The 121,896-nt window shown below is 45.7% G+C and overlaps 5 protein-coding genes and 1 pseudogene across 12 annotated transcripts; 2 read left to right on the forward strand and 4 right to left on the reverse strand.

Moving 5' to 3' along the window:
- Positions 1 to 4,539: 4,539 nt before the first annotated feature.
- LOC121456489 (immunity-related GTPase family M protein 1-like) lies at positions 4,540 to 12,782 on the reverse strand. Its single transcript, XM_041664681.1, has 3 exons — positions 12,601 to 12,782; positions 10,929 to 11,155; positions 4,540 to 6,076 (listed from the first exon to the last, which is right to left on the reverse strand). Exons 2-3 carry the CDS (start codon positions 10,953 to 10,955, stop codon positions 4,859 to 4,861), a joined length of 1,245 nt encoding a protein of 414 aa, XP_041520615.1. The 5' UTR covers positions 10,956 to 11,155; positions 12,601 to 12,782; the 3' UTR covers positions 4,540 to 4,858.
- Positions 11,074 to 11,836, forward strand: LOC121456360 (annotated as a pseudogene).
- Positions 12,783 to 27,427: 14,645 nt separating the features above from the next.
- On the reverse strand, positions 27,428 to 34,726 carry LOC121456859 (T-cell-specific guanine nucleotide triphosphate-binding protein 2-like). Its single transcript, XM_041665351.1, has 2 exons — positions 34,460 to 34,726; positions 27,428 to 29,326 (listed from the first exon to the last, which is right to left on the reverse strand). Exon 2 carries the CDS (start codon positions 29,309 to 29,311, stop codon positions 28,022 to 28,024), a length of 1,290 nt encoding a protein of 429 aa, XP_041521285.1. The 5' UTR covers positions 29,312 to 29,326; positions 34,460 to 34,726; the 3' UTR covers positions 27,428 to 28,021.
- A 4,781-nt stretch (positions 34,727 to 39,507) lies between these two features.
- Positions 39,508 to 49,197, reverse strand: Mrpl22 (mitochondrial ribosomal protein L22). Its single transcript, XM_041665051.1, has 7 exons — positions 49,089 to 49,197; positions 48,960 to 49,008; positions 46,005 to 46,122; positions 44,140 to 44,205; positions 43,261 to 43,338; positions 41,464 to 41,533; positions 39,508 to 39,794 (listed from the first exon to the last, which is right to left on the reverse strand). The coding sequence occupies exons 1-7, from the start codon at positions 49,114 to 49,116 to the stop codon at positions 39,583 to 39,585; spliced, it is 621 nt and encodes a 206-aa protein (XP_041520985.1). The 5' UTR covers positions 49,117 to 49,197; the 3' UTR covers positions 39,508 to 39,582.
- A 1,805-nt stretch (positions 49,198 to 51,002) lies between these two features.
- Gemin5 (gem nuclear organelle associated protein 5) lies at positions 51,003 to 97,755 on the forward strand. 7 transcript variants are annotated; one of them, XM_041665237.1, is made up of 28 exons: positions 51,003 to 51,239; positions 52,040 to 52,200; positions 53,829 to 54,010; positions 56,314 to 56,465; positions 56,835 to 56,951; positions 60,489 to 60,621; positions 63,369 to 63,534; positions 64,409 to 64,621; positions 65,268 to 65,353; positions 67,540 to 67,622; positions 68,512 to 68,648; positions 70,493 to 70,566; positions 70,994 to 71,175; positions 72,608 to 72,747; positions 73,736 to 73,907; positions 75,571 to 75,789; positions 77,324 to 77,437; positions 77,784 to 77,906; positions 79,191 to 79,289; positions 80,238 to 80,375; positions 81,990 to 82,137; positions 86,381 to 86,500; positions 86,852 to 87,062; positions 88,494 to 88,748; positions 90,868 to 91,030; positions 91,987 to 92,482; positions 95,144 to 95,240; positions 96,376 to 97,755. In XM_041665237.1, exons 1-28 carry the CDS (start codon positions 51,074 to 51,076, stop codon positions 96,556 to 96,558), a joined length of 4,530 nt encoding a protein of 1,509 aa, XP_041521171.1. In that variant the 5' UTR covers positions 51,003 to 51,073; the 3' UTR covers positions 96,559 to 97,755. The 7 variants fall into 7 exon arrangements, with proteins under 7 accessions (XP_041521171.1, XP_041521174.1, XP_041521168.1 ...); XM_041665240.1 differs by having other exon boundaries at positions 79,194 to 79,289; XM_041665234.1 differs by having other exon boundaries at positions 51,004 to 51,239; positions 56,832 to 56,951.
- A 1,732-nt stretch (positions 97,756 to 99,487) lies between these two features.
- Cnot8 (CCR4-NOT transcription complex subunit 8) lies at positions 99,488 to 114,785 on the reverse strand. 2 transcript variants are annotated; one of them, XM_041665714.1, is made up of 7 exons: positions 114,566 to 114,785; positions 109,594 to 109,800; positions 107,626 to 107,819; positions 104,957 to 105,118; positions 103,757 to 103,901; positions 102,298 to 102,408; positions 99,488 to 100,617 (listed from the first exon to the last, which is right to left on the reverse strand). In XM_041665714.1, the coding sequence occupies exons 2-7, from the start codon at positions 109,708 to 109,710 to the stop codon at positions 100,468 to 100,470; spliced, it is 879 nt and encodes a 292-aa protein (XP_041521648.1). In that variant the 5' UTR covers positions 109,711 to 109,800; positions 114,566 to 114,785; the 3' UTR covers positions 99,488 to 100,467. The 2 variants fall into 2 exon arrangements, with proteins under 2 accessions (XP_041521648.1, XP_041521649.1); XM_041665715.1 differs by having other exon boundaries at positions 109,594 to 109,805.
- Positions 114,786 to 121,896: the final 7,111 nt, after the last annotated feature.

The following is a 121,896-nucleotide window of genomic DNA, read 5'->3' on the forward strand; positions in this document are numbered from 1 at the left end:
GTTATTCCAACAGCAGGTCATAGACTGGAAATGTCTCCTAACAACCTTTGAAAGTCATTAAGAGTCCTCAACTGGTCTCTCCAAATTTGTGCCTTCTGTGTTCCAATTTTCTGTAAACCTATTTTATAAGCTAGGTAATTGACACAATCCCCTCTGTATTTTTTCAGGAGCAATTTGTAATCCCCATTTTGGCAAAACTTTCTTTACTTCATCAAACATTCTTTCTAAAGTTTGAATCAGAGAGCAAAATGTCATTCAAGTAATGGTTAATTATAGATTTAGGGAATTGTTTACATATTATTTCCAAAGGATGACTTACAAAGTATTGGCATAGGGTGGGGCTATTGAGCATTTCCTGTGGGAGGATAGTCCACTGGTATCTCCTTGTAGACTGAGAGTCATTATAAGTAGGCATTGTGAAGGCAAAATTTTCTCTGTCCTTTTCTTGTAAAGGTATAGTGAAGAAACAATCTTTTAATAACTCAATAACTATAAGAGGCCTACCTTTTGGTAATAGAGAAGGCAGAGAAATTCCAGATTGTAGAGAACCCATAGGTTTAATTACCTTGTTGACAGCTCTTAGATCTGTAACCATTTTCCATTTACCAGATTTCTTTTTAAGAACAAATACAGGAGAATTCCAAGGGCTGGTTGATTCTTCACTATGGTGAGCATGTAGTTGCTCCTAAACTAGGTGTTCTAAAGGCTACAGTTTGTCTTCTGTCAAAGGCCACTGTTTAACCAATATTGGTTTCTCAATTAACCATTTTAAAGGGAGGTGTGTTGGCACCTCTTAAGTTTTGCTGGTTGCTTTGTGTTCTTGTACAGCCTGAATGGCTGATAACCTTTGTGTAGAGTACCTTATAATATCCTTCCCAGAAATATGAGTTTCTGGGACTGCAGGAATGTTAATCTGGGCATTCCATTGTTGCAGCAGGTCATGATCCCATACATTCACTACAACATTAGCTACATATGATCTCAGCCTTCCTCTCTGTCCTTCTAACCCTATGCATTCAACCCATCTCATGCTTTGTCTTATTTGAGATAGGGTCCCAATTCCTAGGAATTGAATATCTGCCTCTTGAAGAGGCCAGTTTGGATGCCAAGATTCTGGAGTAATGATACTCACGCCCTAGAAAACCCAAAATTACATTGCCACTATACGCACGCTTAGCTTCGGTCTTTGATCACTTGTAGAAGTCTGCAAGAATAGACATTTCCTACAGAAATTTTTGATTCATCCTCCGTATTTATTCCTTCATCCACAACAGTACGGATTTTTATAGAAGGCACTGGATTTTTTAAATTTTCCTGGTGATACATGTCCTCCACAGTTACTGAGAATTACTGGACCACTTTTGACATGGGGCCCTGTGAAAGGACCACAATGAGTTTCCCAGTGGTATAAGGTTGCCTTGTCTGTCTTTTGTTGATCTACATTCATTGGACCAATGTCAGCCTTTGCCACAAATTCTATATAATCCAGAAGGTTGATGCCATTTTTTTTTGTTAGTTTGCTTTTTGCCATTCCCAGAGGAGACATTATTTCTAAAAATTCCTTGTCTACAATCCTTTCTCAAATGTCCTATTCTACCACAATTAAAAAATTTAGCAGCCAGGCAGTGGTGCACATGCCTTTTATCCCAGCACTCGGAAGGCAAAGGCAGGTAAATCTCTGTGAGTCTGAGGCCAGCCTGGTCTACAGAGCTAATTCCAGGACAGACTCCAAAAGCTACAGAGAAACCCTGTCTTGAAAAAAACAAAAAAAAAACAAACAAACAAACAAAAAAAACAACAACAAAAAAGAGAGCATCTTCAACAAATTGTGCTGGCAAAACTGGATGTCAATCTGTAGAAGAATGAAAATAGATCCATATCTATCACCATGCACAAAACTCAAGTCCAAATGGATTAAAGACCTCAATATCAGTCCGAACACACTGAACCTGATAGAAGAGAAAGTGGGAAGTACTCTACAGCACATGGGCTGTAGAGTAGGAGACCACTTCCTACGTATAACCCCAGCAGCACAGACACTAAGGGCATCATTGAATAAATGGGACTTCCTGAGGCTGAGAAGCTTCTGTAAAGCAAAGGACACTGTCACTAAGACAAAAAGGAAACCCACTGACTGGGAGAAGATCTTCACCAACCCCGCAACTGACAAAGGTTTGATCTCCAAAATATATAAAGAACTCAAGAAACTAGACCGCAAAAGGCTAATCAACCCAATTATAAAATGGGGCACTGATCTGAACAGAGAATTCTCAACAGAAGAAGTTCAAATGGCCAAAAGACACTTAAGGTCATGCTCAACTTCCTTAGCGATCAGGGAAATGCAAATCAAGACAACTTTAAGATACCACCTTACACCTGTCAGAATGGCTAAAATAAAAAACACCAATGATAGCCTTTGCTGGAGAGGTTGTGGAGAAAGGGGTACACTCACCCATTGCTGGTGGGAATGCAAACTTGTGCAACCACTCTGGAAAGCAGTGTTTCGGTTTCTCAGGAAATTCGGGATCAACCTACCCCTGGATCCAGCAATACCACTCTTGGGAATATACCCAAGAGAGGCCCTATCATACAACAAAAGTATATGCTCAACTATGTTCATGGCAGCATTGTTTGTAATAGCCAGAACCTGGAAACAACCTAGATGCCCTTCAACGGAAGAATGGATGAAGAAAGTATGGAATATATACATATTAGAGTATTACTCAGCAGTAAAAAACAAGGACTTCTTGAATTTTGCATACAAATGGATGGAAATAGAAAACACTATCCTGAGTGAGGTAAGCCAGACCCAAAAAGAGGAACATGGGATGTACTCACTCATATTTGGTTTCTAGCCATAAATAAAGGACATTGAGCTTATAATTCATGTTCCTAGAGAAGCTAAATAAGAAGGTGAATCCAAAGACAAACACATAGGCATCCTCATGAATATTAACCTTCATCAGGCGATGAAAGGAGACAGAGACAGAGACCCACATGGGAGCACTGGACAGAAATCTCAAGGTCCAAATCAGGAGCAGAAGGAGACGGAACACGAGCAAGGAACTCAGGACCACGAGGGGTGCACCCACACACTAAGACAATGGGGATGTTCTATTGGGATCTCACCAAGGCCAGCTGGCCTAGGTCTGAAAAAGCATGGGATAAATCTGGACTAGCTGAACATAGCGGACAATGAGGAATACTGAGAATTCAAGAACAATTGCAGTGGGTTTTTGATCCTACTGCACGTACTGGTTTTGTGGGAGCCTAGGCAGTTTGGATGCTCACCTTACGAGACCTGGATAGAGGTGGGCAGTCCTTGGGCTTCCCACAGGTCAGGGAACCCTGATTGCTCTTCGAGCAGATGAGGGAGGGGGACTTGATCGGGGGAGGGGGAGGGAAATGGGAAGCGGTTGCGGGGACGAGGCAGAAATCCTTAATAAATAAATAAATTTAAATAAAAAAATAAAAAAATAAAAAAATAAAAAAAACAACAACAAGAACAACAAAAAAGAATGTAGAAAACATTTGGCATTTTGATGTTTCTTCATACATTTGGAAATTGCTTCTCCTACCCAAGATTCAATATAATAGTCAAATGTCTCAATGTTCATTGTGTGCAGGATCCATTGATCCATTGGTGTTAATCTAACCTCTAAAAGCCCAAGTATCTTTTGCATTCTAAGTTGGCATTTTCAAAACCAGAGATTCAATAAGTACTTGCCTAGAATCTGGGTCTGTTACTCCTATTTGTACAGCTTTAGTTAATCTTTGTAAAAAAGAAAGAAAGAAAGAAAGAAAGACTAAAGGGTTCTCTCTGGCCCAATTTAACCCTGGTATATGATTCAATTCATTTTCTTAGTTCTTGAATTCTGTCCCAAGCATTTAAGGCTGCTTTGTGGCACAGAGACAAGATTTGTTCATGGTAAAGAGCTTGAGCCTGTGCATCAGCATAAGTGCCTTCACCAAGAATTTGATCTTGGGAAGTCTCAAGTCCTTTTGCTTTTTCCCATTGTTTTAAATTTTTTGCCTCTCCTCACAAATAACATTTCCACAGTAATTATGGCCCATCATCCAGGACTGCCAAAACTAACTGAAGCCAGTTGTATGAAGTGTCCTTATTGCTAGACACCCATGTCTTTACCATCTCCCAGGAGCCTCTCTCAGGATGAGTTTTTAAGCACAAAAACTGTATCCTGGGTTGACATACTTCAGTTAATAAGAAGAGTTAGCCAGGCTGAGCATATGGCACACACCTTTAAATCACAGCATTTGGGAGGCAGAGGCTGATGGATCTCTGAACCTATAGGTCTCCAGAACCTATAAGGTAGAAAGTGAAGACAAACTTCACATGTTGTGGTGTGCATGCAACCACACACATGCATTCCCATGTGCACACACAGCCCCAACACACAGTAGATTTGCAGGGACTGTTTCCACCTCCCTCTCCACCCTCCAAGTCTATAAGAGCATCTTGGGCCAGTTGAGTCACCACTGGGGTATCTAGGGAAAGATACAGATAAGAATGAAACAATATTGACAAAGACAACTTTAATGGTTTAGGAGGAACACCATTTGATGGACACGTGCAGGAAAATGAAACTGGAAGCATCAGTGCTAAGTGCTGAGCTAGGAAAGTGTGGCTGATGATCTTGGCAGACACTTATTCTTCCAAGTAACGGGGTATTAGAGTTGCCTGTGGAAAGATGAGCAATTTTCTTACCTCCTCTAACGATATTAAGACTTATTACAACATGTTGCTATTGTTCTTCATTTCTAGAAAATAGCTAGGGCCGTAATCAAAAAGAAGACCCTGAAGCTTCTGAATTTCACTTGAGGTTTAGTTAGACCCTCCTCAAATGACTTCAGTAAGGTGGGTATTATCCTTTAGGACACTCCTCCAGACAGTCTTGGCATTGTGAGCAACTATTTCAATGATGAGGCTCTGTCTCCAGAGTCTTAAGCGACGGGTGAAAAAGTTCCACAAGCCATACCACCACGAGATTTCAAGACACTTGAGGAACATGCGCAGAGGAAAACTCATCATGAGTCTCAGCCTCCAGTCCTTCGTGTGCAACTCCTGGAACTTCATGGCCATGCAGCCCATCTGCAGTGTCCCTGTTCTCTGAGCCACCTGCTGAAGGGACCCATCATCCACACCAAAGAGCTTCTGGTAGTTTTCAAAACTCTCCTGGAGGTCAGCAGTATCACACATGCGGCTCACGACTGTCTCCTGGGGTCTTATGAGCATGCTATTCTTCAGGGACAATGCCTTCTCGCTGATGCTCCTGTCACAGATTCCAGAAAGAGTCTCTAAGGAATCTGCATACCTGATGTTGGAGAGGTCTATTCTCAGTTTGTCTCTAAGCTTAGTGAAATCGAGAGAATCAGGACTAAAGTTGGATACTAGGAATATGGGGGGCTCCTCCACTCCCTCCTTCTGGAGGTTTTCCTGGATGTTCTTTTGGATGTTCTGCCGTAGCTGGGGTTCTGGGAGGGCACTTGTGCTGAGGTCCCTGTCCAGCTTTGTCCAGACGACATAGAACCTCCTTCTCATGCTCTGCATGGCTTTGGCCAGCTTCACATGATTCGAACTGAACTGCTCAGAAGCAATGATGATGATCAGGTCACATTTGCTGAAGTCCATCTCCTCCAGGTAGTTCTCCATGCTCAGGGATGTGACCCCTGTGCCAGGCAGGTCCCACAGATCCACATTGGGAAACTTGGAGGAGGAGTATAGGGCTGGTTTCTGTGTGGTCCTCACCACCCCAGTGGGAGCTGAATCCTCTTCCTCATGTCCAATCTCCCTAAGAGCATTGATGAAGGATGACATGCCATTGCCGGAGTCCCCAGTTACAGCAATTCTTATTGGGTGTCTAGACATACTCTTCATTATATCATTAACCACAAAGATCAGTTTCAGCAAGTTCCCCTCCTTCACAGCCTCACCAATTTTCTTATTGACTTCTTGAGATCTGAGGATCTGGTTGGTACAGAATGACTCATTCGCAGTGATGGATTTAGACGATGGACTGATGAGGGATTTTGCCATGTTTATGAAAAGTGTGACAGCCTGCAGAAGACAAGAAGACACTGGATGACACAGGAATCCACAGAAGTCACATACCCCAGTTATGGGAGTCATATCTGCCAGCGGAGACAGCATAGCAACTCCCTGGAACAGAGTGTGGTACCTCCTCTGGGATGGGCTCTCCTGCAGCGGCATGGCCCTTCCCCATGCCTACCTTATAGCTGCCCTGCGGACTTTTGAGCCCAAGCTGCAGAATGTCAGCTGGGTCCTTCAGTGGGAAAATGGGTGGGCAGGTCTGAGCACTGCAGAAGCCAGCTTTCCACAGCCAGTCATCCACTCTGCTTCTCTTCACGAGTCAGATATTCACTGGGGGTGGTGGTGGCGCACGCCTTTAATCCCAGCTCTCAGGAGGCAGAAGCAGGTGAATTTCTATGAGTTTCAGGCCAGTCTGACCTACACAGTGTGTTCCAGGTCAACCAGGACTACATAGTAAGACCCTGTCTTCAAAAGAAAGATGGATTTTGTGTTTGTATGTGTTGCATGCGCACACATGTGCATGTGTGTGCGTGTAGGTCAAGGTGTTATTCCTAAGGAGACTAGTCACCTTGTTTTTAATTATTTAGTTTTATGTGTATGGGTGTTTTGCCTGTGTGTGTATGTGCACCACATGTGCCTGACACTTGGGAGGCCAGAAAGCTGCTGGCTTTCCTGGAAGTGGAGCTACAGATGTTTGTGAACTGCCACATGGGTGCTGAGGATCGTACCCTGCCCTTCTGGAAGAGTAGCCGGTGCTCTTGACCACCAAGTCTTCTCTCCAGCCCTTGTCTGTTCAGCTGGCCTCTCACTGAACCTGTGGTTCATTGATGAGGTTAGATTGCGGGGGCAATGAGTCCCAGAGATCTGCCTGTCTCTACTCCCCGGCAGTGGGGTTGCAAACCTATTTTGTCATACCTAGGTTTTGGGGTTGTCTTGTGTTGCTTTTGGTTTTTCTCTGAACAGGGTCTCACTATGTAGCCCTGAATATCCTGGAACTCACTCTGCAGACCAGGCTGACCTTGAACTCACAGACATCCACCTGCCTCTGCTTCCCAAGTACTGGGATTAAGACATGTGTCTATGCCCAGCTTTGTTCATGTGGGTTCTGGGGGCTGAACTCACGGCCCTATGCACTCTACTGACTGGATCGTTTCCCCAGCCCAAAGAATTTAACTATTTCTAATCACACTATGAAAATTTTGATACCATTCATCTGTAACTACCTTCACAGTAAACACCAGTAACCCATCAACTTCAGCAGACAGGACAAACCAAACTTCCCAAATAACCCAATGATTCGGTCTTTTGTTTATTTGATTTTTAGATTTATTTGTATGTATGCTTGCTTTGCTTGCATGTATGTCTGTATACTATGTGTGTGCCTCCTGTCCTCAGAAAGTGGAAGAGGCTTTCAGATCTTCTGAGAGGGGAGTACAGTTTTGAGCCACAATGTGGGTGCCGGGAATAGTTAAGCTGCCAGTGTGCTTAACTGCCTAGCCATCTCTCCAGTCCCAACCTACTGATTCTTAATAAGCAGTAAATTTTTGTGTCCCTGTGTGTTGACATTGGTACAAAAATTCAGACTATTCTGCAAACGGGAGCTGACTGAATCCTTATCATGAGATTGAAGCATTTGTGAACCAGGGTTGTAGTGAGAATTGGCTGGGGTGACCTTGTGGGTTGTAGTCAAGATCACGGCTCCCCACATTGTTTCTGGGGGATGGGCCATCTTCACAACCCCACTACTAGCGGGGATTGTTGAATCATGGAATTTGGAGAAACACATAAATCTGTGTTCCAAGGACATGATCAAAATAGCTGCAGAACAAACTATCCCTTATGTCCTTAAGAAAAGAAAAACTCTATTAAAATGATCAGATGGCTGCGAGGCAGTGGTGATGCATGCCTTTAACCCCAGCACTTGGGAGGCAAAGGCACATGGATCTCTGTGATTTCGAGGCCAGCCTGGTTTACAGAGCTAGTTCCAAGAGGCTGTTACACAGAGAAACCCTGTCTTGAAAAACCATAAACCAAAACAACAACAACAACAACAGAACATGATCAGATGGCATCTTGGGCCAAAATAAAAGCTTCCCCCATTTTGCTATAACCGCCACTCTGATGTACCCAGCAATGTATTTTAAGATTACCTTAATTTCTGGCTTTTTGTTGTTGTTGTTGTGTAAATCTATAAAAACTTCATGAAGTTTTCATATTAGAACATGAATGTGAGGTGACCTAAATCTCTCTTCCTGGGTCATGATAAGTCAAAATGGCTCCAGAATAAACTACCTCTTATTTCCTTTAAAAGAAAATCAAAAAGACAGGTTGCTTGGACATCAAAGCCCTTCTTTGTACATCACCACCAATATTTAAAAAAAAAATTAAACCCAAGAGGCTGGGGTGTTATCAGTTGATGAGAGTACCTGCCTAGCAAGCATGCATCCCTGGGGTGATGTCAGGAGCATTTATCATGAGCTATTGTGGGCCATGACGGAACTACAGCTTATAGCGGTGATAATTCAGGTGTTGACCCACCCGAGAAATCATTCTCAGATGGAGGAAGCCTGCCTGGCAAAACCAGCAGGACCACTGACTCTGAAACTGCTGCTTTCAGCTGTAATTTTGCGTGTATAATAACAGCTATGATAGCTCGCCATTACTATGCATTTTCATGTAATGTGTACATGTAATCTCATGATAACATCTCAATATACGGGCACACACATTTGTGGATGGTCGAAAAGATTACTTCTCTCTATACTATATTCTCCACATTACGGTGAGAAATGTAGAAGCCTGTTCGCTATCATTAGCCTTACTGAAAGAGAAAGTTGGCCAGACCAGACATGTGTCCTTCTGGACAGGTCACACACGGAACTTTCACAGATTTTACTTACAAAATTGCTGGCATCTGCCCTTGTAGGACCTAAGACTTCAGAGGATTTATGATGAATTAGGGCAGTATTGCAGGTGTCTCTCCTTGTTCTTAGTCCTTCAAGAGACCAATAGCACCTAACTGACTAACCATGTCCAGATATTATAAATCACCCTTAAGAAATGTATTACTAAAAAAAAAGAAATGTATTATTTGCCTTTTCCTTAGACCTCTCAATGGTTTAGTTTTCTCCCTTTTAACCTGTAGCGGCCCCTTTAAGAGACGGTGGGAACCTCCTCACAGCTGCAGCTGTAGTCGGCTACAAACTAGCTGATAAGTTTTGCTAAGCATCTTCAAAGAATGCCTGTGTTCCCGAGAACTTTCCTTGTTGCTTTACTATTACTAACAAGTTGCAAATGAATTAGCAACTTGGGAATTTGTTATGGTGGAAGAAATAGATTGAAAAGAAATAAGATGGAGGAGGAGGAGGAGGAGGAGGAATGTAAAGTAATTAGAACAAGAATAAATTGGAATAGAGATTTGTAACAGAGAATTGGAATTAGAATTGAGATAGAGAATTAAAGCAAAGAAATTATTAACGATTAGGACAGAAGAATTAGGGTAGAGGCAGAAGAACCAAGAGAGAAGAATAAAGAACACAAGAATAGAAAGAACATGTGTGAGAAGATTCTTGTCCTAAAGTCTTCAGACTTTAGTGCCTACCCCTATTGTGGCATCTCTTTTTTAACCCTGAGTGAAAACTTTTATGGCAGGCCCTTGAAAGTTTTCAATAGGTGAATCCCTAGTGTCATAGTAAACTGTCACTGGGCGTGGTGTCATACACTTCTATTCCCAGCACTTAGAAGTTGGAGGCAGAAGAATAAGAAAGTAAGGGCATCCTCACCTACACATTAAATTTGAAACTAGCCTGGACTACATGAGATCCTGTCTCAAAGAGACGGGGGGAAAGGAGGGAAGGAAGGAAGGAAGGAAGGAAGGAAGGAAGGAAGGAAGGAAGGGAAAATCTAACCCTTTCTGTGTGTATCTCTGTAGGGATAAGTCCCGCCCCTTAGGGGGCGTGTTCGCCTCGGGCTAATGTCTGCCTATAAATTTGGCGAGCAAGCTCCAAGCGCTTGCTTCTGCTTTCCTGGTCTCCGCGGGAACGGTGGTTCTGTAAGTCTATTTCTACATTAAAGCTATATATATATTTTTACACTCTGTCTGCATTCATTTACGCCGTTACATATCTCCACCATTTAAAAACTTCGGAACTCAGTCAGATGTAGTGGTAAATGCCCTTCATTCCAGGAGAAGCAGGTAGCTCTCCGGGTTCCAGGCCAACCTGGCCTGCAGAGTGAGTTCCAATACACACAGAGGAAGCCCTCTCTCAAAATTAAATAAGCAAGCAAGCAAACAAACAAACAAACAAAAACTTGAAAACTCAAGACCATCTCTTTAATCCACACAGTGTATATCAGCACCATGAATTACTCCCAGCCAGACCCACCCCTTGGGTTCCCATGAAGCAACTGAGCACTTGACCTGTCTCTACACTGAAGTGCCTGGTGTCTGCCCCATAAGACCTATCGTTCCACATCAATTGTAGGACCCCTTCCAGGGTCCAGCTTCTGTTGGTTAGTTCCTTGTGGTGGCCCCATACAGTTCTCTCCTGGTGTGGCCTCCCACCGCCCACCCCACCCCCACTCCCACCATTCTTTCCTTGGATGACCCCTCCTCTCAATCCTTTCCTGGGATGCTTCCTCCCTTTGTTCCCCTCCTGGGATGGGTCCAGTTCTGCTCCCAAAACACTTCCTGCTGCTGCTCCTTACACAGTCCTTGGGTCTGGACCTGCCCTCTGTGTGAACGGGGTTGACTAAGAACCCCCACCTGTGTTTGAAGGCTCACCCTGCTCCTTGAAACCCAGACAGTTTCAGAAGTCTCGGTTTTCTGACCTGGCATGGGGCAAGCCATGCTACCCACCTTCCAGATCTCGTTTAGCCACATCATGACCGAATGTGTGGGATGCTCTCTCTACAGCTCTCTGCTGTCTGGGTGAAGGCTTCTTAGTCTCCACTCAGAATTCTGGGCTGGTGTTCCTCTGGTGCTTCCTTCTCCCTTCGGTTTTATGCAGTATGAAGGTCTATGTGCATGGGCCTGAACTTTGTGGGTCTCTTACAAGCCTTAAGATCATTAATCTTCTTCAGAACCTATTAGAAAAATAATATTACAACACCTGAGTACAGATGGAGAAATATATTGTTAGAAATAAGGAAGGAGAGGGGGCTGGAGAGATGGCTCAGTGGTTAAGAGCACTGTCTGCTCTTCCAGAGGTCCTGAGTTCAATTCCCAGCAACCACATGGTGGTTCCAAACCATCTGTAATGAGATCTGGCGCCCTCCTCTGGCATGTGGGTATACATGGAGGCAGAAAGTTGTATACATAATAAATAAATAAATAAATAAATAAATAAATAAATAAAAGAAATAAGGAAGGAGAGCCTTCTGCCGTCTTTCCACACCAACACCACGGTGCACACGAGTGTCCTGGCAGAGGCTCTCAAGAGCATCAACAGGGCTGAGAAGAGAGGCAAACGCCAGGTCACCATCAGGCCATGCTCTAAGCCATCGTTCAGTTACTAACTATAATGATGGACCACAGTCCCATCGGTAAATTTTAAATCATTGATGATCACAGAGCTGGGAAAATTGTTGGGAGCCTCACAGGGAGGTTGAACAAGTGTGGGGTGATCAACCCTAGATTTGAGGTACAACTCAAAGACCTAGAAATACGGCAGAACTCTCTGTTTGGTGACAACCTTAGTCTTCATTAACCATGAAGAAGCAAGACAAAAACACACAGGAGGGAAATGCCTGGGATTCTTTTTCTAGAGATGTAAATACATAAACAAAAAGCCTCTGTGAACTGTAAGAAAGATTTAAGGCGAGAAAGAAAGAGAAAGGAAGGAAGGAAGAAAAGAAAGAAAGACACTAGCAAGCACACTCACATGTACACGCACACTCACACACATGCATACACACACAAGCAACACACTCTCACACCTGCATGAGAAGGTCACATACACAGTTTATGTGGCTGCACGTTGGTCTGTATCACTGGGTTCTGTCAAACTGTATTTTGCGGTTTTCTCCTCTGAAAGGTTAAAGATGAACGCAGCACCCTGCGAAGAGCCAGTTTCTCCAACACAGATAAAAACGCTCAACTGAGTTAGACAGGAGGTCACTAAAGAAGCTAGCCTTCCAAGCCAGGACTCCTAGTCCCTGGGAGTTCCACATGAAGTCCACATGCACTTCACATAGTTCCAGGACATTCCAATATTGCCTGTGGGGAGTTCTCATCCTGGACTCTGGCCCCAAAGGGAACATCAAGAGTGGCTGACTGAATGTGAGGAAACCCCCACCTGCTTTCTCTGAACTAGGTCCCTTCAGAAGACCCAAAGCCGGGGACAGACCAGTAAGGAAAGGCTGGTGGGTTGGAAGGACTCGACTCAGCCAAAACACCAGGATCTGTGTGCTCCTGAAGACAGTCAGGGCTGGTGCCTGCTGCTCAGGATCCCTAAGAGGATAACCAGATCCCAGACAGCCTGCCCTAAGCAGTCTATAGCCCAAGCTGCGCTTAGCAGTCTCTCACCTACCTGCTCAGAAGCCTTAGAAAACTGGAATCCAGTTCAGGAGGGAGAGAACAGAGGTGAGGGGACTTTCCGGGAAGAGCGAGTACAGGAGCTGTAGCAGCTGGAGGGCAGCCTGAGCTCCTGGGTTTCCTCTCAGACCCTGCTCCACTCTGGACCTTGCTTCAACTCCTCACTTGTAGGCTTGAGCCCAGCCTGCCCCCATCCCCCCCACCCCGGAGGAGGGGCCCCTGCCAGAGCTGCTTTCAGTTTCAGTTCCCAGAAACGGGTTGGTTTACTGGATTCAGCTACACAGCCTCCACATTCTTCTTCAGGAAGGGGCGGGGTTCTGTCAGATGGCCAGGCTTGAGGCTGGGAAGTCTGCCCAGGAACAGTGACATCCAAACTGCAGTCAGAGCCTCCTGGTGTGACCCATGAGCCTCCTTCTCTGGAGCCCCCTCTTGCTCAGATGACAGCATTATGTTGAGTCACAGTGAGCCTGGTCCTCTAGGACTGTGGGCCCTTCAAATGCTGCTGGAGGCTGCTGTCCCTGCTCGCTTGTTTGCTTGTTACCTCCAACCCCACTCAGCCCAGGTCCAGAAGTTGCACCTACAAGGAAACTTCTCTGACCTGCTCCGATCCTGTCATCTAGACAGGATCAAGGCATGTGGCCCCATGTCACCTTTAATTGGTCTCCTTCTGCCCATGAGTTTTTCCCAGTTCAGGATGATTTCAACAACAACAAAAAAAATCACTTTCTTCTATATGTATATGCCCACTTCCTGGGCAACATCTTTGCTCAGGGGCATGCCCTAGACCACTGATGTACCCAGGCGGAGGGGAGTGGGCTGGTTTTCCTGCATTGCTGTTAAGCAGGACAAGACATAGTGGCTGGGCGAGGCCTATGCAATTGTCAGCGCAGTTCATGCTCCCTGGGCTGCTCCACTGCCTTTCACTGGCCCTAACTCTCAGTTTCGCCCACTCACTGTTTCTGGGCTTCCCCTGTCTCCTCCATCCCCATCTTTGGCTTCCGTTTGTGTGCCTAAGTGTATGTATGTGCGCCACATGCATACATGAGCCTCAGAGATCAGCCAAAGATCCTGGAACTGGAGTTACGGGCGGTTGTGAGATGTGGACACTCAGCGAGAACAGTAGCTCCAGCCCCTGCACTCAGGAGGCAGAGGCGGGCAGATCTCTGTGAGTTCAAGGCCAGCCTGGTCTACAGAGTGTGTTTCAGGGCAGCCAGGGCGATACAGAAGAACCTTGTGGAGAAAAAAAGAAAAAGAAAAAGAAGGAAGGAAGGAAGGAAGGAAGGAGAAGGAAAAAAGTAGAGTTGTGTCCTGCTTTCCCATCCCAGTCTTACGTATATATGTGATTTTTCTCTTGTTTTTGCATCCTAACCAAAGCTTTCCCTCCCTCCCCTCTTCCCAGTTCCCCACCTTCCTTCCTACCAGTGCCTTCTCCTCCCCGCCTCCCTGCCCCATCCACTCCTCCTCCACTGTTTCTCTTCAGGTACAGGCGGGCATCCCATGGCTATCAGCCAGCCATGGTATCTCAAGCTGCAGGAAGACGAGGCAAGGCACCCACTCCTCCTCCAAAGTTGGATGAGGCACTCTGGCAGGAGGAATAGGTCCCAAAATCAGGCAGCAGAGTCAGAAACATCCCCCACTCTCACTGCTAGGATATAAGTGATGTTTTTAGGAAGAGCTGGAGGCTCTCCCTCCTCTGCAGGGGAAGCCAGCTCTCCAAGGAAGCCTGAGGAAGCATTGCTGCTGTAAAGTTACATACTCGTCCTGGCACCAACACTTTCCACATCCTGTTCTCAATGTCCTGCCTGCATGAGCCAAGTAGAGTGGGTGCCCAAGAGGTTTGAAAAGAATGTTTTAGATTCTTCCATTTTAATGGTCCTAGAATTCCAACTCAAGAGCTCTGGTCAGTCAAGTATTTATCCCAAGAATGAGTACAGCCAAGGCTCACTGGGAGGGACCCTGGCTGCCAAGGCAGGGTTTATTTATAGACTGGGCACCAGATAAAAGCTCAAGGCAAAGTGACTTAGCAGTCAGATGCAGTGTGCAGCCACAAGATACGCAGAGCACAGGAAGCCTGCTCTGGGAGCCTTTGACCAGAATCTCCTTCCAAGAGGGGCAGTCTGGAGCTCGGGCTGCATCCTGGGACCAAGGCTTAGTACCTCTTCACATGGTGGCCCACCCCGAGGCTGTGTTTGTGAATAATCTGCCCATGGAAGGCATATGGGAGCTAGTCACCTCAAAACCCCTCACTTCCGCCTTGCTCCCTTTCCCTCAGCAAGACGTGAAAAGGCTCAGGTGTGAACGCTTGTCTTGCACACTGAGAAGTCTGGCTTTGTCAGCCTTGCTGTGTGCTCTACTGTACTGTGTGTGAGCATTGCTGTCACCTCTCAGGGATGCGGGTGCTAGGCTCACTCCCAGGTGTTTCGTGTGGATGTTTGCCTATAACTAGAGTGTGTCACACATGAAGACATATAACACATATACACACGCACACATGTGCCTTTATGCAGGCAGACACAGAGCCTTCCCCTTCTGGTGGCCCAAGTTGTTGAAATGTAAACTTGTCATTTACTTTGAAACTAAATAAAGGTGTCCTTCTCAGAGACAGTGGGGGAGGGGGGCCTTAGCTCCAGATCAAACAGATTTTGTTGACATGGTTCCCACATGTGGCCCCAACTCATACCACACTTGTCTCCCTGTGATATGGAGATTCTCTGTGGCTCCGAGGGAACTGACTACCTGGTCTCCTGATGTCCTGGGGCAAAGGTGGCTGTTATCCTCTCTGCCCTCCTCACCTCACAAAGCACCTGAATCCAAGCTCCAGTTATCATACAGTCAGCTGATCTCCAGTTCAATATAACTGAGAAGTTCGTGGTGGGGCCCAAAGATAAGCTTCCTGCCTCTATCCTCAGAATAGAGAACAGCCCTAGAAGTCTACCGTGACACCGGTGGGAGCGTCTCTACCTGACAGCTCCTTGGAGTGGTCAGTCTTGTTGTCAATAATTTGAGGTGTAATTCAGCCAAAAAGAAACACTGTTGTTGTTGTTGTTGTTGTTGTTAAAAATAGATCTCCATTTATCTGAGTGGTGGTCATCACCTGGCTTTAAAGAAGCTCGGAGTGACGTGGATTGGGCTAGAGGACATAGACTCAACTTCCTTCTGAGCCATCCCTTCCCTTCAGACTCAGGAATCCTCTGCTGACCTATGTGTTCTTCATGAGGGTTGGCATGCTCACTGAAAGGGAATTTGTGCTTTCAGAGGTCTGTCCTGATAGCCATATTATAAGAAAGATGAGAGCAAGGCCAAGAACCAGAAAGTCGACCTCACCAAGCTGGGGCGGTCTTATTGACCAGTGAGGGGCCCCAACATTTCTGAGGGACAAACGTCAAGTGCTGGGGGCCATGTATACATGCATAGGTAACTACCAGGAAGTTACAGCTTTGTGTATCTGTCTGTGTGTGTGTCTGTGTGAGTTTGCGTGTTTTTTTTTGGGGGGGGGGGCCTGTGTGAATTTGTATGTGTGTGTGTGTGTGTGTGTGTGTGCGTATGTGTGGTGTATGCCTGTGTCAGTTTGTGTGTTTGTGTTTGCGTGCATGTGCACGTGTGTGTGTGTGAGAGTTTATGTGCATGACCTGCATGCGGGTACCCGAGGAACCCAGAGGCGTCGTCGGATCTCCTGGAACTGGAATTACAAGCCCTTGTGAGCCAGCATGTGGGCGGTGGGACCCAAACCCAAGTCCTCCATAAGAGCAGTAAGCACTGTTAACCACGAAGCCTTCTCCCCGGACATCATGATATTCTATGAGTCCAGTCTCTTGGCTTCTCCTGGCCACAGCTGCATCTTTAAGTTCTCTCTACCTTTCTTGCATGTCTTGAAGATTCACAGCTGGGGGTGTGGACTTTTATGTTAGACAAGCAAAATTTAAATTTCCACACAAAAAGTTCTTAGACATCAACAGACCATGTTCCTTTTGCAGATAAACAGCGCCAGCTTCCAAAATAAATTTTCTCATTTGTGTGTCAGTTATTCATGCTGTTATCCATTCCATTCGATCTTTGTTTTATACACACACAAAAAAAATCAATTAGACACACTTTATTTTTAAACCTTCTAAAATAATTTGGTCATGGAAAGACAGATGACTTGGCTGTTAATAGTCCTCCTGAGGAGGACTGAAGTTTGGTGTGGGAGGTCCTTCTGTACATGTGTTGCTTTTAATGGTTAATGAATAAAGAAGTTGCTTCGGCCTGTGATAAGCCAGAATAAAGTAGGTAGGGAAGACTGAACTGAATGCTGGGAGGAAGAAGACAGAGAGTCAGGGAGAAGCCAGGTAGCCCCACCAGAGAGAGATGCCAAATGGAACCTTATCTGGTAAGTCACAGCCATGTGGCGATAAACAGATTATGGAGATGGGTTGATTTAGGGTGTAAGAGCCAGCTAATAAGAAGCTAGAGCTAAGCCGGGAGATGGTGGCGCATGCCTTTAATCCCAGCATTTGAGAGGCAGAGGCAGGCGGATCTCTGTGAGTTCGAGACCAGCCAGGTCTACAGAGCTAGTTCCAGGACAGGCTGCAAAGCCACAGAGAAACCTGTCTCAAAAAACCAAAATAAATAAATAAATAAATAAATAAATAGAAGCTAGAGCTAATAGGCTAAGCAGTGATTTAATTGATATAGTTTCTGTGTGGTTATTTTGAGTCTGAGCAGCCAGGAACAAGCAAGTAGTCTCCACCAACAGAAGTTCAATTCCCAGCACCCACATCATGTAGCTTACAAGCATATATAACTCCATCTCCAAGAGATCCAATGGTTCTGGCCTCCACAGTCATATGTATTCACAGGTAGAATCCTCACCCCCAAAACACACACATATACACATAATTAAAAATAAAATAAAACCTTTAAAAAACAAAATAATTTGAATGAAAAAGTAGGCAAATGAATTTGCTAATAAAAATATTCAAGATCAAACAATGTCCCCATTAAAAGTCAATAATGTAAACTTCTAAACATGAAAATCAAACGAAAAATAACAAACCAACCACAAACAAGATCTTTCAGGTATGCTCTGCTGTCTGATGCATACATGTTTGCCTGTGCACGCCTATGCTGCCAGTGTGTGTTGAAAACTCATAGTGCCTCAAGCTCTTTGTCTACACAAATAGAACCATGTTTTCCAGATGAGAGGCAACAACTTTCTCTTTCTCACAAGCGGCTTACTGTGTACCGCTGCCAGAGGCCAGCCTGGCAATGGCCGGGTCCCAGAGAGGAGGTAAGGAGTTGGGAGGGAGGATTGAGCCAGGCCCTTGGTTGTTGGAGAATCTCGCAACGTGACTGACTAGCAGTCAGAATGCTTCTTTACTCACACAGAATTCAGTAAGCAGGTACAGGTTCATGTTGTTCCAAAACATAGACCATATTTTGTTTGTGGATGTGTGTTTAACTTTTGCTTGCATACCTTCTAGTCATCACTGATCAGCCATGGGAAAACGAAGTTATCTCTTACAATCATTTCTACTCATCAAACACATAGCCCAGTCTAGTCTCAGGCTGGCAGCTCTTAGGTCTTCAAGGACACTAGACAGAAAGAAAATCTCAAGCCAGTCCAGGCAGATTGCCATGTCCCCAAAAATGTATTATTAACTCTTAGTAGTCAGAGTACCCAAAAAATCCTCAGGCTGAAGCTGCTGCAGTTATTTTTCAAATTCTGGTATAATACAGTGTTTTTCGTTTTATATCTTTATAGAATTTGTTTATATGCTGAATCCTGGCATTCTGTTGTTCCTTGGTCATATGATACCACAGTGACTCTGTACGAAGGCAACTTTTCTAGAAAGGGAGGTCCTGACACCTTATTCTTTTTTTTTAATTTTATTGATTTTTATTGAGCTCTACATTTTTCTCTGCTCCCCTTCCATTCAACACTCTCCTACGGTCCCAATGCTCCCAATTTACTCAGGACATCTTGTCTTTTTCTACTTCCCATGTAGATTAATTCCATGTATGTCTCTCTTTGGGTCCTCATTGTTGTCTAGGTTCTCTGGGATTGTGATTTGTAGGCTAGTTTTCTTTTATGTTTTAAAAACCACTTATGAGTGGTTTTTAACATGTGATAATTGTCTTTCTGGGTCTGGGTTACCTCACTCAAAATGATGTTTTCTAGCTCCATCCATTTTCCTGCAAAATTCAAGATGTCTTTATTTTTTTCTGCTGTGTAGTACTCCGTTGTGTGAATATACTACATTTTCCTTATCCATTCTTTGGTCAAGGGGCATTTAGGTTTCCAGGTTCTGGCTATGACAAACAAAGCTGCTATGAACATAGTTGAGCACATGTCCTTGTGGCACAATTGAGCATCCTTTGGATATATACCCAAAAGTGGTATCACTGGGTCCTGAGTGTAGTAATATGGGCGGCGGGGCTGCGTCCCCAGCACCCTGGCTGCCCACATGGCTAGCTTATGCTCCGAAATAACAACACACAAACTGTATTCATTTAAACACTGCTTGGCCCTTTAGCTTTAGCCCTTACAGGCTAATTCTCACATCCCCATCAACCCATCTCTAATAATCTGTGAGCACCGGTCTTACCGGGAAAGATTCAGCATGTCTAACCTGGCGGCTTGCTTCATCACGTGCATCTGCTCGGGAGAGTGGAGCATGGCATCTCTCTGAGGCATCTGCTCCCGAGAGGAGAGCTGTGGAATCTGAGCTCACTTCCTCTTCCTCCCAGCGTTCTGTTCTGTTTACTCCTCCCATCTATCTTCTAACCAATGAGGGCCAAGCAGTTTCTTTTTATTTAACCAATGACCTTCCTCCATCACCTGAGGAAAGTTGTTTCCTAATTTTCTGAGAAATCGCCACACTGACATCCAAAGGGGCTGTACAATCTTGCACTCCCACCAGCAATGCAGGAGCTGACATCTCATTCTCTTATCATCTTTCCACACCATTCTTTGCCCTTCAGTATAAGTCTCTGTGTAGGGCAGAGATAACTTGACTAATCTGTGTTGCTGTATAGACCGTGTAATAGCCTGAGTGTATGGTAGGAAGAGGCTTGTAATCTGGTCTGTGGCCAACTCTTCTAGCCCACCGAATCTTGTTGGCCTTTTTAAGTTTATTTGTTTTGGTTATCTTGTTCCTGAGTAAGTACAGGGACAGATGTTTTAAGAATGTCTCAGAGCCTCAAAAAGAGACCTCTAGATTCTCACAACCTCCAAGGCATAAGGAAGACCTCCAAGTAGAGCCAGATGAGGATATCCCCCTGAAAGCAGGAGGGGTAGTATGCTCAGGACTTTCCTGAGGAAGCTTAGAAGCAGTACCCCTGAGATAAGGCATAAATGATTCCTAAGAAATTTTCCATCAACCCAGTATCCCCAAATTGTACAAATAGTAAAAGCTCTCCCAAGCATGCAAACAGCTGTGCTGGCTGAATGACCTGTCACTCCCATCAAATACGGCTGCGCCAACTGACCTCAGGCTACCACTGTGTGTATATATAGCTGCACTGTGTGTATGCAGTAGTGACAGTTATCTCTTCTTTCTTCATTTCCCCCTGATCCACAGTAAAGCCCGGACCATCCACACACACTGTGGGTCAGGAAGGGTGAGCACAGAGGTGATGGGCAGTTACCTAGGTACCAACAGGTGCATCCCCTTGGAACACATTCCCTGCATTGCCATGCATGTGCTATTCATCCACAAGCTTCTTATAGTCACTCTCAATATCTTACGTTCCATAGGTCAAGAGGAGCCTTGTAGCCCTGTGGAAAGTAACCAGCAATGGACCTTCAACCTTTGTCGCTCTGGTGTCCTGCTGTCACCGTGGGTGATCCTTATCATCCTATAGGCTTTCTGCAAGTGTTCACAAGGTTATAAATTCTTGGTACACCTTTTACTGCCGGCCTAGGTGCTCAAGACTTCCAAGCTCAGGTTATCTCTGAGTCTCAGGGTCCTGAAATCCCAGAAACAGTTTTCTTTTCCTGGAAATGCTTGTGCTGCCCAGCAAGAAACTTGAGCTGGCCTGGTTGGTTTCATTTTTGATGTTTACAGGCCCTTGCGGGTGTGTCTCAGCAACCAGCCAGCTCCCTCCAGAGAGAGGGACACAAGCCAGAGGCCATTCCAGGTCCTTCTTCCAGCCTCACTCTAGGGACCTCATTTACTGCCCTCTGCCTGCTTTCAATGCTGTCCCAAGAGTGTGTGCCCTCTGGGAAGGACATATCCGTGGGCTGTTTATTGTGGAGCCTTGTTCTGCAGTGGCCACTTCAAGAGGCTCCGTATTTTCCACTGTTGCAGAAAAAATTGTGTCTCTGGGTGGAGCCACAAGTTCTGATTGGTGTTTGTTTGTTTAACTTTTTATTTATTCTTTGTGGCTTACACATCAGGCAACTCAGTCCCACTCATATCCCTGTCCCTTAGTATCTGCCTTCTGCCCTTGTAACCTCTCCCACAAAATAAAATAAGATTTAAGAGAAAAGAAAATAGAGGGGAAAAAAAGAAAAAGAAAAATCTCAACATGGAAGCTGTAGTGTGTGTGCCACAGTGAGTCAGGCAGTAACCCCTTTGGTCTATGCATCTTTACTTGCAAGTGTTCCTGGCAATGAGTCGTTGGTTTGGCTCAGGGCCTCTGGTTTCTGCTACACTATTCATACTGGGCTCTCACTGGGACTCCTCTTGGATATCCTGTTGTTGCCCTGTGTCACGGAGATTCTGTAGCTTTGGATCTGCAGAACCAGCCCCTTCGTAAATGAGGTAGATGTTGGGGTGGGCCAACTCATAGCCTTGGTTCTAGGCCTGGGTGGTTCTAGGCAGGGTTGGTTGGTCGGCCCACCAGTTCTCCCCCATCCTCACCTCTGGGGTGAGCTCTCCAGCACTGCCCTAGCTAGTTCACCCTAAGCAGCATGAGCAAGTGGCTAGGCAGGTTCTCCTTTCACGACTTCCAGGCTGACTCACCCACATCTGCGCCACCAGGGGCAGGTCTGCTGTGCTGCCCAGGTGAGGTGTAGAGGCCATTCTACTCAATGCTGCAGATGTTGAGGGGCAGGGACAGCTCTCCCACTGTCATGACTTCAAGGCTAGCTCTCCCACCTGCCACAGGCAGTGGGGATTGGAGGGGACATCCTTACCCACACCACCTTATAGCAACGGGCGGGGGGAGCAGTCTTCCATGCTCACATTCTCAAGCCCCATGCCCCCATGTTCAGGGTGACTGGTGTTGGAGGAAGGCCGCTACTTAGTTCCCGGTCGCTTAGCCCCAAAATAATCACACAGAAATTGTATTAATTAAATCACTGCTTGGCCTATTAGTTCTAGCTTCTTATTGACTAACTTTTACATATTACTTAACCCATTTTTATTAATCTGTGTATCGCCACGTGATGGCTTACTGGGTAAAGTTCTGTCTGGCTCTGGCGGGGCTCTATGGCTTCTCTCTGACTCCACCTCCTTTTTCCCAACATTCAGCTTAGTTTTCCCCACCTACCTCTATTCCCTGTGCAGGCCCAAGACAGGTTCTTTACTCATTAATGGTAATCACAGCATACAGAGGAAAATTCCACATCACCTTCCCTTTTCTGTTTAAATTAAAAGGAAGGCTTTAACTTTAACATAGTAAAATTACATATAACAAAACAGGTATCAAGCAAGAATCACAGTTACAATATTTATATCTATTTTATCTTTTATCATAACTAAGGAAACTATAACTATAAATTCTTTACTCCATCAAAGATTCTAGAAGGATATAATATTACCTAAGTAAACTGGAAGTGTATTGTAAGCAACTTCCAAAACTCTAGAATTGACAGAGACATCTCACTGCCTGGACAGTCACTCAAAGTTCTTCTGTACCATTGGAGCATCTATCTTTAACCTACAGGCCCGTAGTATCCGGCAGACTTCCATAAAGCAGGACATTTCAAAGACAGTTCTACCCATATTGGCAGTTTGTCAGTCACTTTTTTCTGTGTCCTGAAGAATGTCTGGCAGACTCTTTCATGAAGCAGGAACCCCAAAAGATGTCTCACCTTCTGTAGGCAAGTACAGTTCTCTATGGGTCCTGCATGTCCAGTTCATCAAGCAGTCCTGTTGAAGAGTCCCAGAATAAGAAAATAAAAAATGTAGTTTCCAGAAATAAGAATGTAGAAATAAAGAAATAAAAAGTTAAAAGTCGGGGCTGGAGAGATGGCTCAGAGGTTAAGAGCATTGCCTTTTCTTCCAAAGGTCCTGAGTTCAATTCCCAGCAACCACATGGTGGCTCACAACCATCAGTAATGGGATCTGGTGCCCTCTTCTGGCCTGCAGGCATACAAACAGACAGAATATTGTATACATAATAAATAAATAATTTTAAAAAAAAGTTAAAAGTCTAGGAGAATGAGAACAGACTGTCACCAGCTTTCTCAGCAGATCAAGGATCAGGCATTCACAGTGAGCTATTTTCTCAGATGCTTGGGAAGCCTCCATCAGCTTAGGTCATTTCATTTTATAACTGGCTGCTTTATTTACAAGGCCAGAGCTTCTCCCTACAAATTGAGGGTAGTGTCCTGGCCATCCTTGATAAATGACAGATGTGAACTGAGTTAACCTTTAGGAGACAGAGATACTGACGGCTGGGTTAGGCACTGTCTCTGTTGTGGGAAACTGGCACCATTAAAGGGGAGGTGTGGGGCTTCAGTATACACTGCCTGGAGGAACCAGGAGAAACAGTGGACAAGGTAGAAACACGGATTTGACTAATGAGCTCTGATAATGGAGGTTGTAAAGTATGGCAGCCTGTACCTGAGTTTTACCTTGAGATAGTGTGAAAAACTTTCTCCTATCTTCTAAGTTCTCAACCTAAGAACCAAATAATTCTAATTTATTAACCTCCTAGTATTACTAGCAGTCCCTTTTCTGACTAATTGCTAAAGACATCTGTTTTCTTGCAATTAGAGACTTTCACTGTAATCTGCTCTAAAACGTATTTCATGATAGCTGCCTAGTTACCCATTGACGTTAAAACTCACTCCCCTCCTTAGGGTCTATGTTGACTGACCCGTGGGTCAGGAAAATTTCCTTTGTTCAGAGCTAATGCTTGGTGCCCCTACTATAAAAAGTGGGTTCAGAAACCGGCCGTTTGCCACAGTCTAACAGACACCATCTCTGGCTGTGGTCTCAGATAGGTGATAAGCTTCTGTGCCCCATGGTGTTTTTTTTATTTTTAAGTTTGCTTCTGGTTTTCCTAGGATCTGGTTTCTGGAATAAAGTTTGCTTCTGGTTTATTAGACTTGGTGGTGTTCTCATCTTTGTGCGACCCCCCACCCCCGGACCCAACAATGTAGCTGGGCGGTGGTGGTGCACACCTTTAATCCCAGCACTCAGGAGGCAGAGGCAGGCGGATCTCTGTGAGTTTGAGGCCAGCCGGGGCTACAAGAGCTAGTTCTAGGACAGGCTCCAAAAGCTACAGAGAAACCCTGTCTCGAAAGGCTTAAAAGGACCCGTGTGCAGGGTCGCCATCTTGTCCAAGTGCCTGACCCCGCATATCCTGGCTGTTTCTGCAGAATAAACGCTCTTTGCTTTTAGAGACTATTTGAGTCTGGGGTCTTCTTCAGTGTTTCTGGACCCTACACATACCAAATCAGACCTGACTGCTAGGTTCTCCTAGCATCCCACAGTCCCTACCTGTTACATGATATAGCTGGCATACCCTACCCCCTACCCTAAACTTCTCTAGCCCAGGGGCTGGGCTGTCCTTCCCCCCAGATACTCTTTCAATTTTGGTTACCTAACCCCCTTGTCTACCCTTTAACCTCCTGGCCCCTTGTTCTCCTGGATCCCCCTTCCCCACCTCCATACCGGCCCAGCTCAGGACTTTACTCTGGACTTTCCCAATGTCCCTGCCTCTGGCTACACTCTCCTTTTATCTCCATAAACCTTCCTAGAAGCAGTCATGTTCTCCTTCTTTCTTTTTTCATTCATGGAGCTGTTTAAGTATCTGAATAATCTAAATTATTGATAGAAATTTCATACAAAGAAAAATCTCCCTTTGCCAGGGTAGTGGCCCACACCTTTAAACCCAGCACTCAGGGGGGAGAGGCAGGTCTGTGAGTGTAAGGCCAGTCTGGACTACATAGTGAGTTCCAGGACAGCCAGGACTATATAGTGAGACTCTGTCTCAGAAACAAGCAGCTGGGCCATGGTGGCACGTGCCTTTAATCCTAGTAATTGGGAGGCAGAGGCAGACTGATCTCTGTGAGTTCAAGGCCAGCCTGATCTACAGAGTGGGTTCCAGAACAGGCTCCAAAGCTACCTACACAAAGAAACCACTGGATCTCGGTTTTCCTATGACGTTCTTGGCTTTAGCTAATGTCTCAGGTTCCCTCGCTTTGTCACATGCGTGGGTCCTAAAGCAGCCCCGTGTTTGTATGCTCAACAGAAATAGGCTCGAGCTATGTTATGCTTCCCTTGACACAGCCTTAGCTTTTTTCAGTTCTTTGGGTCCATAACTGTCTTAGTTAGGGTTTCCGTTGCTGTGAAGAGACACCTAGACTATGGCAATGGAAACATTTAATTGTGGTGGTTCACTTATATATAGTTCAGAGGTCTAGTCCATTACCATCATGGATGGGAAGCAAGGCAGCATGCAGGCAGACATGGTGCTAGAGAAGGAGTCGAGCGTTCTTATATCTTGATTCACAGGCAAAAGGAAGTGGTCCGAGACATTGGGTGTGGCTTGAACGTATATGAGATCTCAAAGCCTGCTTCTACAATGGCACACTTACTGCAAAGAGACCATATCTATGTCAACAATGCCCCTGAGATATGTTCAACTAGATGTTTACTTTCATATGAATGTATTTTTCAGTCTTAAAATATAATCTTTGCTCATGCCAACAAGCACAATTAGTTTTGTTTCTTATTCTTCTCCTAGAAATGCCATCTTGAAGTTTTAACTAAGCAGCTATTTAGATGACCATATCTTTTTCTTTGACCTTGGTTTTTTGAGACAGAGTTTCTCTGTGCAGCCCTACCTGTCCTGAAACTCACTCTGTAGACCAGGCTGGCCTCGAACTCAGAGATCCTCCTGGGATTAAAGACCGGTGCTACCAGTACCCAACTAGATGACCATATCTTATATTCAGTAAAATCTAGCATTTATCCTGCTCTTCTATGCAGCATCCTACCTCTACTTAAAAAAAAAATAATTGAATTGTATTCATTAGAATATGTATGAAAATATATTCTTGTCTTGAATTTACATAGATCAACAATGACTCACTGTGCACTTGGGGTCTACATCTAGCGATTTGTATCCAGGAAGGCTAACACAGAGCAGAGACGGTGCTGTTCCTTATCTTCTGTCTGGTTGTCAGGCAACCGTCTGGGTGCCCCACCCCCTCCTAAGGAACATTTCAATTGTTTAAAGGCTTGCCCACTTTTCTTAAGGATTTGTTTACATGTTTCATTGTGTGTCTGTGCGTCAGTGTGGGTGTGTGGTTGTGAAGGCAGGTGCCCTTGGAGGTCCAAAGAGGTGTCAGATCCTCTAGAGCTGAAGTTACAGGGGGTTGTGAGCTGCCCAACATGGGTGCTGGGAACCAAACTCACGTCCTGTACAAGGATAATATACACTCTGAAACCTCTGAGCCATCTCTCCAGACCCTAGACTCAATTCATCTCAAAGTCCCAAAGCTAGTAATGCAAAGCATAATATACGTGTTTGCCAATTTTGCAATGTTTAAAGAGTGTCAAAGAGAAACTGTGTGATTTCCTCAGCGTTTGCATCACTACCCACACCATGGGTCATGATTTTTTTGTGTTGATGCCAACACTTCACCACAGAAATTGTTTATCTACAATCTTCTCACTTGTAAATTCAACTTCAAAATTTTTCCAAACCCAAGAGTTGAGAAGTGGCTTCTAATTTACATTCCTTCCACTGGATGAGAGACTGCGTGTCTTCGTACACACTTAAGGAACTTCTGTGTAGCACAATTAATAAAAACCCAGAGACAAATATTTTTTTAATTAAATATTTATTTATTTATTATGTATACAATATTCTGTCTGTGTGTGTGTCTGCAGGCCAGAAGAGGGCACAAGACCTCATTACAGATGGTTGTGAGCCACCATGTGGTTGCCGGGAATTGAACTCAGAACCTTTGGAAGAGCAGGCAATGCTCTTAACCACTGAGCCATCTCTCCAGCCCCCGCAGAGACAAATATTGGGGTTCAACCTGAAGATCAGAAAAGCAAAACAGCCAACCACTGGCTCTTATCTCTACCTTGGTCTGAAATGGCGATCCTGCCTCCAGGAATCCTCAGAATGAGACTGAGCCTGAAACCTGTCTCCTCCCATCTTATATTCCTCTCTAGTGCTGGGTTTAAAGGTGTGCACCACTACTGCCTGGTTTCTATGGCAAACTAGTGTGGCTACTGGAAATAAAGGTGTGTGTTGCCACTGCCTGGTCTGTAAGGCTGACCAGTGGGGCTGTTTTACTCTCTGATCTTCAGGCAAGCTTTAATTATTAAAGTACAAATGAAATATCCCTACACTTCTACATTTTGGGGGGACTTCCCCTTGTATCACTAGTATCTTTTCCTACCCTCATGCACAAAAAGTTCTCTGTTAACATGTGAGGAGTAGCCGGGCGGTGGTGGCGCACGCCTTTAATCCCAGCACTCGGGAGGCAGAGGCAGGCGGATCTCTGTGAGTTCGAGGCCAGCCTGGTCTACAGAGCTAATTCCAGGACAGGCTCCAAAGCCACAGAGAAACCCTGTCTCGAAAAACCAAAAAAAAAAAAAAAAAAAAAAAAAAAAAAAAAAAAAAAAAAAAAAAAAAAAAACATGTGAGGAGTATCTGAACCTCCTGTGTGCAAATCTAAGACTACATCCCTGTCTTGTGTCCTTGCACCTCTGAGGAAGTACTTTAAAAAACACTTCCACTCAGACACGGGTTCTCTTTTGTCTTCTGTTCCTCTGTTATATGAACTGAACAGATCCCAACCATAAGAGGAACAGAGACGTCCTTCATCTCATGAGTGTGCTCAGTAGAGCACACAAAGGCAAGGCAAGCCATGGGTACATGAATTTTAAAAAAAATCATTTCTTCCAGGTGTGGTAGTACACACCTTTAATCCTACCACTCAAGAGGCAGAGAGAGAGAGACAGGGAGATTTCTGTGTGCGTTCAAGGCCAGAATCGTCTACAGAGAGTTCTAGGATAGTCATGGTTACATAGTGAGACCCTTAAAAAAAAAAAAAAAAACTCATTACTGAAAACTTTGTGCCCAGAAAGTTTGTGCCGGCATATTTTTGCTAAGACTCATGCTAGCCACGACATGACTGCCACACAGCATAACATTCCAGAGTCCTCTGCTTTCCCAACAAGGGTCACCAAGTCTTACAAGTTCTCACAGCCTGGCCAGGGTGCTTCAGGAACACCCTAAGCCGTCTTTCCAGTTTCCCCATCTTTACAGCCTCGCTCAGAGTCCTCACGCCCCTCTAAGAAAACCTTCTTCTTCAGTAGAATCTTAGCGTCATCAGTCACTATGTCAAGAAAATAATTTTGCAGGTAGTAGCTCTTTCTGAAGTAAAGGCCCGTGGCTATGAGTCCGCCGGTGACGGCAAACACTTTCTCCAGGTATTTCACCAGCTTGTCCCCCACAGACTCACCCGTCTCACAGGACAGCAAATGAGGTGACCTAACGGTGGACTCAAGCTCCTCCACAGGCAGGGACAGATCCCTGGCCATGTTTTCCAGTGACTTGTCATCCAGCCCAAAGCAAGACCTGTAGTGGTTCAGGGTCTTCTCCAGCTCCTCAATGTCATCCTTGAAGAAAGCCATCAGAGGGATGGTGGCCGATGCTCCAGACTTCAGAGCCTCCAGCCAGATCTTCTGTTTCAGGACGTCTTTCCTGCGGTCAATAGCTGCCTCGGTTACGTTAGGGAGGCACTGCATGAAGATGTGGCGCTTGTGCGCCGGCAGCTCCTTCAAAAGGGTGGACTCCAAGAGAGGAAAATCAAAACAGGCTACCTCAACGCTAGAGACTAAAAAGACATGCGTGAAGGCCGTGCCGGCCTTCTGGAGATTCTCCACACAGTTTTTCCGGATAGTCTCCAGGGTTTTTTCCCTACTGTAGGTCTTGGGTGTACATCTTTTCTGGTTCCACAAATCACTATCAATTTTTGTCCGAACGAAATAGAAATTCTTTTTCATTTTTTTAATGGCTTTGGCCAACTGGGCATCGTTCTCTTTAAAGCGAGTGGCTGAGATGATGAGAAAAAAGTCATACTCCTGGAACTCCATTTTTTTCAGATATTCTTCTGGTTTAAAGGTAGTTGAGCCGACCCCAGGGAGATCCCAGATGGTCACATTAGGGAACTTCGAGTGGGTATACTTCTCTCTAACCATTGTCGTCTCTACCGCTCCGCTCCTAGCTGAGTCAGTCTCTTCATGTCCTATGCCCCGCAGGGCATTGATGAAAGTAGACTTTCCTGCCCCCGTCTCCCCCGTCACGGCAATGCTCAGAGGGGCCTTCTCGACCTCTGCCAAAGCAGCATTGATTGTAGAAATTGTCTTCTGTATGTCCCCTTGCTCTATAAACCTCTGGACTGAACTGATGGTCTCCTCAGAAATGACTTTGCTTTCCATCTTGAAAGTTTTGAAAAATGCATTAAAGCTGGAGGCCATATTGTGGGCATTTGCATCAGATGTGGAAGAAGTCTGACCCATGGCAGCGGAAAGACACTGGAGGGAAGGCAGAAGTGGGAAAGAAGGTCAAAGGTTAGTATAGCAGGGAAGGGCGCAACTCTGCCTTAGGGCAGAAGCTGCTCTCGGAACTCACACAAGGACTAGGAGCCTTGCCCTGCTCTGTTCATCGATGTTTCCAGGACTTGCCTGCTTTGCTTCCCCAAGAAACTGCTCGTTAATTTCAAGATCTGCTTTCTCAATCCAAACTTTTAAACCTATGTTATTCTCCATCTTGTTTTACTTTGATTATCATTTGAGGGAAAAAAAGTTTGGACACATCTCCCTCTAATAAGCGGAAGGAGAAGTGGCACCGTGTGGCAGCCCACTCATGGGGTGACAGTGCCTGGCTTGGAGGTGTCCTGCAAAGTGAGAGTGTAACAGAGGCACAGTATTTGCCTAGCTCGCACCTGGCCCTGGGTTCAACCCTCTCTACCACATACACACGAAAATCAAGGCTTACCATAGAGTTAGAAGATGATATGAGGCTGCTAAAAGAGCAGAGACAGAACAATATGAAATAGAGCCCAGGTGGAAAGATGACAGCAGTTGAGGGCACTCGCTGTTCTTACATGGGACCAAGTCCAAGTCCCCAGTACCTGGATCAGGTGGCTCAGAACCACCTATAACTACAGCTCTAGGGGATCTGACACCCTCTTCTGGACTCTGAGGGCACTGCATTCGCATGCACATACCCACATGAAGACAAACACATATGCACAAATTAAAATAAATCCTAGCAGTAAACCCCACTACTGCTCTATAAAAGACAAATATTACCAGGAGACTGGCAAGATGATCACAAAGTGGGAGAAAACACTTGCAAAGTCACATTCAATAAAAGACTGTGACCCTGCCAGGCGCTGGTAGCACCCACCTTTAATCTCAGCACTTGAGAGGTAGAGGTAGGCTGACCTCTAAGTTCAAGACCAGCCTGGTCTACATAGCGAGTTCCAAGACATCCAGGGCTACATAAAGATACCCTGTCTCAAAATACCACAAGTAAAATACAAAAAAAAGAAAAAAAAAAGAAAATGGAACACTCACTTCTGAAGACAGCATGGCAGTTCCTTTAGCACTAAACACAGTCGACATATGTACTCCTATACATTTTCATGTTTGTTCCCACAAAAAACATACATGTAGATGTGTCTGGATGGTTTATTCATAATTACAAACCTGGGAAATAGCCAGGACACCCTTTGGTAAGTGAATGAGGTAGGAAGATGTGGAATCCCCAAGATGACCATGTACTATTCAGAAGTCCAAGAGCGGAACTGTTAAGCCATGAAAAGACTAGGGGGAGAAAAGTCACTTACAAAGGCTACGTGACCTCTGCAGCACATCACACATGCTGAGTGACCTTCCAGATACGGCAAAGTTATGGGAAAATCAAGTCCATGGTTGGCCCTCATGGAAGCCTGAGCAAAAAGGCAACACAAAGGATCGTGGGCAGTAAAAATACTCAGTGGGACATCGTAAGTGGGTGTATGCTGAGATGCATCTGGATGAAGACGACCTGGAGGGAACTGTCACATAGTCTCTGGGCCACAACCTGACAGCGACAGTTCACCATTCTGGTGAGGATGCTGGTGATGGACGAGACCATGCAGATGTGAGGACTGCAGTCTATGAGAAGAGCATGCATGTCTGGGGACTGCAGTCTATGGGGAGACCACACATGTGTAGGGGGGACTGCAGTCTATGGGGAGACCACACATGTGTAGGGAGAACTGCAGTCTATGGGGAGAGCATGCATGTGTAGGGACTGCAGTCTATGGGGAGACCATGCATGTGTGGGGACTGCAGTCTATGGGGAGATCATGCATGTGTACGAACTGCAGTCTATGGGGAGAACATGCATGTGTGGGGACTGCAGTCTATGGGGAGACCACACATGTGTAGGGGGGACTGCAGTCTATGGGGAAAGCATGCATGTGTAGGGGGGACTGCAGTCTATGGGGAGAGCATGCATGTGTAGGGGGGACTGCAGTCTATGGGGAGAGCATGCATGTGTGGGGACTGCAGTCTATGGGGAGACCACACATGTGTAGGGGGGACTGCAGTCTATGGGGAGACCATGCATGTGTACGAACTGCAGTCTATGGGGAGACCATGCATGTGTAGGGACTGCAGTCTATGGGGAGAGCATGCATGTGTACGAACTGCAGTCTATGGGGAGACCACACATGTGTAGGGGGGACTGTAGTCTATGAGGAGAGCATGCATGTGTACAAACTGCAGTCTATGGGGAGAACATGCATGTGTGGGGACTGCAGTCTATGGGGAGACCACACATGTGTAGGGGGGACTGCAGTCTATGGGGAGAGCATGCATGTGTTGGGACTGCAGTCTATGAGGAGAGCATGCATGTGTGGGGACTGCAGTCTATGGGGAGACCACACATGTGTAGGGGGTCGGACTGCAGTCTATGGGGAGAGCATGCATGTGTAGGGACTGCAGTCTATGGGGAGAACATGCATGTGTAGGGACTGCAGTCTATGGGGAGACCATGCATGTGTGGGGACTGCAGTCTGTAAGAAGTCACTACCTTTCTCTTGATTTCTCTGTAGAACTAAAACTTCTCTAAAAAGTAAAATATTAATTTTTTTAAAAAAAGAAGAAATCCCTCTGGGATATTTAATGAGATTCCCTTAAATTAGATTTTATTTATTTTGTGTGTATATAGGGGTATATAGGGGTGGAGTGTACAAGCAGAGGTAAAATAGCTTGTGAGAGTTGGCTCTCTCCTTCCACCATGCAGCGCCTAGAGACTGAATTCAAGTCATCAGGCTTGGTGTCCAGTGCCTTGACCTTCTGAGGCATCTTGTGGCTCAATGGGATTTTCACCTGCACTGAGCCCCCTCCTTACCCTGCTCCAGCGTGTGTAGAAAGAGTCCAAACACATCCCAGGAAGCCAGGCACCTGGGGGACTGAATTCTGAAGAATGTCTCACAGGTAGAAGACAGTGTGAGTAGGGGTTGAGGAGGACATTGTCAGTCTCACCAAGATGAACCCTCTGTCCCTTTGGATCTGCCAAGACCTCTCAGGTCACAGAAGATTTATGACACAGGACACAAGAAAAAAATCACAAGTCTAGGACTAAACATAGTGAAATGGGATACAAACCCTCTATGCAGAACCTCATAGAGAAGGGGTGAAATTGCTACCTCGGGAAACCAAGCCAGCACCAGGATAGGTGTTGGGGCACAGGGCAGGCTGAAGAAAATTCTCTGGCTACAGTGTGGGAGGAGGCACTTCTCCTGGGGCCTCGCTGGCAGTTGCTTGTTAGAGGCCTGGGTCTCCTCCTTGTTTCTACCACTTAGGGCAGTGTCAACTCCAGACCTAGGCTGGTAGAAATTGCAGCATCTAGTGAATGTGCTAATCAGATCTGGAGCCATTAGCGTCCCCCTAACTGTTTTCATAGGTTGCCTAGTTACTTGATATCTTATATGTATGCTGGGATAAAAAAAGCGGCACACTGATTTAAAAAACAGTCCGTGTGCCAGGGCAGTGGTGGTGCACGCCTTTAATCCCAGCACTAGGGAGGCAGAGGCAGGTGGATCTCTGTGAGTTCAAGGCCAGCCGCTAGTTCCAGGACAGGCTCCAAAAGCTACAAAGAAACCCTGTCTTGAAAAACCAAAGAGAGAGAGAGAGAAAAACCATTCCGTCCCCCATTCATAATTTTACTGAAAATAAACTTTTAGCTCTTTACTAATCACCTAAAAATCTAGCATAGCACACTAGCCTTCCCCTCTAGGATTCCCTGGAGATTTAATTCCTTTCTTAACTAACTTTCTCCATTAAGGAGTTCACCTGATGAGTACTAGCCACTCCCACCTTTGAGCTGACAGCCAGGGATCTCTCTCTCTCTCTCTTTCTTTCTCTCTCTCTCTCTCTCTCTCTCTCTCTGTGTGTGTGTGTGTGTGTGTGTGTGTGTGTGTGTGTGTGTGTGAAAACTCATATCTGATTTTTATGGGGCAAAAGAACTCCATCCCTGGAACCTGATAGGGCTGGGGAATTGCTGGTTATAAGGGTATATATGACTGGAAATGTTTGTATTGGAGGGAGAAAAAGAAGGAATAAGGAGAAGAATAAAGAGACATGGATAGAAAGAACCTATTGTGAGTAGATTTCTTAACCCTCAGATTCAAGCCCCCTTCGCCTTTTTTGGTGTCTTTAATTGAACCCTGAGAGGGATTCCTTAGAAGCTGGACTTTTAAGGACCAGGTTAAGACAGGGACTTCTCAAGCATCCAACATGTGTATAGAGTAGCAACTATCCCACCCTGCAGCAACTCTGTGAAAATGTACTTAGTGTGAGAATGAGCAAGTCTGAGGATAAGAAGAGTGAACTCCCAGAACCTTCTCTTCTAACTGTTGGGAGTGCATCTATCCACTGAGAAGCAGGAGCAAAATGAGAGGGAAAGTAGTGTCCTATGTTGGGGAGGGGAGCGCGCTTCTGCACACACTCTTTCTCTCTGTCCTAACAACCCTGTAAACACAATGTAATGACTTCTACCTTAAAAGTAAGCACTTTTTTTTTTGTAGGAGTCTAAGAATTGAACTCATGGCCTTGTGCATGCTAGGCAAGCACCCAGCTCCCTCCACCTTAAGATTAAGAATAAAAGAAACTGAGAAATTGGGAGACATGAAGGAGGGGAGTCCTACTGTCTCCTAAAATCAGAGCTGGGGTTCAAGGTTGACGTTCTGAAGACAGAGTTCTTCTCAGAGGTCAAGCCCACATCTTGGTATAGAAATCTAAGTTCAGGAAGACACATGAACTCTTGAGTTTGTGGTTAGAGAATGCTCCTTGTCCTCCAAATCAATGGTGTTTAGATAATTCATAGGGGATTAGGAGACGTCTAGTGCCGGATGTTTCCAGTATACAGTCCCTATCCTTTGACCCCCCGGCTTTTCTATAGCCTGGCTATGAATGCCTTCTGAAAATAGTACAGATATTAAGTTCTCTGAATGGCTTTTAGCTGTCTTCTTCCACCCATCCTGCCCCTCAGCCTAAGTCCTTGGCAACCCCAACCACATTAGGCATGCAGGCTGTTCCACCCTCGGACCTACAGCCTACAATCCTATTTGTAGACCTGTGTTAATTACAAATATCTATCTTCTCACTCACCAGCTCCCTTGAGAAAAAGAGATTTCTGGTAGTAGAGTTGAGCTCCTAACCTTCCCGCTGGAAGAGCCGAGAACAGATCCAGTGAAGAGCTCCCACGGCATCAGGCACAGTAAGAGCACACAGACCTGTACAGATCTGACTTGACTCAGGAATCCAGATGAGCTGCGTTTGTGTGACTTCTGCAGAAGAAGCCAGGCTGTGTTTGAAGAGCTCTGAAGTTTATCCCTAGCTGCTGCCCTACCCTCACAGGAGTCTGGCCAACATCGGGAAGGGAGTCATACCAACAAAGCAGAGTAGGAACTCCCAGAAACATGAAAATGAAAGTAAACGTCTCATTATGTAATGGTTCCTAGGCATAGAAACTGAAAGCCACCGGGGCCATACAGTTGGGTCGCCCTGCTTTTGTTTCAATGATGAGGTACAGGAAATCTGGGCAGGAGGATGCAGTGTCCAAGGAGGGGGTCATTTAATCTAGCCCCCGAGGCTGTATTTATGCCATCCAAGAGCTGAACCAGATCTCAGAGCCCACAAACCCCCTCATGACCTTGCTCCACCACCTACACAACCAGTCTCTGTGGCGATAAGAAACCAATGTGCTTTCTTTACACCCCTGTCCTGGGTGCAGACTTTCCAAAACTCTCTGCGTCTCCTCATTAACTCATTATGGACTCTCAGGGAATCTCCACGTCCCACATAGGAATAAATAAATTAATTAATTAATTAAAAAATAAATAAATAAATACTTGCTCGCTCAGGCTTGGCAATTTGCTAGACTAGCTCTCAGGACCCCAGAGCGTGCTAGATCACAACTTCAGTTTCGTTGAAAAAAGAATGCATAGGGCAGGTCTAGGAGGGAGCACGGAGCATGCCTCCCTCCTCCCTGGAATCAGGATATGCCCTCCTCCAAGCATATTGGTGCATGAATCACCCACGAGGCTCCACTGAGCTTTATAACCTAGAAATTATGCTGTCTGCCTCTAGGTCCCTTCCCCTACACAGGTGGCTCTCACTGCGAGAGGACCTGTCAGGGTGACTAGAAGCATCCCCGGCATCTGAATCCCTCTGAATGGGCGAGGGGAATAGCCCCAATTGAGTTCCATTCATCCAGGAAAAGAAAAGTTGCCAATACTGAAATGAAAACAGTATCACCACAGATATAAGCATTAAACAGCATGGTGATTCCCGATTGATGCTGTAACAAGCTAGGCAGTGCAAATGCATTATGGTGCTGCAGTTAAGAAATTCAACCAGAGTTCCACTAGGCAAAATTCAAGACATCTGCAGGACTGTAGCCCAGTGGGGAGAGTGCTCGCCTGGCACTCATGAAGCCATTGGTTCCATCCTTGGCACTGCATAAGCTGGGCTTGGTGGCATGGACCTCACTTGGGAGGTTGAGGCAGGAAGATCAGAAATTCAAGGTCAAGTAGTTTCAAGTTAGCTCCTGTTAGTTGAGACTATCTCAAGAAAGTCAGGAAGTGGGGAAGGGAGGAAGGAAGAAAAAAGACAGCTAGCTAGACATCAGCAAAGCTGAAGGAGAATGTTTGTCTTGCTAGTTCTAGAAGCTTCTCAGATTCCTTGGCCCTCTTCAAAGCTAGCCAAGCTGCATTTCTCTGACCCCTCTTCAGTGACCACAACTCACTCTGCTTTTCCCTTCTGCCCCCCTCTTCTAGTTTTAAAACTTCTGTGATTGCTAAAAAATAAAAAACCAGACCAACTCTCCAAAAACGCACACACCGTGTGCTGTTCTTAATTCTGCGGGTTAGAAGGTAAAGACGTTATGCGAGGAAGAAGACACAGACACGCGGTGGTCCCACGTGGGTGCACTTTAATGGGGGAGGGGTAACAGGCAGGTAAGGGGTGTGCGGACACGATGGGAAAGGCGGGAGGGGGGGGAGGGAGAGGGAGAGAGAAAGAGAGTGGGGTCGTAGGGTCGTAGGACCCTCGCTTTTTAAGGAGGAATACAAAGGCTTCTGGGAATATGTCCGTATCCAGGAGAACGCTGGGAACTGTAGTTCCGCAAAGGAACAACACCGTGCACTTACCTTCACCGGCAGGTTTCCATCCCCTTTGTAACCTGGCACTTTTGGTATTCTGGGGATGACTATATAGGTGTCTTTGGGGCTAGGGCACATTGCATTATTCTGACTATTGCAAACACAGACGGAAACAGTGCACATAGACGCATCCTGGCAAACTTGGAGACAAAATGGACAAACTCTTCATCAGAAATAATTTTGAAATTATAAAAACCCTTTTTGCCAAGAAAGCTGCAGACTTGGCACAAAGCCAGGTGGTTTTCCTGCGTGCTGCCAAGACTGGGCAGTCAGCCCCCTCAGGCTTTTCCTTAGAGTCCCAGCACAACAGGACTGACTTCCCGGGTCTAGCTTTTGGCAATTCTTTCTTTAAACATCTTAACCTAGGAAGCGGGAGGGGCTTCCTGTCTTTCTACTTTGTGAGGGTCTTCCCATCCTGTTTTGCTTCCTTATTTATTTCATCGCCAGCATAGCAATCCCGTGTGAAATTCCTGAGAACCCCCCTGCTGGTCCAGAGAAGGCATTTAACAACAGTCAAGGGAAATAAAGAGTTTTTGAGCAAAGACTAAGGAGGGACCCACAGCTCTGAGCGCTGTAGCACAGCACCCCACAGTGCTGCTCCCCCCACATCCCCCACCCCCGCTCAGCATCTAGCTGCCTGGTACTGTGCAGCCCCATGGCCCTGCACTTCACCATGAGTACCATTGAGAATTTTTAGAAAGAATTTGACGTTTTTCATTCTGTTGACACATACCAGTTGTACATTTTCCTGTTAATTGCATTAGCATACTTTAATTATGTAAGTGGTTTCAAGACATTGTCTGCATGCGTGTGATATCCTTGGGAGCATGCGTAGCCTTTGTCTTCATTTGCAGAGTTCAATCTCCGCACCTATAGACTGGATGTGTGCTGACCTTCCCGATTCCTGGTGATTACTTTCTGTTCGTCCTCAGTTTCCACACCTGAGAAAGCTCAGTCTCTCATTACCAGACCCAGGGCCTTCGGCTGTCACACATTTTGCTGTAAACAGGATATCTTTGGCTTCCTGCGTGAAAAGCTGTCCCCTCTTGACTGCAGGTATGAACAGTATGTCTCGGTCATGTGCAGACACCCCTTCTGTGTATCCCCAGCAGGGACAGGGCTGGACCCGAGGGCAGTCCTAATGACACTGGTTCTCATCTACATGTGGGCTACTGGTATTTCCTTTTTCACAAAGGAATATTCAGATCATTTGCCTACTTTAAACACTGTATTTTTTTTTTAAGACAGGGTCTCACTGGTGGCCTTGGCTAGCCTAGAATTAAATATGTAGACCACACTGATCTCAAATTCACAGAGATCTGCCTCTGCTTCCTGAGTGCTGGGATTAAAGACATTTGATACCTCAATGGACTAAATTTGGATTCCTTTCTGTTCTCTGTGGATGTGAAGCCTGCCCTCTTCTCGTTGAGAATTCTGCTCACCTGGTGACTCTCTGCCTATTTGGAACCTGTTAGTCTGTCAGAAGCCACGTGTAGACTTTTTTTTCTCGGCACCGCCTTACCAGTGTCCACGTGTGGACTCGTTTCTCAGCACCCCCTTACCAGTGTCCACATGTAGACTCCTATTTCTCGGCACCCCCTTACCAGTGTCCACATGTAGACTCCTGTTTCTCGGCATCACCTTACCAGCATCTTGAACTTTATTTTTCTCTTACTCCAGTTTCTAGCCGCACTTGAGTCGTTTTTTGCCCAGGTTGAGAGATGGACATTTTATTCTTCTGCATGTACACACCCTGCTTCCCTACCACCACACCTTACCTGTCATTTCTGCTTGTTTCTGGCACCTCACCTTTGTTGAGAATATATGGAGAGGTTTAAGCCATAGCACCACAGTCAAGAGCATTAGCTGCTCTTGAGGAGAACCCAGGTCCAATTCCCAGCACCCACCTGGAGGCTCACAACTATCTGTAATTCCATCCAAAGCCCTCATCTGAACTCTGCAGGTACCGCACACACATGGTGTAGATAATACACACTGGAAATGCATCTGTATACATAATCTCAAAAAAAATTCTTTAAAGAGAATATGTTGGCTATAAAAGGTAGTTTAAAACTGAGAAATTCATGAAGTACAGTATTTTCTTAAGGATGCATTTTATTTTTAAATATGTGTTTGTGCATGAGTGTAAGTAACCTCAAAGGCTTGAAGAGGGTGCTGATACCTCTACAGCTGGAGTTGCAAGCAGTTGTGAGCCACCATGTGAATGCTGGAAAGCAAACTCAGGTCCTCTCCAGGAGCAGCAAGCACTCTTAGCAACTGCTCATAATGTATGGTTTGACAGTTCTAACAAGTACCTGAGTGGTAAAGCATTGGCCTACCATGGCTATAAGCCAGTGCTGCAGATAAGTGAGTTTATCCTGGGGTATCTGTCTTGCCTATTTCTCTGTTTATCTGAGGTTTTTATATATTACTATCATGCTGCTTTCGTTACTGTGGCTATCTGTACCATGTTGTCTAGCCTGGCCCAAACTTAGTATGTAAAGGGACTTTGTCATTTACCAAGATCTTTGCTAGTAGTTACACTGAAGAGAAGCTAAAGAAGTTTTAAAAAATAAGTAAATAAAGAAATAAGCTTGGAATTGAGGATTTTGGTTCAACTGTTTCTACTATAAGGAGTAATGTACAGATGAAGCAATCATATCAAAATACTAAGGTCACTCTTCACAGGGGTGGGGGGGACAAAGAAAGAGGGAGGAAGAGGGGGAGGAGGAAAGGGATCTATGAGGGCCAGGCACTACTACTTTGATATTGATTTCTGCTATGAGAGCGCCACCTACTGTCTGGTTTTAGAATGCAATGCTAAGGTTGGTTCAAATCCTCTTTACCTTGAAAAAAATGAAACAAAAACATTATCCTCTGGCCTCTGCACATGCACACCCGGATATACACATCCACACACATGTATGTAAACTCCCACACACTCACAAAAAAAAAAACCTTGCAGTTACATATTGCACTTCAAAAATTCAATGATAAAGCATAAAAACCACTTGTTTTTACTGTTTAAAATAAACATAAGCTATATACACTGTGGAGCCAGAATGACCGTCACAGAGTGTGGATGATAGTCCGGCTTCGAAGTTGCTGAATATACTCTTTGGCATGGTCAACTGTTGTCTTGGGTGCTTCGGGTAGGGGTGGGGGTCCTTCCACCAGCTTCACAAAATAGTGGCAATAGACCTTCTCCATGATACCAAAGCGACCTCGGCCATGGTAACGGAGGCGCTTCAGGCATTGGCCTCTTCCTGAGGTAGACTCAGCTATAGAGAAAAAAAAGAGAGAATTATGGACATGTCTGCTATCCACAGGATGGCATCTACACAGCTAAGCAAGTCCTGACCCATCTCTCACTAGATCCTAAGAAGCAGGAGCTTGCCAGTTGGCTAGAACACGCTCGTCCCAGCCACGAGTCTCCTGAGCACTAAGTAGGAGTGAAGGTGAAGGTAGGAGGTAGAAGGTGAAGCATGAGCCCTGCCGCCACACAGTTTATGTTGGAGGAAGACAGAAAATATGGTAACACCTTCAATTAATGCAAGTTTCGTGAATTAAACAAATCTGACTGACGTGGCATAGACTGATGGGATGGTAGAGATGTCTCTGAAACCAGAGACCTGAGACCAGAATCACCCTATCCCTGTTCCTGTGAGAGAGCAGTAAACACATCCTGATCCTGAACTCAGCTTGTTTAGGAAGACAACAGGGGCACACTGACACTAACCACGTTTAAGAGGCACACAAACAAAGAGGACATGAGAAACAAGCATAGGGAAACAGATTCTATACAGGCCTATAAGCAAAAGAAAATTCCATTCCCTAACACACAGATAAAAAAGGCAAGAATGGGGCTGGTAAAATGGCTCAGCATGTAAAGCTCCTGCCATGAGAGCGGACAACCCAAGTTTGCCCTTGGAATCCACATAAAGGTCAAAGAGATATGATTCCACAAAACTGTCTTCTGACCTCCACAGGCAAGCTATGGTGCATGTGCATATGTACATAGCTTGGATACTCTGAACAGTGCCCCAGTGAACACAGGTGTACAAGTGTCTATAGTAAGCTGACTAAGTCCTTTGGATGTGTGCTGTGGGGTGCTGAGACTGCATCATGTGGTTGGTCTGTTCTAGCTTTTGAGAGCTCTTCATATTGATTTCCTCAGTGGCTATACTAGTTTATATTCCTACCAGGAAAGTTTTAAGGCTCCCACTGCCACTCTGGCTGAGGATATTGAACTTTTGGTCATGTCGTTTATATTTTTTCTTAAGAACTGTGTAATTCATTTGCTTGCTCACTGATTGGATGATTCAGTGGTTTTGGTCCGTCTGTGTTTCTCTCTCTCTTACAGATCAGCAGGTCCTCCATCCTGATGACTAGAAGGCTCAGTCACTCTTATGGCAGAGGCACATTATAAAAAAGACCCTTATAGTTTACATGCAATCCTTTAGTCACCTTCCCCCAACAACTACCCCCACCCTGAGATAGTCTCTCTGTGTAGATCTAGTGGTCCTGGACTCACCATGTAGACCAGGCTGGCCTTGAACTCACAGAGAGTCGCCTGCCTCTACCTCTACCTCCTGGGTACTGGTACTAAAGGTGTGTGCACCCCAACCAATAATTAATCCATCTTTTAGATAATTTGTGGTCATTCTCAGTTTTATTGTGGCTAAAGGGTAGCAGCACGAGCCAGTTCTAAAATCCTTGTGTACTAAGCACTGATGAGAGAACCCATGCCCTCAGTCCCATTATGAACAGGCAGCTAGAAGCTAGTACATCTGTCACTCGTGACAAATTAACGCTGCAGTGCTACGGGCTACAGAAAGTCCTTACCAGAGCAAGCGATTGGCCTAAGTATTCAGACATCAAAGACCATTTTTACCAAACTCGGCATCAAGTCAAAGACATCCCTGATGCTAAAGATAGAAGAATTCTTACCTATATATAAGTTGGATCTGAATTCCACATTATGGTCTCTCACTGCCATGTCTTGTGCTTCTAAGAGTACCTTGAACAACAAGAAAGGCCTGTTCATATAGCTGATTCTGAACTAAAGTGAGATGAAATAGCTCATCTTTTTTTTTAAAGGTTTATTTATTACGTACAGTGATCTGCCTGCATGTGTGCCAGAGGGCACCAGATCTCATTACAGATGCTTGTGAGCCACCATGTGGTTGCTGGGAATGGAACTCAGGGCCTCTGGAAGAACAGCCAGTGCTTTTAACCGCTGAGCCATCACTCCAGTCCCTCATCTTTTATTATGTCTAAAATGTGCCTAACCAAACCTTCACTTCACAGCAAACTTTTTTTTATTTATTGGTGTTTTTTTTTCTTTTTTTGGTTTTTCAATACAGGGTTTCTCCGTAACCTTGGAGCCTATCCTGGAACTAGCTCTTGTAGACCAGGCTAGCCTTGAACTCACAGAGATCCATCTGTCTCTGCCTCCTGAGTGCTGGGATTAAAGGTGTGCATCACTATTGCCAGGCTTTGTCTTGTTTTTTTAGACAAGAGTATACTCTGTAGCTCTGGCTGTCCTGGAACTCACAGAGATTGACATGCCTCTTGCTCCCAAGAGTGCTGAAATTAGAGGCATGCACCACCATTCCCAGTCACAGTGAAGTTTTTAAAGGCATCAAAAGCTGGTTGCACCAAGGAAAAGGGAACAATGAGCATCCCTTCCTCAAAACTAATGTAGGGCCCAGCGCCCTGCTGAGGCTTGGAGGCCACACCGTTGGAAGGAACACTGAATCTGAGTCAGGGACTCAGGCCTTCTAAAAATGGAACACCATGTGCCTAGCACATCAGTACTGTGCTCCGTGAGGCGTTGGAGACCCTAGAGCTATGTACAAATACAAACCAACGACCAGAAAAGAAGCATCAAAGACAACAAGCTTCTGAGTCTGCTGAGTGCCACGCCAGGGCTTCTTCCAACCAACTGCTTATACAAAATCATAAATTCTCATTGTAGAAGTTGGCTCCCCACCCCTCAAAATAGACTCTTGTGAAAAGCAAAAACTATAACAAGTTTCGCCGGGCGGTGGTGGCGCACGCCTTTAATCCCAGCACTTGGGAGGCAGAGGCAGGCGGATCTCTGTGAGTTCGAGACCAACCTGGTCTACAAGAGCTAGTTCCAGGACAGGCTCCAAAACCACAGAGAAACCCTGTCTCGAAAAACCAAAAAAAAAAAAAAAAACTATAACAAGTTTGGGGTTGGAAGTGCGGTTTAGTGGTGGATTATATCCCTAGCATATGGTCAGTCCTAAGTTTAATCTTTAACACCACTATAAATAAGGCCCGAGTCATTTTTCAAAAAGACTTCTAATTATTTTATCAACAACAATAAGTCTGGGGGCTGGAGAGATGGCTCAGCAGTTAAGAGCACTGACTGCTCTTCCAGAGGACCCGGGTTCGATTCCCAGCACCCACATGGCAGCTCACAACTGTCTGAAAATGCAGTTCCATGAGATCTGACACCTTCACACCAACGAACATAATAAAGTTAAATAAATAAAAAGTTTTTAAAAAAAAAAAAAACAATAAGTCTGGTTCATATAAAGGCATCATATAAAGGAAAAATGTATGTAAAGCATCTATTTCTCAGGAATGAGGGACTTAAGAAAACCAGAAGCCATGAATCTGTATCTCATGAAAAATACATTTACACCACAAATCTTAGGAATAAAGGGTTTAGGCTTAAAGATGGCAGCATGCCCATCCCTCCCAACCAAGTCTTACCTCTTTTATTATTTGAGCCCCCTTTTTGTCATTGAACTCCAACTGAGCCAAAGCCTGATCGATGGACATGCCTCGTATCTAAGGGGAAGACAAATGAACAAACTTCTCAAAAGCAATGTTCCTTTTCAACGGCAATAAGAACCTTACACTAAAAGTTAGAATTCTAGAAACTGTGTGTTAAATCCAAGCAAAATAGAACAAAAAGAAAGAAAAAAAATTGAAAGGGATCCTATCTTTTAGTTAAAATCAAACTTACATTTTGTAAGCACAAAATCAAGTTTTATGTACAGCAGTTTCAGAACTATTAAGGCAGACCTGACTGAGAGATCACACTCCTCCTCCTCACGAGCACTAAATGCTTCTGTATTGCTGCAGTTCTCTCCTCAGCAAGAACCAACAGTATCATGAGGTTAGGTCTGTTTGTACAGGTGAACAAGAAGTGTCCTGGGTTCTCTCCTTCTCTCTCCCTCCTTCACCAAAACAACACTTAAGAACTGTGTCACAGCTGGGTGGTGGTGGCACATGCCTTTAATCCCAGCACTTGGGAGGCAGAGGCAGGTGGATCTCTGTGAGTTCAAGGCCAGCCTGGTCTATAGAACGAGTTCCAGGACAGACTCCAAAGCTACAGAGAAACCCTGTCTCATGCACGTGCCCTAGGTCCTCTGGCTGTCATCGCTTCTGCTGCCCTTGTTTCAGTGTCTACTTCCACTGTGATTCGGTGTCTCTCTCAATGACCCACTGGTCACTGAACACACAATGACACTCCCTGCTCTTTGGAAAAATTCAGATACTAATGCTCATGTTCTTCAGAGACAACTTCAGAGGGAACACGCAGCTAATTTTCCTGGGCATTACATGGGAGGAGTCATGTTAGCTTACCAGTTTTGCCAGATACCACATCTTGTCCTTGCTGTATTTTATTTGTCTCCTACAATGGTAAATTTCCTTGCAAGTAGGAAAAAAGAAAGACATGTTGTAACAGGTTTATCAAAGAGATGTAACTTTTAGTTCCCATACTTTATGCCCAATGACAACACTGTTGTCACAGGAAAGAAAACAAAGCACTACAAAGACTCCAGAGATTCTTTTTTTTATATACAAAATTTGCTTTATTTCAAAGTCTCATGTTAAAAAATTAGTAAGGAAGAAACAGAAACTATAATTCTTTCACCAAGTAACTACTGAGCAACTCACAGTTTTTAGTAAGTTGAGTGGGGAGAGGAATCTTATAAACCTTTTCTAAACTGAAACTGACAAACCAAGTGGTTTGCTCAATACCCGAAAGCCTGCAAGAAGAGGGAAAAGCCAGGCATAGGAGAAATCTAAGTCCAACATGGGTGCCTTTTATGACGGTCTGAATGGAAACGGCCCCCACAAACTCACAGGGAGTGTTATTATTTGAAAGGATTAGGATGTGTGGGCTTGTTAGAGTAGGTGCGGTCTTGTTGGAGGAAGTGCATCACTGGGGGTGGTCTTTGAACTTTCAGAAATTCAAGCCAGGCCCAGTGGCTTTCGCTCTTTCTGCTGCCTGCCCATCCGTATGTAGCACTCTCAACTATCTCTGCAGTATCATGCCTTCCTGCATGCCAACATGCTTCCAACATAATGATAGCAGATTAAACATCTGAATCTGTAAGCCAGTCCCAATTAGATATTTTTCTTTATAAGAGATGCCATGGCCATGGTGTCTCTTCACAGCAGTAAAAATACTAAGACACTCCCAAACTTCCTCAAAGACTCGAAAATCCACCTTCTTCCAACTATTAGCCCTATTACCACTCAAAAAAAAAAATCAAAATATATTTTTAACTATTTTTTTAATTAGATAGCTGGAGCTCAGCTGTAAGAATTGTTTACAAAGTCCTGGGCTTGAGCCCTGAAACTGCTTACACCGTATGTGGTAATCCTTAGCAGATGTATATGCATGCCACCACAAACCCACTTAAAGTTGCAGGCTGTTTTACATCTCAGATCAGAATAATCTCTGGCTGTTGACATATGTAAAATAACAATTTTATTACTGAGCAGCTAAAAGTAAGATACATCTTTGTTAAGCATCCAATGATTCAATACAAACCTGAGGTTCAAAGGTTTATATATTAAAAAAACAAAACAGTAATTGTGTCTCTATTCAAATACACAATGGCTTAGGCAACTCATGCCAACTCATCATGCTTCACTACCAGTAAACTATCAGCAGGGTGGTGGTGGTGCACGTTAATCCCAGCACCCAGGATGAAGAGGCAGGCGGTCTCTGTGAGCTTGAGTCTAACCTGAACTATAAAGTGAAAAATAGCCAGTGCTGCATAGATGCTGTCTCAAAAAAAAAAAAAAAGCAACCAAAAAATTAAAAAGTCACCAAAAAGCCTCAGGCAGTAAAAATCAGCATCTCAAGCCCTCAGGTCGGCTCAGAAGAGATGGAGTAAAGACAAGCAAATAAGCAACAGCACTGGTGATCTAAGATACAAGGCAATCTGGTGGGCTTACGTCAATTAATTACAACATGTACATTATTGCGTAATTTCCCTTTAACATGGAACAAAAACTCACTCTGGACACATAAGAACACGAGTACTGGACAGGCAGGGCTAAGTGGTGCACACCTTAAATTCCAGCACTTGGGAAGCAGAGACAGGCAGATCTCTGTGAGTTCAAAGCCAACCTGGGCTAAGTGTTGAATTCAATACCAACCTAACTCAAAAGGAAAAAAAAAATTAAGAGATTATTTCTACCCATAAACTTACTGCTGGTCTCCGAGGTTCACCAGGCAGTTGTGGTGGGTAAACAATATTATTCTTCTTCTCCCATCTTCGAGAAATGTCAAGAGAAGCACTTGTGTGGATACACGATTGGGGTAAAACTCTGAAAAGAAAGAAGTCTGTAAGATGATCAAAACTTGGCACTTTGCTGCAGTTTTGGAAGCCACATCACCAGCATTTGGGCAACTTTAGGCTCACCACTGGGAGTTCAGTAACAGAAGCTAGTTTAATTGGAGGCTAAGATGAGAGCTTGCAGCTTGTGTAAGTCAAATGGTGTAGGTATTAACCTACACTCTTTGCCCTGACCAGTGAATGCCGATAATTTTTTTAAAAGACCTATTTGTTGCCGGGCAGTGATGGCGCACACCTTTAATCCCAGCACTCGGGAGGCAGAGGCAGGAGGATCTCTGTGAGTTCGTGGCCAGCCTGGTCTATAAGAGCTAGTTCCAGGACAGGCTCCAAAGCCACAGAGAAATCCTGTCTCAAAAAAAAAAAATCTATTTATTTATTTTATGCATGTACGCCTGCATGCCACAAGACATTAGATTCAACTGCAGATGGCTGTGACCCACCATTGTTCTAGCTGGGAATTTAACTTGGGTCCTCTGGAAAACCACGGAGCTATCTTTTCAGTCCAAATGCTGACCATTTAGTAATAAAAAAGACTGAAAGAAGACAATGGACTTATTCTTTATCTGGCCTGTGGAGTGACCCAACTCTGTCGAATACGCAAGACAAATAAATGAAACAACTAGAAGACAATATAAACTAAAGCACAGGAAAGACAGCTGAGGACTTCAGAGTAGCTTCAGGCAATTTTTTTGGGAGGGTGGGGGATATTTGATACAGGGTCTCACTATGTAGCTCTGGCTGTCCTGGAATTTACTATGTAGACCAGGCTGGCCTCAAACTCACAGAGATCTGTCTAACTTTGCCTCCCAAGTGCTGGGATTAAAGGCATGCACCACCACACCTGACCTAGTTTATTATTTATATATTATAAACACGTTTATTGTATGTGTATGGGTATTTTGCCTATATATATGCCTGCACCACAGACATGTATTACCCTTGGAGGCCAAAAGAGGGCATCAGATCCCCTATAATTGGAGTTAGACAGTTGTTAGCCACAGGTCCTCTGGAAGAGCAGCCAGTGGTGTAACTGAGCCATCCCTCCATCCCCCGTGATTATATCTTTCTATTCTCTTCCCCAGTGTCACTGACAACCGAGAGTCTTGGTGTGGGAGCCAGCAGATACCTACATAAGAGAAGGATGGAAATTTCCAACAGTAAATGACCCACCTGGAAGCCAGGAGCACCTAGTACCCAGACGATGTTTTTGAAAGATCATTTCCTACTGAAAAGAACCAAACTTCTGGAGGAAATGGCTGGTCACAAGCAGAAAGTATGCAAGACAGGTAAGAAATAGTTTGCCAGATCACAAACCTAGCAAGCTAGCACAGAGCACAGAAGCACATGAAAAGGACCTGCGAGCCCCTTATGGACAGACCCATGGGCCACAATGGGACAACACTAGCATTAGTTAAGGTAATACCTTCAGGGAGTTGAAACTGTCAAATATATTTAAGGCCATACTGAAATAGTGCGAATGAGAAACTGCTTGTAAAATGCTTAACCCGACTCTTGGGACTCAGTAAACTCCAGATATAATTTTATATTGCAGGAGGGTACATGGACTTCATTCTGTTGCTGCTGGACAACTAGCTGATGCATTACCCTTGGCAGTATCTAACACGACATAGCGCTGATGGCCAGGATTATTGAAAATGAGGCTCACCGAACAGTTATCTGTCCTGTCTCCCCTCTGAACATACCTGTGATCTCTAGACCTTAAGGTACCCAGCTTCCAACTTCCTTCTCCAACTTGACTCCTGAGTGGTCACATTTCTGCACCATTAAACCAGTGGGTACACTGTCACCTCTTTGGGTTTGGTTTTCGTGTGTGTAAGAAAGAAGACTGTGACTGTGTCTCGACGGCCTCTAACATTGTTTTGAATCATCACTCATGGACGACAGAACCATGAACTGCTCGGCTCTGCCTTCAATCCTTCCTCTAATATGGTAAACTATTGAACAGAAGTCCTTCAGCGTGAGGTGCAACCTTCTGACGTCCCTTCCTGCAGCAGTGCCTTCCTCTCCTCAAATCCTCGATATGGATTTGGCAAATTAAATATAAAGCTTGGTAAATGAAGGATGCCATGAATTAATAATGGCGAAGTCTTAGGAATACTTACACCGTTCTCAAGACTCAAGTGGTCTTCAGCTGAATCAAGCCAGTACCAAATTACCATAATTAGATTAAAGGAAAATATCTAAACAAAGCAATTAATTTACAAGTGCTATATATGCAATCGAAACTTTCCTAAGTACGCTAGCGCTCCACGCCAGTGCTAACTCAACTGCATTCCTTAACTTCTACAAAAGAATATTTGTCTCCTGGCATGATGTTGCCCGGCCTAGGATCCCAACCTATAAGTGGGAGGTGGAGGCCAGCCTGACCTAAATAAAAAAATAAATAAGAAGCTTGTATCGAAAGGCTCCACAACGCTCTGCGGAGCAAAAGGGTCAAACTCCATTTGCCCGAGGCGCTGAGAGACAACATCGAGAGCGCGTTCGGCACAATGTCAGGCAAACTTCGAGTCTCCAAACAGTCCTTGCCCACGCAAGTAACCAAAGAAGTAACTAGGAATGTTTGTTGGTATACCACACGACGTGGAAGAATCGAATTGTGGCCAGAAAATAGGGAGAGGGTGTTCAGAAAACACTGAGCGAAGCCTCGGCGGCAACAATCTTCACCGTCTCGGGCCGTGCAGCTCTCCCACCCGAGGCTTAACGCACAGCCCCGCACACCAGCGCCCAGTGAGGGACGAGGACGCCGCGCAGCCAGGGCCGCTAGAATCTCCGTGTCGCGAGACTTACCGCAGCGTCTGCGTTGCCCAGATCCTCAGGTTAGGTATCCACAGTGCACCTACAACATGAATACGCGCTGTCAGCTCTGATTCTCACAGTCTCCCGGTTCCCAAGTTCTAGGAAAGCCTTAAGTCTTACCCAACTCTCGCAGCACAGTCGCCGCCATGCTGGCCCTACGGAAGCCACTGAGTTCAAAAGCCGGCTGGCGGCACGCATGCTCAGTAGGAGGCCCACGCCAACCCGGAAATTCTGAATGCGTTGTCGTGGAGACCTAGAATGCGTGGTTCAGGCGAAGTCTGGTCAGACCAGCCTTGCTTTAGAATGAATGACCTCATAAAGACGGAAAATCGGTGGATTTCCGGAAATTCACCTGGATTCAGAAAAATTGTAGTCTCACCCATAAACAGCCTGAAAGAACAGGAAAACCTGTTCATCCCAAAGATTCGAGTCCAAAAATACAAAGAGAAAGACCAGCGACCCAAATCATCGTGGCCAAATTAAATAAGCAAGCAATTAATTAAAGCAAGCTCTTTAAATTCATGTACATGAGCTGCCTCCCCCTAAGACAGGGTTCGAGAGGTAGGCACTGGATCTGAGGAAGACAAGGGTTTTTTTAGTTCAGGGGTAGAGAGCTTCCAAATGGGGGAGTTGGCAAGCAAAATAAGGTGGGGTTATAGGAGCAGAATATAAACATAAGTTAGTCATGACAAACTCCTGAACCAAAGATATGATAGCAAGGTGCCTGTAACAAGGTAGCCATAACAACCTTTTGCAACAAAGAATTGCAAGATGGTTTTGAAACAAAGGCATGGATGGACGGCCTTTCTTGTAACAGACGGAACACAACCATCTGTAGTCAAGGTTACAGGTGGGGCATAGCCCAATCCTTGAGAAACAGAGGTTTAATCATAAACAGGAATGAACCTAGTTTCTCTTTACAATAAGATATCTTTTAAGCCTAAAATGGAAGCGGGCTGGGCTGGTTCCACAAACTGTCTCTGCAGTGGGCCTCATTGTTCTTCTTGGAAATGATTGCAACATCAGCGCATAAGAGACTGGTGTTAAAGAGTCGGGAGCGCAAGGACACGCTGTGATACACGAGCCACACAAGCCAGGCTCTGTCTCAAAAGAAAAGAAGCCTGGCTTGGTGGCGCATGTTTGTAATCTCAGCAAAAGAGAGGCTGAAGCGGGACGATCACAAGTTCAAAGGCACACTGGACTGCAAATTCCAGGCCTTCCAGAACTATGACACCCTATCAAGAAAGAAAGGGGGGTGGGGGGGAACATCACTCTCCTTACACAAAAGTTTGTGAACATTATTGAGAAAACTCAAAAACCAAATTGCCAGGCATGGTGGCACACACCTTTAATCCCAACACTCAGGATGGCAGAGGCAGGAGCATTTCTGTGAGTTCAATCCCAGTCTGGTCTACAAAGCAAGTTCCTGGCTAGTCAGAGCTGCATATTGAGACCCTGTCTCAAAATAAAACAAAAAAGCAAACGTAGGCAGTGAAATGGCTCAGCTGGTTGAGAAATTTTCTGCAGACCCCACATCATGGAAGGAGGGAACCAACTCCCGCAAGCTGTCCACTGACGACCTGATTTAATTTTATTTTAACAGGCTCTCACATGATAACCCGGGCTGCTTGGCCTGGGGCTCACGGCAATCCTCCTGCATCAGGTCCCTGAGTGCTAGGATTTAGCCAGAGCTCATTCGTTTAGTATTTAGTTAAATATATCCTTGCAACTGTCAGAGAAACACTGTCGGGGTGGGGGTGGAGGGACACACCCAAACTGGCAAAGTACGCCACTACGCATCTTTAAAAAAATTTTTTTTAATTAAAAAAAAATTGGGATACTGAACTGCCCTGAAGACTAAATTGCAGAGGCTGGTTGGCGGGTTCCACCGGTCTAATCCCTTAATTAAGGAAAATGCTTAACCTCAGGGCCCTGAATTCAGTCCCAGGTGGCGCACGCGAACTACAGCGCGGCTTGGACCTCGGCGCGCTCCGTAGCGCCCGCTTCAGGGGCGGGGTTCACCTTGGTACCGCCCCTCCCGCTACACGCCGCGGTTGCGAACCACACCACCGGAGCTGCTCGCCTGAGCCTCGGCGGCCGCGGAGATGAAACCAGAGCCGCTGACGCTGCCGCCGTCACCCAACTGGTACTGCGCGCGCTGCAGCGACGCGGCGCCCGGAGGCATCTTTGGCTTCGCTGCGCGGACCTCCGTCTTTCTCGTCCGCGTGGGCCCGAGCGCGGGCGCGAACCCAGGGGCGCCCCCGTTTCGAGGTGAGCCCCCACACGGGCCGGCGCGGTCCTTCCTGCCTTGCTTTGCGGGGTTTGTAGGTCGCCGGCTCGTACCAAGCGCCCACGTGGGACCATTACGCTCGGAGGGGCTGGCCCAGGCTAGACCCGGAGTTTACCGCGCTTCCTCCCTTGCCAAGGCCCCGCCGGCCCCTGGGACGCCCCCTGGGGTAGGGGCTGTTCTCGGTTCCCTGCTCCCGCTGCGTAATAACGGGATGCTGATTTCTGTTTGGATGAATGGGGTGAGGCAGAGTTTGCGCCAGGCGCGATGATGCTTATCTGTGATCCCTGCAATTCGGGAGGCTGAGGTTGGAGGATTTCTGCACGTTCAAAGCCAGCCTAGGCTACATGAGTGAATTCCAAGCCAGCCAGAGCGCCATAGCAAGATCTTGACACAAAAGAAAACGAAGCAAACAAAAACCAGGGTTTGGTTATGCCTTTTCGTTATGAAATACCAGCTTATTCTATTCTTTATGACCTATGGCAAGATTAGGTAAAAATGGCTTTAACGTTCACCTGTGGACTAAGTTAAGCTTGGTCCTCAGCCTGTGAACTTGGCCCAACAGAGGATGTGAAGATTGCTTCATAGATGAGAATACTGAAGTTCAAAGAAAATGAATCGGTGTGAAGTCCCGGGCTTCTGGCACCTGGCATTTCTGTTGTAAATGCCTGAAGGGTTTTGTTCCACTTGTGTTACAGTGACTCCCGGTCACCGCTTGTTCATCCAGCTGCATGCGAGTTGTCTGGATAGTGGTTTAGTTAAACAAGTCTGGTTTCACTTGCAGTTGTAGGAGAGTTGGTGGGACACACTGAAAGAGTATCCGGCTTCACTTTTTCTCATCACCCTGGACAGTACAACCTCTGTGCCACCAGCTCCGATGATGGGACTGTGAAAATCTGGGATGTAGAGACCAAGGCAGTGGTGACAGAGCACTCATTCCATCAGGTAACGTTCATCCCGAGTCCGCAGAGTGTTTTAATATGCCTCCTCCATGCGAAGGAATGTTAATAATCGGTGTTCATTTGTTAGATGTGTTGGAAGGGCTTCCAAAGCCTTGCTTTTAAGATGCATTTTGTTTTTTAAGAAAACAGTTTGAGTAGGGGATCTAACGTCCTGGGTTCGAGCCCTAGAACTGTGTAAACCGGCATGGTGGTGCACATCTACAATTCTAGCACTTGGGAACTGGATTCCAAGGCCAGCCTGGTCTGCGGGAGCTCCTGTCTGAGAGACAGGTGGGGGGTGGTACAGACAGACCACAAGTGAGCTATGCTACCTATTTCTGAAAGTAATACTAAAGTGTGGATCCATGTAGTCACTAAGTCTTTTTTATGTATACTGGTAGTTTTTATGTGTATATATGTCTGCACACCAGAAGAGGGCATTCTGATCCCATTATAGACAGTTGTGAGCTACCACGTGTGTTCTGGAAGTCAAACCCAGTACCTCTGGAAGAGCATCCTTAACCACTGAGCCTCTAGTCACTAATTTTCTTTTTCTTTTTTTGGTTTTTCGAGACAAGGTTTTTCTTTTTCTGTGTAACAGCCCTAGCTGTCCTGGAACTAGCTCTTGTAGACCAGGCTGGCCACGAGCTCACAGAGATCCACCTGCCTCTGCCTCCCAAGTGCTGGGATTAAAGGCGTGTCCACTAACGCCTGGTGTCACTAATTCTTATCTGTGGCTGCTTTCCTGAAACAACAATAGGTGAGGAACAGTGACAGATCTACAAAGTCTAACAGTTGATAGGTTTATATATTTTGGTTGTGAGCCTAGCCTTTAACGGCTGAGCCATCCCTTCAGGCCAATAGGTTTATATAAAATAAACACCTGGGCAGATAAAATGGCTTTTGAGGTCAAAGAGCTTGTCATGAAAGCCTGATGACCTGAGTTTTGATATTTTGTTTAACTTTATGTTGTATGTGTGTAAGTGTTTGCCTGTGTGCCTGGTGTCTGTGTTGATGAGAAGAGGTGAAAACCGAAGTGACTGAAGGTTGTTGACCGCATCTGGATGCTCTTAGCCACTGAGCCATCTCTCCAGCTCTCTGAATAATTTAATCTCTGGGAACCACATAAAAGTCAAAGAGTACTGGCTCCATGAGTAGTCTTCTGATTGCCACGCGCTCAGCTGTGGCACATGCTCCCCACAGCACAAAAAAAATTTGGGGCTCAAGAGAGGGTTCAGCAGCTAAGAGTGCTTCCCGCTCTCCCAAAGCACCCAAGTTGGGTTCCCATCACCCACGTGCTGTATCTCACAACTCAGCGCCCTACTCCAGCCCCCGCATACAAACAAATGGCATGAACTTGCTCAGTCACACATAAATAAAAGTGTGTGTGTCCAGAAAGCCCATGGTGGTGCATGACTCAGGAGGCTGAGGCAGGAGGATTGCTCTGAGTTCCAGGCCATCCTCTGGACTCCAGAGTTGAGACTGTGTCTCAAAAACACAAAAAGTTCTCACTTTAGATTTAACGTATTACTATACAGGTAGCTATAGACATTTCTTAATGTGCCTTACATTAGGCTGGTTTACAGTACAACACTGACAGATGAGACTTACCTGGTTTTGGTTTGTTTGAAGCACACAATATCAGCCCTGCATTGGTCTCCGACGGTTAAGGACTTAATAGTCTCTGGGGATGAAAAAGGAGTTGTGTTCTGTTACTGGCTTAACAGAAATGACAGCCAGCACTTCTTCCCGGAGCCCAGGACCATTTTCTGTCTTACTTGTTCGCCTCATCATGAAGATTTAGTAGCCATTGGGTGAGTACCAAGTACCATGCTATCTGTAGATAACTTGGTTTGATTTATGGTCCTGCTTTTCATTCTCCTTGCCTTGTATGCCTCAGTCCTCGGAGGAAGCCTGCAACCCTGGTGCCATGTGATCTCTCGAGCCATACTTTTCTCCACTCCCCCTCTTGCCGTAATAGTATGTTTTCTTCCCTCTTTCCATCTGATTTTTCCTGCCACCCTCCAAATGTTAGTAGTGTGTCCTTTCTCTTGGCTCACTTATACTGTCCTTGGATGTGGCATCAACTCCAGAGGGTCAGATGACTCTGCTTTGGGTCTGGCACTACAAATTGAACTAGGCATCCACGTGTCCTAACATGTACCTCACAAACAGGACAGACTTGTGAAGCTTTGGGATGTACAAAATAAAATTGTGTCTTACTTGGGAATATTTATAAGAAAGGCTAGGGATGCTAGATCACAAGTCAGAAACATTGGTTCCCTCTCAGAAGGCAAAGCAGAAATTTGGTAGGAGGTGATATAAACTGGTTTGGTGGTGGTTTTTTCCCTTAAGCTGGGTAGTACTTTAAGGCAGTGGTTCTCAACCTTCCTAATGCTGTGACCCTTTAATACAGCTCCTCATGTTGTGGTGACCCCAACAATAAAATTATTTTTGTTGCTATATCATGACTAAATTTTGCTACTGTTATGAATCATAGTGCATATATATATATTTTCTGATAGTTTTACCAATCCTGTGAAAGGTTGTAAAGGGTCATGGTCCACAGGTTGAGAACTGATAGTTTAAGGTTTGGTTGTTGGTTTTTGTTTGTTTGCTTGTTTGTTTTTAACATGTTTGGATATTTTACCTGCATGTTTTTACATCACGTGCTTACAGTGCCCTAAGTAACCAGAAGAGGGCACCAGATCCTCTGGGATGAGTGACAGATGGTTCTGAGCCTTCTTGTGGATGCTGGGACTTTAGATCCTTTGGAAGAGCAGCCAGTGCTCTTCACTAGCTGTCTCTTCAACCCCCAGTAGATACTTTCTATATGTCCAAAATAATTCACTTTTTTTAAACTTTTATTTATTTATTTAACTTTATTATGTTCGTTGGTGTGAAGGTGTCAGATCTCGTGGAATTACATTTTCAGACAGTTATGAGCTGCCATGTGGGTGCTGGGAATCGAACTCGGGTCCTCTGGAAGAGCAGTCAGTGCTCCTAACTGCTGAGCTATCTCTCCAGCCCCAATAATTCACTTTTTAAAAAGCTACTAGAACTTCTCAGTTTCTTCTGAATTCGTAGAATAACACTCAGGACAAATACAGCTCTCGGATACAGTGTGTCTTGGGGTTTCTGTTGGTGTGAAGAAATGCCACAACTACACAATTCATAGAAAACATGTAATTGGGACTGGCTTACAGTTCAGAGGTTTAGTCCATTCACCTCATGGCAGGAAGCATGGTAGTGTGCAGGCAGGCATGGGGCTGGAGAAGGAGCTGAGAGTATTACACCTTGATATGGAGGCAACAGGAAAAGATGCCACACAGGTTGTAGCTTGAGCATCTGAGACCTCAAAGCCCACCCCAGTGACACACTTCCTCCACCAAGGCCACAGCTCCTGATAGTGCCATTCACTATGGGCCAAGCATTCAAACACATGAGTGTATGCAGGCCATTTCTATTTAAACCACCACACAGTGTAACAGTTCTTGTTAGGTTTATAGTTGGAAAGTAGTATCACTCTTGGATACTAAAGTAATATCACTTGTGGTAAAGTGCTTGTCTAGCATGTACACAGTCCTGGGCTTTGACTCGTGCCTGTGATCTCAGCCCCTAGGAGGTAGATGCAAGAAGAGCAAAAGTTTATGATCATCCTTGTCACATAGTGGGTTTATGGCCAGTCTGGGATGCTTGAGGCTTTCTCAAAGAAAGGAGAAGAAAGTTTATTAACCAACTGTCTTTATTTTTTAATAACATTTCTAACTAATTTGTTTCCCCTCTCACAGCAGGGACAATACAGACAAGCTGTAAATCCAGTGGGTACTGGGAGGTGGGGTGGAGAATGGGAGAAAGTCATATCTTTTGAGTTAATCTCAGCCCTGGAGGTTTACAAACAGATGTAAAAGGAGGTAGAGCACAGCGGCAAGGAGTCTTGAGAAAAAAGAGTAGAATTTAGAGTCTCGGGTCAAGCATACATAGGATTTGAGTTGGTATCTGACAAGACAGAAAAGAAGAAAAGGGAAGTTGTGCTGCCTGGGTTAGAACTCAGAAAGGGGAGAGGCTTAGCGGTGTTATCTGCAGGCCCCTGCGATATTTCTAACTTATTTTTCAGCTACAAGGATGGGATAGTGGTTATCATTGACATCAGTAAGAAGGGAGAAGTCATTCACAGGCTTCGAGGTCATGATGATGAGATCCACTCCATAGCCTGGTGTCCTCTGTCTGGTGAAGACTGCTTACCCGTAAACCAAGAGGAAAACTCAGGTGAGACGATCAAAGGAGGCTTTGTTCTCCTCAGACCTAAAGAACTAAGTATAGAATTGCTACTTCTGAATTATACGTAAAACTTGAGCTTCACAGATCAGACTAGGAAAGGGAGAGCTGAGTTTTGGTTTTTTGTTTTTCAAGACAGGGTTTCTCTGTGGTTTTGGAGCCTGTCCTGGAACTAGCTCTTGTAGACCAGGCTGGTCTCGAACTCACAGAGATCCGCCTGCCTCTGCCTCCCGAGTGCTAGGATTAAAGGCGTGTGCCACCACCGCCCAGCGAGAGCTGAGTTTTGGGAAGTAACTTTTTAAGTCACAAGTGCTTATTCATTGTGAATTAAAAATAAAATTGCCATCTCTTTCCTAGAAGAGCCTGACATTCCCAATGGGAAACTTGTAGCAGAAACCCCCATCACAAAAGGCTGCTACTTAGCCACGGGAAGCAAGGATCAAACCATTCGAATCTGGAGCTGTTCCCGAGGGCGGGGTAAGGTTGATTCCTAGTGTTTGTACTACTTTCATTTCTGTTGCTAAAATAGCCACAACAAACCAACGTGGAGGGAGTAAGAGTGTAATCAGTTTAACTCGGGTTTTGGTCCATCATTTATTTTTTTTTAATTTTTTTTTATTCTTTAAAAAATATTTATTTATTTATTATGTATACAATTTCTGTCTGTGTGTATGCCTGCAAGCCAGAAGGGGGCACCAGACCCCATTACAGGTGGTTGTGAGCCACCATGTGGTTGCTGGGAATTGAACTCAGGACCTTTGGAAGAGCAGACAATGCTCTTAACCTCTGAGCCATCTCTCCAGCCCCCATTTATTATTTTTTTTAAAGATTGTTTGGCTTTTCTTTTATGTGTATGAGTATTTTGCATACACATATGTTTATATACTATGTATGTGCTCATGGATGCCAGAAGAGGGCACTGGATACTCTAGGAACTGTAGTTATAAACTGTTCTTTGCTCCCCATGTGGGTGCTGGAAACTGAACCTGGCATTTCTAGAAGAGCAACAAGTCCTCCTAACTGTGAGCTATTTTTCTCCAGCCCCCTACAGTCCATTGTTTTAGAGAAGCCAGAATGAACTTGAAGCAGCTGGTTACATCCACAGTTGGGGCTGGTGCATGCACACCTACTGCTCAGCTTTCTCTACCTAAACCAAGGGTGGGGCCACCCATTTGTAGGCTGTGTTCTAGCTTCCTTTCTGTTGCTCTGATAAAACAAACCAAAAGTAACTTAAGGAAGGAAAGGTTGCAGTCTGTCATTGAGGGAAGTCAAGGCAGGAGTTGAAGGAGAAACCATCCAGTGGAGAAACGCCACATGGTGGCTCATTCCCTGGCTTATGCTTAGCTGACTTTCTTGTACAGGTGGGACCACCTATGCAAGAATATATCCCATAGTGGCCTGTGCTCTCCTGTATCTGTTGGCAGTCAAGATGGTCCCCCACAGACATGCTCAGAGGCCAAACTAATCTAAATAATAGCTCACTGAGACTCTCTTCCCAAGCTTCCAATATTCTGTCTCAGTGTCTCTTTGGTGGCAAAGCCTGTTCTGCTACAATAGAATTAGCTACTTGTGTCTGTTTTCTGGTACCTTCCAGAAGGCAAGGACCCCTGCTTTGCTGAAGGAGCTGTGCCTCTGTGCAAAGCAAGTCTGTCCTTGAGCTTCCTATGTAGACCAAGGTGTCCTGAGACTCACAGAGATCCCCTGAGAACAAGATGTTTAAGAACAGGGATAATGGATTTTCCTTGACTCTTAAGAATGGAAAGAACCGGAGTTGTAGCTCCTAGAGACGAATACAGAGCAGGTGATACAGAACCAACATGCGCACTGTGCACTTGAACAAGCTTGCTATGTTCATATTGTCTTCAGACTTGTATTTATTGCTGTTGGGTAGATGGTGTGTGCCTGTGAGGGTCAGAGGTAGCTCTAGAGCTGGCTCATACCTTTATGTGGGTTCTAGGGATCAAACTCAGGTCATCGGATATATGTGACCAACTCTCTGACCACTGAACTGTCTTGCAAGGATCACCACTTTGTTCAAATTAACCTAAACATACATCCGCAATTGGACCTCCCAGGACATCTGTCTGAAGATCCCTGAACATGATGATGTGTACAGTGGCCTTGGATTCCCCTTGAACAGCAGACCTGGAGAGTACTGAAAAAGTTCAGTTTTCCAGACCCCACTTGGAGTCTCCTGAGTTAGATCTCTGAACTCAGACCCTGGAATGTGTGTTTTTAATGTTGTACTTGTGGTTATGGTGAACAGCACAGCCCTCCAGGTCAGTACCAGTGGAGATTTCCCTGACACAATATGTCAACTGCCAGATTTGCCCATCACAGTTATAGGGTCAAAACTCCTTTGAGGGTCACATGACCCTTTCACAGGATTTACGTATCAGATTTCCCACATACCAGATATTTACATTATGATTCATAGTAGCAGCAAAATTAATTTTGAAATAGCAATGAAAATAATTTTGTTTGGGGTCACCACAATGTGTGGAACTGTATTAAAGGGTCTCAGCATTAGGAAGGTTGAGAACCACTGATCTAGGAAAATCCCACTGTCCTGCAATTGTTGACAATTTCAGGTAGGTTCTTTTTTTTTTTTTTTTTTTTTTGTTTTTCGAGACAGGGTTTCTCTGTGGTTTTGGAGCCTGTCCTGGAACTAGCTCTTGTAGACTAGGCTGTCAGGTAGGTTCTTATTCTGATTAAGAACTCACTTTTCGCCGGGCGGTGGTGGCTCACGCCTTTAATCCCAGCACTCGGGAGGCAGAGGCAGGCGGATCTCTGTGAGTTCGAGACCAGCCTGGTCTACAAGAGCTAGTTCCAGGACAGGCTCCAAAACCACAGAGAAACCCTGTCTCGAAAAAACCAAAAAAAAAAAAAAAAAAAAAAAAAGAACTCACTTTTCCACATAAGAGTACTCAAATGTTCACATGTATATACATGCATCTACAGGCAAAGGGTAACCTTTGGTGTTATTGCTCTGGTGCCATTTAAAGACACAGTTTCTCACTTGGACTTGGACTTGACAAGTTGGCTAGACTGGGTGGTTAGTCAGGGAACCCATCTTCCACCTGGAGCATATGCTAGCTATCATGTCTGGTTTTGTTTTGGTTTACGTTTTTTTCTCCCGGTTTTTCGAGAAAGATTTTTCTGTGTAGCTTTGAAACCTATCCTGGAACTTGCCTTGTAGACCAAGCTGGCCTCAAAATCAGGGATCCACCTCCTGAGTGCTGGGATTAAAGACGTGTACCACCACCCAGCATGCCTGGTTTTTTATATGGGTCCTGGGATTCAAATTCGAATTTTAATCCCTGCAAGGCAATCACTTTATGAACTAGGTTATCTCCCCAGCCTATTCCAAAGATACTTTTTGATTTTTCAAGACAGGGCTTTTCTGTGTAGCCTTGTCTGCCCTGGAACTCGCTCTATAGACCAAGGCGGCATTGAACTCAGAGGTCCACCTGCCTCTGCCTCCTGAGTGCTGGGATTAAAGGCATGGATCACCACCTCCCTGCACAAAGTACTCTTAATTTTTCAAGTTTCTGGAGAGCCTGTAAAAGCCTGTTTGGCCTAAATTGCTAGATTGGAGTTAACCTCTATCTTAGTAATGTTCCCATAAGAAAAGGAGGTGTTCTTTGTGTGTGCTGGTGTTGTTAGGTATCTTCCTCAGTTCTTCATGTTTGTGGTGTTGTTTCTCTCAGACTTTATTTTTGAGACAGGATCTCTTTGAACCTGCAGCTCAGTGATGAGGCTAGACTAGCAGCTGGCCAGCAAGCTCCAGGGCTCTGCCTCTGTCTTTACCCCAACTGCAGCAGACTTCCTTTCAATGGGTGCTGGAGTCTTCATGCTCACATGATGAATACTTTACTGAGTCATCACTCTAGCTCCCAAGGTTTTTCTGTAACTTAACCAGACAACTTGAGACCATAGAATTGAGGCTTTCTGGAAGGTTCAGAGTATTCTTTCACTGTTTTGAGAGCTCACTGACTTTCTTCTAATCTACAGGGATAATGGTTTTGAAATTGCCCTTTCTGAAGAGGAGAGGAGGGGGTGTGGACCCAGCAGTTAAAGAACGCCTTTGGTTGACACTGCATTGGCCCAACAACCAGCCAACACAGCTGGTATCCAGTTGTTTTGGGTAAGTCTTAGGGTCATGCTTTCAAATAAATACTATTTTCCTGTTCAAATTTAGAAATTTCCAGGCTTATTGTATGTTCAGAAAATGAAGAAATAGGTGGCACATGTCCTTAATCACAGCACTTGGGAGGCAGAGGCAAGCGGATCTCAAGTTAGAGGCCAGCCTGATCTATAGAGTGAGTTCCAGAACAGCCAGGGCTACACAGAGAGACCCTGTCTTGGGGGAAAAAAGGGAAGAAAGAAAATGGAGAAATAACCAAGATTTATGTTATCATTGTAAATTTTTTTTTTCAAAATTCAGAGTCTGGTATAGGGCACAGATTAGTCTAGAACTTAGGATCCTCCTGCCTCAGCTTCTTAAGTGCCTCACCTTGCCCAGCCATCTTAGCATAATAAATGAAATAATAGATGGGAAAATTCATGAGGCCTGTGCTGTTTACTAACCGAATCATGGCTCCTCGGGGTGTCTTTGCAGGCTAAGTCATCTCTCTGCCCCCCACCCACATGCACATGTACTTGCTAATTGAAAACCCTAAGTGGTTGACATGACATGAGCCACTCATAAAACTCACCTATTTATCAGATATTCAAAGAGGTACAGTTGAGATGAGATGCTCAGGGCAGCATGTAAGAAAGAGAAAGCAGGCCGGGCGGTGGTGGCGCACGCCTTTAATCCCAGCACTCGGGAGGCAGAGGCAGGCGGATCTCTGTGAGTTCGAGACCAGCCTGGTCTACAAAGCTAGTTCCAGGACAGGCTCCAAAACCACAGAGAAACCCTGTCTCGAAAAACCAAAAAAAAAAAAAAAGAAAGAAAGAAAGAGAAAGCATCTCCAGTCCTTTGGGTTTTATGGACTCATCATTAAATACATGTAATTGATGAAGCCATCTGTGACCAGCTTATCTTGATCCCTCCCCTTCCTTAAGGTTGGGCTGGGACTGCAAGTCACTCCCCTATCCTACCTGGATCTGCTGAGTGGCCAGCTAACATTTTGAAGCTACCTAGAGGCTGCAGGTACCAGCTTAATGTACAAAAGATAGTGCTTCAGAGATACATGCCAGAAAGAGCAAAGACTAAATATGTATTTCATAGTGCCAAATTGCCCCTGGTTGCCAAAGACGCTGAGAGAATTTCACACACTAGTTCCTTGCTTTTAAATAAGACAACAGAAAAGCACATGCAAATTGCCCAGAATATCATCCACACTACCTCCTGTCATGTACCACCTCAAAAATGATAAATCTTTAACTTTGCAAGTTTTAGTTGATTTTTATAAATTAAAGCTAAATCTGAAGATAAAGGCCTTTAAAAGGTAGTACAGTAGTACATGGACATTGCTAGGCCCTGCCAAAAACAACCAGTCCTCCAGAGGCTGAGGCAGAATGATCTTCAGGCTAGCCTGGGATACATAGCAAGACTCTCTCAAAAAAAAATTTTTAAAAAGATTTATTTATTTTTATGTGCATTGGTATTTTGCCTTCATTACATGTATATCTGCGTGAGGGTGCCAGGTCCCCTGGATCTGGAGTCAGACCGTTGTGAACTGCCTGCATGCTGGGAATTGAACCTGGGTCCTCTGGAAGAGCAGTCAGTGCTCTTAACCACTGAGCCATCTCCCTAGCCCCTCAGAAAAACTTTTTAAAAAGTTGAAGTTTGAAGAGTAAAAGCACACAGGAATCCTTCCCTCTGCCACCTTCCAGAGGCACTTCCTTTTCCTTCCTGTAGATGAGTAAAGATAGGACTGCGTGTTGCAGTTTCATTGCTTTGCTTTAAAATATTTCAGAGATGTATTTGTTTATTGTGTGTGTTCCCATGTTTGCCATGGCTTGTGTGTAGAGTTGAGAAGAGGACAACTTTCAGGAATTGGTTCTCTCTCTCCAGCATATGGATTCCAGAGATAGGACTCAGGTCAGGCTTGGAGGCCAGTGCTTTACCATTGATCCATATCACTAGCCCTTTGTTTATTTTTTGTTGTTGATATTTTTGATTGGGGAAGGGTAGTATGTAGTTGTGGCTAGCCTGGAACTCTATGTAGATCAGGATGGTCTCAAACTCACAGAGGTTCACTTGACCCTGCCTCCTAAGTGCTGGCATCAAGGGTGTGTACCACCACTCCTGGTCCTTTTTTAATTTTTGAAGGTTCTCACAAATAAAGGTGTCCTTGAACTTCTTCGTGCCTCAGCCTTCTCAACTGAATTTAGAAAAGTGCACGCCACCATACTTAACTCAAAAAACAGTTTCTGTTTTTTTGTTTTGTTGCTTTTGTTTTTCGGGGGGTGAGTTCTGTGTAGCTGTGGCTGTCTTGAAACTTGCTCTATATACTAGGAACTCACAGAGAGTCTCCTGACTACTGAGTGCTGAGATTAAAGGCCTGTGCTGCTGCCACCACTGTCACCTGGCAAAAAACAGTTCTGTTCGGGCACACAACGAATTTGTAAAGCAGAAAGTGTGACCACCAAGGGAGGGCCTGCAGCAGCAGCAATTGGGACTAACAGTTTAAAGCTGGTTGTAAGCGCTGTCAGAAACTGATGGGCCCACTTGTGGAAGAGTTTTCCCCATGGCAGACCCCATTCTCCTTGGGAGAGCAGTATGCCTTCTGTTTCCTGTTAGGAAGCCTCTTGAGCTGAGAAGAGGACTTAGTCTCACTCCTCTATCGTGCAAATGACCAAGGGAGCCTTTACCACATCTCCTACGACTGAGGGTCCAGGCTGTCTGAATAGCTGCTGAGAGGTATGCTCTTGCCCTGTCAGAGGTGAGCTGCTGCTGTGGGACCTCACCCAGTCGTGGAGACGGAAATACACGCTCTTCAGCACCTCAGCAGAGGGGCAGAATCACTCCAGAATCATCTTCAATTTGTGTCCCCTGAAGACCGAAGATGACAAGCAGCTTCTACTGTCCACGTCCATGGACAGAGATGTAAGAAGTGGTGTGTGGCAGGGTTGGGGCCTGGAGGTGTGTCCTCATACACATCTCTGCACTCCAGTTCAGAGCTGCTGCCATCAGGTGCACTGGATGTGGCAACAGCAGAAGCTGGGAAAAGCGGCTAGAGATGTTTGTTTGGGGTTTTTTGTTTGTTTTTGGTGGGTATTTGTTTGTTTGTTTTTCGAGACAGGGTTTCTCTGTGCAACAGTTCTAGGTGTCCTGGAACTCGCTCTATAGACCAGGCTGGTCTCAGTTTCACAGAGATCCATCTGCCTCTGCCTCCCAAGTGCTGGGATTAAAGGTGTGCATCAACATTGCCCAACTAGAGACACTTTTTGGAGACAGGTTTCTAGCCTGGTCTGACTTTGAATTACCTTGAACTTCTGATCCTTTTACCTCCACCTTCCAAGTGCTGTAACCACACCTGGTTATATTGGGGACTAGAGCTGCAGCTTCATGGTGAGCAAGTGCTCTACCAACTAACTGCCCTGCGGCCCTAGCCCTTAATTTAGACATCATTTTTCTCTTGCACTGCCTGGGCGTGAAGTTCAGGACTTGTTCAGGCAGCAGCTCTTGATTGATATTCTTTGGGGAGGCCATGCACACTCTGCCAGCATTGTGAGAGCAGCGGTTAGCTGTGCTGTGACTGCAGAGATGGCGAGCCTGTGTTGCAGGGTGTTGAACTCACTGAGCATGTCTAGGAATGGATCTGCTCCTAGGTGGATTTAAGCTCTGTGATAAATTGCAGGTTTGTTTCCTCATGAGAGAAGCTTCTCCCAGTTCCCTCTGGAAGAATTAGACTCAATCCCATTTGAAATATTTAATTCTTTACCCCCATTTCTTTGCTTTTTTTGAACCTTTATTTTAGGTAAAATGTTGGGACATGGCCACTCTGGAGTGCTGCTGGACATTGCCTTCTCTTGGAGGGTTTGCCTACAGCCTGGCCTTTTCTCCTGTGGATGTGGGCTGCTTGGCCATAGGTGTTGGGGACGGCATGATCCGGGTGTGGAATACGCTCTCCATAAAGAACAACTATGAAGTGAAAAGCTTCTGGCAAGGAGTCAAGTCCAAGGTTACGGCGGTAAGGAAGCTTCTTGGAGATTTTTTTCAGATTCTTTTTAGACACTGCTGGAAATCAAAGGATGTTTAAGGTATCTATGATGAAGCATGAACTTCTCACTGTGTAAGCTCTGAATGTTCTAGATTCTTCCATCAGTTCACAGAGTGCTGTGAAATCACTTAAATATTTGAGGCGTGTGGGGTTGGCCCTAGGTTGTGTTGACTGGTGAGGATGCAATGATTTTAGCTTTATTTCTGTTTTTCTTACTACATTTATTTGTTTGTGTGTTGGGGGGTGAGTTCTTCATATGAGTCTTGGGAGGTTGAACTCAGGTGGTAAAGCTTGAAGGCAAGCACTTTTACCTGCTGAGCCGTTAATGGCCCTTAATCTTGGTTTCTCTGTAGCTTTGGAGCCTGTCCTGGAACTAGCTCTGTAGACCAGGCTGGCCTCGAACTCACAGAGATCCACCTGCCTCTGCCTCCCGAGTGCTGGGATTAAAGGCATGTACCACCACTGCCTGGCTCCTTAATCTTGTTTTAATCCTTCTTTTTTCTTATTAAATAATGAGAATGAAATGAAGAACAAAAAAGTGTTCCATGAAACAGCCAGGACTGCATGTGGACTCCTTTCTGTGTACTCATCTCTCATCTGGAAACTTCTCTTGTAGCTCTGCTGGCATCCAAACAAGGAGGGCTGCTTGGCGTTCGGAACTGATGATGGAAAAGTGGGATTGTATGATACCTGTTCCAACAAGTAAGTATGGTGATCTCCCTCAACTTAGTGACCAGAACATCTGTGATGTAAGGTTCAACTTGGAGTCCATAAACACAATAAAGTTGTTTTAGAGTAGAATCTTTTGGCTGGCCTTGGCCTCATAGTCCTTCTGTCTCCACCTTTGATGTTCTAGAATTATAGGCATCCATCACCTTATATAGTGTATTTACTTTAGTGATTTATTTGACTCATACTAAGTCAATATCAGTTGTTCTCTCTCTCTCTCTCTCTCTCTCTCTCTCTCTTCCTTTTTGACACAGCATCTCTATGTATCAGAGGCTGACCTGACACTCACAGGGATCATCATATCATGCCTGACCTCTTTGATCTTTTCTGACATGACTTCTAGAGAGTTCTAGATTACATTTGGGGTTTGTGTTTTTGGCGCAGACTGTGTATTGGACACAGCTGACTACGGGTTAGACCTGCTTATTCAGTTCAGCAGCCCCTTGCCACACATGGCTATTGATACTGAAAGTAATTGAAATAACATGAGTTTAGAAATACAGGTCTTCATTTACACTGGCCACATTTCAAATCACAAGAGCAGCATGTGGCTGAAAATGCTCCTTTCTAACCGTGGGGATGGAGTGGAGCCAGGGTTCCATGGCGTAGGGAGAAGCAGGATGACAGTCTCGGTCTGTGTAAATAGAATTCTGTAGGAACTCATCTGCACTCACTGATTGCATCCTGCTGGCTGCTTCCACACCACAGCACCCATGTGACTGCAGCACCTGAACTGCTCACTGTCCCTTTATGGGAAAGGATACGAGGTCCATTTCTACTGCAGAGCTACCCTGTCTGCATGTCTACCTCCCTCTGCCTTACCTCTTTCTGTCTTTCTTTTCTTTGCTGTGATAGGGATCTTTTCTACTGCTGTGATAAGACACCATGACCAAAAGAAAGAGTTTAATTTGGGGCTCCCATGTCAAGAGGGTGAGTTCATGACCAGCTTGGCAACAGGCAGGCATGGCACTGGAGCAGTAACTGAGAGTTTGCATCTTGACCCAGAAGCTAGAGGCAGGGAGAACTAACCTGGGAATGGAGCTGACTTTTGAAACCTCAAAGCCCATCCCCAGTGAGACACCTTCATCAAGGCTACACCTTCCCAAACAGGACCAAGAATTCAACCATAAGAACCTATTTGGACCACTCTCATTCAGACCACCGTAGGCCTCATGGATGCTAATCATCCAAGTTGATTCCCCAGTCTGTATGCAGTGCTTTAACAATTTATGGAGAACCTACATCTGTTTGACTATTTCTCCCTTTTTGTTTAAATACTGTTTCAAAGGGGTATATAACTAAACAAAACTATGTTGATTTAAGTAGCACTAAATCGTCCCCATAAGTACTCAGTCTACCAGTAGATGAGCTGTGAGCTAGGATGGAAGGTGTCACTGTTTGACGTCAGGATGGTTTATTTTGTTACTTTGAGCTGAAGAGATTTGTGCAGTCTCTCAGTGCTGTGTGTCTGATACTTCAGTCAGTAACATGGCTCCTTCCGCACGGTTCTGGAGTTCTAAATCCATACCTAGACGATGATTGACACTAAAAGTCGTAACAGTGCTGTTTTTTCCCAAGAAGTCAAGCCTTGTCGCTCCTAAGAGCAAGACACCCTGGGATACAGTAAAAAAAAAAAAAAAAAAAAAAAAAAAAAAAAAAAAAACAACTTTAAGAGATCTGCCTTCTTTCAGGGTTTACTGCAGTTTAAGAGTATGGTACTGGCTGGGCTTGGTTTGGTGGTGCACACCTCTAACCCCAGCATTCAGAAGACGGAGGCAGATGGATCTCTGAGTTCCAGGGCAGCCAGGTCCACATGCGGCCTGTCATCCCTCAGGTTAGGTGACTGGTTGTCACAGCCTCTGTACTCCTTTGTAGCTACAGAAATGCTAAATTCTTGACATTGCTTTGCTATTAGCTCTTTAAAGAGACAGAAGAAAAAAATGATTCTAGCTGGCCAGCGGGGTGGGCAATGCGTTCAGTGCTTGTTTTAGTGGTAGATATTATTACATGTTAAGTTTTGCTTTTTAATAACCGTTTGGGGCAAAATTAAATTGTTTTTAATTCCAACAACTACACGTATGGAAGGACCTTTCAGAAAAAGATGGTCTGTTTTCTAGTAGGCCTCTTTATTCAAATCTTCCTGTTCTCCCCATCCACAGACCTCCACAGATTTCAAGCACGTATCATAAGAAGACTGTGTACAGGTTGGCTTGGGGGCCACCAGTCCCCCCAATGTCACTTGGTAAGTGTCTTGATCATTCTTAACACACACGAGTGTATTCTTCCATTTTAATTAGAGCCTGAAGGCCGTTGTGTGTGTGTGTGTGTGTGTGTGTGTGTGTGTGTGTGTGTGTGTGTGTATCTGTGTGTATGCACATTGGTGCACCATGCTTCCGGAGTCTGAGCAGCAGAGGTGGGTGATGTTGGAGATTAAAGGAAAAGCTTGACTCCTGCCTCCCCCAGCTCTGAAGTACTGCTCTTTTCTTCCACTACACAGAAGAACCTCAGACTGGGTGCTGGCCTTGGGTTGCTAAGGTCTCTTGTCTTTCACTCCTATAGCTCTGCCCCTCCTTATTTTCCCACCCTGACTGCTGCTGATTTCCATAAATTAATATGTCTTTCTTAATATCTTTTCAAATGAGTCAGAAGTTTTTCCATGTTCTTTTTCTACTGTGCTGAAGGTAGCACTGGCTTTGTGTAGAGGGTTGTGTTGCAAACAGGAAATAACTTTACAGCTAAGGTCTGTGCCCTGAGACACAGGCTTGGCCATGGGAATCCTGAACTCTGTGTTCACACAAGCCGTAAGATTCTCGTTTCTGGAAGAAAAACTACGTTGTCAGCTTTTATTTGAGACCATAGCGTTTTCTCTGATCACATCTTTAGTGTTAATGCTCCTGAATGTCAGAAGAGCCTTTGCAGTGAACACAGTATCTCAGAAGTGAACTAGTTTTCCTTCTTCTCACAGCTTTCCAGATTGGTAGGAGGGCGGCTTTACCCCAGCATGTTAGATCTTTCCCCACCCAAAGCTGGGAAATAAAGCTGGATGTTAACCGTGGTGTGCTGTGCTAATGATGTACCTATGGAAGTGCTACCCCGGTAAAGTGAGAAACTCAGGAATTTTTCCTTCATAGGAGGAGAAGGAGACAGGCCTTCCCTCACCTTGTACAGCTGTGGAGGGGAAGGCATTGTGCTGCAGCATAACCCCTGGAAGCTCAGCGGAGAGGCCTTCAACATCAACAAACTTGTGAGGGACACCAATTCCATCAGAGTAAGTTCTAGTGGGCTGGAGTCCACTCAGCTTCCTTTGGTTTTTCTTACTCAGGGCTTTCTGTAGATGTCTGTCATGCTTAGCCAGAATTCTCAGATAGTTGATAAAGCTATTGGTGAATTTGTGGGTTGCCTGTTAGACCTTAGAGATATTTATCATTGAGTAAAGCAAAGAACTGTATGGGAGACTTAATTGCAATGGTAAGATAAAAAAAATCTTAAAGCATCCTTTTGGTTTGGGTTTTTGGGTCGTTTGGTTGATTGGTTTGGTTTGGTTTTTGAGACAGGGTTCACCATATGTAGTCCTGACTGTCCTGAAGCCCACTGTGTAGAACTCACCTAGCTGCCTCGCCTTGGCTTCTCAAGTGCTGGAGGAAAGGTGGGCATCCTTTTGAGGCTAGCCTTCCAGCTAGAAGCGCCTGTTGGCAATGGTGTGCTCAGGCCTTGTCTGCTGTTTTCTTGAGGTATGGTGACTTCTTATTAGCCCAGGCTGACTTCCTGCTCCTCCTCCCCCAGCCTCCCAGGCGCTGAGGTTGCAAGGCTGTGCTCGCAGAGGCACACATGCACAGCAATACAAAACATCTCTTGGGACCGTTGCCTAGATCTCACATCAAAACACATTTGCTTTGACTTTGTGTCATTGTATTTTATGACTCAACTATTTTAACTTTCTTTTTTGAGACAGAATCAAACATAACTCAGGCTGGCCTCCAGCTTGGTTCCTGCCTCTACTCGCCAGGTGCTAGCATGACAGGTGTGCTCCACAATGCCTGGCTTCTACAGTTGTCCTTAAGTCTAATCATAAATATTGAGATTTCCTTACCCTTGCAAATGAGCAGTTTTCATTGCTGCTTCTCATTTTTTGTATGCGTGCCACAAGGTAACATGGTCATAAATCATATGCGATTGTATTCTTTTTCATTTTCTCCAATGTTGTCTGTGTGTTAACATCCAGTAATGAGCAAAATTCCTGTCCTCACAAGGTTTTAGCTGAGTGACAGCTGAGTTTCTATATTAGAGTTCAAATGAGGATTCTGTACAGGAAATAGAAATTTGGAATCTCTTCACATAAATGACTTTGAAAAAGCTGTTAACGGGTAATAGAATAAACAAAAGAAACAAGTAAGAAAAATAGGGTCACGGGGCCAATGACATACACAGCAGGTGGAAGTGATTGCCACCCACCCTGACTACCTGAGTTCTACTTAAAGGCGGAAGGAGAGACTCTGATCCCAGAGCAGTCTTCAGATTTCTACACACATGAATAATAAAAGATTGTTAAGAAAAGGAAGCAAACAGGCAAAATCCTGACAGGACCTGTGTAACAGCTGATTTGATTTCTAACAGTATACTCGTGGGTAAATGCTGGGGCATGTGCATTTTGCAAAGGGGACTGTTTTGGTTAGCTTTATTCTGTAAGGTTGAAGGCTACAGTCAGTACTTACCGGACTCTATTCCATTTTTTTTTTTTTTTTTTTTTTTTTGGATTTTTCGAGACAGGGTTTCTCTGTAGCTTTTGGTTCCTGTCCTGGAACTAGCTCTTGTAGACCAGGCTGGCCTCGAACTCACAGAGATCTGCCTGCCTCTGCCTCCCGAGTGCTGGGATTAAAGGCGTGCGCCACCACTGCCCGGCTTCTATTCCATTTAAGAAGCTGCAGTCAGAGTACTTGTTCTTAGTAACTCTTTGGCTGAATGTGGTTAGTCTAGAAAACTGCCCTTCAAAATTAGAACGTGTTTTAACCCCAGGGATTTTTTCTTTTTTTGCCCTCATGATGTCATTGAATTGTAAGATGAAGAGCAGAAAGAAGTTTTTTACACCCATGCCTGGCTTGTTCTACTTTCTAGTATAAGCTGCCTGTGCACACAGAGATCAGCTGGAAAGGAGATGGCAAGGTCATGGCTCTCGGCAATGAAGATGGGTGAGTGTGTCCTTTACAAAAAGTTGTAATATTGTAGCGTTCGCTAGCTGGCCAAGGCTTTCTGCAGTGCCTAGTGGCAGTCCCATTGTGTTCTGTGTCACTGTGGACATCCTCGGCTCATCTGGACTCTGTATCTCTGTGAAGACAGACTGTTTGAATCTTCCAGCTCATTGACAGTGTCTGACTACACTGTGTTGGCTATTGGAGTCTCACTGTGACGATAATCACAGCCCTTTTTCATAATTAGCTCATAATTCTCTCAACCCCCCCTCCACCCTGAACCAGTTCCTGGTTCCTTGTGAGAGAAGGACCTCTGCCAAGGATAGAGCGTGCCATGCTTTCTGTCTCCCCTTCCCTGCACTGAGGGAAGACGGGGAGGGCTTATAACTTGATTAGCTTTCATTCTCATCCTGCTGTCTTGTTCTAGGTCAATAGAAATATTCCAAGTTCCCAACTTGAAACTACTCTGCACCATCCAGCAGCACCACAAACTGGTGAATGCCGTAGTCTGGCACCATGAGCACGGCAGCCGTCCAGAGCTGAGCTGCCTCATAGCTTCTGGCTCCAACAATGCAGTCATCTACGTGCACAATCTGAGAACTGTTCTAGGTAACACTGACCTCTGCTGGGATGATACAGGACTTCAGGCTAGCCTCCTATGGCCAAGGATGACCTGGAACCCCATCCTGCCTGTGCCTTCTAAGCTCTGGGATTGCAACCTTGCACTTCTATGTCCAACACTAATCTGGGATTCTATACCTAGGGGAAGATCCTTTAAAATGAAGGTGAAATTATAGACTTTACAAATAGATTTTTTTTTTTTAAGATGAGGGAATTTGTCACCAGGAGAACAGACTGTATTACCAAAAATGTTAGATTTCTTCAGGTAAAGGAATTGGTAGTGACTAGAAACACAGAACAGTTGTTTGGTCACTGTTCTGCGGTTTTATCTGGTATTTTCTCATGAATAGCTTCAGATGATCTGTTCCTACCTAGAATACCATCAAGTGCAGGTATGTTCAGAGGAGGTGCTCTTGTTTTGGCCTTTATCTACACATCTACGGTAGCCTGCCTGGAGGCCCTGATAGTGAGCTACATTGTATTTTTATCTGTACTCTTGAGCATATATCATTTCCTTCTCTTTTCTCCCTCCAAACCCTTCTGTGCACGCCCCTCAACTCTCTTTCAAATTCATGTACTTTTTTCTTTAATTGTTGTTGCACATACATGTTCCTAAACATAAATACAACGTTCCTGGTCCATTAATGTTATTTATAGGTGTATGTTTTAGGGCTGACAGTTTGGTGTTAGATAACCGGTTGATGTATGCTTCCCTGAGAAAAGACCGTTTCTCCCTTCCTCAGTGTTTCTTAGTTGCCGTTAGTTCTTTGTTTAGTGTTGAGGCCTTTTAAGTAGTCTCCCTTCTACATTAGTCTACTGGTGTCCTATTTGTTCATGTTTGGGTAGCCATACTGGTGAAACTTCATGGTTTTTTCAAGGAGACACAGTCTCATGCAGATTCCCTGATCTCCAGCTCTTTTTTGTTGTTTGTTTGTTTGTTTTTAAGATTTATTATGTATACAGTGTTCTGTTTGCACAGCATAAGAGGGCACCTGATAGATGTTTGTAAGCCTCTATGTGGTTGCTGGGAATTGAACTCAGGACCTCCCATTCTGTGGCTCTTATAATCTAGTAAGCTATAATAAGCTACATTCTTTTCTTTCTTTTTTGTTTTTTTTTTGGGGGGGGGGGTGTTTTTGTTTTTTTTTTTTTTTTGGAGGGGGTGGGGGTAAGACAGGGTTTCTCTGTATAACAGTTCTGGCTGTCCTGGAACTCACTCTGTACACCAAACTGGCCTTGAACTCAGAGCTTTGCTTGCCTCTGCCTTCCAAGTGCTGGGATTAAAGGTGTGCCACCACCACCCAGCTAAGCTACATTCTTACTGAAACCTCAAAAAGCCTTCCTTGCCTCTTGTCATGTTCTGTCTTCCTGTGTATCCTTTCTGGGGCTGTTGATGTGACTTCTTCTCCTTCCCTTCTAGAGAGTAATCCTGAGTCTCCAGTAACCATCACAGAGCCCTTCCGGACCCTCTCAGGACACACAGCCAAGGTTACCAGTCTGGCGTGGAGCCCTCATCATGATGGAAGGCTGGTATCTGCTTGCTATGATGGCACAGCTCAGGTACTATGCGTCCTTGAGCCCGAGTTACTTTACTTGGTGTGGGGGGAGGGGTGGTAAGGGGTTGGTTTTTCTTTTTTTCTTTTTTTTTGGTTTTTTCGAGACAGGGTTTCTCTGTGGTTTTGGAGCCTGTCCTGGAACTAGCTCTTGTAGACCAGGCTGGTCTCGAACTCACAGAGATCCGCCTGCCTCTGTCTCCCGAGTGCTGGGATTAAAGGTGTGTGCCACCACCGCCCGGCAAGGGGGTTGGTTTTTCTAAGCAGGGTTTCTCTGTAACAGCCATAGCTTTCCTGGAATGACTTATGGTAACTTAAACTTTCCCTTCTTTCCTCTCAGTTTTGCGTTGTTTTTATTCCCCTCCTGTCTACAGAAGGACTGTCTGAGATAGAAGACATAGTTTCATCATAGCCCTTGACAGATCACTTTTGACTTATAGTTAGTGTCAGGAGTTCTGATTACTCTGTGTGGTGGACCCAAGTGGCCCAAAAAATGTCCTTCAACCAAACCAACATAAAGATTTAGCTAATTGTAGATACTCTTTTTGTTGTTGTTTGGGCTTTTGCTGCAGTATTTTGTTATACAAGGCAAGTTGTCCTCAAACTCTCTATATTTTGATTTTGTTTGTTTAATTAACGTGTGTGTGTGTGTGTGTATTGGAGGGGACAGGAAAACTTACAGGAGTTGGTGCTCTCCTCCCATCATGTAGGTCCTAGGGATTAAATTCAGATCATCAGAGTTGGCAGCAAGGGCCTTTTCCACTGAGCCATCTCACCATCCTGTCCTCAAAGCTTTAATCCTTTCCTTCAACCATCTGTGCTAGAACTATAGGTGTGGGCCACATGAGATAGTGTTGTCGCATGAATGCATTAGGTACCTTGCAAATCATGTGAAAATTAAGGCCCATCATGAGTTTATTTTAATTGAGCAAAATTACAATCTAGAACAATATAATTATCATTTGTTTGTTCTATCATACTAATGTTGGTTCTAGGTATGGGACGCCCTCCGGGAAGAACCTCTGTTCAATTTCCGAGGACATCGAGGCCGGCTGCTATGTGTGGCATGGTCCCCAGTGGACCCAGAATGCATCTACTCAGGTGCAGATGACTTCTGTGTATGCAGGTGGCTGACCTCCATGCAGGACCATTCCCGGCCTCCTCAAGGTTGGTCAGGATGAGATTATGGGATCCCTTTTTCTCTGCCTCAGTAGTTGTTGCTTTGACCCCACCCAGCATCATCCATCACGGTGAAATTGTAGCAAGTGTGGCTGTGCTCTTCCCAGGGCTGTTAAACCTCATTGTTCACTGGGAGGGCATTGGGAATGAAAGCACCTACAACATCTTATGCCAGAAAGAAAGGGTGTGCTCAAAGAACTGAGACACTTCAAAGTATAGGGAGCAGCTTGAAGGGTTTCTGGCTAAACAAAAAGGGGGACTATTGACAGGAGGGGCCAGCAAGGTGTCTGCAAGTGGGGGGATTAGTCAGGATTCTCTAAAGGAACAGAACTGATATAATGGCACACACACACATGCAGCTTATTAGAGTGGCTGACAAGCTGTGCTCTGGGTAGTCCAACAGTGGTTGTCTCCAAATGGAAAGACCAAAAATCCAGTAGTTGTTCAGTCCAGTCCACAAGACGGGATGTCCACCAGTTCCACATCTGGTGCTAGAGTGTGGAAAGATTCTTGGAGAATTGCTGGTCTTCAGTCTGTGTAATCCTAAAGGAGTAGGTTCTAATACTGACAAGAGTGAGGGCAGCCAGGCAAAAGGTAAAGGCTTCCTTTTCCATGTCCTTTTATATAGGGTGCCACCAGAAGGGGTGGACCAGATTTTAATGTAAAAGATACTCAAATTAGCGTTGTTTTGGTCAGAAACTGGACACAATTCAAATGCTAATGAACATATGAGTGTATCCTTACAGAAGAAATGTACATAGACATAAGAAGGAAGTTGTAGGCTGCCCATGTGTACAGGCCTGCTTCAACCCCTGAACAGAAACAGAGCGACTACTGATAAACGCAGCAAAGTTGATGAGTTTCTGACAGATCACACTGAGCAGAAGCAGCCAGGCACAGGGTTTGTACTGTTTCTGTGAAACCCTAAAGCAGCAGCTGAAACTCGGACTGGTGACAGGTTATCTACAGAGCAGGTGGGATCTGGTCTGTGCTGGAATGCTGAGTTCTAGTACCTTGAATCTGTCAAAAGCAGTTGAGATGTGAAAAAATGATAAATAGACTGTAAGGAAATAATAAAAAGCTTTAAGGAAGAAAGAGGGCAGTGCTGGATGCTCCAAACTAGTCAGTGCCGGCTGCCTGGCAAGTGTGCTTTCAGGTACCGGATCACAGAGGTCTCTCCTGAGAACCAGTTCTGTCCAGCAGTGCATTCCAACCAAGGAAGTCACAAGTGCCCACACAGTGGCACAGTGACAGTCCAGTCAGGAATCTGATGGTGGAACTAGGGAGTCCAGAAGGGTGGTAATGGACAACAGACACTGTCAGGACACCCTCTGGTCATCTAATTAAAATAGCCAAAGGACAGATAAAAATCATGTACTGTCTACCTCCCAGGTACCCTGGAGGAACAGTGTCTCTGCAACCAGTTGAAAATGTAGTCTGTATCCCTTAAATAGTGTGGGCAGACATGAGTGGAATTAATGGACTCCCGGGGGCTGCCTGCTGATGGGGGTGTAGCTGTGAAGGCATGGAGAAGGCAGGGGGTGTGTAAAGACTGTCAGAAGAGTGGTGTATGGTTCGAAAGGATTTTGCCAGGATGCTTCTGGTCCACAGTGTGTATTTTAGTCTATTATTTTTATTGTGGTCTTTGTAGGGAAAAAATGTATTGAACTAGAAAAAAAACGGCTCTCTCAGCCTAAGCCAAAGCTTAAAAAGAAGAAAAAACCCACCCTGCGACTACCTGGAAAGCAGGATTCATCCATTGTCACTGAAGATGAGAGTTCGAGGGAGACCTCAGGACCTGTTGAGAATGGTGTGTCGGACCAGGATGGTGAGGAGGAAGCCCAGGAGCCAGAGCTGCCATCTCCAGTGGGTAGGTGCTTCTAAAACACCCGTCTCACTGGTGTACTGATGTGGCAGGTCTTCCTCTGTGTGCAGCTTCTGCGTCAACTGAGATTTTGTAAACATGGTAGTGTTGTTTAAAGGGGTTTCGTTCAGTTTTTAATATTGATTTTCGTTTCATGTGTATGACTGTTTTGCCTGCAACTATGCCTGTGTACCACAAGAGTGCCCAGGGAGGCCAGAAGAGAGCATTGGACCCCCTAAAACTGGAATTATGGGTCTGGGGAACTGAACCCAGGTCCTCTGCAAGAACAGCCAGTGTTCTAGGTTAAGTTGAAATACCACCTTATTGTTGTTGTTATTATTGTTGTTTTTATTGAGCTATTAAATGCCACTTTGAGGTGTTACAAGAGCTATAGTACATGATTGGGAAGGAGTCAATAGTACACAGAAGCTTCAGCTGTTCAGGGTAAGACACAGGGCACAGTGAGGCAGGGCAGTGTGCATTGGCATGAACGGAGAGGAGGACACATCTGTGTCCCTTTAACAGCTGACCTTTAAACGTTCCAACTTATATGGGAAAGGTAAGTTTCCCCTGCGCCCGATGATATCTTAATCACTGTTGTGTTGCTGTAAAGAGACACCACGAGCAAGGCAAGTCTTATTTAAAACAAGACAAAACATTTAATTGGGGCTGAGTGACTCAAGTGCTTGCTGCACAGTCCTGGGTTTGATTCTGGAACCCATGGAAAGATGGAAGAAGAGACCTGACTCCAAAGAATTATCCTGACTTCCACATTCACCACAGAGCACATACAGTGATAATGATTTTAAATTCCTTTGTATCATATAAGGGCTACACAAAGTGTCCTGTGCTTCTCTTGGTTAGAAAACAGTTTGTGTGCTTAGGATTGTGACTGTCACATGTACCTGCTGTTTTCTGTGATTGAAGCCTTTTCTTGTTTGTACAGTGAAACTTAAGTTCCCTAACAAATGACTCGCCATGTAAGCAGGGTTTCCAGGTCAAATGTCAGAGTTCTGAATAATAACCTTAGAGACTCCCGTGCAGCAGGTGAGGCCTGAGCACCTGCACTGCTTGTCCAGATCACAGTGGCTGGAATTGCATTGCTGAGCCTGGGAATGCTGGTTTTTGGTTTTTGTTTTGCTTTTTTATTTGTTTTTCCTTCAAGACAGGAAGTGTGTAATAGCCCTAGCTGTCCTAAAACTAGCTCTTGTAGACCAGGGTGGCCTTGTGAACTCACAGAGACCCACCTTCCTCTGCCTCCTTAGGGCTGGAATTAAAGGCATGGCCACCATAGCCCAACTCACCTGTTAAATGCTCTTATAGCAACAACTAGACTCAGACAGTGTGTTTTGAAACAGGATCTCACTCTGTAACCACAGTTGATTGTTCTGGGATTCACAGTGTAGCCTAAGCTGGCCTCAACCTATAGTGATCCTGTATCAGTATCCAGAATGCTGAGGTTACAGGCGTGAGTTCCCTTGCCTGCCGCCTTTCTATATTGTTCTTGTCTCAAACCTTTTCTGTTCTTTTTCCCTTGTAGTTTCTGGTGAAGCTGTTTCCTGCATTGCTGTTTCCTTAGGTGTTGAAAAGTCAAAAGTCACAGTTAATAGCAAAGCCACCTCACTGAAAAAGGAGCCACCCAAAGAGAAGCCAGGTCAGTATCTTCCATGAGTACATTTTACCAGACATTCCTAAGACCTTCTGTGCCCACGAGAGAGCCTTTTGTGTAAGCGTAGGATGTTTGGATTATGCTGTTGGAGGTCATTTTGTTTTTTGGGGTTTTTTTCACATTGCTTAGCACTTGAAATGTCTTACAGTTGTTGGTACCACTTGTGAATGTTAACAAGAGCATTTTGCATGTTTTTTGACTATGCACCAGCCACTGGGAGTGGCTTGTTCCGTGCCACCCTCCTGTAGGCCACACCCACACTGCCCACATTTGTGTTCCTTCAGCTCTGTCTGTGGTCTGTTTTTCTGAAATTATTGCTGTTTCATTTCAGAAGCCTTACTCAAGAAAAGGAAGGCTCGCTCCATGCTCCCCCTGAGCACAAGCTTAGACCACAGGTCCAAAGAGGAACTCCATCGAGACTGTTTGGTACTAGCAACTGCAACACATGCCAAAGGTACCGAGTGCTGCTCCTTGCACCTGTGCGCTCACAGTTGATGGTGGTGCTGTGTGTTAAGTAAATGAGCAGGTGTCTAAGATTACTACTGCCTGGACCTTTTCCCCAGCTTCCCTTGTCTTTGACCTCCCTGCCCCCCTGCCATGCCCCTATCTTGCCGCCACTGCTCCCAGTACCCCATCTGTCAATGTTACCCAGCCAACCATCTTTGAGCCACATTTGGCCAGGCACCTACATATCTATTTTCCAGTCTACCAGTGTCTTTAGGTTAAAAAAAATCCTCACTAGAGATGCTCCGTAATGTGGCAGTTACTTTAATATATTTGATGGTGTTTTGTTTTTTAAATGATTATTGGTTTTGTTTGCTTGTCATAGCCCAGTATTTTGGTGTTTTTATTATGAATTTGATGTGTTGAAAAAATAACACAGTTTTTAAAAATCTTAAAGAGAGTGAGTCCCCCTGCTCACTCCACCGTTTTCTCTTGTGCTTTTTATGGGTATGACTTGTTTTGGGAATTTGGAGATGATCTAGCGTCTCCTTGGCTAACAGTAGCTAAACTTACTGGAAAATAAGGACTTTTTACATTCTCAGGTAGGATCCCAGGGCCTTGCACATGCTAGGCAAGTCCTCTATCATTAAGACATACATAAACATAATTGACTGTTGTAGTTTTGGTTGGTTGGTTTCTCAAGACAGGGTTTCTCAGCCGGGCGGTGGTGGCGCACACCTTTAATCCCAGCACTCGGGAGGCAGAGGCAGGTGGGTCTCTGTGAGTTTGAGGCCAGCCTGGTCTACAAGAACTAGTTCCAGGACAGGCTCCAAAGCTACAGAGACAGGGTTTTTCTGTGTAACAGTCCTGGCTGTTCTGGAACTTTCTTTGTAGACCAGACTGACCTCAATCTTACAGAGCTCCTACTGCCTCCTGAGTGCTGGGATAAAGGTGCATACCTGCGTGCTTGGCTCCTAGAGGACTCTTAATATGAACACTCTCGTTAATCTTCTAACAAAAATTTAAAAGGCATGTTGAATTTGGAATCCTCTTATACTATTTTTCCCTCAAGCTTTTGTCAGCACAAACTACAAAATGGTATTGACTCATTGGATTCTTCCCAAGCTGACTTTTAAAAGTTCCAAACTGTCTCTGTCACTAGCAGGAGGTACAGGGTAGAGTAAACGAGGACCTGGAATGTGGATTTTTTTTGTCTCTGAAGTAGGTGTTGGGGCATGTATCCAGAAGTTACTGGACGAAAGCTGTGGCTGTGACTTTTTCCATTTTAAATTAGCAGAGCTAAATGAAGATGTGTCTGCTGACCTTGAAGAACGATTCCACTTGGGCCTCTTCACAGACAGGGCTACTCTGTACAGGATGATGGAAACAGAAGGTGAGGCCTGCTCAGTCTACGTGACCCTATCTCTCCTCACTTTCCCTAATTTTGACACATGCCTCTATGTGGCTGCCAGCCTGTGCATTGCCATGCCATGCAGTTTAATCTGTATACAAACATGTTGCCATCTAGGCTACTCCCGTATGTCCTTTACGTGGTCATCAGACTCCAAACGGTAGCCTCTAACTGGTGCAATGCTCTTGAGGACCACTGGTGACAGTGGCCTGGCAGGCTCCCGCTAGGTGACAGTGGTCAGCTGGGCTCCAGCTCCATTCATATATGTTGGGCTTGGTCCATGGTTCAGATCTATAATCCTAGCACTCTAGAGGCTAAAGCAGGAGCATCACAAGATTGAGGCCATCCTGTATGTCCATCTTGTGAGTTCTAGGACAGCCTGAGCTATGAGGAGACTTTGTCTTTAAAAAAAATAAATTAATTAATTAAAAAGCTAGGGAGCAGAGGGACGGCTCAGCAGGTAAAAGTGCAATCCTGACTGAGTCCAATCATCAGAACATACATAGCTTGCACTCATCCTAACACCCTACAAAATGGGAAACAGATGAGCATGAGCTGGAGCATAGTGCAGAAACAGAAACCCTGTCTCCAAAGCAAAGTGAAAGGGAAAATTTAAAATTGGTCCTGGAGAAATGGCTCAGCGACTAAAAACGCTGACTACTCTTTGGAGGACTCGGGTTCAGTTCCCAGCACTCACATGGCAGCTCACATCTTTCAGTAATTCCAGTTCCAGAGCTTCTGACACTCTCACACAGACATACATGCACACAAAACACCGATGAATATAAACTAAATTTTTTTTAATTAAAAAAAAATCCCTCAAAGTCATTTTAGTAGATGGCTTGCTGATCAGTAAGTGACTATATACTTCTTTTCCACTGTGACCTTTGTTTTATAAAACAGCTTTCAAGCTCTGTCTCCTCTACACAGGAAAAGGCCACCTGGAGAGTGGCCACCCTGAGCTTTTTCACCAGCTCATGCTCTGGAAAGGCGATCTGAAAGGTGTTCTCCAGGCAGCAGCAGAGAGAGGAGAGCTTACAGACAGCCTCGTGGCTGTGGCACCAGTAGGTATGTGCTTCTTGGGGAAGTGTGTTGCTTTCTAGAATGTGCCATTAAAGATGCCTCAACACTGGTGTGGTGGTGCACAGCCACCACACCTGGGAGGCTGGGGCAGAGGAATCACCAATTCAGGGTCAAAAAGAAAAAAAATGACTTGGCAGTACTTGCCTTACGCTTAAAGCACTTAGAAATAGATGAAGTACAGAAGCTAACTCTGCAGCAGTGGCAAAGGCTGGGGACACATGCCCCGCTGGGTTTTGTCAAGACAGAGGAGCGGTAGCCCTGTGCTCTGTAAAGTGGGAGATTCATTTTGCTCACAGTTCTGGAGGTTTGGGAACCAGAGCCAGCATTGCTCAGTGGTAGGTGGCAGGGGTACCACAGAGGTCAGAATAAAGATAAGACAGGGACAGGGCAGGCTGGCTTTGTGGGCGAGGCAGATTGAGCCAAGCCTTGCTCTGCTTCTAACAACTCATGGGGATTAGCTCCACAGATCAGCAGTGGACAGTCTTCCCAGGAATGCTGTCCTATGTGTTAATTAGTGTCCACCAGTCCCCAGCTCTGGTGACGCCTCTAGCACATAAATCAGTGGTGGATAAACCACATCTTGAAGGACAATTGGACCATATGTGATAAATTTGAAAATGTTTCAAACCTTTGGCCCAGCAGTTCTAATGATAGAAACTAAACTGTACTCACACTCAGAGACATAGCAAAAGACCATAAAGACCTACATGTCCATAAGTAAGAGCCCTGTCAAGTCATGTACACAGCTAGAATAGAAACCCTTACAAATACCCCAAAGACTGGGGCAGCCTTGTACGTCCTTAATGTGAGTGAGCTCTTAATGCAGGCAGCTAACATGAGCCTGGGAGCGCTGATCCATGTTATAGCTTGAGATTAGGAAATGAAGAATTATGACCCAGTTTAAGGAAGCACGAGAAAGTCCCCTAATGCCCTTAAAAGACCACCATTCCTCCCCCACAAGCATGACCATCTCTATTGGAGATATAGTAGAAACCACTGGGTGCCGACTGGACATGGTGTTGTATACTAATCCCAGCTTCAGGGGGCAGAGGCAGGTGGGTCTCTGAATGCCAGGTCAGCCAGGGCTACGCAGTGAGACCCTGTCTCGAGGGAACAACTTTGAGAGTGAAAAAGCAACCGTTTATCACCTAAAGTGCAAAGATGAAGTACACAAAGGAACTTTGATGGCACTAGCCTTGCCCAGAAAGAGGTGGAGGAGGACGATGAATTAAAAAATCTGTCTTAGAAATGAATACCTTTGAATGGGGCATCATGATTGACACATCTCTATGGCTGTGAGGTGGAGCCATTGATGCTGTGGTGATAGACAGTACCCTCAGCAGAAGGCATGCATGGCCTTGCTGTCACTGTCTGCTCCCACTCAGAAGTGTCCCCTAAACTCCGTCTTTTCGTGTTGATAGAGCAAATCAAAGAATAATTCCTGTTTCAGAATATGGGTGTGGGGAGGGAGTTGAAGCAGAAGAGCTGCATAGCATTTGAAGTAGTGCCTGATTGTTCTGCCTACTGCAGTGATGAAATGGCGTTTTTAACTCGTGTACCTCCTTTGATGGACCCTCCTCCTTTTTTCCCACCTTTAAGCTGGCTACAGTGTGTGGCTGTGGGCCGTGGAAGCCTTTGCCAAGCAGCTGTGTTTCCAGGATCAGTATGTCAAGGCTGCCTCTTACCTGCTGTCCATCCACAAAGTGTATGAAGCTGTGGAACTTCTCAAGTCAAATCATTTCTACAGGTCTGTGCAGTGGGGGCTTGGTGGCTCATAAAGGGAGCTCCTCTAAAGATTTTCTTTATGTGTGTGTGTGTGGGTATGTGCACATGATCTCACAGGGGCCAGGGACAGTGGATCCCCCTGGAATTGAACTTACAGGAGGTTCTGAGCTACCCAGCATGCTGGGACCCCAAGTTGGGTCTTCTACAGGAAAGCAGTGAGTGTTCCTAACTGATAAGAAATTTCTTACCACTGCCCCTCCCCCTTTTAAGAAAAATCTAGGCCGGGTGGTGGCGGCGCACACCTTTAATCCCAGCACTTAGGAGGCAGAGGCAGGCGGATCTCTGTGAGTTCGAGACCAGCCTGGTCTACAAGAGCTAGTTCCAGGACAGGCTCCAAAACCACAGAGAAACCCTGTCTCGAAAAAAAAAAAAAAATCTAATATTCTAGTCTTAGGGTTTCTACTGCTGTGATAAACACCATTGCCAAAAGCAATTTGGGGAAGAAAGGGTTTACTTCAGCTTACAACTGTAGTCTCAACTGCTGAGGGAAGTCAGGGCCAGAACTCAAGGCAGAACCAGGAGGTAGGAACTGAAGCATAAGCCACGTGCCTCTTGGCTTCCTCAGTTTGTGTAGTTTTTTGGGTTTTTTTGAGACAGGGTTTCTCTGTATAATAGCCCTACCTCTCCTGAAACTAGCTCTGAAGACCAGGCTAGTCTCGAACTCACAGAGGTCTGCCTGCCTCTACCTCCTAAATTCTTTTTTTTTTTTATATTTATTTATTTATTTATTATGTATACAATATTCTGTCGGTATGCCTGAAGGCCAGAAAAGGGCGCCAGACCTCTTTACAGATGGTTGTGAGCCACTATGTGGTTGCTGGGAATTGAACTCAGGACCTTTGGAAGAGCAGGCAATGCTCTTAACCACTGAGCCATCTCTCCAGCCCCTACCTCCTAAATTCTGGGATTAAAGGCATGCGCTGCCACCACCCGGCTTCAGTTTGTTTTCTTATATAGCAGGACCAGCTGCTCAGGGGTGGTACCGTGTGTGATAGACTGGGCTCTCCCCTATCAATCATTGATCAACCTTACCTTCAGGCCAGTCTTATGGAGCCTTTTTCTCAGTTTTAGACTCTCTTCCCAGCCAGGCGGTGGTGGCGCATGCCTTTAATCCCAGCACTTGGGAGGCAGAAGCAGGCGGATCTCTGTGAGTTCGAGGCCAGCCTGGTCTAGAAGAGCTAGTTCCAGGACTGGAACCAAAAGCTACGGAGAAACCCTGTCTCGAAAATTTAAAAAAAAAAAAAAAAAAAAAAAAGACGCTCTCTTCCCAGATTATCTAAGTTTGTGTCAGGTTGTTAAAAGCCAGTCAACACAGTTCTCAGTTTAGATGAAGGGCCTTGTCTACTGTTCTGTGTTGAGGGTGACTAGTGTCTCTTTTCAGTGTAACACTATGTCAGCCACAGTGGAGAATGACCATTCTAGACAGCATTCCCTAGACCCTTGGTTCTTTTTGTCGTCTCACCATGTCTGCCATTAAGTGGGGATGTTTAAATTGGTGTTATTTAATATTAATTTGCTATGGTTGGCATGAATCTGCACACCTTGGTGTTTGTTTCCTGTTTTGTCAAGTTTTTCTCTTTTTCTGTTTTATTTTAGATTGACTATTTTTTGTCAGGTTCCAGTTCTAACTTTAGTTACATCCTCTTAAATTTATTTCTTTTAATGTGTGTAGATGTTTTGTTCACATTCTTTCTTTTTGTTTGGTTGTTTGTTTTTCAAGCTTCTGTGTAGCTTTGGAGGCTGTCCTGGAACTAGCTCTTATAGACCAGGCTGCCTCAAACTCACAGAGATCCACCTGCCTCTGTCTCCCTAGTGCTGGGATTAAAGGCATGCGCCATCACCGCCCGGTTTGTTCACATTTTTGTCTGTGCACTGGGTGTGTGCCTTGTGTTTGAAGAGGCCAGAAGAGGGCGTTGTGTCCCCTGGAGCTGGTGTTACAGGTGTGTGGATGCTGGGAATTGAACCCAGATCCTCTGGAAAAGCAGTCAGTGCTCTTAATCACTGAACCATCTCTTCAGCCATTGATTCCCCCTGACCTCCCCCTTTTTTTGAATAGTATGTTCTACTAGTGATAATTCCCAAAACTTCTTTTATGTATGAAAGCCTACAGTTTCACCTTCATCTTAAGAGATCTTTTCCTAGCTTAGAGTTCTAGATTGCTTCCAGATGTGGTGGTGTACACCTGTAATTCTAGCATCTTGAGGAATAGGAACCTAAAAGGATCCTATACTGCAAATTTTGTTTCTTATGTAACCCAGGCTGGCCTTAAAACTCCTGCCTTAGTTTTCCAGGTGCTTAAATTACAGGTGTGCACTCCACGCCGGCTGTATTTTCATCTGTACTGCAGAACAGTGGAGTTTTCTCTGTTCAAGCCTTTCATTATCGCTGATTTTCAGTAATGTGATGATGTATTATGGTGAGGCTGTCCTTTTGTTTATCTTGTGTGGCTTTTGTTGTCCTCCTTTAGAGAATGCTAAGTTTCATTGTGACTCACCTTGATCTTTTTGGAAACAGGGAACAAAATCTAATGGTGCTAGCCTCAAATCTGTGGCCATGTTGTCTGCTTCTGGGGTGCTTGCATGCCTTCCCCTTATTTCAGAGGGCAGATTTAGAGAAGTCTATACTATGAGCTGCTATGGGCCTCCTACCTTCTGATGCCTCTGTTGCAGGCTTTGCTTAGTGAGCAAGTCACAGCAAGCTCTGAGCATCATTCAGCTCTAGTCTTGTTCTTTCTTTGGCATCTCAGAGTTTCCAGCTTGGCCAGAGACCCAACAGGATCCACAAGCAGAGCTCTGGCCACCTTTCTGTGTGAACAGCTTCCTCCTCCTCTGGTGTTACAGCCCTTTGGTTTAAAGGACTATGCCTGGAAGTAAATCCCTAGGTTTTTCATATCTCTCTTTCTCTTTCTTTCCTTTTCTTTCGGGATACAGTTTCCTTGTGCAGCTCTGGCTGTTCTGGAACTCGTTTCTCAGACAAGACTGGCCTCAAACTCCGAGGTCTGCCTGCCTCTGCCACCCATTTTGCATTGCTCTTGAGATCATTTCTGTCCCTGCTACAGATGTTTGCCAGGTGACACAGACCCACCACATACCGAGATGATTTGTTAGGGGCCCCACAAGTGTCACTCTTTAGTCTTGGGTCACTTTCACTGGAAAAGTTTTCAGCTTTGGGATGCTCTGAGTCCCGAGTGTCAGGTCCACTTTTCTCCAGGAAAGTATAAACTTTATCATTGGAAACATAAAATGACATGCTTTACTTGGTTCACTTTTGAGAAAACAGCCGTAAAATACTCAAAGCTAAATAACTTAGTTTTGTTTTTTGAGAGAGTCTCACTTTAGCTCCAGCTATTCCAGAACTCCCTATGTAGGCCAGGCTAGCCTCAAATTCCCAGAGGTCTAGCTGCTTCTTCCTTCTGTGTGCTGGCACTAAAGATGAGCACCACTGAGCTGCCAGTGCTTTTTAATAAATGAGAGTTTTCTTGAAGAAAGCACCTAGCTAGGGATAGAGAAATGACTCAGTGGGCAGTGGGTACAAGTGTTTGCCCTGCAACAGGAGATCCGTGTTTACATCCCAGCACCCAGTGAAAAGCATGGCTGCCTATGCCTGTGACTCCAGCGTCAGCAGGTGGGACTCGGAGGATTCCCAGGAGCTCATTAACCAACCTAACCTATCTTAAGAGAAATGCGATAGCTCAGCAGTTAAAGCCTCTTGCTGCCCAGCCCATGGGCCGAGGTTTGATTCCCAGAACCCATGCAGTAGAAGGTCTTACAGAACCAATTCCTGCAGGTTTCCTGACCTCCACACTCACACTTATGCCTTGTATATGCACAGCCACGGCAGTCTAAAGGAAGGGGAAATGTGAAAGAAGACGTGTGTACGTGGGCACAGGTGCAGACACATGCACCACACACTTTTACACACACACACATTCACATACACACATACACTCAAATGCTAGAAGTAAAAGGTGGCTAGTCAGTTTGTAGTGTACTCTTACAAATTTCCCCAGAGATGACTGGCATGGTTCGGAATGATGTCAGGAAGAAAGCGTTCTTGCCATTTTGTGATGGTGAAGGTCTAAAATGCTGATGGGAGGAACTAGGGAAATTAATCAGTTGGCTGCCTCTCCAGGCACTCACTGTTTTTCATTGGTAGCCTCATGTGGAGGAACCCCTGCTGACTGAATTATGTACTTTTGCCGTTAGAGAAGCTATCGCAGTTGCCAAGGCTCGACTGCGCCCTGAAGACCCCGTCCTGAAGGACCTATACCTCAGCTGGGGGTCTATCCTGGAGAAAGATGGCCACTACGCAATCGCAGCCAAGTGGTAAGCAAAGAGGCTGAGGCTAATTTAGTACCTGCCTGGAGAACAACAGAATGGACAAACTCAGTGTAGAAGTGGGCACAGTGACTGGAAATGTAAAAAGAAAGGAAAATTCAACCCAGCTGCATGTTCTGCAGTTACCCAAATTGGCACAGGCAGTCAGTCAGTCTCGGTGGCAGACTTGAAGGTTATACCTGTTTGCATCTGGGTCAGTCAGCACAGTGTACAAACCAACAGCACGTGGCCATCCTGACCTCGGTCTCCAAAAATACAGCCAGAGCAGGACCACCAGGATGGACAAAAGAGGGTTAGAAGGGCGGCATGGCTGGTAACTGGGTTTCATTCTTGCCACAGCTACTTAGGAGCCACTTCCGCCTACGATGCAGCCAAAGTTCTGGCGAGAAAGGGAGACGCAGCCTCACTCAGAACAGCTGCAGAGCTGGCTTCCATAGCAGGAGAAAGTGAACTGGCTGCTTCCCTGGCTCTCAGATGTGCCCAAGAGCTGCTTCTGGTGAAGAACTGGGTGGGCGCACAGGAAGCCTTGGGGCTGCATGAAAGCTTGCAGGTCAGTCTCTGGAGCTTGAGGATGGGAGGGGCCCTGGGTCCCTCTCTGGTCAGACACCCCCAGTAGACAAACTTCTGGTTCAGGAAGTGACTGTAGAAGTATCCAGAGGCCGTGGTGGCTCTCACTGAAATATTACAGCTTGCTGATGACTGTGTTGGGGGTAAGAGATGCACCGCTGTTCACAGTGATCTCTACTGCTTACAAGTTCGTGCAAACCGTCTGAACCACTGCCAGTATGCCAGCACCTGGGCAGTGTCCAGAGTTCCTACATTAGCACTGTCTCCCTGGGGACGGGGCGGGGGGGTGGTTGGCCTCTGACGGGAAGATCATGGTGGGTAACAGGCATGTCTGGTTTCTGGAAAGCTTTGTTCCTGTGTGGCTAGAAATGACTCAGGGGCTGAATGTAGCCTAGTGGTAGCTCGTTTCCCTGGCGGGTTCCCAGGTTCCATCTCAGCACTTCAAGTAATAGCAGCAGTGTTAATGAATAACAGACCCTAGGAGTTGTGCACACAGCAGATTTCACTGACATGTTCGTGTTCACATATTACATGCTTTGGCCGTATTCAGACCCCACGGCCACCACTGGTTTTTCTGATACATGAGAACTGAGGTCTATCCTGTAGTCCAGGTTTACCATAAATACAGCCCAGGATGGCCTCAAACTCAAAATTATACTATCTCAGTCTCCCTGAGTTGGCATTCCAGGTGTGAGCCACCTTGCCAGTTCTGACATGGACTGTTCACTTTCTCTATCACTGGAAAAAGGCTTAAAAACAATGCCCAGCTGAGTGTTTAGAGCCCAGGGAAGACACATAGGTGGTTAGCTTTCTCAGAGCTGGAAGATAATGCCACAAAGTGGCATTATATATTCATTATAACATGACCAAGGCTAGGCAGAGCCACGTACCTACAGCTCAGAAAAGGCTTTCCCAGTAGTTCTGTAGCGTTTCATTCTCTATCTGAAGCAGCATCCTCAGCAAAGAAAAAATCAAAATAGCCCTGTGGCTTTTTGGTCCACACTCTGGTAAGGGTCATTCTGACTGGTGTACAGCTGCCCTCTAGGCTTAATTGAGGACTTCTCAGGGTGCACCAGGCATCTTGTGGCAATGAGAAATCTAACAAATAATAATTTTCCAGAGCTTTTCTCAGTATTTTTGTTGTTCATGGATTCCCTACTTAGACATGGCCTGTGCCTTCCCAGCTCCTGAGTCTACCAAGCTCCCCTATTCCAACATGCACTGTCGGCGAGAGGGGGCCTGATGCTTAGGGCTAAAGGGTGGACCTAGGTGTGGCTCCCAGATAGGATCCTCTGTTACAAACTTGCCCTTGCTCTGTCACGTGGCTCCAGTGAAGCTTGGGTGCTGTGGCCTCAGATGGGTGTGCCATCATCTATGTTTTCATGTATCTTACCTCTTTGTTGCTGAATCCCAGGGCCAGAGACTGGTGTTCTGCCTCCTTGAGCTTCTTTGCCGGCACTTGGAGGAAAAGCAGCCTCCAGAGGTCAGAAGCCCCTCCTCCGTTTATCACCAGTGGGCTACAGGCTCTGAAGGAGACCTGATGCAGAGAGTGACTGGTGTGTGGCGCAACACCTTCAGTGTGGACACCCCAGAGCAGTGCCGGGCTGCCTTGAAGAAGCTGCAGGATGTCAAGTATCCATCTGCAACGAGTAACACTCCCTTCAGACAGGTGTGCCATCCCAGCCTTAACAGGCTGTGTAGGTCAGGTGTTCTTCATCCCTCAGAAAAATCTGGAAAATGGTTTTTATCTTGAAAAAGACAACACAGTTCAGGCCTTGGGAAGACACCTCAGATGAAAGCCTTGAGCTTTGTATTCATTTGGGGTTCTCACTTTTTTAATTTTACAAGAAAGTTTGGGGTGGGAGTGATGGCTCAGTAGTTAAGACCACTGGTGGCTCTTGCAGAGGGTTCAGGTTGGGTTATCAGCACCCGTTCACAGCTAACAACCATTTGTAATTCCAGTTCCAGGGGATCCAACACCCTCTTCTGGCCTTCGTGGGCACCAGGCATACACATCATGCACAGACATACATGTCGGCAAAATACTACATACAATAAAGTTGAAGTCCTCTTGCTCTCCTCAGCTGCTGTTTCACACACACCCACTCACCCCTAGCTCACCAGAGATTCTCTCCCTCCACGTTACCCATGCTGACAATGAGGGGCAAGCTGACGACATACTTAACTACACGTTCATCTTGGAAACAGACCTCAGTTTGTCTGCTTTTTTAAGTTTTAAATGAAAAGATATCCTTTTGAGTAAGTAGACATCCTCAAGTGGTATACAAAATGGAAAGCAGCTTTGCAGTCTCTTACAACGATAGCACACTCTGGCCCAGCCTGCCAAGTGACAAGAGATGAAATCAGGAGGCCACTCAAAGACCTGCATACAAATCTTTGGATATATTTAGTCCACAATAGCTCCAAACAAACGGCACACAAGGGAAGAATAGACCTCTGCACAGGTCACTGAGCCCCAGAAACATGCTGACAGAAGGGTGCTGTCAGATGGTCTTGTTTGACAAAGGTGTTCTGTGTCTTCATTTTGGTGGTAGCTATAAACTACTTGTCAGAGTGCTTCAAACTATAACCGAAGGGCTGGAGAGATGATTCAGTCAAGTAGATAAATTGCTTTTGGGTGAGGCCCCGTGTTTAATTCCTAACATGGCAGTTTACACCTGTGTTCCCAGGATTAGGGAGGCAGAAGCAGGTAGACCCAAGGACTCTCTGTCAAGATGATCTAGCCAAATTGCTGAGCTTCAGGTTCTGTGAGAGACCCTGTCTCAAAAGATAAAATGGAGCCAGGTGGTGATAACACGCATCTTTAATCCCAGCATTCGAGAGCCAGAGGCCGGCCTAATCTATAGAGCAAGTTCCAGGACAGTAAGGGCTACATAGTGAAATTCTGTCTCAAAAAGGAAAAAAAAAAAAAAGATAAAATGGAGAGCGTTTGGGAAAGACAACTGACATTGTTCTCTGACATCCACGTGCCAAAATGGATTGCTATCAGCTGTATTCCTGTTATTTCTGTTGATTTTTTTTTTTTTTGAGATGGAGTCTCATATAGCCCAGGCTGGCTCTGAACTTTTATTTAAGAGTTATTATTATGCATATAGTGTTCTGCCTTCATGTTTGCCTACAGGCCAGAAGAGGGCACCAGATCTCACTGTAGATGGTTGTGAGCCACCATGTGGTTGCTGGGAATTGAACTCAGGACCTCTAGAAGAGCAGTCAGTGCTCTTAATCTCTGAGCTATCTCTCCAACCCCAGGCCCTGAAACTCTTATGTTGCTAAGGATGACTGAAGTCCTGGTCCTCCTGCCTCCACCTTCCCAGTGCTAAGATTACAAGTGGGTGTCACCACACTGAGTCTATGTGATGCTGAGGTTAAACCCAGGGCCTTGTGTGTGCTAAGCAGGTACTCGACCAATCAAACATAACCCCCATTTTGTTTTTCTAATTATAGCTTTGTAGATCCAGAAAGTTAACTTTCTTTGTTTTTGTTTGCAGTCTAAAGATAGGATGTTGTATAATTCAATCATCTTTTGATCTCATGATTCTCCTGCCTCAGTTCCCTGGGCATGCCAGCTTCCTTTGCCATTCATTAAGTGCAGTGATCAGAATGACTTAAACACCAGACAGAGGGTGATAGGCGGGAGGTAAAGGGTTTCCAGAGTAGTTGTTCTATGCGATGGTTTCCAGTGTAGTGCTTAGCTGTGGCACCAGGCTTGCCAAGTCTCTGCCACGGGAGGGTGTTAGCAGGTGAGTGAGATTCTGGCCTCTTTTCAGCTGCTGCTTCATGTCTGCCATGACCTGACCCTGGCAATACTGAGCCAACAGACTGCCTCCTGGGAGGAGGCTGTACCAGCATTGCTGCAGGCTGTTCTTCGGAGCTACACCTCAGGGAACTTCACCCTCATGCAGGAAATCTACTCAGCCTTTCTCCCAAGTGGTAAGTGACCTTCCCCTACCCCCCATACACACACACAAACACACACACATATCTCTGCCTGGGGTCCTCCCATTATGACACAGTATAACCACCTCAAATGGTACTGTGCTAGGAATAGCAACACCATTAAAAGATGATATGGCTGTGGCAAGAGAATCACCACAGATTCCAAGCTGCATAGTTTACAAAGTGAGACAAACCAGCGTCTGCACGGTGCCTTTACCTGGCTCTGCTCTCTTCCTTAAAGCTCAGAGAGGTAAAGAAATAGGAGTTGGCATTGGTTGCCTGCACCCTGTCCTCCCTACATGGGGGAAGAGTGGGGTTGTCAGAGAGATCGGCAGTTCAGGGTGCTATGTGGTGAATTGAAGGCCAGCCTAGGCTACATGAGACCTCGTCAAACTACCAGAAAAACAAAAGGGCCAAGAAATGTGACTTTCCAGCAGGGCGGTGGTGGCACACGCCTTTAAAAGGCAGGCGGATCTCTGTGAGTTCAAGCCCAGCCTGGTCTACAGAGCTAGTTCCAGGACAGCCAAGGCTACACAGAAACACTGTTTTGGAAAACCCCCAAAAACATAAATGTATCTTTCCAAGCTGGTATCAGGAAAGCTAGGATTTAACTGTGGGATCAGTCCCTACAATTCATCTCAGTTTTCAGAACATGGATATAGTTCATGTCCCTACCCCCACATTAGTGTGGCCCTGGAGCTCTTAATGAAACAGTACTTTTCTGTCATGTTGTGAGTGGTGTCACCTGTGGCGGTGATTGCATTGTCCCAAGGAAGGCAAAGGAAATGACTAGTTCCATTGGCTTTGGGCAGAGGATAGAACACCAAGAGTTACACTGCTGTCCCTTTCCCTGGGGTCTGTCTTCTTGGGTGATAGAGCACAAGGGTGAGAAACCAGGTTTCTCACGAATAAAGAAATGTATGATATATCCCAAGATCCTTTTCTTTTAGGCTGTGACTACCTACGAGACAAACTGGGTGACCTATCTCTTACCACTGCAGCTTTCAAAAGCTTAGAGGCCTTTTTTATTTATGGCCAACTGTATGAAGTCTGGTGGTCGCTCTGTGGGCCGGGCCCTGAGTCCAGCATCTGGGTGAAAAGCACAGTACCTGCGGAACAGAGGGAACCAGAGGACAGTGCTAGTGCCGAAGACACGGAGCCTGTGGCTGCTGCTGCTCAGCCACAGTCAAGCCCGCCTTCAGGCCCAGGTCTCAGGCTCAGTGGAGAGAGTGAGCGTTTACTTAGTGCCTGCAGAAAGCTGTTCTCAGAAAGGCACGCCAACCTCCAGGCCTCCCAGAGGACTGTTGCTGAAGTCCAGGAGACACTGGCAGAAATGATCCGCCAGCACCAGAAGAGTCAGCTCTGCAAGGCCACAGCCAACGGCCCCAGCAGAGATGACCCTGGCCAGGAAGCAGAGCAGGCCCCTTCCCGACCTCAGAGCCCAAGGTAAGATCAGGTTGTCCTATAACCTTGTCCAGATAAGCATGTGATGCCGTTGACTAGGTCTGGGAAGCAGCAGGCCTAGGTGAGACAGCTAATTCTAGCCCTTCTGAAGCTACTTAGTGCTTTAGAGTACACCTCCAGCAGCACTCCACTGAGATTACAGGTGTGTGCCTCTGTGGATATTTCTAGTACCTTTCATCTCGATTACATTTCCCAGGCAAAACCTAGAAGATAGCAGGAAGTGCAGAAATCTATAGAGGTTATATTAACTTTAAAAAATTATGGGGCTGCAGAGACAGATTGTAATTTAGGGTACCTGCTCTTTTATTAGAACTGCCTGTAACCTTAGCTCCAGACGGTCCAACGCCCTCTTCTGACTTCCATAGGTGCGTGCACTCATGTGCTTATACCCACTCAAAGTCATGCATGCATACACATAAATAGTAAATCTAAAAAAATTTAAAACTATCTGCCTGTAATTCCAGCGGTCCAGAACTAGAGGCGGGCAGCTCCCCGTAATCCCAATGCTCTAAAACGGGAGCCAGAGGCTCAGGGGTAGTTCAAGGTCACTGAAAATTTGGGCTATCTAGGAAATATAGGGCTGTCTCCAGCAGAATTAGAAAATAGTCTGTTATGGCTGGGCGGTGGTGGCGCACGCCTTTAATCCCAGCACTTGGGAGGCAGAGGCAGGCGGATCTCTGTGAGTTCGAGGCCAGCCTGGTCTACAAGAGCTAGTTCCAGGACAGGCACCAAAAGCTACGGAGAAACCCTGTCTCGAAAAATCCAAAAAAAAAAAAAAAAAAAAAAAAGACCTAGTTCTAGGACAGGCTCCAAAAACTACAGAGAAACCTTGTCTAGAAAAAAAATGTCCGTTATGACTTAGAAATCCAGTCACTGCCGCAGGCAGTGCAGGTTTGCTTTTATTTGCGGATGAGACATGGTCTTTCCCTGTGGCAGTCCTTCTCCCTCGGCCTTCCAAGTGCTGAGATTATAGATGAGCCCAGCCAGGTTTGCTTTTAGGAGAAAAGTACTGTAAAGCCCTCAGATCAGCTCTTACCTTCGGTCACAGATTCCTGTGAGAATCTTCAAACACCATTCCTGGCTGCCTCTCTACTTCTTGGAGACCCCAGCCTTTCACACTTGTCTGCAGTCTTTGCTCTAGGGCCTCTGTGTTCTGTGTCTCGAGTATTAGAAAAGTGACATACCACATCTAGATAGGTGTGCCTCTCATCCCATTTTGTTGCCTTCTCAATCAATCTATGTATGAGTTGAAGTTACTTAGGCATAACAAGTGACTGGATTCAAGAAAGTACAGAGGACGTGACAAATAACCAGTCACTTACACTGGAGACATGCAAATCATGACACAGTGAAGGAGTGGGTATGTGGCTGAGTAAGGAGAATCTGTCCTCAACATGGAGGAAGTCCTGGATTCCATGACTGGCCCACACTGAAAATATGGGCATGCTGGTGCATGCCTATAATCCCAGCCCTAGCGGGATAGAAGCAGGAGGATCAAGAGGTCCTCTTACATCTTGAGGTTCAAGGCCACTCCACATGAGGTCCTGTCTTTAAAAAAATTAAATGTATCTACAGTGAATACTATTCCATAGCCAGTATGTTCTGGCTGCTGCCAAAAATGGTGCAGCACAGTTTGAATCTTTGTCCTTGGTGAGAACACCAAGTTCCTCAGGAATTAGAAAATGAGATTCACTGTGAGATCCAGCCATTCTACTCCTTTGTTAAGAGAATTGAAAGCAGGGCAGCTTGGCATGGTTCTGAATGCCTATAATCCCAGCACTCAGGACCCCAAGTTTAAAGCCAGTCTGGGCTACACAGCAAAATCTGTCTAAATAAATAAATGCAGGGATAATTAAAGAATTGAAATCACGCTATTTGTCTAGACATCTGCAGCACTATGCATGATAGCACTGAAAATGGGAAGCAGCCAATATCCAAGGAAAAGTGGGCAGATTAGCAGAAATGGTGTGTTCATTCAATGAAATACTACTAGAATGTGGAGCCCGGCAGTGGTGGTGCACACCTTTAATCCCAGCACTCTGGAGGCTGAGTTCAAGGCCAGCCTGGTCTAGTTCTAGGACAGGCTCCAAAGCTACAGAGAAACAGTTGATGTGGGAGGGTCACCCTCCCACAACACAGTGTCTCAAAAGAAAAGAAAGAAGAAAGGAGAATGTGGCATGTACTACGACGTTTACTACAAGGTAGATGACATAATGATTCTGTAAGACAGAAAGTGTGAGCTGCCAGCAAGCAGAGATTCCAGTCTCATAAGAGCTCTAGGCCTGAGCAGGTGTGGTAGTGAATGCCTTTATTTCCAGAACTCAAGAGGCCAGCCTTGTTTACAAATCAAGTTCCAGGTCAGCTAGGGTCACACAGTGAGACGCTGTCTCAAAAAAATGTCTGCTCCTGGATAGTAGTGACAGTTGCACAGCATGAGGAATGGAAGTATGTTTTTAGACTATTACTTTACCCCAATAAAAACCTGGGGGTCAGTCTCCAAACCTACACATACACACACTGGCATGCGAGTACAACCATGATCACACATGGAAGTACAATAAACAAAACAATTTCTTTTCTTAAAACATTTGGGGGAGAAGTTAAGTGACCATATATGACTTTTGTTTATTGTTCTCTTGCTAGCAGAGAAGAAAGCAATGCACCAGTCTCTCTCCCTGAATTAACCAGAAGGCTCACAGAGGCGAATAAGAAAATAGCTGAGTTTCCAGAGAGTATAAAGGTAAGGGTGTTGAAGATACTTCAGGACGAACCCTGAAGGTCAGCTACATCTACCATTATTGTATGTTCTTAAAATTTTAGGATACAAACCAGGCGGTGGTGGCGCAGGCCTTTAATCCCAGCACTCAGGAGGCAGAGACAGGCAGATCTCCGAGTTCGAGGCCAGCCTGGTCTACAAGAGCTAGTTCCAGGACAGGCTCCAAAACCACAGAGAAACCCTGTCTCGAAAAAAAAAAAAAAATGTAGGATACAAAAGTAAGATGTGCGCCACGTAGTGGTGGTGGCAGCGCCCGTCTTTAACCCCAGAGTAAGACGCAGGCAGATTGAGGGGTGGGGAGCTCTCTGAGTTCGAGGCCAGCCTGCTCTGTAGAGCGAGTTCCAGGGCAGCTAAGGCTACACAGAGAAGCCCTGTCTCGAAAAACAAACAAAGAGTTGGGTGTGCTGGTGCGTGCCTTTAATCCCAGCACCGGGGAGGCAAAAGGCAGGCAGATCTCTGAGTTTTAGGGCTGATTGGTCTACAGAACAAGTTCCAGGACAGCCAGAGGTATACAGAGAAAGCCTGTCTTTAAAAGACAAAAGAGGGGGGCTAGAGAGATGGCTCAGAGGTTAAGAGCACTGACTGCTCTTCCAGAGGTCCTGAGTTCAATTCCCGGCAACCACATGGTGGCTCACAGCCATCTGTAATGACATCTGGTGTCCTCTTCTGGCCAGCAAGCATACAGACAGACAGAGCACTGTATACATAATTAATAAATAAATCTTTAAAAAAAAAAGACAAAAGAAAAAACTTAGGGTGTAGTTGTCTCTGCATAGCTGAAGTCATAGCTGAAGTGATTTGTGAAAGTAGCAGTACTAAGCACACAGTAGGCTTACAGCTCAGTCTTGGGGAAAACTAAGCAAGAGTTAAGTATGGTTGAGATGTAAAACAATCAAGTCAGATGTAAAACAATCAAGTCAGTACAATCAAGTAGCACGTGCCCAGCACTCATGAAGGAGCAGTGTGTGGAGCTGTTGATTTGGGGACACTAGAGGACTCACCCATGAAGACATGCCAACAGACATATTAGGTTCATGCATTTCTCCACAGAATTGCCATTGCATGCCCCTGCAGACACTGCCTTGTCTTGTTGTTTTAGGCCTGGCCCTTCCCAGATGTGCTGGAATGCTGCCTTGTCTTGCTTCACATCGGGTCCCAGTGTCCTGGTGCCGTGAACCCTGAGATGCAGCAACAGGCCGAGGAGCTCCTTCAGAAATATGGCCACACTAGAGCTTACAGAAGATACTGCCAGACCCTGCACATGAACTTCCAGAGGCCATAAAACCGTGTCACACATATGTGACAGCTTTCTTCTCAGTCACAGCTCACCTGGCCTTCACCCTAATCTTCAATGGAAAGATGCTGTGGTCACCTGACATCTGAGGGTGAAGCTTGGATCCACTTACAATGGAACCCGCCTGGTGCCTCCCAAGTGGTTTCCTGTAATGGAGCGCAGAGCCGGCAGGGTTGCTCAGAACCAGCCCTCACCAAGACTATCATCTCCAGCCTTACGTGGTTTCCCCAAAGAGAAGCCTTTGTACTCACCCAAAGTCTGTCCATCCCAGATGCAGCTGCCTGTATAAATCCTTACCTTCGGAAGCGTAGCATTCTGTGGGAGGTGCATTCGACACACAGCAGTGTTGGGTTAGGGCTTTCCCACTTCTCAAAGACTAAAAGAATTGGCCTTGCCCATCGTGTTGACTTGAACATTAGCTTTCTGACAACAGAGCTAATGTTGTCCTCCAGATTTTGTGACATGACTGATGGTGGTCAGACAGCTCAGGGAAACAAAACTGTTAGTGGTTCTTTAACCTTTTGGGTCATAAAACCCTTTGTGAGAATTGACTAAAACACAGCCTGGAGAACAGCACCTATTTCCTCATTTTACCTATGCCTCCCAGATCATTAGACTTCACTTTACACCCTGGCACCCCAAGTACTATTTATTCACCAGCCCTGGGCCTGCTGCTCGTTACCACACAGCAGGACGGGTCAGAGGCTGATGCCTCCACCATTGCTGGTCTAGAATGGGAAAAGCAGACGTACTCAGGTTGGGTGGGCAGAGCGTACCTTCTTCCTGTCTCTCTTGAGGTCCACTGTGAAGGCTTCATCTGTGGGCATCAAGAAATAGTCCCAGCTGGAATTCCATGGGAAGTGCATTTTGAGATAATTGTGTGTGCCTGGCTTTGGGGTCTAAAAAATGCTAAACCCCAAGAAAAGTACTGTACCATTGTGTGAACTCTAGGAAGATGCATTGGTTTTAAAGGCAAGAGTCCAGACAAATGTGAGTGGGTTTGACTACATAAAGGACGGGATAATTCCAAGCAATTTCATCTACAGAAGGGGAAAGGTTAGCGCCCTCCTCTTGAATAAAGAGTAGTTGGTAACTACAAACTCACCTTTGTGATTTGCTGAAACCAGCGCTTGTTGGGAGCAACGCTGCACACTGCAGTAACCTCTGTCACTGCTGGGAAAAACCAGAAGCAGGAGGAATTGCCTGGGCTCTAAAGCAAGACCTTGTCTCAGAAATAGTAATAATCCAATGAGCTAGAGCAGTGGTTCAGGTTAAGAGCACTGGCTGTTCTTCCATAGGACCTGGGTTCAATTTCAACTCCACATGGTGGCTTACAGCCATCTGTAACTCCAATTCCAGGGGATCCAACACCCTCTTTTGACCTCCACATCACCTGATACACCCTTAGTACATAAGCATACGCATTCACCCAATAGAAAAATGATAATGACAGAAAATTGAATGAGCCAACTGCTCATTTCAATAATGTGTGTTGTCAACCTAACATTTGGATATTATTACTTCTGTATCCCTACTTATGAGAATCACAAATTCAGAGATGCAAAGGTGTTCACTCAGAGTTCTAGCAGAAAGCGTGTATTACTGAACAATCTTTTGGGGGGGGGGGCATAGACCCATTCAGTTACCTTCTCCCACCTGTCTTTTTTGGTGAGAGAGGGGTTGGCTTTTGGATTTTTGACACAGGGTTCTGTGTTGTCATCAAACTTTGTAGACCAGACTGGCCTCATACTCCGAGATCTGCCTGCCTCTGCCTCCCAAGTGCTAGGATTAAAGGAGTGCGCCACCGCTGAGCCCTCTTCCACCTCTTACTGGTTCCCTCAGGCTCTACATCTGCTCCTCCAGCAATGACTGCGTTCTCTTTCTGCACCTTCACCTCCTGCCTCTTCTCAGCACCTCGCCCTGCAACAAGTCTTGTCCAGCTGCTGCCACTCCCTATCCCTTAATCTCAGTGCCCTTATACAGTTCAGGCTATATGTGTGTAAGTCATCTACTGTCTGGCTACAGGTAAGCTACCTGCAGTGAGGAGGGCTGTGTCCTCAATTGCTCATTCCAACACTTAAGGAGATAGTAGGTATTTAGTGAAAGTTCATTGGCTGAATAAGCTAAGAAACTAATTTGCAAACACAGGGCTCTTCAAATGCCTGCATTGGCTGACAAAAGGCTAACGTTGCTCAGCCTTGTGAACAGAACAAAGGGCTGAACTCTGGTGACCAAAAGCAGTTCTCTTCATCTCTGCTAGCACCATCTCCAGCAGAGGACACCCCCCCTTTGTTCAGCCCTGTGAGCTCACATGACAGTTCTCACCGTGTGCCCGTCCTCCAGCACCTTTCTATGTAGTACTTAGTCCCATTTCTCAGCAGTTTGAGTCTGTCTGAGAAAAGTGGAATGTTCCCGCACTGTCTAAGACCCAGGAGCACACCAGGGCACCGTTACTGAGAGCCACTCTGCTGCCTTCACCACAGACCTCACTGGTATCTTAGTGCAAACCCACCAGCCGAAGTTCTAGATCTGTTGGGTACAGTGGTGCAAACAAACCAATACACCTCACTATTCAGGCGGACGACTCGGAGATCAGGGCCAGCCTATGTAACACAAGACCCTGACTAGAAGGACCCCAATACCTGACTGTCTTACCTTTTTGTGCCAACAGAAAAGGCTGGAAAAAAACTAACTTAAGTTCAAGATGTCCTGCATAATCCCCTTGAGCCTAACCCACTATATACGAGTGGCCAGGGAGAATACAATTAAAACTACTCTGTCCTAGTAAGGCCCAACAACCAGCGGAGTGTGAAGGTGTGCTCCCTCAATGAGACCTTCCTTCCAAGGCTGGTTGGTTCTGAGGTATACCATTCCTGTCAGATACCAGTTCCTAGCTACCAAAGACCACACCTCATGCCAGTGGTTAAAAAGCAATCTTTATTTTACAAAATTAAAAACATAAATAATATTTACAAGCATCTTAAATACCAGCTTTAATACTTGACATTTTGTAATCATTTCAAATTCAGTTTCCCATAAGCTTTTAAAATGGAAGCCCACTCCAGTTTCGATGAGCTGCTGCCGTCTATCTCTGCCTCCCAAAGAAGTTTCTGCTCTCTCAAAATTGTACTTTCTATAGCCATTTAAAAAAACAGTGTGCTCCTAAATGTAACCTTAAAAAAAATCATTGGCTTCTGAGCACAGCTGTGGGGATGGTTCCACAAGGTCTGGGGTGAATTCCCTTGCTGCCCTGCTCACAAGTGATTCCTGTGACTTTACAAAGACAGCGTTCCAGAGCTCAGCTTTACCACCTCTTGACAACTCAGACTTGCTATTTCCATTTATAAATAAATAAATGGAAGCTAAGAGGACACAGCTGATTGAGATCACCCTGCTGGGAACAAAAGATTGGAGCATGACCTCGTCTAGGGCAGTTCATCTGGAAAGGTGACTGGGGAGGCTCAGGTGCCACCTTACCACCACAAAAAGGAGACTCTGAACTCATTCACTGTCAGGACATCCTGCTGGTACAGCCCTACTTCTCAGGAACATACCCCATGTTCCCTGGCAGCCTCAGCTCATCTGAGAATCTTCATCAGAGCAGCAAAGCCAAAAGAAAAAGAATGACAACACTTAAGAGTCATATACATTTTACTGGTTTGTTTCAGACATCCTGGAGGTTTAAAAAGGTGTCCATGGAGCCATGGATGCTGGTGGCAAGAGGCAGCAGAGGGGCGTGGGCATGAGGACAAGGAAGACTTGTTTACAAATTCAGAGCAAACCCCCTTCTGGATCTAAAATAAAGGCATCTTTAAACAGAAACCCAGAGTCTCTGCTCGGAGCAGATGCAGGTCAGTGGCTGGGGCGGATGGCACAGGCAGCATGGTGCACATGCTATCACTGCTGCATGGTGTTGATCATGGCCAGGATGCTCATCTTCTCCTGGGCAGAGTCCACATCCTCATTCTGCTTCTGAGCCACTCCCGTGCCCAGGCCATAGAGGCGCCCACAGTACTTGGCATCATCAATACTGTCCTCAAAGAATAGCTGCAGAATAGGACAGAACCAGCTGAGATTGGGGCCAGGAGTCATGCCACCTCCCAGCTTCTTATGCCCTGACACTCAGCAGACTGGACACTAACTCAGCAATGACACCAAACATCTGCATAGGCTCTTCCTGCTCGTTTCTCTACACTGGGGCTCTGATTCTGAAACAGACTTGGCATTCCTATGATTTGTCACTGCTGGGAACCCTGAGCGGCTGCCAGACAAGGCAGTGATTAAGAACTGAGGCTTGCCAAGTCATTTCAACTCCATTCCATTCATGGTTCCTTATTTATAAAAGTCATGAAAGCCAGATGAAAGTGGCGCAAATGTAAGCCTAGCACCCGAGAGCTGAGGCAGAAAGTGACTTCTAGGAGATCATGGGCAGTGAGCATTCAATACGCAGCTCAACCTTAGTATCGCTGAGCAGAAACTGTCAGGACCAATCACAGAATGTTGAGCGCAGCCTGGCCAGGAGCACCACCTCTGCTAAGTATAACAGACATCTCCTAGGCATCACCAAGTGTGCCAGCTGGCAACCACCAACCTAACACACTTGGTACTATTTAGATGTAATATGTTCCTAGAAGTCCTTGTGTTGAAGGCTTAGCACCGATTTGTAGGGTTACTAGGAAATGGCAAAACCTTAAGGTGAAACTGAGTGGGGGTAAGTGAAGTCATCAGGGCCACATCCCATACTCAGCCTCTTCTCTGTTCCCAAGTCACCAGAAGATGAACAGACTTCCTGCCAGGCCCTAGCACTCTGATGCTCTAGCTCACCAAAGCAGAGCCAGCCAACCAGTGGCTAAAATCTCTCAAGTCGTAAACCAAAGTAAACTAGTCCTTTGAAGCTGATGGGTCAGGGATTTTGTCAAAGCCACAGTAAAGTAGTTAAATAAACACCTCAACTCATTAATAGGGTTAAAAGCAGCAAAAAAGAAATATAATGCAGAGTGGTGGTGACAACACCTTTAATCCCAGCACTCAGGAGGCAGAGGCAGGCAGATCTCTGTGAGTTCAAGACCAGCCTGGTCTACAAGACCTAGTTCCAGGACAGGCTCCAAAACCACAGAGAGAAATCCTGTCTCAAAAAACCAAGAGAGAGAAAGAGAGAGAGAAAGAAAGAAACTAACCGGGTATGGCAGCTCACAGCTGTAATCCCAGCCTTTAGGAGACTGAGGCAAGGGGATAGCCATGGATTCAAAGACAGGCATAAAACTTTAATTCCAGCACTCAAGAAGCAAAACAGATCTCTGTATAAGAATTTAAATCCAGCCAGGGCTACACAATGAGACGGGATAACCAAAAACAATAAAAGAAAAATGTCAACAAAGTTGTAATTTTTTTCCTTGAGACAGGGTTTCTCTGTGTATCCCTGGCTGTCCTTGAACTCGAGATCCACCTGCCTCGGCCTCCTAAGCACTGGCTGAGATCAAAGGCATGCATCACAACTGCCTAGCTTTCACTATAATTTTTCAAAGCATGTTCTTTTTCTTCAAACATTTTAAAAGTTAGAGAGTAGATAAATAAACTCCAAGAGAAAGTTACTCTTCATTAGAGAAATAATCCTTGGTCCAGTGGGTAGACTAACAAATAACATTCCTTGTGTAAAAAGCAGAAGATAAAGGAGAAGCTGCCTGGAAACTCAGGCCTCGCACCCGGGGGCTCCCACTGGAGCATTACCTCTTTCATCCTGAAGAAAGCCATCCCTGTCAGCAGGGAGTCTGAGCCTGCTTGGTGCTGCCTTCCAATCCTCTGCAGATCCAGCTGGTCAGCCACCTCCTGAAGACCTCCCTAGAGCACAGAAAGCAGAGACATCACACACCAACACTCTTCTCCTGGACTCAGGTGAGTCTACTCGAGAGTCCAGGGGTAGAACAGGCCTCAGTAGCCGTTTTTAGATCTTCACTCTCTTCTTCCCAAACAAAACACATGAAAGTGCATGAAGAGATGAGATTTTCCCAAGTCAGTTCTCTCCTACCACACAGGCTGCAGATATCAAACTCAGGTCCACCAGGTTGGCAGAGATACCTTCACCCACTGAGCCATCTCACAGGCCCAATCTCTTCAACTGTTTTTTGTTTTTTTTGTTTTTTTTTAAATATTTATTTATTTATTATGTATACAATATTCTGTCTGTGTGTATGCCTGCAGGCCAGAAGAGGGCACCAGACCCCATACAGATGGTTGTGAGCCACCATGTGGTTGCTGGGAATTGAACTCAGGACCTTTGGAAGAGCAGGCAGTGCTCCCAACCTCTGAGCCATCTCTCCAGCCCTGTTTTTTGTTTTTTTGAAGACAGGGTTTCTCTGTGTAGCCCTGGCTGTCTTAGAACTCACTCTGTAGACCAGGCTGGCCTCGAACTCACAGAGATCAGCCTGCCTCTGCCTTCCGAATGTTGGGATTAAAGGGGTGCACCACCACTGTCTGGCCTTTTTGAACTTATGGGCTAGAGAGATGGCTCAGCAGTTAGGAGCACTGGTTGAACTTCAAGAGGTCCTGAATTCAGTTCCCAGCAACCATATGGTGGCTCACAACCATCAGTTATGAGATCTGGCATCCTCTTCTGGTCTGCAGGCAGACATACAGGCAGAACACTGTATACATAATAAATAAATAAATCTTAAAACCCCTCAAAGAATATGGGACAGTGTAGGACAACTGTCATAACATACTGTACATGGCTTCCTGTCACCAACTACTTTGAGATTCTCAGACCTAAGAGGAAAGCAGCCAGACTCAAGATGCAAGAAACAGGGCTCTGGGCTGGAGAAACAGCTCGGCAGGTCTCTCCAGCCAGAGAGGACCAATTCCCAGCACCCACATGACAGCTCACAACTGTCTGTAAATCCAGTTCCAGGGGATCTGACACCCTCATACCAATGCACATAAGTTAAATAAATCATAAAAATATTGAAGAAGAAGAAAAGAAAAAAAAAAGAAAGAAATAGGGCTCTTTTGGTGCCAAGTTCCAACAAAGGCAGCTACAGGAAGCCCTGTGCTGCTCAGCCCAATCAGCACCCTCTTTAGAGAAGTACGGCAGGTCTCAAAAGAAGCTGAATACATCAGTAAAGCAAAACATGTCTTGAGTTTAAGGTTTGCTTGTTTTATTACAAATATTAAGGAGAATGTTGGTTATTACCTTAAGATTTTTGCAGCTCTTCATCAGATATTTCACATCATAAATAGATGGGAAGAAAAGATTCAGGATGTGGAAAAACTCATGTTCTTCTTCTGGCAATCGAGAATCTGTAAGCAACTTTACCATGTAGCCAAAGTCATAACCACTGAGGGAAGAAGGAAGCAGGGGTCAGAGAGCAGCTCCAAACCAGCCTGAAACCACCTGAGGCTGGGGACTTGATTAATCTCAACTTCCCATTCAGTAACTTCCTAGGGCAAGCTACTATGGGAAGCAAACAAGAGCCTGAGAGTTTGTGTGAATTTAATTCACCAAAACTCAAAAGTAAGGCTTTAGGGGCCATAGAGAAGGATCAGCTAAAAGTAATCAGGAGGATCAGAGTTCAAATCCTAGCACCCATATCGGATAGCTCACAAATTCCTGTAAATTAAGCTCCAAAGGGTCAAAACACACACACACACACATACACACCCCTTTAAAATCAAAAAAACCGGGGCTGGAGAGATGGCTCAGTGGTCAAGAGCACTGCCTGCTCTTCCTACAGGTCCTGAGTTCAAGTCCCAGCAACCGCATGGTGGCTCACAACCATCTGTAATAAGATCTGGTGCCTCTTCTGGCCTGCAGGCATACATGCAGACAGAATACTGAGAATACCGCATACATAATAAATAAATAGATAAATAAATGAATGAATGAATGATTAAATAAATAAATAAGCCAGCCAGCCAGCCAGCCACCAGGGCGGTGGTGGCATACAGACCTCTGTGAGTACCAGGCCAGCCTGATCTACAGAGTGAGTTCCAGGACAGGCTACAAAGCTACAGAGAAACCCTGTCTTGAGAGAGAAAAAAAAAAAGAAAAAGAAAAAATCTCCAAGAGTATTCAAAGAATATCTGCTATTTGAAGACATTAGGAAGGAAAATCCACACCAGGCTGAAAACAGCCAAGCACACAGCAGACTCCATCCACCTATCCACCTGGAATACATCACGGAAGGATATATAAAGCAAAACGTCTATATGGCCCCAATGTTCCCTACACACTGGACACATGCGCACCAGCACCACCTCCAGCTTCGCACTGCTGCTGCCAAAGTGCTAGTACAACTCCAATCCACAAGAATTCAGTTCCTCTCCAATCCAGCCAAAGTCAGCAGGCAGAAACAGTGAAAGAAGAGACAGGCCATTGTGCCCAGCGACTGACCTGTGAAATGAAAGCCACTTGACGTTGTCACAGAGAACCACTCCTGACGTCATGAGCAGCTCTGCGAAGTGCAGTGTGTCGATCCCTTCCTCCTCGTGCTTCTGGAACTGCAGCCCTGAGTTTGCAAGGAGGTCTATGGAATCCTGGGAGTACATATCCTCTCTGAAAAAAACAAGGCATCAGTGTGAGCTGGTGGGTCTGACACAGAAGCAGGGCAGTATCACCAGCATCCTCGAAGCACTCCGCAAACCAACATACACATCTCCTACAGAGGATCTACATCCTCTCACTTTGGATTGTTTTGTTGTTGTTGTTTTTAAATGAATGAATCAGAGTTGTAAGCCACCATGTGAGTGCTAGGTATCAAGTCCAGGTCTTCTGGAAGACAGCCAATGCCTTAACCATTGAGCCACCCTTCCAGCTCATTTTTTGTCTTTGTTTTCAATCTCTTTAAAAGATTTATTTTACATATATGGGTGGGTTTTTATTTTGTTTTGTTTTTATTTTTGTTGTTGTTGTTGTTGGTTTTTTTGGTTGTTTTTTTTTTGGGGGGGGGGTTTCGAGATAGGGTTTCTCTGTGTAGTAGTCCTGGCTGTCCTAGAACTAGCTCTTGTGATCAGGCTGGCCTCGAACTCACAGAGATCCACCTGCCTCTGCCTCTGCCTCTGCCTCTGCTGGGATTAAAGGCGTACACCACCATGGCCTAGCTGTATATGGGTATTTTAACTGCATGTATGTTCGCATACCAGAAGAGGGCACTCAGACCCCCATTACAGACAGTTGTCATGCGGGGGCTGGGAATTGAACTCAACCTCTGACAGAGTAGCTGGTACTCTTAAACGCTAAACCATCTATCCAGCCCCTTTTTTTAAATTTTTAATTATTCAATTTTTTATTCCTTTGTATCATTTAAAATAGAATTATACAAAACAAATGAAACAGAACTAAAACAAGTTTATTCTAAAAATAAATAAATAAGGTGAGCTGGAGAGGAGGTTCAGTACATAAGAACTTTTGCAGAGGAACCGTTCCCAACACCCACGTAGTGGCTCACAACCATCTATAACACCAGTTCCAGGGGATCTGATGTCCTCTTCTGACTTCTGTGGACACCAGGCATATTCACGATACACAGACATACATGCAAGCAAAATATCGATATGCATAAAATAGAATTTAAAAACCTTAAAAAATCTACTGTTGCAGAGTATTTGGTCACACTATGTAAAATGTGTCACTGTTTTATTCTGATTGGTTTAATAAAGAGCTGAACAGGCAATAGCTAGGCAGGAGAAGATGGGAGGGATTTCCAGGGAAAGAGAGGAACTCAAGGTGCACAAGGAATTAGCCAGCAAGACACAGAGGGAGTTGGATGTGCAGAATGGAGGAGAGGTAAAGAGCCACGTGGCAGAATGTGGATTAACAGAAACTGGTGAATTTAAAAGAGTTAGTGGGACAAGCCTGAGCTAAGGCCAAGCTTTCATAATAAGTCTCTGTGTCATTATTTGGAGCTGGCAGTCCAAAGACAATCTGACAAGAAAGACCAGCTAGCCGGGCGGTGGTGGCACACGCCTTTAATCCCAGCACTCGGGAGGCAGAGGCAGGCGGATCTCTGTGAGTTTGAGACCAGCCTGGTCTACAGAGCTAGTTCCAGGACAGGCTCCAAAGCCACAGAGAAACCCTGTCTCGAAAAACCAAAAAAAAAAAAAGAAAGAAAGAAAGACCAGCTATAATCTATTCAGAACTTTTGTCAGCTTTTTTGTTTTAAGGTAAGGAATTTGAGACAAGTTCCATCTATGTAGCCCTGGCTGTCCTGGGACTGATTATATAGACTAGGCTGGCCTTGAACCCACAGAGATCTGCCTGGGCGTTGGGATTAAAGGTGTGCACCATGACAGCCTTTGCCAGTTTCTAACTGGGTTGTCTCTCTTCTGTGGTACTGGGAAATAAACCCCTGGGCCTCAAATATACTATTTGAGTACTATTCCACTGAGCTACACAACAGCCTGGAATTTTTTTTAGGCTAAGTTGCACGAGTTCTTTAAAGAAAACCAAGCTTCCCAGACATTGTGGTTTAGTTCCAGCACCCTTGGGACAGAGGCAGACAGATTTCTGCAGGTTTGAGGCCAGCCTAGTCTACAGATCCAAGGCTATATAGAGATCCTGTCTTTTTTTTTTTTGGTTTTTCGAGACAGGGTTTCTCTGTAGCTTTGGAGCCTGTCCTGGAACTAGCTCTTGTAGACCAGGCTGGCCTCAAACTCACAAAGATCCACCTGCCTCTGCCTCCCAAGTGCTAGGATTAAAGACGTGCACCACCACTGCCCGGCCCTAGAGATCCTGTCTTTAAAAAAAAAAAAAAAAAGAAAATGCCTCTTCTTAACTATTCTAACATCTATGTATATTGAATGAAATAAAAATATAATTAATGTGTGGTAACACACACCTTTAATCCCAGCATTCTGGAGAGAGAGACTGGTGGATTTCTATGAGTTCAAGTTCAGCCTGGTCTACATAGCAAGTTCCAGGACAGCCAGAGATACGTAATAAAGACCCCCCTCCCCCCAAAAAAGGAAAATAAAGCTTTGATAAGTAAAACCTATGGCAATCGATTCAGTACACTCAAATGCAGCCATCTAAGAATAACACTGAGGGGTCTCTCAGACACTTACGTCAGGTTGAACTTGAAGTTGAACTGCCATGTGTTGATTCCAGAAGGGTACTCCCCTTTCTCATTTGTGAATGTAAGGCCCAGTTGAATGATTTTTAGAAGGTCAACATTGCACCGCAAAAGCTGATACTGGTAATCTATGGAGCTTCGAAATTCACCAATCGGTCGTACCACAACACCTGGAAACTCTGTGTCCTAGGAACAAAAGCCTCTCACCAGTAAGTCTCACCAAAGTGGCTTCAAAATTGCTCTTCATTTTCTAAAAGCCCCAAGATAAGCCCCCAAGGTCTGGAATACAACAGAACCTGGGACAGGTGACTTGGTAACTGAAGGGAAATGGGAAGTCAGGTAGGACCTTTTTTTTAAAAAAAATAATTTTTACCTCATGTGCATTGGTGTTTTGCCTGCATATATGTCTGTGAGGATGCTGGATTCCCTGGACTTGGAGTTTCAGACAGTTGTGAGCTGTCACATAGGTACGAGGAATTAAATGAGTCCTCTGGAAGAGCAACAAGTGCTCTCAACTGTTGAGCCATCCCTCCAAAGGAGTGAGTATCTATCTATCTATCTATCTATCTATCTATCTATCTATCTGCATTGCTGTTTCGCCCTAGGTGTTGCGTCCCCTGGAATTGGAATTACAGTTGTGAGCTGCCATATGGTTGCTAAGAATTGAACCTGGGTCCTCTGGAAGAGCAGTCAGTGCTCTTAACCACTGAGCCATCTCTCCAGCTAAGAGCATCTAATATGAGTTAAATACAAATACAGCCACATTGGATATGATGGCTCCCAAGACCTTTGCTCCTTCACATTAGTTTCTTTGTGTGTGACTTGAGAGAGCAGCATGGCTGCTGGCCTGCTATTCAGAGCTTTCATCAAGGACAAATGCAGCCGTTCTTTTTCTTGAGTGACTGTCTCATTGCCGTGTATATAAAACTTTTCCCTTATAAAGCCCAGACTGACCTAAACTTGCTGGTTGTGAACCCCTGATCTCCCCACAAGTGTCCTGAACCCCCATCCCAAGTGTCAGGATTACAGGATCTTAGTCTGTTGGGAGAGCTTGTAAGGCTAATGCTTCTCAGAGTAGTGAAAGCAGGGTTTGTAGCCACATAGTGGCAAGCAGCAAGCCTGGAGTGGAACAGAGCCCCTGCTTGCTCAGGGGCTGGTTCAAGACAAGCCTTGCCTTAGCGAGGTCAGGCAGGAAAGTAAGCAACAGAGTATACCTCTTCCCACTTTACCCAGAAATGCCAGATCTTGAATTTGCTATCTCCTGACTTTTGAGTGCCAAGCAACAAAATAACTAAATATTTTGAAAACAGAAGCCAGGCCTGTTAGCACACGCCGGTAATCCCAGCACTTGTGAGACAGAGGCAGGAGGATCAGGAAGTCAAGTCATCCTCCTGATATACAGCAAGTTCAAAAGAAGCCTGTGTTACATGAAATCATGTCTCCAAATTCAATTAATAAATACCACACGACCAAATCACATGTGTGAAAAGATACACCTATGGGGCCGGGGCAGGTATACAGCAAGTTCAAAAGGAGCCTGTGTTACATGAAACCATGTCTCCAAATTCAATTAATAAATACCACACGACCAAATCACATGTGTGAAGAGATACACCTATGGGGCCGGGGCAGGTCAGATGCTAGAGCACTTGTCCAGCACCACACATACAATGGGCACAACGGCGCAGACCTATAACCTCAGCCAAGGCAGAAGCAGGAAGATCAGAACAGGTTCATTTCAAGGCCTGCCTGGGCTACCCAAGGAGCGCGGGGCTAGTCAGAGCTACCTATCCAGATCCCTAAAATAAACAAAAATAAAAATATAAAAAGACTTTCAAACAGGAACGTTACAAAAACTTGTATCAGAGGTTATGCCCTCCTCAGAGACACTGGCTACCTTGATTGACAGAAGAAATGTGTATTTCCATCAGTCTAACCTTTGGTGGTAAGACCTACTCACCATGGCGATGTAGCTGTAGCTGAGAACAATCTCTCGGATCTTCCGCATCTCTTCCTCTAGATTGCTGGCCCACACCTCACAGATGACCTGGCTGTTTTCCACAAGTGCCGCAGGCATCCTGAAGGCGCCTCAGGAGCCACTGTGCATTAACTAGGCAAGTGAACACGCCTCCTCCTGCTCGATTTGATCATCCACACTGGGTCCAATCTAGACTTAAAGATTTTGAAATCATGTAAGTTTACATATGGTCTAAGTTGCCAATAAAACAAACATCAAAACTGTATTTTAGACAGATACAGTGACACAGACATATGATCCTAACGCCCAGGAGGCCAAGGCAGAGGATGGGGAGTTTAAGACCAGTCTGACCTACCTACTGTACGTACAGCAAACAAAGGCCAGAAAGGGCATCAAATCCCTCAGAACTGTACTTAGAGATGGTTGTGAGACACCATATATGGGTGCTAGGAACCAAACCACGAGACCAGCAAATGCTCTTGGCTGCCTAGCCCTCTCCACAGCCCTGTGAGGCTAAGCACTAACTCCACCATAAGAACAGAGAGGTGGGACTGGAGAAATGGCTCAGCAGTTGAGCACTAGTTACTGCTGAGGATCCAGGTTCAGTTCCTAGGACCCGACTGGTAGTCTATATCCATCTATAATACCAGTTCCAGGGAGTCTGATGCCCTCTTCTGGCCTCCACAGGCACCAAAGAGACACATGGTAAACACACATTCTGCAGGCAAAATTCATTCACATAAAGTAAAATAAAAAAAAAAAGAACTGAAGGTGGCAAGTATGAGCTCTGAATAATACTGTCACTACAGCAAATCAACACAGAGCTCGTGTTTCACAAAACAACCTCAGGCTTGATCAGGATGCCAAAACACACACATACCATGACAAGGTGCCCTGGCATTAACTTGGGAAGTTAAACACAAGTTAGAGGCCAGTGTAGCAATACAGGGAAACGCTGGGGTGGGGGTGTACACAATGGCATAAGAGCTTCTTTTAAATATTCTCTAAGATTTATTTTTATTATTTTATTTGTCTGCATCTGTGCAGCATATGTGTGCTTAGTGTCTAAGGAAGTGGTAAGCCTCTATGTGGTTGCTGGGAATTGAACCCGGGTCTTTCACAACAATAAGAAGTGCCCTTAACCACTGACCTAACTCTCTTGCCCATAAAAGCTTTCTTTTAATGCAAACCCTCTGTATGGATCCTCAACACAGTATGTTATGGTGGGCTCCAATGCACAAGGGCAAAACAATTCAGTAACAGTAAAGGAAATAGAGGGGTTTCTAAAGACCAGAACAAGGGAAATCTTTGTTTTCTACCTCAGAACTGACAGGTGCAGTAGAAACTCCAGAAGAGAGCGAGGATCACTGTTCTGTTTTGTATTGTTTGGGTTGGGTTTTTTTTTTTTTTTTTTTTTTTTTTGAGACAGACAGGGTTTCCCTGCGTAGTCCTGGCTCTCCTGGATCTCACTAGGTTGGCCAGGCTGGCCTTGAACTCAGAGATCCACCTGCTTCTGCCTCCCAAGGGCTGGGATTAAAGGCGTGCGCCACCACCCAGTTGAGGATTGTTCCTAATACTGTCTACTTTTCCTTCCTTATAAAACCTTTCATTCAAGGCAGTCTACACTTCACAGATGCTTCCTTGAAACTAAAAACTTACGTGACTGTGTGGTGGCTCCCAACATACATGTGGCAGCTACTTCTTAAAGGCCCATCCATTTCTCCTGCTTTCGCTCTGTCAATGAAGGCTTGCGAGTAAACGGAGGACAGGAAAGATGCACATTCACAATGAACTGCAGTAAATGCAACTTCCTGACAACTGAGAGGAGTTCCCCAGGTTGGCCCAAGTGTTATAGGCATGAGCCACCTCTGGCTGCTGCAGTCACTGTCCATGCCCCGTTACTGTGAAACAGGTGCCACGACCTTGCTCTCCCGTCACTGCCATAAACTACAGAAGGTAAGTGGGTGTCACTCCTGAACTTTTAAAAGATGTTTCCATGCTGGGCGGTGGTGGCGCACACCTTTAATCCCAACACTCGGGAGGCAGAGGCAGGTGGATCTCTGTGAGTTCGAGGCCAGCTTGGTCTACAAGAGCTAGTTCCAGGACAGGCACCAAAACTAGAGAAAACTTGTCTCGAAGAAAAAAAAAAGATGTTTCCATTAAAGTAAAAAGGACACAGGCATAAAGAAACAAACTGCCTAAAGTTGTTTCAAAGGAAATTTGTTTCAGGATGTCACCCACTTCCAGAGCTACTGCTACATCACCTGGTAAAGGAGGACCACACAGGAGCAGACACTGACAAAGACTCACAAGACATTCCTGCAGCAAACCTTTCCCTGGCAAATCTGTGAGAATATGAACAACAGACTCCAGCCCCGAAAGGCAGTGCTTTTCCTCTGACGAAGAACCAAGAGAAGAGTGCTGACCCATGCCTCCAGAAGCCAACCTGTGCTAAGGCACTGGAAGTTACAGACCAGCCTTGGCTATGGGGCCTGTCATTCACAGAAAGAGCCACAGGGTTTCTTCTAGGCACACAAGGGGATCACACAATGCTCGTTTAACTGGGCAAGTGAACTTCCTGGACATAATGACTGCAGGGGAGATAAGAAACAGCAACCTAACACAGGCCAAGGTCTCCAATTTTCAGTCAGGAGCTCAGGCTCTTCCTCACATCTTGGAGCAGAACGAGTCTATGCTTTCAAGTACAGTTATTAGTATAACAGCCTTACAGTAACCTCATTACTGAAGTTACTATCAAAAGAGCAATAATGGATTTCACAACTCAAAGAAAAACTGACATACTAATCTGGATACACTCAGAAATAAGATGGCAATCCTGCACTCAGGAGGCTGAGGAAGGAGGATCACCACTAATTTGAGGCCAGCCAGGGATACAGAGGAAGACCCTGCTTTTATTTCAATGTATTTAGTTTCTTTGGGATAGATTTCTCTATGTAGCCCTGGCTGTGCTAGAACTCACTCTGTAGACCAGACTGACCTTGAACTCAGAGATCCACCCGCACCGGCCTCCAAGTGCTAGGAGTAAAGGCTAGCACCACCACAACTGGCTGAGACTGGTTTTTAAAAGAAAACAAAGCAAAACAGAGTAGCTTGGTGGTAAAGGCATTTCCTAATAAACCTAATAACTTAAGTTTGAGCCCCAGACTCACTCAATGAAAGAACTTAACCCTCAAGTTATCACGACTTGGCACACGTATACACACAATTATTATTATTTGCAACATATAATAATATAATATCAATATTATAATAATATGCTTAAAGGGGAAGACATAATAATAACAATATAATAGCAAAGAAAACAATGGGGCTGGAGTGATGGTTTAGCACTTGGTGCTCTTTCAGAAGACCAGAGTTTGGTTTGTAGTGCTTATGTGGGTCGACTCGTAACTCTCTAGCTCCAGAGAATGTTGACACCTCTTCTGCCTGCTTTTGACACCAACACACATGTGACATCCAAAAGAGACACACTTAAATAAAATTAATCTCTAAAAAAAAATTATCCAGCCAGGCGATGGTGGCGCACGCCTTTAATCCCAGCACTCGGGAGGCAGAGGCAGGCAGATCTCTGTGAGTTCGAGACCAGCCTGGTCTACCGAACTGGCTCCAGGACAGGCTCCAAAGCCACAGAGAAACCCTGTCTCGAAAAACCAAAAAAAAAAAAAAAAAAAAAACCAAAAATAAATAAATAAATAAAAATTATCCTTCAAAATTCCGTGGGGGGGGCTCGGAGGTTGAGTTTGCGTTCTTTTTTTTTTTTATTAAAAAAAAGATTTTTTAAAGAGATTTATTTTATGTGTATTTATTTTGCCTGCATGCACTGATATATACACCATATGCATGCCTGGTGTGATGGATCCCCTACCTGGAGTTACAGACAGCCGTGAGCGGCCATGTGGGTCCTGGGACTCGAACTCAGATCCTCTAGAGGAGTAGCAAGTGCTGTTAACCGCAGAGTCCTCTCTCTGGCCCAGTTTGCATTCTTCTTTAATATTTTGTTTTTCTTTCTTTTACTTCCGGGTATGTGGAAGGGGTGTTATGTGCATATGAGTGCAGTGCTGGCAGGGCCCAGCAGAGAGCACAGGATCCCCTGAAGCTACAGTTATAGGTGGTCGTGACCCACTTCATGTGGGTGCTGGGCACCGAACCCCGTCCTCTGCATGAGCAGAATGCGCTTTTAACAGCTGAGCGATTTCTCCAGTCCCAACCCCTTTACATAATGTTAGCCTCACTAAAACTTGATCCCCACACCAACTACATCTGAAACTGCAAAAGGGATTAAAGTGTTCATATAAAGACAGACACACACACACACACACACACACACACACACACCTCCCTCCCTCTGCCCTGTGCAGGCTGCAGAGCAATCTGTTTAGACCGCTTGTAATTATCCAAACTTCGGAGCAGAGGTCCCTGTGCATCCAGGTGAGCTAAGAAGAGCAAGTACTGCGAAAGCCAGAAACATGCTCTCCCTGCCGGCAGTGCAGACCGTTGAGCTCAGTGTCTCCTGCTCGTCCGGTTCTGCTTTCGCCAGAACGTCAGGGAAACAATAAGCTTCACTTCCTTGTTTCAGAACACTAAACAAAGAACTTTGCCGTGCAAGACGAAAGCAGGAGGAAGCAGCGGCCCGTTAGAAGAAATGGCAACAGGTCCCCTCAGGAGCGTTCCAGGCCACATCCCTGTACTCAGCCGGCGCCCCAAGCAGCTTGCTGGCTCTCCCAGGGTGAATCTACCAGGCAAAGCTGCAGCGCCCCGAAATCCCAGCAGGGAGGCCTCCAGCCTGCCCCACCACTCCTGAAGGCCTGCAAGCTGGACTCCGGGGACCTGGAGCGCCGTGGCCTCTGCGCCTCAGTGTTCCCGTGTGTAGGATGGGTCGCCACAGAGGCACTTCCGCCACACGCTCCTACCCTGAACAACCCAGCCCGCTTACCCTGGCAGGCTGCCCCGCCGAGCGCGGGCTGGCGGCCGAGTCCGGGCAGCAGCGGCCCTTGACCCGGAGTTCTCTTCCCTCTTGCCCCGGATCCGCTCGAGGAACCCAGCGAGCCAGTGAGACGCGAGCCCCAGCGCCCAGAAAGGCCGACGATGTGCACCAACCCAAAGGACTGCGCCGCTCTACCCTTCGGCCCTCCCGACTCGCCTACTCTCCCGCGTCACTCCAGGCGGGCACGCGCCCGCCCGGCCCCGCCCCGCCCCAAGTGCGCGCTCAGGCGACAGCGCCCCGCCTCTCTGCGCAGGCGCAGGATGAGGGGGCTGGGCGGGGTCCGAGGACGCCTGCGCAGAATTAGGTGGGCGTGCACAAGCGCAGGCCCGTCCGTGCCTAATCCTTTACGACCGCTGCTGGGCTTTCGGGTCCCCTGAGTCACGCGGCGGAGGGAGACGGAATCTAAAGCTGGCTCCGAGGGCGTGGCCCATCTGGGGGTGTCCTGACACCAATTGTCGCGCTCTGGATTCCTCATTCACAGAACATCCACCCATGGAACCCCTTCTGGGAGACCATTAGATGGGGATGGGGGAGCACCACCAAACCTAGTCCTGAATGAGGTCAGCTGAGCACGGCCTCCCAGGACCTGACTGGAGCGTTGCCATGGCAACCGGACGGCCTGTGCAGTGCAGCACTCAGGCCTGCGCAGTCGGCTCATAGCGCGGCGGGCGGGCAAGTGCAGAGCGCCCGGCAGCCACTGTCCTGCTGGGGACAGGGCTCTGCTGGCAGCGAGGCCAAGCTGGGATGCACCGTCGCCTCGTGCTCTCCCAAGAGGCAAGAAGACTAAGGCCTCGCGGGCGCCCCGCTCCTTCCCCAGGAGGGACTGGGGAGCCTAGTGCGGCTCCAGCCCCCATCCCTGGTACTTCCTCTTCAAAGGGCTGTAAGTAAGCATACCGCAGGTGTCCCCTTCTGACATCCCATCTCCTAGTCACTCTACCCTTATCATTTTAATTCCAAAAATATGTCTTCCTGGCTAAATAAGAGCTGGCCTTTCAAACGGGATTGCCAAAATCTATTTTCCGGAGAAGTGAAATCCCACGGCCGGCCTTCGGAGTAGAAATGCCAAGGGCAGTTCTGAGCCCCAGCCTTCGCTTCTTCTCCTCTCCAGATCAGTAAAATTAGAGACAGGGCTTTCAAAGTTGTGATGGGGATGAGAGCTTAGATAAAGCATCAACAGTGCCACCACAGAGAGATGTGAGCAACTAGTAACTGTAGCTGCCGTGGATTCTCTCTGCAACAATGTTGATGGCATTTGCTGCATGGCCAGCCCTGTTCGAGGTGTCAGCTTGTCTAGGCTGGCTAGACATTGCCTTCCCTCAGTCAGTTCACGGGCAGTGGGGTCTGAGACACTCTGTTCACCTGCTTGTAATTCGACTCAGGAAAGGGTGGAACTATCGTGTTCTGTTCACCTACTTGTAATTCTATTCAGGAAGGGGTGGGCCTATCGCGTGCTGTTCACCTACTTGTAATTCAATTCAGGAAGGGGTGGGCCTACCATGTGCTAGTCATGTGAGGAGCAACCTTTGAAATTCTTGGAATTTTGTTTTTCTTGCCACCAAGAGACCTGGTGCGCACTGAAAGTGATCAAAGATCAACAGGAAACACCTGGTTCCCCACAGGCACCCACTTCACCTTGAGCTTCTCACAGAACACGATTGTATTTCAGGAGGTGGTGGGGTGGACTCTACACTTTAAACAATGGCTTTCAAACTGCAAACGAGAGAAAGTAAGGTTTAAACACACTTCCACTGGAAAGCATAGTTTTGAAAATACAGAGAAACAGTGGTTATAACATGGATCTTTTTTGTTTGTTTTTAAATATTTATTTATTATGTCTGTGTGTATCTCTGCAGGCCAGAAGAGGGCACCAGATCTCATTACAGATGGTTGTGAGCCCCCATGTGGTTGCTGGGAATTGAACTCAGGACCTTTGGAAGGGCAGGCAATGCTCTTAACCACTGAGCCATCTCTCCAGCCCCTGTTTGTTTTTTGAGACAGGATTTCTCTGGGTAGCTTTGGAGTCTGTCCTGGAACATGCTCTGTAGACCACTCTGGCCTCGAACTCACAGGGATCCGCCTGCCTCTGCCTCCTGGGTGCTGGGATTAAGACCACTAACATGGATGTTCTTTTTTTTTTTTTTTTTTTTTTTTTTTTTTTTTTTTTTTTTGGTTTTTTGAGACAGGGTTTCTCTGTGGTTTTGGAGCCTGTCCTGGAACTAGCTCTTGTAGACCAGGCTGGTCTTGAACTCACAGAGATCCTCCTGCCTCTGCCTCTGCCTCCCAAGTGCTGGGATTAAAGGCGTGCGCCACCACCGCCCGGCAACATGGATGTCCTTAAGAGCAGATGATAGCTCTCCATGGCCAGCCTGGCTTCCTGTTACCCGAGTTCTAAACAAAGATATGCACTTCTAAAAGAAATGTACACTATGTGTAAGAAAATAAGATCTAAAATACAGTTGAGCTTGAAGTACTTTGAACATAAACTAACACCTCCAGGTTAGGACTTAGTTTCTGTCTGTGCCCGCATTTATAAAACCTGACATGCTATAAACTTATGCATTGCTTTCCGCCCCTTTGAGCTGTCACTCAAGGTCTGTCGCTTCATATTAATCAGCCAGTACCTAGAAACTGGTTTTGGCCACTAGCTAGCTAAAGAGTGGGTTAAGGAAGCAATAGTTTGCCAACTGGAGGTGGTGCATGCCTTTAATTCCAGCACTCGGGAGGCAGAGGCAGGTGAATCTCTGAGTTCTGGGCCAACCTGGTCTACAGAGTGAGTTCCAGGACAACCAGAACTACACAGAGAAACCTTGTCTCAAAAAACAAACGGACACAAGAAGTGGTAGTTTATGCCTATGATCTCAGAACATGGGAAGCTGAGGCTGGAGGATTGCCAAAAGTTCTAGGCCAGCCAGGGCTATATGGGAGATATTGTCTCATAAATAAATGAATGAATGAATGAATGAATGAATAAATAAATAAATAAATAAATGTTTTAAGTAAATATAAAAAGAGGTTAAAGATCAGTGAGATTGCTCAGTGGACAAAGCCCTGCCAGGCCTGGAGTCCCACCCAAGGACCCACATTCTGACCTTCACATGTGATCCAAGTGTACACACATGAATAAATAAATGTCACTGTTAAAATTAAAAGCACTTTAAAATCCTGGCACCTCGCCGGGCGGTGGTGCACGCCTTTAATCCCAGCACTCGGAAGGCAGAGATAGGCGGATCTCTGTGAGTTCGAGGCCAGCCTGGTCTACAGAGCGGGTGCCAGGACAGGCTCCAAAGCTACAGAGAAACCCTGTCTCGAAAAACCAAAAAAAAAAAATAAAAATAAATAAATAAAATCCTGGCACCTACTTTCACTTAGCATCTGTCTCCTTCGTTGTAAATTTGGGTCAGACTCCTATATAACTGTACGTAGGCATGTTTCTAATTCTAGGAGTGTCTGCCCTAGACAAAGACCAGCCAGACCACACCTCACCCAACCTGCCTCATCACAAAGGCCTCTCCCCTAGAGAAGGACCAACCACCCACATCAAGCCTGCATCATTGCCCAGCCCTCCCCTAGACCCAGTCCTTATTTAAACCTGATGCTCTGGTCAGTGCCCTCAAAGACGGGAGAAATTTTTACCTCCCACATTCCAAATGGCTGTTTTGGTTAAACTCCCTTTCTGCCTCTAGATACATGCCATGTTCCATTCTAAGTATTTGAGCATTTCAGTTTGTAGCCAAGAAAAAAAAAAAGCCTGCTGTGTAAAGATTGCAGGTTTCTGTGTAGTGAAGGCAGAGCCAGGCCCTCACCAGCAAACACCCTGTCCTGAGTCAGCTCCAGTTCACTCCTGGAAACCTGTATTAAATCTGTTTTATCTACCTGCATTAGATTTCCCTTTCCCTTAGAAGTCACATTTCAAATCTCCTTAGACTAATCAGAGACCTTTAAACTTCAAAACACCTGGCATTAGATCGGGAAATGCAGTCCTATAATCTCAGCACTCAGGAAGCAGAGGCAACAGAATTGGCACAGATTCAAGGCCAGTCTGGGCTATGTAGTAAGCCTCTACCTCAAAAGAACCAAGTTAATTTCAAAAGTGTTCCAACTTATGCATCATCTGATTTCACAGAAAGGAAGAGATGCTTAGCTTGATTGAGGGGCTTGCCTCCCGGAGGCCACTGACCCCTCAGCCAGGATGAAGGGTTCGTCCCTCGTGGAGGCGTCTGACTCTTCAGCCAGGATGAAGGGCTCATCCCTCATGGAGGCTTTGCTCCTAAAGCCTTTGCTGGGATTGTGGATCCATGTTGACACTGGTGAATGAAACAGAGACCGATGAACAAGTAAACAAGCATTCAAGAACTGGCAATGTACGGCACACGCCTGTAATGTCAACACGTGGGAGGCAGAGGCAGGAGGATCTCTGTGAGTTTGCAGCCAGCCTGGTGAACACAGCAAGTCCTGGGCCAGCCAGAGCTGCATAGAGAGTGGACCCTGTCTCAAAAAGTGTGGGGGGGGGGAGGGGAATGTCAGCTACTGTGGTGGTGCACCTGTACCCTAGCACCCAGAAGGTTGAGGCAAGAGGATCAAGGCCACCTTTGGCTACATATTGATTTCTAGGCCAGCCTGAGCTTTATCAGACTTTGTCTCTCCACCCTCACCCTCCCCCAAAAATATATATATATATATGATTCTGAGAAACTGTGATAGTTATCATGAAAGAGCCCACTGGATACACTGGAGTGGGGCGGGAGGGGGGGACATACGCAGGGAGTCTCACAGGCAGGCAGGGAAGAAGGCCTCCCTGAGGAAGTGAAATTTAAACAGAGAAATGAGAAGTTGGGCAAGTACATTTCAAGCAGAGGCTAAAGATGCTCTTTTGTGCCGAGGTAATGAAAGGCCAGAGAGATGCAGAGAGGTGAACCGGGAGACCGTAGAGGTTCAGGGCAAGAAGAGGCAGACCTGGGAGACTGCATTCCAGTGCACCGGGAAGTCCTGGCGTTCCCACTCAGCAGAAGGAGCTTGAGGGACAAAGTTGTGAGATGGTCTCGCACAGCACAGGCTAGCTTCAGATGTGAACTCCTGATCCTCCTGTCTCCACGCTGGGCTTACAGGTGCGTCCCAGCACACCCGGCTTGGTTTGTTTTTTAGATGTGACTTGGATCTCTATTGATATAAAGACATAAATAATTTTAATTCTACTAAACTTGGTCTAAATAGGTAGCTAGTTTTTCCCATAAGATAGATGGGTTTTGCAGACTGAGAATTAAGGGCACTGTGAAGATATCTAGTCACACTGAGAAGTGAATATGGCACAAAGAAGAAAGTTGGTCCTGGCGTACATAGAGCTGGACAGATGGAAACACGGGCCAAAGGAAAGAGGCTAGCAAGAGGGAACCCTACCTGCTGGACTCTTGCCACTCGGATGTCCCCTTGCCCTCCCCGTGCACACACCAAACGCAGTCACCCATATTGTAGCCAAATCTTAAAAAAAAAAAAATTGGATTTTTGGGGCTGGAGAAATGGCTCAGTGGTTAAGAGCATTGCCTGCTCTTCCAAAGGTCCTGAGTTCAATTCTCAGCAACCACATGGTGGCTCACAACCATCTGTAATGAGATCTGGTGCCCTCTTCTGGCCTGCAGATGTACACACAGACAGAATATTGTATACATAATAAATAAATATTTAAAAGACTTTTTAAATTATGTGTATTTGTGTGTATGTCCCTGTGAATGCATGCTCTTGTAGAAGTGAGAGGTATTGAATCCCCTGGAGCAAGAGTTACAGGAAAGAACCCGAGTAAGTTTAGGTGGTGCTGGAATTCAGGGCCTCTGTCATGGTAGGCAGGTACCCTACCCACTGAGCTACACTGTCAGTGCCAGGACCCTGGCCATCCAGGAACCATATCTGATCAGTGCACACAATAGGCTCATTATGTAAATAGCCAAAGAATGGAGGAAAGTATGTCGGTGTCTCTCAGAGATGAGGGAAACCCTGAACAAGTTGTACCCAACCGTGAAGTTAATTTTTAAGCAAGTGTTTTACTGAGCCCTGACTGTAATGCGACAAACTGGTCCAAGAAAAATATGACTAAGACACGATCTCCTGTTGTCTAAAGACACAGCCCCATTGGGTGACCCTGGCTGCCCTCCAGTGCTCCGTCTTCCTCCCTCTCCTGAATGCTGGGCTTGCGAGCAAGCACCGCGACTCTTCAGGGGCCTATTAGGAAAACTCTCCACGTTCAAGTGTGAGAAATCAAGGTGTAATCCCAGCACTGGAAGAGGCAGACCTGGGAGACTGCATTCCAGTGCACCGGGAAGTCCTGGCGTTCCCACTCAGCAGAAGGAGCTGTCTGAGATTGAGGGACAAAGTTGTGAGATGGTCTCGCACAGCACAGGCTAGCTTCAGATGTGAACTCCTGATCCTCCTGTCTCCACGCTGGGCTTACAGGTGCATCCCAGCACACGCGGCTGGGGAAGGGAAAGGCCTGAGGACCAGGGTCAAGGTCATCCTCTACAGGTGGAGTTCCAGGCCAGTCTGGGTTACCTGAGACCCCGTCTCAAAAAAATAAATAAGGGGCTGGAGAGATAGCTCAGAGGTTAAGAGCATTGCCTGCTCTTCCAAAGGTCCTGAGTTCAATTCCCAGCAACCACATGGTGGCTCACAACCATCTGTAATGGGGTTTGGTGCCCTCTTCTGGCCTGCAGCATACACACAGGCAGAATATTGAATACATAATAAATAAATAAATAAATAAATAAATAAATAAATAAAACAGGACTGAAGAGATGGCTCAGCTTTTACTGCTTTTGCAAAGTTCAGTTCCAGACACCCCAATCAGGCAGCTACTCCAGCTCTCTGCAGGCCCCTGTACCATGTGTGTACCTTCCCACAAACAGATGCACACATATACACATAGTAAAAGATATTTTTTAAAGCAGTATTAAAATATAACGAAGGACAGAGGAGTGTGCTCTGCTTCTGAAGGAGTTTGCAGAGTCCAGCCCTAGCAAGCGTGAGGCCGTGTTCCACCTCAACTCCACAGAAACCAACTCTGGTATATGCCTATAATCTCACCACTATTGGCGGTCAGGAGAATCAGGAACTCTGAGTCAAAGCCCAGCCTGGCTACATGAGGACCTGTCCCTCAGAAAACTGGAATGGACTGGAGAAATGACTCAGTGATTAAGATGCTTGCTCGTCTAGAGGTGGTTCCTAGCACCCACATGGAGTGGTGACTATCTGTAACTCTAACACCAAGGAAGCTGATACCCCTTCTGGGTTCCAGG

The sequence above is a fragment of the Microtus oregoni genome, unplaced genomic scaffold, assembly GCF_018167655.1.
Source record: "Microtus oregoni isolate MIOR12 unplaced genomic scaffold, Mior012 000015F_ref0000493, whole genome shotgun sequence".
Taxonomy (NCBI): domain Eukaryota; kingdom Metazoa; phylum Chordata; class Mammalia; order Rodentia; family Cricetidae; genus Microtus; species Microtus oregoni.

Coding starts and splice junctions, on each gene's coding strand:
- LOC121456489 (XM_041664681.1), bottom strand. CDS start 10,955: ATGATGTGGCTAAACGAGATCTGGAAG. Junction 6,077..10,928: donor GGCTAAACGAGATCTGGAAG/GTGGGTAGCATG, acceptor TGTCTTCTGCAG/GCTGTCACACTTTTCATAAA.
- LOC121456859 (XM_041665351.1), bottom strand. CDS start 29,311: ATGGGTCAGACTTCTTCCACATCTGATGCAAATGCCCACAATATGGCC.
- Mrpl22 (XM_041665051.1), bottom strand. CDS start 49,116: ATGGCGGCGACTGTGCTGCGAGAGTTGG. Junction 44,206..46,004: donor GTGAACCTCGGAGACCAGCA/GTAAGTTTATGG, acceptor CCTACTTGCAAG/GAAATTTACCATTGTAGGAG. Junction 39,795..41,463: donor CAGATCCAACTTATATATAG/GTAAGAATTCTT, acceptor TTTTCTCTATAG/CTGAGTCTACCTCAGGAAGA.
- Gemin5 (XM_041665234.1), top strand. CDS start 51,074: ATGAAACCAGAGCCGCTGACGCTGCCGCCGTCACCCAACTGGTACTGC. Junction 64,622..65,267: donor TCAAGTCCAAGGTTACGGCG/GTAAGGAAGCTT, acceptor CTTCTCTTGTAG/CTCTGCTGGCATCCAAACAA. Junction 88,749..90,867: donor GTAACACTCCCTTCAGACAG/GTGTGCCATCCC, acceptor GCCTCTTTTCAG/CTGCTGCTTCATGTCTGCCA.
- Cnot8 (XM_041665714.1), bottom strand. CDS start 109,710: ATGCCTGCGGCACTTGTGGAAAACAGCCAGGTCATCTGTGAGGTGTGG. Junction 103,902..104,956: donor AAGTGGCTTTCATTTCACAG/GTCAGTCGCTGG, acceptor TTCTTCCCTCAG/TGGTTATGACTTTGGCTACA. Junction 100,618..102,297: donor CTTTCTTCAGGATGAAAGAG/GTAATGCTCCAG, acceptor CCTATTCTGCAG/CTATTCTTTGAGGACAGTAT.